Source organism: Dermochelys coriacea, chromosome 1 (genome assembly GCF_009764565.3).
Source record: "Dermochelys coriacea isolate rDerCor1 chromosome 1, rDerCor1.pri.v4, whole genome shotgun sequence".
Classification (NCBI taxonomy): domain Eukaryota; kingdom Metazoa; phylum Chordata; order Testudines; family Dermochelyidae; genus Dermochelys; species Dermochelys coriacea.
The window spans coordinates 202132722-202276900 of NC_050068.2; the positions used below are offsets into that span (position 1 = coordinate 202132722).

The 144179-nt window shown below is 47.1% G+C and overlaps 2 protein-coding genes across 7 annotated transcripts in view; one reads left to right on the forward strand and one right to left on the reverse strand.

Moving 5' to 3' along the window:
- Positions 1–6563: 6563 nt before the first annotated feature.
- Positions 6564–88829, forward strand: GAP43 (growth associated protein 43). The gene is made up of 3 exons (XM_038388161.2): positions 6564–6883; positions 52818–53421; positions 88082–88829. The coding sequence occupies exons 1-3, from the start codon at positions 6854–6856 to the stop codon at positions 88168–88170; spliced, it is 723 nt and encodes a 240-aa protein (XP_038244089.1). The 5' UTR covers positions 6564–6853; the 3' UTR covers positions 88171–88829.
- A 30159-nt stretch (positions 88830–118988) lies between these two features.
- LOC119843404 (limbic system associated membrane protein) overlaps positions 118989–144179 on the reverse strand; it is a 1338056-nt gene continuing 1312865 nt past the window's right edge. For 4 of the 6 annotated variants that reach the window (XM_038372675.2, XM_038372661.2, XM_038372668.2 and 1 more), the window contains one exon: positions 119205–126563. In XM_038372675.2, coding sequence (XP_038228603.1) covers positions 126466–126563 — 98 coding nt within the window. In that variant the 3' untranslated portion in view covers positions 119205–126465. Of the gene's footprint in view, positions 126564–144179 lie in introns of all 6 variants that reach the window. The other 2 variants (XM_043512189.1, XM_043512203.1) reach the window with 1 other exon arrangement.

Below are 144179 nucleotides of genomic sequence, written 5' to 3' on the forward strand. Positions count from 1 at the left end.
CAGCACGGTGATGAGAGTGATGAGGACATGGACACAGACTTCTCTCAAAGTATGGGCCCCGGCAATTTGGCCATCCTGGTGGCAAAGGGGCAGGCTCATGCCGTGGAATGCTGATTCTGGGCCCAGGAAACAAGCACAGACTGGTGGGACCGCATAGTGTTGCAGGTCTGGGATGATTCCCAATGGCTATGAAACTTTCGCATGTGCAAGGGCACTTTCATGGAATTTTGTGACTTACTTTTCCCTGCCCTGAAGCGCAAGAATACCAAGATGAGAGCAGCCCTCCCAGTTCACAAGCGAGTGGTAATAGCCCTCTGGAAGCTTGCAACGCCAGACAGTTACTGGTCAGTCGGGAATCAATTTGGAGTGGGCAAATCTACTGTGGGGGCTGTTGTGATCCAATAGCCAGCACAATCACTGAGCTGCTGCTATCAAGGGTAGTGACTCTGGGAAATGTGCAGGTCATAGTGGATGGTAATAGACGGAACGGATATCCCTAACTTGGGACTGGAGCACCAAGGCAGCCAGTACATAAACTGAAAGGGGTACTTTTCAATGGTGCTGCAACCACTGGTGTATCACAAGGGACGTTTCACCAGAATCAACCTTGGATGGCCAAAAAAGGTACATGATGCTAGCATCTTCAAGAACTCTGGTCTGTGTGAACAGCTGCAGCAAGGGACTTACTTTCCAGGCGAGAAAATAACCGTTGGGGATGTTGAAATGCCTATAGTTACCCTTCAGGACCCAGCCTACCCCTTAATGCCATGCCTTACGAAGCCATACACAGACACCCTGGACAGTAGTCAGGCACTGTTCAACTATAGTCTGAGCAAGTGCAGAATGGTGTTAGAATGTGCATTTGGATGTTTAAAAGCACGCTGGTGCAGTTTACGGACTTGGTTAGACCTCAGCGAAACCAATACTCCCATTGTTATTACTGCTTGCTGTGTGCTCCCCAATATCTGTGAGAGTAAGGGAGAGACATTTATGACGGGGCGGGAAGTTAAGGCAAATCGCCTGGCCACTGATTACGCGCAGCCAGACACCAGGGCGGTTAGAAGAGCACAGCAAGGCGCGCTGCTCAAAAAACAGCTTTCAAAACCAGTTTCATGGCTGACCATCCTACAGTGTGACAGTTCTGTTTGTTTCTCCTTGATGAAAACCCGCCCCCTTGGTTCACTCTACTTCCCTGTAAGCCAACCGCCCTCCCCTCCCCACTTCGATCACCACTTGCAGAGGCAATAAAGTAATTGTTGTTTCAAATTCATGCATTCTTTATTAATTTGTCACAGAAATAGGGGGATAATTGCCAAGGTAGCCCAGGAGGGGTGGGGTGGGGGAGGAGGGAAGGAGAAAAGGACAAGGCCACACTGCTCTTCAAAACTTATTGAATGCCAGCCTTCTGTTGCTTGGGCAGTCCTCTGGGGTGGAGTGGTTGGGTGCCTGGAGGGCCCCCCCACCCACGTTCTTGGTCGTCTGGATGAGGAAGCTATGGAACTTGGGGAGGAGGGCGGTTGATTACACAGGGGCTGCAGTGGTGGTCTGTGCCTTTCCTGCACCTCAACCATACGCCGGAGCATATCAGTTTGATCCTCCAGTAGCCTCAGCATTGCATCCTGCCTCCTTTCATCATGCTGCTGCCACCTTTCCTCTTGATCCCGCCACCTCTCCTGTTGCTACCACCACTTGTCCTCTCATGCGTCCCTCCTGTCCTCGCGTTCATTTTGTGCTTTCTTGGACTCTGCCATTGTCTGCCTCCACACATTCTGCTGGGCTCTTACAGTTTGGGTGGACTGCATGAGCTCAGAGAACATTTCATCATGAGTGCATTTTTTTTGCCTTCTTTCTGCACTAGCCTCTGAGACGGAGATGCTAGTCACAGCATTGAAACATTTGCAGCTGCGGGAGGAAAAAAAGGGAGATTAAAACTGAAAAAGACACATTGCCCATTGAGAATGAGGGGCTGATGTTTTCGGGTTAACGAGCAGCACAAACCCAACTAACCCCCCCACATACCCAATTCTCTGGGATGATCGCTTCACCCCTCCCCCCACCGCATGGCTAACAGCGGGCATGATTTCTTTTCAGCCACAGGCAAACGGCCCAGCAGGAACGGCCACCTGAATAAAATTCCCTGAATAAAACTCCCCTATTTCAACCAGGTGACCATGAATGATCTCACTCTCCTGAGGATAACACAGAGAGATAAAGAACGGATGTTGTTTGAATGCCAGCAAACACCGTGACCACACGCTGCCATGCTTTCTTATGCAGTGATTCCAGACTACGTGCTACTGGCCTGCCATGGTAAAGTGTCCTACCATGGAGGACGCAATAAGGCTGCCCTCCCCAGAAACTTTTGCAAAAGGCTTTGAGAGTACCTCTAGGACAGCTTCATTGAGATGTCCCTGGAGGATTTCCGCTCCATCCCCAGATACGTTAACAGACTTTTCCAGTAGCTGTACTGGCCGCGAATGCATCCCAAATCTTCAGGGCAAATTAATCATTAAACATGCTTGCTTTTAAACCGTGTATTATATTTACAAAGGTACACTCTCCAGAGGTGCCTTCTCCGCCTTCAAGATCTGGGAGTCCGTGTTAGGAGGGTGCTATCTCCAGGGTGATAAACAGTTCCTGGCTGTCAGACTGAATGGCTTCTCTGCTTGCCTGATGTGCGCTATCTTCAACTCCCTCTCCTCATCATCTTCCTCGTCCCCCAAATCTTATCCCTGTTGCATGAGACTCCCTTGCAAGAGTCCACGTACAAGTGTGGGGTAGTTGTAGGGGCACCCCCTAGAATTGCATGCAGCTCATCATAGAAGCAGTATGTCTGGGGCTTTGACCCTGAGCAGGCGTTTGCCTCTTGGGTTTTTTGGTAGGCTTGCCTGAGCTCCTTAAGTTTCACGCAGCACTGTGAATAGCCTCTGTCCTTCATGCCATTGGAGATTTTTTCAAATATTTTGGCATTTCATCTTTTGGAACGGAGTTCTGATAGCACGGATTCGTCTCCCGATATAGCGATCAGATCCAGTACCTCCAGTTCGGTTCATGCTGGAGCTCTTTTGCGATTCTGGGACTCCGTGGTCACCTCTGCTGATGAGATCTGCATGGTCACCTATGCTGATCAGCTTGCCATGCTGGCCAAACAGGAAATGAAATTCAAAAGTTCACAGGGCTTTTCCTGTCTACCTGTCCAGTGCATCCGAGTTGATAGTGCTGTCCAGAGCGGTCACAATGGAGCACTGTGGGATAGCTCCTGGAGGCCAATAATGTTGAATTGTGTCCATACTAATCCAAATTTGACCAGGCAATGTTGATTTCAGCGCTAATCCACTCGTCATGGAGGAGTACAGGAATTGATTTTAAGAGCCCATTAAGTTGACAAAGATGGCTTTGTTGCGTGGACTGGTGCTGGGTTAAATCAATCTAACACTGGGCTAAGGCTAAAAGCATGAGACTCTTTCACTTCATTTAATGGACAAGTTTCAGAGTAGCAGCCGTGTTAGTCTGTATCCGCAAAAAGAAAAGGAGTACTTGTGGCACCTTAGAGACTAACACATTTATTTGAGCATAAGCTTTTGTGAGCTACAGCTCATTTCATCGGATGCATGCAGTAGAAAATATAGTGGGGAGATTTTATATACACAGAGAACATGAAACAATGGGTGTTACCATACACACTGTAAGGAGAGTGATCAGGTAAGGTGAGCTATTACCAGCAGGAGAGAAAAATAACCTTTTGTAGTGATAATCAAGGTGGGCCATTTCCAGCAGTTGACAAGAATGTGTGAGGATCAGTGTGTGTGTGTGTGTGGGGGGGGGGAATAAACATGGGGAAATAGTTTTACTTTGTGTAATGACATATCCATTCCCAGTCTTTATTCAAGTCTAAGTTAATTGTGTCCAGTTTGCAAATTAATTCTAATTCAGCAGTCTCTCATTGGAGTCTGTTTTTGAAGTTTTTTTTGTTGAAGAATTGCCACTTTTAGATCTGTAATCGAGTGACCAAAGAGATTGAAGTGTTCTCTGACTGTTTTTTGAATGTTATAATTCTTGATATCTGATTTGTGTCCATTTATTCTTTTACGTAAAGACTGTCCAGTTTGACCAATGTACATGGCAGAGGGGCATTGTTGGCACACAATGGCATATATCACATTGGTAGATATGTAGGTTTAGCCTCTGATAGTGTGGCTGATGTGATTAGGCCCTATGATGGTGTCCCCTGAATAGATATGTGGACATAGTTGGCAATGAGCTTTGTTGCAAAGATAGGTTCCTGGGTTAGTGCTTTTGTTGTGTGGTATGTGCTTGCTGGTGAGTATTTGCTTCAGGTTGGGGGGCTGTCTGTAAGCAAGGACTGGCCTGTCTCCCAAGATCTGTGAGAGTGATGGGTCATCCTTCAGGATAGGTTGTAGATCCTTGATGATGCATTGGAGAGTTTTAGTTGGGGGTTGAAGGTGATGGCTAGTGGCTAACCATCACCTTCATCATATCCCTAATTTGGGATTTGGGAATATTCAGATGTGCCTAAGGGGCTTAGGAGTCTAAGTCATGTTGATTGTAAAGAGACTTCAGATTTTTAAAGTTATTTAAACCCCAATAGGGATTAGGTGTCTAAATACCTTTTAAAATCTGGCCCTATGTCACTCTTGAAAGTGGAACTTTGATTCCTAAATCACTTAGGTTCTTTTGAAAATGTTACCCTCCTCCTTCTCTTCTCCCGGATGTGATGTCTTTGGCATGTGCAGCCATAGTGCAGACCTATATCTAATTTGATACCCTCTATCAACCCTTGGCCAGTTTCTGCAGCACCACTTCTCAGGTTTCTTACTTCTCTTAATTGTACATATTTTGGATTCTTTCCCCCAGATGCATTTTTCCAAGCTGAATCTCATTTTGTTATTTAACCCTTCAGTCTCTATGTACTGTTCGTGTGTGTCGGCTGGTGTTTGCAACTCTTCCCAGTTCAGCATCGTCTGTGAAATTTCATTATCATGCTATATTGCCCCCTTCCAGATCACAAACCCAGACCTAACTCTGTACCTGCCGTGCCACACAAGAAAATTCCCCTAAAATACATAAATAGACATAGATAGATAGATTATATTTGAAAGCCTTTCTCTTTACTTTCCTTTTTCCAAAAAAGTCCTACTGGGAACTACAGTGATGTCATAACTGTAGCTCACGAAAGCTTATGCTCAAATAAATTTGTTAGTCTCTAAGGTGCCACAAGTACTCCTGTTCTTTTTGCAAATACAGACTAACATGGCTACTACTCTGAAACCTGTCATAGCAACTGAATATGACTATGAGGGAATCTGCTCTGAGGATCTTCCAGTAACCACATATTATATATATTTAAAAAGTAAAAGCCTTAATAATTACTTGGGGCTACATTCTGCTCTTAGGCTGGTTTACCATAAATCAGAATTAGATCAATGTAGTAGTTCAGAAGTAGACTTCAGTGATGTTACTCCCTGATTTATACTGGTGTAACAGAGATCAGAATCTGGCTCTTAGTAAATAAAGGAGGCTTAATCCTAATTTTGTTAGATAGATTATATCTATCTTTTCCTTTCTAGGGTGTTCATCACTGTCATATTTTGGCTGAAATCCATGCATTGCCTAGATTCTCTTTTCCATATTGTCAGACATAGTCACTCTGCTATAAATTCTGAGAAAGCACAATGTTATAGCATCTGATATGTGTGTATTTGGGCGCCTGTGTGTGTATGTTAGTGTTTGTGGGTGTGTGAGTGTGCCTGTGTCCCTTATGGCAAGTTTTATAGAAATTAATAAAGAAAAAAATCAATGGGATTCTACAGAAATTATTTAAAAAATAAATAGAGAAAGACAATAGAGAACAACATCCGTTCTATAGGTTGCTTCTAAAAACACCCTATAATAACTCTATGGCAGGAATATAATTTTCTATTAAATTCCACAGAAACCTATAGAAAAGTTATGTTCCATTACATTCTATAGGGCATTTCCATCTGGGGCATGTGTGTAGGTATATGTGCATATCTTCCCACGTGTGTATGTGCATATCTGTTTGTGACTATGCATGTGAGGGGGAAAGGAGAAGATCCACAAGCATTCATATGCATGTGAGGGGGAAAGGAGAAGATCCACAAACATTCATACATATATTGTTATTCCCCACCTACCACAGCTCACACCTACAGTATGTCACCTGTGCATGAAATGCCATGGAAATAACCCCACTAGCTGTCTTAACACACAAATCCTCTCTTGGCTGGGGCCCTGTGTTCTCTGCTTTAACTACTCCAGTGTGAATGCGGAAAAAGAGTGGCAGAAAAATGTAAGCCCTCACGCACTTCCCGTTCCCAAGCCCCCACAGACACACCTCACCCCACCCCCTCAACAATCTATAATGTTCCCTTTCCTGCTAGTCTCAGTACAGTGGGAAAGTCATTGGGTAATTGGGTCCAGATTGGAGATGTTTAAATATTCATGAGGCTGGCAGGGGACTGAGAGGGGGTGGCTGCCTGGATTGTAGTGGGGGGTGGGGTGGGGAGGTGACTAGTCATTGAGAGCTAGTGAACAATTCTGGGAAAGATACAGAGAGAGAGAGAGAGAGAGAGAGGGAGGAAGGGAGGGAGGGAGGGGGGAGAGGGAGAGACAGCCAGCGTGTGCATGTGTGATGAGCAATAGCTGTGGACCTTACAGTTGCAGCTAACTGCCCTGGTGTGTGTGTGTGTGTGAGAGAGAGAGAGAGGGAGGGAGGGAGTGGAGAGGGTGGGGGGGAGAGATAAGAGAGAGAGGAGGAAAAAGGAGAGAGGAGAAGGAAAGAAGAAGAAGGAAGGAAGGGGACAATACAATCATGCTGTGCTGTATGAGAAGAACAAAACAGGTAGAGCTGAAAATTTTATACTTCTTTTTGTGGAGAAATTCCCAGGCTGTTGGATGTGTGTGTATGTGTATGGGGGGTGGGGGGAAGGAATTGTTAACTGCTTCTAAGCAGATGTCTTCTTTGCAATTCTTTAGCATCTTGCAATTGAAGGCTCTTTTCACACCCTTCCTGGTGACTGTTTGTCTTTCTAGTGCTGGTGATATGGGGAGAGGGTGGCCTATCTTCATGTTTGGGGAGAAACAAGGATCCCCCTCCCTTTTTTTTTTAACTGTGGGCAGATGCATTGCATAGGGTTTTCTGTCTCTGATCCTGAGGGTGTGGATGTGGAAGGGGGAGGAGGGAAATGCGATGAGAGGTGGCTCTACCTCAAAGATGGGGGAAGCAATTCTTCATCTTTTGCCACAAAAATAAATAAATAAAAAGATATTCAGTGAACCCTGAGCCAGGATCAGGATACCAGCTCTCTGTTGCTCTTTGCTCTGAGAGATGAAAGCTGCTTTAATGTGCCTGTGCATGTGCTTTTGAGATGGCAAGGGGGACAGGTGCATTTAGTTAAAATAGTGTGAACAAAAATAAACTGGTCATTTCTTTCTTTCCTTTTTTTTTTTTTGGTTTTAATAATATCAAGTACAATGAATTAATAGCAAAAGTAACTGGCCATGAAGTCGGGGGGGGGACCCAGCCCTCTTTGCAATCCCTTTCATAGTACGACCAGTTAGACAACTGTGCACCAGCTGGTAAAGAGACAGAGGACCACGCCTCTATTAGCTCTGAGCTCCGATGGGATGAGAGAGACGAACGGTACGAACCTGTTGGAAACCAGTTCATTCTCTCTACTGGTACCACATGGCTTTCCTTGATGGAAGTCGCAAGAGGGGCGAGGAGACAGCTAATTTTCAACAATAAAACATGACAAGCCAAAAATAATAATGAAATAAAAAAGCTGGCTAGCTCATTCCCCCCCCCACACCCCTTCCATTTCAAACTGTTCACTTGAAAGCCAAAATCTGCTCTCAGTTACCTCAGTTTAACTCCTTTGATTTCAGTTTGAGTCACTCCAGATGTGCACCAAAGTAGTCAGGGCAGGATTTGGCCCTTGGTTCATTTCAAAGGTATTATGACAACTTTCTCTATAGGGATAATAACAAAGAGGTGAGATTCCTGCTTGTCTTGTAAATCTTGTCTCAGTCTTATAACTACGGAGCGGCTACTGGCACCTCCATTATATATACCTTACAGAGTCTATTACTGCAATGTACAGTATATATTACTGCAATACTCTACAGTAATTGCCCAACCCACTGCTGGAAGTTGTAGAGGTTTGTAGAATTACTGTAGAATATTGTATTTAGTTACAATCAAGATTAAGGTGAATTTCTGTGCCTCAATGTGTGTGCTCCCAAGCCAAGGAGTCATATTGTAGAATAATTGGAAGGGGCAGGCGAATGGGATAGAAAAAGACCCAGCATTACATATTTTTTTTCTATGCAGGTTTCAGATGCTCTGCAATTAATGATACAGTCACTAAAACCTGGAGAAGGGTGGGAGGAGGGACACGTTGCAACCAGCCAGCAGAGCACATTTAGTCGGCCAATGTGGGATGAAAAGAGAGGAGGAGGAAGGCAGACGGAGAGGCAGAATGACAGAGCAGTGGGTGGAGAGGCACAGCAAATTTTAAAATAAAATAGCAGTCTCTGGGGTTTTTTTTGGAGGCAATAAGCTGGGAAGAGCCACAGGGGGATTTTTCACCATACTTTAATAGGCTGGGTTTTAGCACTCATGGTTAATACCCAGTTTTACTCATTCTTTAAATCTATATATGTTATTCATGTCTTCTTTATTATTACTATTACAACATATTTATAAATGTATGATGCACAGATTACTAGGTCATGAATATACACCCCCCCAAATTCAGTCACCCACCCAGACAGACCTCTTCATCCCCCACATACATTCACACACACACATCCAACCCTTCCAGCCCCAATACAACCACACACATCCACACACAGCCAGACACACCCATTCATACTCCTACACCCATACATGCATTCATACATATTCACACACACAAAATTGCTACATTGATTACTATGTAAAACTTTGGAAAGCAGAGCTGATGATAATCCAAAAGAGGCTTTAATTTGGATGGGGAAAAAAGACCTGGGTTTTCAGCCTGCTTTCCTCTCTCCCTGCCCCAACCTATCGCAAATGGAAAGAAATCAGATCAGGTTCTTCATAAGGAAAAAGGAGCTTCCTTCCAAAATAAAGACAGCTTTCCTCTTTCAGGGCATTTTTCTGGGTAAGCTCCCATCATTCTGCCTTTCTGATTGAAAAAGAGCAAAGTGCTGAAATTACAAATACAGATTCAGAGAAATCTCTTTAAATTCACATACATATAATTACAGGGATGGGTGTGTATATACACACACCTCTAGAGAAAGTGTGTGCACATGTACATATATTTGTGGGTGGAGATGGCAGTGGAAAAGAACTAAGTAGTTGACTGACTGCACCTGCAAATTTATACCCATAAAATCTGGAGCTAAACAGATGCAAAATGAGAGACTGGGTTGAAGAACCTTTGAAATTTGCTCTAAAGTTTATTTAACACTAACTATTTGGAAATATACTCTGCTATCTACTGTATCTCTTCATAGCCTAGCATGGATGGATAGAGAGATAAATAGGAGAGCATTCCATATACCTACATTAGAATGGATGGACATTATCGGGGCAAGTGCTCAGTGCTAGATTGCATGAATGACTAAATGATAACTCACAAGCCGGTTTCCCACTTGTGGGTGAAATGATTTTCATTCATCGCCAGCCATGTTTTATGGCTTTCCCTCCAGTACTGTCCTCTGTACTGCACACTTGTGCCTGTGAGAGACTGCAAAGGTTTGAACCTTGCCACACCCATGAAATGAAAGGCAAGAGGAGGAGGAGGCAGAGACAGTCTGCATTTCTTTCCTCTTCCACATGAGCAGCATGAATAAACAGGGCTGTATCGATAAAGATGCAGTTTAATGCAACCAGAGAGGAAGCAAGCGTTAGGGGACTGTTCCAGCAATTACAGCCAGCCAGGTTGGTGTCTTCTCACACTGGGAGCCACAGAGGTGAAGAGAGAGAGAGAGAGAGGAATGAACATCAACCTGAGATTTTATTGCTTCAGGATATTAAAATGTCTCAGACCTCATTTAGAATAATTTAATTATGCCGCATGATGCAGATGCTGCAAAACTTGCAAGGCGTGTTCATACCTTTAAATGCTAGCACAGAAAGAGAGAAGTATTTTTCCTTCTTAAAAAAGCTTCTGAGCCAGGCTGTCAGTTGATGTCAATTGTTGTAGAGCCACTGACTTCAAAGGAGAGATGCTGATTTATACCAGCTGAGGATCTGGCTCTTGTTTCTTTTGGTAACTGATTTTTGCATGTGAGGATCATTGCTTAAAATTCTTATGGCTCCTATTTTCCTTCCTTGGATAGTGTCTGTGGGGATTTCTTCTGAAATTAAAGTCTCCACAGAAATACCCGTCCCACTCTTCCCCACCTCATCCTCTGCTGCCTTCAGTGAGCTCCTTACTGTGAGAGAAATTGATTCCTCAAAAATCACGTCACGTAACCACTCTGGATGGCACATGTGAGCTACCTCGGGGAATTAATTGCAGGCAGTGCTTCCAGAGGGGAAAATACAACCATAATGCTTTGTGAGAGAGACGCCAGTCTAGCTGCCAATCTAAGTTTCCTGACACCACTCACAGGTGCATAGAGGCCATAACAGAGCAAAGAGCATTCAGTCATCCCCTATATTCACAGAGGTCTATAGGAGCCATGTCACCTCCTTGTCTGAGGTTGAGAGGGTGTACTCAGCCTGAAGACTTCTGGTCCCTCAAACTGAGAGGGTGTATACAACTGAGGGCTCTTTCAGTCTCATGCTGAAAGGGTCGGAATCATTTGTGAGCTCCTTCAGCCTCAGAACCCGATGGTGGTGCCTGTCCCACACCGAGGCAGGCTGTATAACCAGAAGCCTCTTATATCTCCTATGATGAGAAGATGTGAATAACTTGAGGGCAACATCTGCATCACCCTGACAGGGTGTAGTGTGTGTAGGTTACACCCGCATGGCTGCCTCTGTCTTACACTGAGTGCATGGGTGCAACCGGAGTCCTTTCTAAGTGAGGGTCTGTGGAACAGGCTGTGTAAAACATGGCGGTTTTGGCTGAGCTGTGCTCAGAAGAGGACCCAAAGTTAAATGTGGTTTTATACCATCTTATTAGAGTAACCTCAGGGCTCCTCTAATTGCACAGCTGTCCATGGATCCATGGGGCCACTCCTGGACCTGGAAATAGTCAAACTATGGAGGCATATTAACCATTCTATCTTTCCCCCAGCCATGCTGCTACCTCACCCTGAGATACCCCATGCAGAGGGGTTTCCCAGCCGGCCACAACTACAACTTGTAGGCTCCGACTGTCCCATATTGCAAGGATGTATATAACCTGTGGCGCTGCCTGCCCTATATTGTGAGGTTGTTTGGAACCTGAGGGCTCTGCCAGCCTCATGCTGCCTGATTCTTTTATTACCTAAGGGCTGAGTGTGTTTCAAGCTAAGAGGCCATGCAGACACAGTTACCAACTTTTACGCAGTAAATAAGCACCCCGACTTTCACAATAAGCCAAAAATCAAGCTAATCCCATTTCAAAACAAGGCCAAAAGAAGCACACTCTATGTGACTACATTCCCCCAGCATGCTGTCTGGGACTGGGGTGGGCCCGCTGTGCACCCCTGACTCTCTCCCCACTTGCCCCTGCTTGCCCCCCTTTGCCCCTGCTTGCTGGGACCCAATCCAAAAAAAAAAAAAAGAAGCAACAAGCTATAAGCCAAACAAGCAACAAGCTGCAAGCCAAAAACTAACCAATAAGCAACTCACAGGCCAATTAAGCCAAAAACAAGCCCAATTTCTGTGTTTTTTTCACGGGTTTGGCATGTGTATAGTCAGTGCCTGAGGACTCTGCCTTCCTCATGCTGAAATGGTGTATAAACTGATGATTACTCTGGTCCCAAACGTAGAGAGTGTATGTAACCTGAGGCCTCAGCCTGCTCCATGCTGGCTGGGTGTGCATAACTGACTAGAGTCACTTAGTTCATGCTTTCCTCCACACTGTATCCCTCTTTAACTCTACCACTGTCCCCTCCTCCTAGTGACTCCCTGCACTTTACATACCTCTGGCTTCCCTTTCATCCCTCTGGGCTTTATCTCTACCTTACCTGGATTTCAGAGTGGGTGATGGATCTGGTCATAGGTCCAGGCTGCTGCCGCTGCCACCTCTGCATTAGAGCTTGTTTACTCCGTGCTCAGGGATACCTGGGAGTGTGTTGCCTGGTTCTTCCCTTTCTGTGAGCTTAAGTGTCCTCCCCAGGGGATATCTGTCAGACCGTGCACACTTGGGCACCTCTGAGCAGTGAAGTCCCCGTGTGCATATTCTAATGCAGCAGCTGTAGCCCACAACTCAGCATAGAGGATTCCTGACCTGCTGAGTCTGGCAACTGGATCCATTGTTCTGAAGCCACAGTAGGGAAGGCCTGTGGAGGGTGCTATGTCAAAATGGAGTGGGGTTTTATTGGAGTACAGTGAAGAGGGATTTGGAAACTGAGGCATATTGTGAGATTAAATTGAATTGAACCAACATCCAACCCGCTTCACCAGCTATCGTCTAAACTCTGATCCTGAAAACCATCTATATTCATTCCATGTTTTACCCCAGGAGTCCTCCTGAACGTCGTGGGAGATTATGTGCACTCTCAGGATTCCTGTGGGCTCATGCTGATAACCATAGAGCTCAGTGGTTAATGTACAGAAATAGGCATCAAGAGAACTGGGTTCAATTCTCAGCTCTGCTGTTTGACTTGACCCAGGGGCAGGCTGTTTGCCTATCAGTATCTCTCTGAGAGACAGGGATAATGCTTTCCTACCTCAGAGAAAGCTTTGGAGACTAAATTAGTTAACATTTGTGAAGTGTTTTGAGACCCTGAAATGGAAGGAGCTGTTAACAGGTGAAGGGTTCTGTTCTCCATTCTAGATCGTTTGTGGAGCCCTAAAATATTTATCACCTGCGTGGGTTGCCTGACCCAACCCACCTATTGCCCTCTTAATTCAAGCTTTATCAGACTTGTTCTTAGTGTGGGCCACACCTTAACAGAGCATTGGCATCACGGAGATTTTCCTTCCATTTGCTGTCACACCAACCACCTCCCTTCCCATCTGTGATCATGCAACAGCCATGTAGCAACCTACAGCAATTGCTTGCATGGAAAAACAACATTAAGAAAGTAGTGATGTATTTTTAGCTTCTCGTAGTGCACCAAGGATTTTGTCCTTTTTAAATGAAGATAAAATCACTGTCTCCTTCTGTTCTTCATTTCATCTCCTCTTTCCATCTGCTCTGCTCCCTGCTCTCCCCCTGCTCTCTTGCACATACTTCCCAGATGCTTAGTCCTCCTCCCCAACTTGTGCACATACTTCCCTGTCATGTGGTCCTCTCTCTTGCACATGCCTACTATTCCTCTACTCTGCTTTCCTTCTCTAGTGTTCCCTGGGACATTCCTCTCCTAAGGACAGCTGTGGTCACTGATGGCAACTTCTATTTCCTCTCGTCCTCCACTTTACAGCAGCAGCCTGGAGAAAAGGCAGCTCAGATGGCTCCTCCGCCTTGTTTCCAGTTGCTTTTACAGGCCTCAAGGTGCCTCTTTGCAAGGGTGCCTATAGAAGCAATTGGAAACAGTCACCTTTCGAGAGGGACAGAGTGCCACACTACGTGAGTTAACACCTCCACCTCTGTATATTCCTGCTGCCAGGCAGGGTGATAGCCTTTCCAACCCCACAATGGTCTCAGCAGTTTCCCATGATGATAGAGGGATAGATAGTAACTGCAGTTTCCCCCCAGTATATCCCTGATGCTGGTGTGAACAATATCGGCAGGCTCCCACTAGCATTATCCCTGTGCTGGGGGCGGAGAGGGGAGGGGAGGACAAATATTCTGAAGCAGTCCCCTATGGCAGGCCAGGGTGTGTGATGCAGAGCAATAACTAGCACCCTCCCCTCATTTTCCTGCCAAATCTGCTGGGGCCACCTCCACTACTCATCTCATTGTGGTGGTTGCAGAGAGCTCTCTTACTCTCTTGTTGGCCTGAGAGGGGTTCTCTTGAGACTATCCTCCCCGTCTAGGGTTCATTGGGCTAGATTCCTAGAAAGGGAAGCGAGGAGATACTTATCTTCTTTCAAATTATAACCAATAAATGTCAGCCCCATTCATTACTCATCTGCTTCTGAATTTCCTTGAATTAATTCCAGAGATAATCGCTGTACATCTGTATTTATAGAAAGCCGACACGTCTCACAATATTGAACTGTCCTCTCTATAGGAGCTGCCTTTCTCTAGAGGCACAACTCTGGTAATTAATAGAATTAATAGGTACTGAGTCAACCCTGCCCCTGCTCTGAATACCCCTTGAATTTGGGGGGTTATTGGATCTAGACCCAAACTCTGCAGCTGGCATTATCCTTACCCCTCCATAATAGGTTTAAACCAAAACTCTAGGATCAAGATCCCCTGTACTTTGTGGTTTGGGCCTATCATTAGTAATCAATTGTTTCCAGAATTATTTAGAGTTTATTTTATTCAACTACTTGACAAGGTCCTTATCAATAAGCATCTATCCCTCACTCTGTCTGATTAAATCTAATCCATTTGTTGCATGCTCCAGGCATGTTACAAATTCTCAATGCTATAAATACGGGGGCAAGGGAGGGGAGGGGCTCATTGTTCATTGTCCTGCACCACCTGCAGTCATTTATATCAGTGCAATTGGGCATGAAACACTACCATCCTGATCTGACAGCCAAAAATTAGGCCCAGGATCTCTGTTTTTCTCACTTGCTCTTCCATTCCCACAACTCCCTCTTAAGGAGTAAATTCTTTTTGAATGATGCATTTTTGTTGTTTTCCTTTTATTATTTTATTGCTGGAAAGTGGGGCCTAAAGAAATGAGCTTTGCATTTTGCTCCGGTGGCCATCTGATTAGTGGTTATTTTGATCTCTCGCAGAAGTGAGTTCCACAGTTGTGGTCAGCTGCCGAGAAAGCTCTGTTTTTCTGCACTCGTTAGTTTCACCGGTGAGACTGACTGTTCCTTTGTCCCTGATAAACATGGCTCTTATGGGAGATCACATTCACAGACTGAGAGGTGCTGACATAGGTAGCTCAGACCAGTCCAGGGCAAGGCTTTGAATATGGAAGGAGCTGTTAACAGGTGAAGGGTTCTGTTCTTCATTCCAGATTGTCTGTACTGTAACACTGAACATGCCTTTGTATTCAATAAGGAGACAGTGCAGAGTGGAGCACTGGAATGAAGTGCTCTTGACAACTTGTTTTGTTCAGTAGATGGCCCTCTGCATTCTGAACCAACTGGAGCTTTTTCAGGGTCAGCATTTTCCTTCCTATTTCATTGCACTGCAGTGCTCAAGCCATAGGTTACAAATGCATGGGTCACAGTAGCCAAGTTGGAATCTGATGGGATGGAGCAATCTCTACGTCAGCCAAAGGTGGAAGAGGCTGTTTTGTACAGCCATAGCTATCTGTGTAGGTATTGGCAGTGGGGAGTCCAGAAGAACCCCAAGACTGCATACCAGCTTGAGACTCTAAGAGCAGATATCCACAGCAGAGGATGATGTTTGGTGGAGGCAAGTCCTTTCAAGGCACCATAACAAACCTATAACAAGTTCTAAATGAAAAAGCAACCGGTCCAACCAGAACCATAGGGTCTGATGAAAGAGCATCCCTTTATAGCCACGGGGCAGCCAGATTAACAACTGAAAGAAAATGATCCCCAACTAACTGAAAGAACATAAAAAAAAGAGTGGCTAGAAAAAACAACCTGCCTGACTACCCCCCAGAACAAAAGAAGAGGTGAAAAATTAAAGATAATCCCGAGGGAATAAGCAGAACATGCATTGTGCCCAAAAGGCAGCCATCAAAGGTTGAATCTGGATAAATAAGAGAGGAAATTCCATTTTATGTGCTAGAACTAGATACATGGCAAAAAGGATCTCCCTATTTCTGTGCCATTGGACCACAGTATACAGATGAGGAAAGGAAGGGAATGATATGTTAGCAACAGTTGAGCCCAAAAAGATTCAAGGAGTTTTGGATCAGAGAACCCCCCTCAGAAAGTGTAGACATAGTCTCTAGATCTTCCTGAACCACATGGTTCTCTAAAACTGGGCTGGGTATCACAAAGAGAATGAACTTTCTTATACGATTTCTTGTGCTTTAGACTGGAGGCCTAGCCGGAAACCTTGTGAAAGGAGCCTGTAACATGGTAACTCAGGGATCCCTGTCTGGTCAGAATCCAGAAGTGCAGAGGTGGTGCAAAAACAAGTCAAACTAACTTTTTGGAAGTTCTGCCTAAAAAAATTCAGGCTTCAATTTATTAGTAGTAGTAGTATTTATTATTATTTTATTATTTTATTTATTTACTTTATTAATTACTCCATACATGTGCCTGTTGCTTTACAGAGGTTGAGCTCTTTGAAGGGACTTAAGGGAGTCTAAATTGAATGTGAATTGGGCTCCTAACTCCCTTAGGCTTCTTTGAAAATTCTAGTAGAGTACCTGCCAATAAGATCTTATGATCCAGTGAGGAAGCCCTTGAAATCTATAAGAGTTGGGCCATTAACTTCAATGGGGGCAGAATCAGGCCTCAGGGCTTTTCTACATATGGAGCTATTCCTGAATAACTCCATGTGTGGACACTTTTATTCCAGAACAAGAATGCCTTCTTCCTGTTTATCTTAACGCACAATAGTTCTGTCATGGAGGGCCTCATGTGAATCATCCTCCATTGGCTGAATTTCATCCTTGATGATTTGTTGTCTCAATTTATTACATTTTTGGTTCCAGAAGCTTTGAAGCTTTAGTTCTCTGTAGTTAACCTCTCTCTAGTGACCAAAATCCTGTCTTCCAAATAGGGGTGTTTGTTGGGGCAGAAACGTGGAACTGCATACTGAGATTTCCTTTTGATCATCATGGTGGTGGATTATTATAAGGGATTTACCAGCCTGGGAGCTTCCTCGACGTGGCTGATACTTGCTCAGGTTGTTATTTGTAACAGTCATTCAGAAATTCCCACTGGAGTTTTGTGCCCCTCTTGGAAGTGACCTGAGATTCTTAATCCCTTTGGCTCATTAATCGCTTTTGCCCATTATAACACCTCACATTGTGCCTCAGCAGTTTCTGGGAACGTTAAACTAAACATACTAAGACACAGTATAAAAGTAAAGAGGCAGCTGCTTCACTGGATACACGCTCATGTGGCTGGGAGTGTCCTCTATCATGTTCTGGTTCCTGTGTAAAACCTAGAGAGATGTTTCTTCCTCAGTAATTCCAAAATCCTGGCCTAGATGGCGACCTTTACTGAACATCCTAGGTGGGACTAGCAGCGCTGTCTATAGTTAAGGTTGATTAACACTTTTGATTATAAGGTCTTGTTTACAAATGCTTATAAGTTTGCCGAAGTTTATGTGTTGGGGCAGAAAATTTCCATGCTGGGTGTCTGCCTTAGGCTGAATTTATTTTTTTTTTAATTTCAGTAAAAAATGTTCAGCTGTTTCTGAGAACAAGATTAGAGGACAATGTGTTCTTTTGCCCATGTTAAAAAGTTATTAGACCATTTCTTTGGGAAGTTCTAGCTCCTTTGTGCTTTGTAATGGGGATTTGACATTTTCCTGGTGGGTCACACTGAGTCTGAAGAATTTTCTTCTACTCTCCCTATGAAAATATGCCCTCATTTGATCAAGTCACAAGGCTCTGAAACGTGCAGTTTGCACATGCTTAGTAGAGGGTTGTTAGAGGTTGGCAGCTAAAATCTCCAAATATATCCTCTACAATGCACATTTTTCCAAGTCCAGGCCTGCAGGGCTTTCCCAGCAATTGCTTCCCTGCTGGCTGCCAGGGGCTGCTTTGGCACTGGAACTGAGAGCAAGAGCAAGAGCACTGTCTCTCCTGTGCTTTCAGTGCTCCCTCTGCTGGTGGCCTATCAGTGTGGAAGAGAAGGAGGATACAGCCTGACTGGAATGCAGAGGAAGAAGCCAGGGCAAGCAAGGGAAGCTTTGAGAGGAAGGAGACATGGACAAGCTAGGGATGCAGCCTAGTGGGAAAGGAATAGAGAAGACTAAGAGCAGGTGGATCAGGGACAGCAGGTGACAGGCTGGGGTAGGGGAAGGGTAGAGATAAAAACATGCAGAAAAAAGGACAGGCAGGAGGGTCAGAAGCAAAACTGTCTTTCTGCACACTCCCTTCCTCAACCTGGATTTGAACCCAGAATTCTTGAGTCCCAGCTTTCTTCTTCTGCCTTCAAATAGTTGTGAAACCCACTGAGAAAGTTTGTGTCTCATTCCTCCATGATGGTAGTTCCACACAGAGGATAAGAGCCTACTACTGCTAGCAGATCAGGTCACCCTACTGATGACTCACTGAGATTCAATAGGGTTCCACGTAATGGAATTTCTGTTTAGTCTGGGTTTTTAATATTTAATTGTTTGTTTATTTATTTACTGTGGGGAAATTACACACAAAAAACTGTATTAAGGATGGACTGCCCTCAGGAAGGAGTCAGAGTTGTGTAGCAGAGGAGGCTGTTGTCTGTAGGACCCCTGCCTCATTTGTTGAAGAAATTAGAAGGTATGTAATGAATAAGGAAGGGGACTGCAGAAAGGAAAAGAATGGTCTCATGATTAATGCAGTTGAACACTGCCCTGGAGAACTGGATTCTATACCTGTCTCTACCATACAGTCTATAAGTGACTCTAGGGCAAGTATTTAACCAAATTTTCACAGGTGGCCACTAACTGTGTGTTCCTTATTTTCCGGGTGCCCAACTTGAGGCAGGGATAGCATCCAATTCTCCAGGGTGGCATTTGCACAAGGGATCCAAATTAAGGTTACATGGAATACCTTAATTCTGGTATTTCCTAACTTTTGAGTGCTTGACCTTGCAACTTTAATGTTCTTTTTAGCATAGCTTTTTGTACATAATTTCCTAAGTTTTCAATAAAGCAAACAGAAAAATTCCATCATGTGTCATATTGACACACACACACCTCATCAACATGGCTGGAACTTTTAGGTTCGCCACACAAACGTCTGCCACTTGAGATAATGGAGAAACTGAGAGCAGTAGGACCAGCACTAGAGGGGGATGAGACAATTTCAAAGTGGGTTTCACAGATATTTGCTGACACTAGAGGAATAGTGAGACTTGGGGATTTGGGGTTCAATTCCAGACTCTGGAGGGAAACTCATTCTAGTAGGCATAGACACTTCTTCCCAGTCTCCCCAAGTTTGACCCCTTCTGCCCTGTCCCTTTCCCAGTTCTAGATCTACTTCACCACTAGCTCCTTCTCACAGTTCCATTCTCCTCTCCTACCATGGGCAGCGGGTGAACCCCCCCCCCTTTGGGAAGGCTAGCTCCCCAGTCCCCTTTTGCCTGAGGCCCCCCACCCCTACTCTGCCCCTTTCCCCCTCACCCTCTGGAGCCCCGAGCCCTTCTGCCCCCATGGCCGGAGGAGGACTGAACTGTCCCGGTCTGCTGGCCAGCCAGAGAACCAGCCTGAGCCATGGGCTGGCCTGAACTGTCCCCAGCCAATGGCCAGCTTGAGCTCAAAGCTGGCCAGGCTGCTGGCTCGAGCTGAGCCCCTGCTGACTTCAGGGAAGAGGGGGAGTGAGGGCAGGGTTTCAGGGCAGAGCATAGACAGGGCTACGGCCTGGATTAGGGGAGGCTTAGCCTCCCCTGGACTATTATACCCGCTGCCCATGTTAGTCATTGCTAGTCTTCACTACTCAGGCTTCTGATCCTTTTCGCTGTCTGACTCCCTGTCTCAGCCTGTCCCATTCCCAGTCTCCCCCACACTGCTACTCCCAGTCTCCTGGACAGCATATCCAGTTCTCCCCCTACTCCTGGCTACTCATCCCCAGTACCCTTGTCCTAGCTCCCTCCTCCACTCCCTGATCTGTCTCTTTCTCTCTCTCCCACCCTCTGGTCTCCAGTCACTGTCCACACCATGTTTCCCATCACATCTCTCTCCCTGGGTTTCTCATTCCGTCTCACTGTCCTTGCCTTCCCCCAACTACTTATCCCAGTTTCTTTGCCCAGCGAGGCACAGTTCTCCCCCGATCCTCCAACTTCGGGTCAGATCTGTCTCCCCTTCCCACACCTTCTTCTCACTGCCCCACTGGCTCCCAGTCCCGGTCTCCTCCTTGCCCTGCCATTCCCTGTCTCCCCACTCAGATCCTCCTTCCTCCTGACCCACTGGCTAACTGTCTCCCTGTGCCATTTCCATCCCCAGCTCCCCAACCTAGTCTCCTTGCCCTCCCAGTCCCAGTCTCACCTCTTACCAACCTCCAGCCCTAGTCTTTGCCTCCCAGACTCCTTGTCGCAATCTATTGGCCCTGCAATGCCCTCGGTCTGGCTCTTTTCCCCTATGCATTTGAATCAGATGGCTTTCTGCTCCATGCTGCCTGGGTGTCAGCAATGGGGGGGGGTGTCATTGAGACAAGAGAATAGACGGGCCCCCTGCTCTCAATTCTAGTGTCCAGTCCTACTCTAGCCTGGAGCACCTGGGAGCAATCATTACAGGGGAAGTCCTCCTGAGTCCCTCCATTCTGGTAGCTCTAGCTTGGAGCATGCCCTGTCACTTGGTGGGGATGGTGCATGAGCAAATTGGTCACATGTAGGAGCCATTTGGGGGTGGAGCTGTATGCTCACTTGCTCTGTGGGGATGGCACATGTGCAGACTGGACAGTACTAGGAGCTGGGAGATTCTCAAATATGCTCGGTGATGGCAGAATCTTCAAAGATTTTAGCTAGGGTTAAGGAAGTCTTGGCTGAGTATGTGTGAACTGCTATTTTTCAAAGGCTCGTAAGTTGGCCCAATTTGGGCAGTTTGTCACAGGGAAAGCAAAAGGCACGTTCTTGACACCAAAGCCACCTGCCTGCCAAATTGCAAGTATCTCCTCCAAAGCATGGAGGCATTAGTGCTTTCCAAAGAAAAGGTCACCAGAATTGGTCACCAGAATTTTGTTCACACTATAAAATAATGTTTTCCCCCTAGCCTTGTTCTCGAAAATGTCTGAACTGTTTTGGCTGAAATTGTCCAGAATCATTCAGACTGAGGCAGAGCCCTGACATGGAAATTGCTGGCAAAGCTTCCACTGACTTTAACTGAAATTGGCCAAGTCTCATAACGTTCCTGTGGGGTAGGTCACTAGTATTATCCTCCTTTTAGATGAGGAAACAGAGGCACAGAAAGTTGTGGAATTACTTGCCTAAGGACACTCTCCCTGTCTTTATATCTGGCCCCCATCACATTCGTGTCTGAGTGCCTTACAAGAATTAAAATAGAAATGACAATAACAGCATTTTTCTGTCTTCCAAGCCCATAGAAGAAATAGTTTGATTAGTGTAAAGGCTGTTTTTGTTTGTTTTTATTTATCTGCCTGTTTCTTTGTTTTTATTTGTTTTCCTGTTTTCTATTTGTGTGTGCTGATGCATGGTTGGCATTTGTGTGTGAGAGCGTTCATCTGAAGAGCTTACAGAGGGAGGGCTATGGTGGAGAAATGAGAGAGTGGAGAGGTGCCTGGCCATTCTTGCTGTAAGGGGAGTGCATTCCACAGTCTGGGTCCTGTATAAGCTTTGTGTCCTCCACTCAGGAGCCTGCCATTTTTGGCTGACAGTTTTATGATTGCCTGGGAACCCAGCCAAGGGAGAGGCAATCTCTCAGTGACATGGGTCAGTTCCATGGGAGGGTCTGAGGTCAGAGACCTCCAATAGGACTCAAGGGGAAGCCATGGCCGAGCGGAGAGCACCAGGGTGGTGTATTCACAGTGACTCATGTTGCTGAGGAGACTGGATGTTGTGTTTTGTACCAGCTAGAGTTTTTCCAAAATGTGTTACTTCCTTCTTAGCTAAAATAAGTTGCAGTAATCAATTGTGGAGGTCATGTATGCCAGTATTGTGGCTCATAAGATGGGGCACAGTTTTCTGGCCAGTCACAGGTGGAGCTGGGTGGCTTTACCACCACAACTATTTGGCCATCCAGTAACATTGAGGAGCACAAAAGACTTCAAACCAACTTAACTGACTGAAGCCAGATACCCACAGTAGTGGGGGATGAGAAGACATGTTCTTTGAAGCACTTCCCACTGCCTACCAGAAGGGCAGGCTGCTTATCATGTATATGCTGATTTCAGCCAGGTATTCAGAAAGTTGTGAGATGGTTTGATGTAAAGGTGGCATAGAGCTGGATGTCATCCACAGAAGAATGTGTACTACCCCATGATGGACCATGATGGAATTTCATAGGGGAAGTTTCTTCCTAGGTTTACACACTTAGTGGTTGTCTTGTGCCATGAATGAGGGTTTATATCCCTTACAAGCGTATCCTAGCTCCTATTTTGCAGAGCTCCCATTACAGTGGGTTGAAATTGTGCGTAAAGTTTGCGCTCCCCTGGCTAGTAATAGGTTCCAGGCTCCGCACCCCATCCCCCTGTGTCTTGGCTTGGAGACCCCTCCTACTGCCTTTGAGGAGGCCAGAATCACACCAAAATTATGCTCAGTGAAAACACTCCTTTTATCAGTAACAGTCACCTTGACTGGCAACAGCCTGGGTCAGAATCCAAACCGCCCCAGCTGCAGTCTCTTTATGGTGCGAATACAGTGTGCCAAGTCCAGCTATCTGCTGTGTTTGGCATCTGCTGCCATGGTTCTGGTGGTGGCCTGGACTTCTCTTCAAAAATGTCAATGTTGGTCAATGATGAGATTAGTCACATGGCTAAAGTCACACAATTGAAGTCACATGCTAGTGCTTCTGACTCATTGATTGAGCTTGCTGCTGTGTTTCCTGAAAAGTTCAGCAGAAGCCATTTGGACTCGTTTTCTTAGAGTGGATGTAGTTCACTCTGAGCTACTTAGGGAAAATTTTAGATACTGTTATAACTAGGGGGTCAGACACACTTCGTAGCGTGTGTAGACTGATACTTATTGCAGCTCTCCACATTCTCCCTATAGTCTGCGATTGGTATCGGCTGTGCCCCCCATTTCCTCCTCCTCCCATACCCAGGCCCCTCCTTCTCTCCCCCATACCAGTGGCTCCATGTGCAACCCATTCCCACTTCCCCCGTGCCCTCCATTCATTTCCTTTTCAGGGGCTCTGTGGGGCTCCTCTTCCCTCAAACCAGATTTCCCCAAACTCACCTGGAACCTGAGTTCCACCATTCCAGGGTCCCCCACTCTCCCCTCTCCAGGGGTTCTATGTGCCTTGTCTCCCATCTCCCCAGGTCCCAAATTCCTGCTCCTTGACAAGGGCTCTGTGTGGCTTCCCTTCTCCCATTCCCTTCCTCCCACTCTTCAACCCATGATAGGGACTCTGTATATACCTCTATTTCCTTCTTTCCTCACCCCCCACCAGGTTTCCCAATGTTCCCGCATTGCAGGGCCTGTATATGAACCTACCTTACCCCTTACCCCCACTTCCACTTCCCCTCCCATGCCAGGGGCTCTGTCTGCCACCCAGTCCCTCTCTTTTCCCCCATGCTAGAAGATCTGTATGCCCATTTCCCCCTCACCCAATACCAGGGTTCCCCAACTTTCCCCACCCACACCAGGGATTCTGTGCATCCCATTCTCCTGTCCCCTATTCTCCCCCATGTTCCAGGGGCTATGTGCAGACCCCCTTTTCACTATCCCCTCACTATTCTTCTTCTTTCTTTCTGGATGATGAATCATTCATGGTGTCCATATGTTAAACTATTAGGAGGATGAGCAGAGTTGAGATGGGGTGTTTGTGACATTGCACTCTATATGATTTTATGAAAATATGCTAATGAGTGTGAATATAATGTGACTGGAATATGCTTCATGCAAAAGGTGTCTTGTAAGGTATCATTACAAAGCTTATAATCCACTGAGTGTGGTCATCCTATTTGTATAAGTGTATCATTCTTGTATCTGAAACTAGAAATTTGAAATATAACTCTGAGGTCCTATTGTAATTATGCAAAGTGTGGGCCATTAATGGTGGCTTGGTGTCTTGATCGCTCCCATTAACCAGGTCAATGGCTATAGATGGCTCTGTTTACTTGCAAGCCTTCCTGTGAGTCAGGCTGGGAAGAGTGAAGGCTCGGGGTCTCCCAGGACATGACCATGTCACATGGTACTGGAATCCATCTTAAACCTGGTGCTTTTCCGTTTAGAAGGAGGGGTGGGGACCCAAAGAGACAAAAGGTTCCCGCCTTGTGCCAAAGGGGGTGGAACAATAACAAAGGAGGCTGGAGTCATGAGAAATCCCCTAGCTACCACCTGAGTTGGAACAAGGACTGTACCGGGGGAAGGATTGGGCCCAGACTAGAAAGGAGTCTAGTTTGTAAAAGGAGCTTATTGGAACATCTTTGAGGGTGAGATTTATCTGTAATCAGTTTTCTTAAAGTATTAGGCTTAGACTTGCATGTTTTTGTTTTATTTTGCTTGGCAACTTATTTTGTTCTGTCTGTTATTACTTGGAACCACTTAAACCCTACTTTTTATATTTAATAAAATCACTTTTTGCTTATTAATTGACCCAGAGTAAGTAATTAAGTCCTAGGGAGCAACAGCTGTGCATATCTCTCTATCAGTGTTATAGAGGGTGAACAATTTATGAGTTTACTCTGTATAAGCTTTATACAGAGTAAAATGGATTTATTTGGGGCTTGGACACCATTGGGAACTGGATATCTGGGTGCTGGACACAAGAGCATTTATTAAGTTGTTTTCAGTTAAGCCTGCAGCTTTTGGGGGATGTGGTTCAGACCTGGGTCTGTGTTTGCAGCAGGTGAGTGTGTCTGGCTCAAAAAGACCAGGCACTGAAGTCCCAAGCTCCCAGGGAAAATGGGTTCAGAGGAGTCTCAGCACATCAGATGATGGTTCACAAGGGGGTTTCTGTGACCCAACCCATCACAGTGTTGCTATGCTGGAAGGCATTAGTGGGTCCAGTCAAATACTTGTTTGATCTATAGACCACTGCAGAGGTGTTTGAAGATGTGGCTGTGCTAATCAGATGGCCGGGGCTCCATCTGCTCCCCATTCCCCCCCACTTGGTTTTCCAATTTTTCCCAAATCAGTAATCTGTTCCTTGATGAGTAGAACATTCCCTGGAAGTTTGAAATGTATTGGATGCAGCATTCAAAAATTATTACATTAGATACTGCAATACTTACAAACAATAAAATGCTGTCAAGTTGGGTATAAAGTCTCACAAGCTCTTTCAATCAATAAGTGTGATCCACCCTGGGAAACCCATATTTGAGATTATAACAGAGTATCCTATTACTATTGTTTTATATTGGAAGTGGACTGCTCAGGGAATCTTAAGAATGCCGTTCTAGTATCAGATCACAAAATGAAGAGGTTTTGTACCAGCAGCAGTCTGAGAAGCAGCGAGAAAAGTATTTTTCCATAAGATTAAATATTATCAAGGGCTGAAGTTGGACAGGCTGGGTCAGGCCCAGGGACTGCAGCATGGATTCTGAGCAGATGGCCACCTCCCAACTCCAAGTCAACAGTTTTGCCCACAGACCTCTGTGCTGCCCCAAACTTAATAAACTTAACTGGTAGGGTAAAATGTTTATTAGAGTCAAAGGTTGGGGTGTAGGTGGTCCAAAGAGAGGATCTACTGCCAATTTTGGAGGGAAAGGTTCTGCTGCTGTGCTGTTTAAATATAGAAACAGGGAATCTGTTATTTTAGGATGTGGGGGCCCAGTTACAAAGTGAGTCTGAAGTAGGCTGTTTGGGGCAAACCCTGCTCCTGTGCACACCACAGGAGGGTTTAGTGTGCCTCAGTGTAGAAGATGATTTGTGGGGAGCACAGAGATAGGCTGGAAGAAGAGTGGGATTAGGCAATCCACAATTACATGGATCCACTGGCTGTTTTCCCCCACTAGTGGGGAGGACACTGACCATAGAGGCTACAGTAGCCCTGAGGCACTAGTAGCATGGCAGTGCAGCTATGTGTCCACTCTAAACCCTGGAGGGCCTTCTCGGTACACTCTCAGTCTTTCCTTGATGCCAATTACTATGTGCAGTGTCTCCTACTAGGGTTTACCTTGCTGCTCTTCCTGTGCTCTGTGCTATGGTTCGAACCTGTCTCTACTGACAGGGAGACTCACTCTTCGACACTTTCCCTCCCAGGTCTAGTCCCCTAGTCTCCAAAGTCTTGCACATAAGTCCCTGCACCTCAGCCTGCATTCAGAGTACAAGCATGGCCATCGAACAACCAGACTGTAGACGGTCTTCTAGGTACTTGGCTCCAAGCGCTTTCTGGTTTCAGGCACAGCCACGAGCATCTTCCATCCTGGAATGCACTGAGTACCAAACAGAGGTGCCATACAAACAGACTGCTCTTTGAGAATTAGTTTCTGGGACCTTTGAGCAGGACAGAAATAGCTAGGAGAAACTGATCACAACTGAATGGATAAGAGAGGCAAGATTTTTAAGGCATTTTGTTTTAAAACAGGAGATAAATTTGGAAATAATGGAAGTAAAATTAGTATTAGATTTAGTTATATGAAGTACAGGCAGGTTCTATTCAGCGTTCCACCTGCCCTCCTTCAAACCTCTACCAATGTCCCTTGCTCCTGACCTGCAGCATGGTCGTATTATTCCAATTTTACAAATGGGAAACTGAAGCACAGAGAGATTAAGGTCAAAAGTATCCACGAATTTTGAGTGTCCAATTTGAGATGCCTAGGACCTGATTTTTCAGAGTACTTATTCTTTTATAGCACTTCAGAGCACAACTCACATAGACTTCAGTTGCAGCTATGGGCGCTCAGCACTTCTGCAAATCAAACTCCATGGTCTTAAATCAGGCACCCAGAAAATGAGGAACACACAATTAATGACCACCTAAGAAAAGTTTGGTTTAGATGACTTGCCCAGCATGACATAGGAACTCTGCCACAGAAGCAGGGATAGAATTCATTTCTCCAGGGCAACATTCAACTGCCTTAATCATGAAAGCACCATTTCTCTTCCTGCAATCCCTTGCCTCATTCAATACACACCTTCCAATATAGTCCAGCATGGAGTGTGCTGGTGCACACCTTTTTCCACGAATTCCAAGGGCTCTGATACAGCTGGCAGCTGTTTTATTTCCACCTAAGAGGCCTCCTCAGAGACGTCTCTGAGCTTCTGGTCTTTTACGAGGACCTCATCAGGACCTGGAAGCTAGTCTCACTGACCAGGTCTGTAGTGGCCACCTAGGGGGAGGAACTCCTAGCAGAACCCCAGCCACACAATCCCCTTCACCATGTACGTGTGGTGGAGTCCCCCTTGGTGTGCCGGAGGTTGGTCCTGGCTGGTACCACCAGAATCGGAGACTTTCTGGACTACAGTCGGAGGAACTAGGTGAACCCGGCAGTGCTTGGCCAGTGCATGGGGTCGTCCAACCCACCCATCTGCAGTTGTGTGCTCCATGACATGAGGGCAGCCTTGCTTCCTGCTTTGTTTTCTTTCTTTGACCAGCTCCTGTGGGAGAGTGCTCCCTGCCCACCTCTCACCCCTATCCCTCTGGAACTCGTCATCGGCCCCTTCCCTACAAGCCTCCCTAGCTGCCCCTAACATACCACTTCCAAACCACTCCCAGAAAACATCTATATGCGCTCGTGTTTCACACCATCCACTTTCTTGTCCTCGTGTCCTGCCCTGACATCAAGTGGTGGGATCTCACCTAAGGAGGGAGAGGAATTGCAGTGGGCCAGTTTATACTCCACGCTGGTCCTACAGCCCACCATGGTTATTAGTTGGCAGCTCCTCCATGGGGCCATAAGCATTGGCGTGTGTTGGCATGGTTCACCTGTCCCTTCTGCAGCAAGAGGGAGACTCTGGTGCACATCTATGTAGGTTTTGTCAGGTTGCAGCCCCTCTTCTGGCTCTTCTGGCTCCTCCAGAACTTCCTGCTGAAGTTTTGGCTGCACTTCTCTCTGCACCTCCTCATTTTTGCACAGACCATCCATGGCACCCAAAATCTCAAGACCTCCTCATCAGCCTCCTTCTGGCACTGGCCATCATACTAAGATGGGGAAGGTAGGTGGGAGGTGCTCTGTGACTGTGCAGCCTATCTCTAGTCCCTTATCTGATCACACCTCTAGGCAGAGTTCCTCTGGGTAGTGTCCACTGGCTCCCGCAATGCCTTTGAGGAACAGTGGGTACTGTCACAGGCCCTCTGCTCAGTGGATCCCTCATTATTAACCTTTGTCCTCACTTCTGCTCCTGTTTTTTTCATTTGTTGTTCCCAGTAATCAATTGTAGCCTGGCTTAATGGCTCCTCCCCCTTAATTGAAGGGGTGGGCCTTTAGTTCTGGACGCAGGCCTAGACCCGCCTGATCTAGTACTACAAATAGTACACACCTTCCAACATAGTTCATCATGGAGTGTGCTGGCACATGCCTTCCTGTGCCACCTCTGAGAGCTCTGATGTGACCGGCAGCTCTTCTATTTTCACCCCTCAACCCTTGCCCTTCAGAACTCATCATTGGACCCCTGCCCCATGAGTCTCCCCGGCCACCCCCAACATGCCACCTGAGCAGGATGAATGACATCCAGCCAGTCTGCTTCTGAACCACACCCCAACAACATCTGTACATGATCGTGCTTCGTGCCATCCACTTCCTTATCCTTGTGTCCTGCCCTGGCTCCAAGTAATGGGACTTGGGGACAGGGGAGGGATAGCTCAGTGGTTTGAGCATTGGCCTGCTAAATTCAGGGTTGTGAGTTCAATCCTTGAGGCGGCCATTTAGGGATCTGGGGCAAAAATTGGGGACTGGTCCTGCTTTGAGCAGAGGGTTGGACTGGATGACCTCCTGAGGTCCCTTCCAACCCTGATATTCTATGACTTGTTGCCACCTGTGAAGGGCAAGGAGCCCTGGTAGGCCAGTCTGTACTCCACTCTGGTTTCACAGCCTCCAGAAATATTACTTGGTGGCTCCTCCACAGACCCATGAGCATGAACATGTTCCTGGCAGAGTTCACAAACTCCCCTGATACCTGACCTTTCGGTGGTGAGAGGGAGACCCTGGTGCACATCTATGTAGGGTGCATCAGGTGCATCCCCTTGTCAGGCTCCTCCAGGATTTCTTACCGAGGTTTTGGCTTCATTCTTTCCTGTACCTCCTAATCACACAAACCCCATCAGTGCCCACCCCCCCCAAGTTGTGGGCCCTCCTTATCAACCTCCTCCTGGTGTTGGCCAAGTCAGCCATCCATGACACCAGGAAGACAGCTGGACAGGGGGATGCTCTGCGACTGTGGGGCTTATTTCCATTGCCTTGTTCAATCATGTCTCCAGGCAGAGTTCCTCTGGGCAGTTTCCACTAACTCATTAGACACTTTTGAGGAGTGGTGGGCAAAGTCTGGGTTTCTCTGCTTGATGTGCCCTTCTCATTTTTCAACCTTTGGCCTTACTCCTGTTCCTGTTTTTTTTCATTTGTTGCCTCACATTCTCACTTGTGGCCTGGACTTAGCTGTTCCTCCCACTTGGCTGAGGGGGCAGGCCTTTAGTTTTGGGCTGACCTGTCCCAGATCCACAAATAGTACAATATAGTCCAGCCTGGAGCTTATGGGTACACGCTTTCCACCACTATGTCCAATCTAACCAGCAGGTCTTCAATCTACATCCCTGAGCCCTAGCCCTCTGCAACTCATCATTGGGTCCCTGCCCCGCGAGCCTCCCCACCCACCCTCAACATGCCACCTGAGCCAGCTGCATGACATTCAGCCATCTGCTCCAAACCACACCCCAACAACATCTGCACAAGCTCATGCTTCACATCATCCACTTCCTTGTCCTTGTGTCCCAATCTGATACCAAGTGGTGGGTCCTGTTGCCACCTCTGGAGGGTGGGGAGCTCCAATGGGCCAGTCTGTACTCCTCTTTGATTCCACGACCCACCAGGGCTATTAGCTGGTGGCTCCGCATGGAGCCATGAGCATGGCCATATATCTGGCATGGTTCACAGAGTCCGTTGACACCTGCCCTTTCTGCGGTGAGACGAATGCGTAGAGTGCACCAGGCTGCAGCCCTTCTTCCAGCTCCTCTAGAACCACTTACTGAGGTTGTGGCTGCACTTTTCCCCACACCAGACCAGACATCAGCCTCCTACAAACCTGATTCATTCCCAGAGCACATCTGTTCTGAGCATTTAATGAGGCAGGGGTCTTGTGGACAAAATAGCATGTGGTCATGTAATTAAAGACTGTATCATAATTAGAGCTGATTGAAAAAACTTTGACGAAAGAGTTTTCTGTCAGAAAATGCAGTTCCATCCTATTCTCACATTTTCTGAATTCCAACGTTTTAATTTTTCATTTCAAAACAACTTTTCATTCTGAATTTTTTAAGTATTATGCACTATAATACAGACAAAACCAAAATGTAGTGTTTTGAGGTTGTGAAAACAAAATATTTTGGTTGATCCAAACTATATATATATATATATGAATTTTCTTTCATGGAGAATTTTGAAATTATCAGGGTTAGTTCCTAATTGAGTTGAAATCAAACTTCAAAATCCTGCACAAGATGGAATTTCCATTCTCTGCACAGTTCTGAGCATAATCCATATGCACAAGGGGCCCAAATTAAAGTTACACAGGAAACCTTAACTCTGGCATTTCCTAACTTCTTTCCTTCATTTTGCAGCTGTAATAAAGTTCATTTAACCTAGTTTGAGTGTGTGTGTAATTTTCTAGGTATTAAAAAATAAAACAGAAAAAAATCCCAAATTCCATCATGTGGCATCATATTTTCCCACATGGGTCATCAGCAGGGTTGGAACCTTTAAGACTGTCTACGTGAACACGTAGTTTGTGGCAAACTGGGATGAAAATCTACCCCCTCACTAGCCTGCCAAGCACTAACTCTCCATGTGGATGCCCTAACAGTTCTGTCGTGCGCTTTGATCCACCTCCCTTTGAAGTGAGAGTAGATTAAAGCACACTAAGAAACTGTTAGTCCATGTCAGCAGAGTCTATGTGGACAGTTAATGAGTGGCAGGCAAGATTCACACCCGAGCTTGCCACAAATTAATTCATATAGACAAGCTCTAAAAGCCAACCCCAATCTGACACTTGAGCTAATAGCATAACTGATAACAGTAGTATGTTGTCATCCTCTGTGGAGACCAGCAACAATACACCTACTTTGCCAGTGAATTTCACAGATATCTGCCGACAGCAGACCAACAGAGAGACTCAGGAATCTGGATTCTATTCCAGGCTCTGGTGGGGAGTGTGTTCTATTGGGCAGATTCTTCTTCCTGTATCCACAAGCTTGACCCCTTCTTCTCCATCCCCTTCAATCTGCCACAGTCCTGTCTCTTCCCCACCCCTGGCTCTTTATTCCAGTCCAGTTCTTCTCACCTAGCCAGTCTCCACTCCTCAGGCATCTCTTTCCATTCCCAGTCTTTCCCAGCATGTCCCGGTCTCCCCCACACTCACAGTCCCAGTCTACTTGCCAAGCCAATTCCAGTTCCCCTCCCTGATGGCTCCTCACCCAATCTCTTTCTCACCCGCTGGCCTCCAGTCAACCCCCTTTCCCCCCCACCACACACAGACACCCCGCTCCCTATCCCCACTGGTTCCAAATTCCAGTCTCTCTCTCTCTGAGCTTCTTATCCAATTTCAGCACATCCCCCATGCCAGGAACTTTGTTCCAGTTTCTTTGTCCAGCCAGTCCAAGTTCTCTCCCTGCATCCTGTGTTCTCATCAGATCTGTTTCCTCTCTCCCATCACCACCTTCTCTTTGCCTCACTGGTTCTCAGTCTCCTTGCCCAGACAGTTCCAGTCTCCCCCTACCCCAGTTCCTGTTTCCCTCTCCCTCATGCCTCTACCTGCCTCTAGTCCCAGGCTAACTGACATGCTCCTTGTCTGAATCTGCTCCCTCTGTTTCACCTCCAGGCTCTAGTCCCCTCTGCAATTGAATCAAGAATCTTTCTCCTCCATGCTGGAGAGGCACCACAGGAGAAACGGGTGCCCTGTTCTCAGTTCCAATGCCCGACACCAGCCCAGCCCACAACCAGTGGTGGATTAGTCACTGGACCAATGTGGTCTGTGCCCAGGGACCTGCCAATTGGGGGCCTGGGTGGGGGGAGCAGGGCAGACCATCACATCCTGACTCCATTCCCCAGCAGGAGCGCTGGGCAGGCAGAGTGGGGCAAGCACCTGTGACCCAACCTCTTTTCCCCGGCAGGAGTGCGGGGAGTGGGGTGGCGACTGCAGGCAGAAGGGGTGGGAGGCCCCCCCCACTTTTCCTGGCCAAGGGCCCCACAAAACTATAATCCATTTTGCCAGCAACAGCCCAGATCTGCAGTTGCAGGGGAAGTTCTTGTATTCCTGGGCTGGGTCCAGCATGCCCAGTGCAGAAGGAATCTGGGAAATTTAGCTTCAAAGTGCTTACAGTTCTCTAATAAGCATGTGCAGGAACGTGTGTGAACTGTGGTTTTTCAACAGCTTATAATTTGATTACATTTGGACAGATTTTCACAGGGGCTGCAAAAGGCACATCCCTGCCACAAAGGCCACTTCCTCCCACCAAATCTCAAGTCCCTTCTCCAAAGCATGGAGGCACTGGAGCTTCTCAAAAGGTCACCAGATTTTTTTTTAAGGTGGGCAACATCTTTTCCCTTAACCTCATTCTCAGAAACAGCCCAACACTTTTGGCTGAAAATTTTCCAAATGCATTCAGCCTTGAGCCGGACACCTGGGATGGAAAACTTCAGCCTGAACACTTGAAATTGGGTAAAGTTATAAGCAACTGATTTATGTCTGTAAAGTACTTTGAGAATCTCAGTTGGAAGAGGGCATAGCAATGCAGAGGGTTGTTACATTTTCCTTTTGCCTTCAAATCGACAATGGCTTCGGTAACCAACACAAAAAATAAGTGAATGCTCACATTAATTCTACAGAGATCAAATTGTTACTTAACTTAAAATATCAACAAGTTTTTTTCTCCAAGTTTGCTTTAACTCTTCATAGATACCAGTTATGGTTAGTCAATGTCCAAAACCACTGAGGAAGGTACTTGTTTGAAAGAATGCTAAAAGAGTTTGTGAACATGTTCCTTCCTCGCACTGGAACTCATCAAGTGGTACTTGGTGAATTTAGCCCTTTTTCCTGTTTTCAGATCAACCCTGCTTTCATTATTCATAAGTATTCAGCAAATTGTTTATGTAGACAGATTTTAGGCTATGCGTTGCTTGCAAATTGTTCACTGTTAGTAATATTCACTGTTACTGGTGCTTGGTTCGTGACACTCACATGACATTATTTCTGATTATTGAGTGGATAGGAGAATGGTGGATAAAGAATGGCTAACAGGAAGTAACAAATGGTGCACTTTCCTGTGTGAATTTTCAGACAAATAATCATTTGTGTTAAAATGTATGATACTTATGGGATTGATAAGCATATTCATGGACAAACTGATGATTATCGAAATATTGGTATACAACTAATAATATGTCCAGGCCATCATTTGACTAGCTCTACTAATTACTTATTCAACTCAGGTTATTTGTCTGGGAACATATTAGGTATTGTTATTCTCTTGGGCCAACAAAATTGGGCTGGTAAGAACCAGCCTTGTCCTGATGCTACCTCTGAGAGCAGAAGTTAGAGCAGGAACTTTTCACTTCTGTTTGGAAAGCATCTAGCACATTGTGAGTGCTACCATAATAATGATAACGATAATAGTAATAATACATAAATAAGCCAGGCTGACCTCTGGAGTATGTGAGTGCCTTTTCCTCTGCAAGCTTGTATCCTGCTCATGCAGTTTGATTTTGTGTCTCACACCATCCCATTGGCTTTTCCAGTTTCCATTGCTTGTTTCATTGCTTCATCTCCAGATTGTCACCAGGGTAAAGTTACCAGGATGTAGTAGTAATAACACCAGTAATAACTCCAACACAGTAAGTCATCACAATCTTGGCCTATCTCACAGTAATCTCCTTCCCTCTGGACCTGAAAGCTCAGAGCCATGTGAAAATTAAAGATAAGAGGACCCTGGTGTAAACAGTTAGTCAGACATATTGGAACCTCAGAAAAATGGTTGACTTCCTTCCACCAGATCTTATTTGACCTAGCCTTCCCCACGTTTAATGTCCTCAGAAAGCTCCTTAATGTTCTGAATAGCTTTCAGGAGGCTGGACAGCAGACAAGACACAGGGCAGTCAAACTTAGGACTGTCCTGTGACAATGAGGAGGGATGGTCATCCACCTTATGAATTCTCTGAAATCTTTTCTCTCCAGGTGCTTAGCTAATTTCTTCACCATCTATGATCACAGTTGCAGCTTCCCCTGCTGCCCTTGAGAGTCAGTTCCACACAATGGTTTATTTTTAAATACGTGGCTAATTATTATTATTATTGTAAGTATGGTGTGTTTTGCTATGCATAGAAACTGGGAAGACATTTAGTCATTTCTCAGTAGAACAAATGTGACTCCAGGAACCGAAAAAAAGAGCTCTGAGGAGAGGTTACGGTAGCAGGGCATGACCAGTTTGAAGGAGAGAAGACTGTTTTGAGAGATGAGAACTATAGATAAATGAAGGGATGTTACCAAGAGGGCGGAGAACAATTGTTCTCCCTTGGTACCTAGGACAGAACAAGACAGAACAAGAAGGAATGGACAGGCTTAAGCTGCAGCTGGGTATATTTAGTTCAGCAATGAAATAAGCTGCCACAGAAAGCTGTGGAATTACCATTTTTGGAGAGTCCCAAGACTGAGATGGGATACCAGTCTATCAGGGAGGGTTTAAGAGCAATGAAATCAGTCCTGGATGACCCCAAAAAAGAGTCCATTCCAACCCAAAAGTATCTACAATAGTAGTTCACTGACTGTACAGTCTGTGGGTTGAGTCAATTTTTCACTAACAGTTGTTCCCAGGTTAATTACTGCAGCTTCTAAATAGTGATGTTCTTGTTCACCCCTCTTGGTACTTTCTCTTCGTGGCTGTGTACTGGATCTCAGAGAAAGGGACCCTATTTCCAAACCCCACACCTTCTGCTTAGTCAAGATGAAAACTTGCCCCCACTTCCAAAGTATACTAGAAAGAAATGGAAAAAGTTTCATGCATCGTACCTCCCACACCATTCACTTGTTCCATCCGGAGAACCCCCCTGCCTGGTTTCTTCTGCAAAGTCAGCAAGAGATGCTGGACAAAGCACCCTAAAGGGACTGTTTTAATGGTGCCTATATACTTCAGTGGTGGGTGAGTATAAATGCATCAGATGGATCTCTGTCTATCTAATTTGTTCGAGAAGAACACATGGCAGTAGAACTCACTTTTTGAAGCTACTATAATGCTTGCTGATTGGAGGCTGGACAAAAGCCAGTAGAATTGAATTTAGGCCTGAGGTGTTCAGAGCCAAATCAAGCCCTGTTTTAATAAGTTTGGAGGTGGAAGCCCCGTGAGCAAAGAACTGAAAAAGTAGAGAGCAAAGAGGCACTGGATAGGGAGCTTAGAAGGAACTTCTGGAAGAGTGTAGCAGTGGTAAGAGGTGGGCTGATGTGCAGCAGGCTTCTGTGAGCCTTAAATGAATATACTTCAGGTCCTTTCACTAGCTGCTTTACTTAATGCCTCCCTTTAAATCTGACTTTCCATAGCCACCAAAGTGTCCTGTCCCAGTATACACTGCAGATCCAGTTATCATTTTTGGCTGAGCTGTGTGCTCCGTGCAGGAACAGAATGGGAGCAAGGATGTTTTAAAGCCACATTTGAATTTCCCATATTCCAGGGCCAGCCCTGAGGCTGTTCAAACTCACATTCAATTGCCTAGGGCCACAAAGGGTTGTTCCAGCAGCCAAGAATTGACAGAGCTCAGCTGTACTCGGGCCAACCCCTGCTTTCCTCTGGCCATCCCCTCTACATAAAGGGCTATGAGAGGGGCATGACATAACACTGTCACATTGATTCTCTGCCCTCAGGGATTACCCCTGTAGCAGGTAGCCAGGTTCACTAGTTTCCTGGTCCCTTTAAAGCACTAGAGCAGCATAAACTAAGGAGCAACAGAAAATCAAGCCCTGGTTTTCTTGAGTAACTTGTGATGGATTCTTTAGTGGGGGGATGTTGCTCTATTTTGGCCCTTACAAAGTCCTTATTGGAGACATAGATCTTACAAACACGCTTCCTCTCAGTGATTTCATATCCTGATGCACTGATAGTCAGGAAAGGGGCTGGAGAGGGCCATCTTGAGTATTGTACTCTACCTTGCCCTGCTACAGCACCTTCCATTTAAGGATCTCAAAGCCCTCAACAAGCATTAAGGAGTCTAGCTTTAGAGTCCCACTATGAGGTAGGATGGGACAGCAGAGGCAGAGAAGAGCAAAGTGACTCTGTCAAGGTCGTTCAGGATGTCCATGGCAGAGCCACGAATTAGAGCCTAGGTCTTGTGACTCCAAGTTCTTTACCATAACTATGAAACCATTCTCAGTCCTGATTGGTGAATGCTGGGAGGGAGAAACTGGCTGTGTGATCTTAGGGTTTTCAGGCTAAACTGCTGCAGAATGCAGGAGGATTTAGCAGAATCAGTTTTGTTCTCATCATCCCGGCTCGGTCTCATCTTGGTTCTTTCAGGAAAGTTCTTGAGAACACGTAGCTCTGAACTTACGACTGTGTTCCTCTAGTGTTAATGCAGACACCTGTGGCTAGATCTCATCATTCCTTTGCCATTAAGTGGAATCTTTAATAACCAGGGTTTGTTTTGTTTCTTTTCTTAATTTTAATCAAAAGCCAGCCTCTGTCATGCGCTATATGTCTATTCTATTCTATTCTATTCTATTCTATTCTATTCTATTCTATTCTATTCTGATAGCTTCTCATACTGCACCAACATCCACAGTATTTGAATGCCTTTTTCTCTACAGGTTTGTATCCTGCTCAGATGGCTGTTCATATTTTCATCCCATTGGCTTCCCTAGTTGCTGTCATTTGCCTCATTGCCAGACATCACAAAGGGGAATGCCACAAGGATGCGGTTGGTGGGGATGGGAAGGTGCTGAAAGCAGAGGCACTAGATGCCCCTGTGCTATCTGTCCACAACTAGCAGAGCCAAGGCCGTGTAGGTGAGGTGCTCATTTAGTTTGTGCTTTGTGTCTCCTCGTTAGTAAAGGAATGAGAATTGCTGTGCCCTCTCCAAATTGTTTGGGAGCAACTGGCCACTAGGGACCTACAGGCTCTCCAGTGGAAAAAGAGGGCATCGAAATAAATGGAGCTGCACCCACTTACACCAGCCAATGTTGAATTTAGCCCTGATTCTCCGGCAGCACATGTACGCAGCTGCTTCTCAGACAAAAGTCTCCATTTTATTTGCTCAACTTTTGGTGCAAAAGGTGTGTGGGCTCCACTCAAAAACCTTTTCAACTACAGTTCTCCTGTTGGGTGAGCCTTACCCAACAGATCACAGTCGTGTGTGTCTGTGCATCTTGGGAGCAGGGAGCTTCTCTCTTTGCCACATGATCATGAAATCAGCTAGCAAAGAGCATAGTTGCCCATTCTTAGCTCTCTTAAAGGGCTATGCTGTCCAATGAGAGAGTTGTTGCAGTAGATCTGCCACTGCTAGGGACCAGGAGCGATTATCACTTAAAAATCTAATATCCTGGATATCTAGAGTAGATTTTACTCCCATCTTTCCCCCACACTCTGGTGACCAAGCAGAGAGGATGTTTTGGGGTCTACAGGCCTCCTTCACTTCCTGGACAGAGTTGAGGGATTGGAAGGTAGCAGGTAGGAATATTTTCCCTCCACGTGCAATTGAAAATACAAGAAGTGTAGGCCGAGAGTGATTTCATAAAAATGATGGCATATGGGACTCCGGCATCCCAGATGTGCTGCTGCTGGGGAGATGTCAGGTACACCAGAGAAGGTGGTGTCCTGCCCTCCCTGCTCACAGAGACTTCATTCAAGTGCTGTGTTGAGTGAATGCCCTTTCTGCCACCGTGTCTGGAGACCTGCAGGGGAAGCCTTCCACAACCAGAGCAGGTGCTGGGATCTGCTGGGTCAAGCGATATGCATAAGAGTGTGTGTGAGTGTAATGCCCGTCTCTGTATCAGTCCAGGGCCAGCTGGGCACCAGGAGTGAGAGCATGAACCAGGGATGCCAGCTGCCCTATCAGTCCTCAGGAATCTGAACCTAAGCTCTTGAGGCCACTTTGGCACCAGCATCCCGAGTCTGTATCAACAAGGCCAGCCCCTAGTTCACAGGAGCCGGATCCAATGCCAACTGGGCCAACCAGGCCCCCAGGAGCTAGAAGTTGTGCCAGCTAGGCCAGCCCTGACCAACAGGGAGGCAGGGAGGCAGAGTCTGTGCTCAAAGGGTAAGTCTACATTGCAACTGGGAGTGAGCCTCCCAACCCTGGTAGACAGACTCGTATTAGCTTCACTCAAGCTAGCAAGCTAAAAATAGCTGTGTGGACATTTCGACTCTGGAGGAGACTTGGGCTAGACACCCAAGCTCAGACCCAGGGTGTCAAGCCCGAGCCATAACATCCACACAGCTACTTTTAGCATGCTAGCTCGAGCCCTGGCAGTGCAAGTCTGTTTACCCAGGCTGGGAGGCTTGCTTCCACCTGCAATAAACAGAGGCTGCCAAAAGAGCTAGGCAGGCATGGTAGGGAGTTGGAGTCCATATCAAGGGTGTCAGCCAGGTGCCTCAGGGAGCAGGAATCCATAAGTGCAAGGCCAACAGGATCTGCTGTAGGATTTCAAAGCACATGCACATCAACTTTTCAGAGAGAAAATGAGGGTGATCTCTTAGTGAATGAAGGGGTTCAGATCTGGGCAGGGGCTATCATAAGCTAAGTAGGCTTGGACCTTGCCTGTATTTGGACGGGAGATGTGCAGGTTGTACCTAGGGGCTGCAGTGTGTGGGGATGGTGCTCTTCCCTCTGAGTCAGTACAGACACCCGTGTCCCAGAGAGGTGCTGGGGCATTGTGCTCCTTCAAAAGAGAAGGGAAACTATGGCACCAGCCACGGGGTATAACTAAAGATCCCACATAAGAAAAGAGATGGTAACCTGGGTGTCCCGGCCAAATCTCAGTTTGAGGAACTACAGTGTGCCTCCTTCAGTTCTCCCCTGTAATTTTAATTAGATGCAGTGGTCTTCTTCACTTCCTGTCTGAAACTGTGGTGTAAGGTTGCTATCCATTGTTAAGCAACTGCTGTGGTTAACCACAGAAGTGGCTGCATTTCAGGCATGGGTGAGGCAGTTTTTGTATCTCTAATGTTTGTAAAGAACTTTGGGATGAAAGGTATTGCAGAAATGTCACCAATTCATTATTATAATTCCCTGTTCCTGAGAGCAGAGAGGAGGGCAGGTATGGATACCACAGTGTTTCTTCCTGCACAATTGCTGTGTCAGAACGATGTGGTCTTGTTCAGCAGTGCAGTAAAGCACAGGAGACACTTGTGTAACCAGGAAATTGCTCTCAATCAGGCTTCAGCTGACTCACAAGAAGCATGATCTGTGTGATGCCCTAGTTGTGTAATAATAATATACTCATGATAATATTTTGCATTTGCAAACCACTTTTCACCTGTAGATCTCAATATACTTTACAAAGATAAGTATCACTATATCCATTTTACAAATGGAGAAACTGAGACACACAGAGGGGAAGAGTCTTGACCGAGGCTCCACCGGACGTCAGTGACAGAGCTGGGGATAATACTCAGGACTCTCACTGCTGCTCTGTCTGCAGGACCACCTTCCTAGTGGTGACTGTCACTACAGGGGTACCATGTGTCAGTTTGGCCCATCTTGCTTCAGCCCAGACCCACAGCGGTGCTGACAGTCTTCAGCGAGAGGAGGGAGAAAGGACAAGGATTGAATGGGGAATTTCAATAGATACCTCCCAAGCAAACAAACCTCGACCATTACCCTTTGCTCCTTTCTGGTATATTCTCCAAAGATCCCCTGGCACGCTTTGAGCACTGAAAGGGGATAATAAACCTGCTGCTCTGGCCAGTAGTCCTTCCTCTCCCTTTACAGAGCAAGGTCTAACATCTGAGGCCATGGCTACACTAGTGATGTAGCTGTACTGATGTAGCTGCACCACTGTTCGATCTCTCGTATAACTGCTCTGTGCCAGGGGGAGAGAGCTCTCCTATTGACAGAATAAAACCACTGCCGCGAGCAGCAATAGCTATGTCGGTGGGAGAAGCTCTTCCACCGACACAGCATTGTCCACACCGGCGCTTCTGTTGGTGTAAAGTATGTCGCGCTGGGATGTGTTTTTTCCACACCCCTGAGAGACAGAAGTTATACCAACAAAAGTGGTCATGCAGACATGGCCTGAGACCGTGTGAGAGCTCCTACTGAGCATGCAATGGCTGTAACATATTCCTACACTCTCCCAGAACTCCTTCTATCTAGCTCATTGCAGTCCCTTCGGGATAACCTGGAATAGAAAAGGTTTTATAGATGCTCTAAGTTCGCTTCACTGGACAGCAGGCTGCCTTCGTTTCCTCTCCCCTGTCTTCCAAGATGAGAGCCCATGACTGGCTAGTGCAGTTTGCAACCCATATCTATTGTCTGAAGTGGGGAAGGGAAGGGAGCAGCAATGCCCAAAGCTGCCACACATTAACACATCAGTAGCCAAATCAATATCCTTCCTGACAAGGCTGATCCCCCGGAGGGGTACTGCCGCCAGCCACGCTTGCAGGAATAACCCTGCAGTTGCTGGGGAAGTGTTCACATGGGGGACCCTGCAACCAGTGCATTGCAGATGGCGTTCAGGGCTCAGTGCAGCGAGACTAGGCATGCCATGGAAAGATCAGCAAGTGGTACCTAAGTTGCGGCAGAAATAGTCTTCTGTTCACACAGGTCTGCTTCTGCTGAACCTGTCCAGCTGTTCGTTCTCTTCCTTTTCATGGCATCTCTCTCTCTCATACATGTCAGAAAAGCATCAGTTACTCTTTTGTCTGTCTGTCTCTCACTCTGTGTCTCTCCATGTGCCTTTCTCAACCTGCCTCTTCCTCTTCTTTCTTTGTCTGTTTCCCATTCTGGCTCTTGATTTTGCCAGTTTCTCTCTCTCTCTCTCCATCCCTTTCTCTCCTTTTCTCCTCTAATTGTTGTCTCTCGTTCCTTTGTTCCTGCCCTTCTCTCTTTCCTTCTTCTTTCATCTCATTTCTTATCTTCTTCCCCTGCAGCTCCCCCTTTTCATTTCTCTCTCCCCCTCTTCCCTGTCCAGCTGCCCCGGGTCCCTGCTCTGTCCCTTGCTGTTTTCAGCCTGGGTGACTCTAATCCTCTTTCAGTCTCAGCTTTGCTCCTGGCGGCTTCTCCAGACAGAAGGCAGAAAGGGTGTGGCACCTGTCTGTGTCTGTGCTGGGAGGGGAGACTCTCCCCCAGGCAGCGGCGGTGGCTGGCGCTGCGGCAGGAGCAGAGAACCAGCTGCATTGGCGGAGCCTGCTCTCTAGCTGTTTCCCAAACCACTGGGAATTAATCCGCGCCTCGCCTTCCCTAATTGCTTGGGATGTTTGTTTGATTTTAATGAACCTGTAAATGCTTTGTGGGAAGATAATTCCCCCTATTTCCAATTATATACATTAAAAAATAATAATAATGGAGCAAATACAGCCCCATGCTCACACAGCCAAGTGTGGAAGATGCTGGGAGCTGCTCAGCTCCCTCTGATCACTAGGCTGAACTGTTTCACTGCAATGGCATCTCACTGTCTGCAGTGGGCATCCGAGTAAGTTCCGGGTTAACAGGCAGTTTAAAAAGAGGATTGAGGAACCAGATGGTTGGCTGCAGGGCTTTCCTCTCCAGAGCTGTGAATGCAGTGGTACATTCAGAGAGAGGGGAATGGGCGAAAGCAAGTGGGACAGAAATTGCTTCCTTCTTTAAAAAGAGTTCCGGAGAGGTCACAACACCTTGGCCTCCGTGGAAGCTCAGTGACTGGCTGCACCATATCTGAAGGAAGCATTAGTCATAGATTAGCACCTGGCCTCTGGCCCCTGGCCTTGGCTGGAGCTGGAAGCAGGGACGCCCAGATCTCATGGGGATAGTAGTTCTGAACTGCTGGAAATGAGAATCACCCAGTCGCAACATTTGTGTGGACCTAATAGTGAGACCCAAAACTAGATAAAGTCATCGAATTTTGAGCTTCCTTACAAAAGTAAAATGCAGGCTAGAATTGCCAGAGCCTGTAGGGATTTATGGTTTGGGGTTTATTAATAATAATCATTTATATTGTGACAGCAACAAAGGGCCTAAATGCACTAGGAACTATACAAACACATAGGAGAACACAGTCTCTGTTCTGAAGCACTGGGAACTCTATAGGCCCAAGCCACAGCGTTTGGATCTGGCTCTGAATTTCCCCAAAGTTTAGTGGTCTCAAGATCCAGGATTTGGTCAGAGCCAATCTTCAGGTGAAGTCATCTGAAATTCCATTGATCACTCAGCTTGTGAGGGGAAGGGCACAAAGTACATTTAGGATTCCCGGCATCCAGTGAGCTGGCCTTCTCAATGCAGGACCATCTGATGCAATTTAAGACAGGCAGCCACGCTAAGCAAGATGCTGGCTGAGGGCACTGCCTCTCTGGTGTTTAATCCCTTCCTTGTCTGGCCACTAAATTGTTTTCAGTTGCATATTGCAAATGCACAAAGGGACAAGATAGGTGAGGTAATATCTTGTATTGGACCAACTTCTGTTGGTGAGAGAGAGATGCTTTCAAACGTACACAGGGCTCTTGTTCAGGTCTGCCCACAGGGTCTTGCACACTTTCTGCTTGGGCATTTTACGCCATTGCACCAGGAGACCGTTTCTCTGATACAACCCATTCTATTCCGTCCGATGTGAGGGTGCAAGTGTCCCATAGTGAGCACATGCGATTTCTTGGGCATTCTAACAGCCACTGTCCTGTGTTTTATCCAATAGGGAGCGTGCACAGTCTCTGGTATTGGCAGTACTTTTAATAAGGTCAGGAAAGCCGGGTGGAAAATGGAAACAACAACAACACAGGAAACTTTGATGAAAATGAAAACAAACAAAAAAAATGTTTCATTGAAATTTTCAGTGGAAAATTTCAATCTTTTCATTGAAAATCGAATTTATTTTGGCCAAATAAAAAAAAATCCAGCCCAAAACTGCTGTAAATTGAAATATTTCCAGCCAAAAACTGAAAAGAGTTCAGGTTTTTGGTTTTCCAGCAAAAAAATGAAAATTTTCAAGGAAAGGAGACACTTTCAATGAACATTTTTGTTTATCTGGAAACCCAATTTTCTGTCAAAAACAGTGTCAAAGGAAAATTTTCATCTAGCCTTGACAATCAGTTAGCCCTGACAATCAGGCATATTTAGGTGCCTTTCTTCACTTACCCAGCGAGACTCTAGGGTTCTTGACATGGGAGGATATAACATTTGACCACCATATTAACAGAAGACTCACAAACTGAAAGGAGTTCAGAGGAGAGAAACAAAATAGATGAGGGGGTTGGAGGGACTGATTTGGGAGTGATTAAGAAGCTAAATATGTCTAGCTGGAGTCAGTAATGGACAGAGGAGAGAACATGATAGTCTACAAATGTTAAAGGAGTGTGAACATTTCTATCTATCTATCAGGGTTGCCCACCTTCCCAGATTGGCTGGGAGTCTCCCGGAATCGGCCTCAATCTCCTGGTGACTATTAAAGGCAATCCGGGAGATTTTAATAAGTCAAAGTCCGGTTGGCAGCGCAGCAGGGCTAAGTCAGGCTCCCTACCTGCCCTGGCTCCGTGTGGCTCCTGGAAGCAGCTGTCATGTTCAGCTTCTAGGCACGGGGCGGCCAGGGGGTCTCTGTGTGCTGCCCCTGCCACGAGCAGTGGCTCTGCAGCTCCCATTGGCCAGGAACCACGGCCAGTGGGAGCTGTGGGGGAGGTGCCTTCAGGCCGGGCAGCACACAGAGCCACATAGTTGCCCCAGTGCCAGTAGCTTCGGGGAGCCACCCAAGGGTAAGTGCTGCCTGGCCAGAACCTGCACCCTGCACTCCATCCTGCAACCCAACCCCCTGCCCCAGCCCTGAGTCCCCTCCTGCACCCAAACTCCCTCTCAGAGCCCATACCCTGCACCCCCTCCCACACCCAACCCCCCTGCCCCAGCCCTGAGCCCCTTCCTGCACCCAAACTCCCTCTCAGAGCCCATACCCTGCACCCCTTTGTGCACCCCAATGCCCTGCCTCAGCCCTGAGCCCTTTCACATCCAAACTCCTTCCCAGAGCCCGCAACCCATACCCTTTCCTGCACCCCAACCCTCTACCTCAGGCTCAGCCCGGAGCGCCTTCCCACACTCCGAACCCCTCGGCCCCACCTAGATTGACCAGACAGCAAGTGTGAAAAATCGGGACGGGGGTGGGGGGTAATAGGCGCCTATATAAGAAAAAGCCCCAAATATCAGGACTGTCCCTATAAAATTGGTACATCTGGTCACCCTAGCCCCACCCCCCAGCCCAGAGCCCGCACCCCCTCCCGCACCCCAACCACCTGCCCCAGCCCGGTGAAAGTGGATGAGGGTGGGGGAGAGCGAGCGATGAAGGGAGGGAGGATGAAGTGGGGGTGGGGCTTTGAAGTAGGGGTGCGATATGGGGTGTGGCCTTGGGGGAGAGGCAGGGAAGGAGGTGGGGCAAGATTGTTTGGGTTTGTGTGATTAGACAGCTGGCAAGCCTACTATCTATCTATCTATCTATCTATCTATCTATCTATCTATCTATCTATCACTAACACACTCCATTCTGGGCACCAGAAAAGAGAGGAAGAACATTCTGACCATGAGATCCATTCGGCTGTAGAAAAGTCTCTCAGGGGAAAGGATGGAAGCCCCATTGCTTGGGGCATTTGAGGCTAGACAGGACACTATCATGTTAAAAATACAATAGAGAACTATCCATCACTGGCCCGGGGGGAGGTGAGCTAGATGAACTAACAGATCTTTCCCCTCTCTAAATTATGTTTTGACCATAATAGCAATACTCACTCTGGAAAAAGGAATCGTTCTTGTTTCCTCACACTGCAGACAGGTTGAGCAGGGAGGGGCAATCCTCTATCCTGGAGTCTTCACACCATTTAACTGGGTTAAGCAAAGCTGTTCTCGGTGCTAAATTGCTTCCTCACTTCAGAAGGCGCGAAAGTCTTTTCTATCTCTCATGCATTCACGCTTCGCTCCTTCTGCGGAGACAGCTGGTGCAGTCTTTTCTCATGTGCTTCTCTCCTCAGCTGTTGGGTCTCAGACAAATTATCTTGCTTTTCCCATAACACAGCTCCTTCCTTTCTGCCCTTACACTCAGGCGCCAGCTCATCTACCTTTTGGGGCACCACTAATGCCTCCCCCTATTGGCCTGCAACTTATTAAGTCCCTTTGTCCTTCAAGTCAGAGGTCATGAGGAATGTGTTTGGCTCCCCAGAGGAAAGGAAGATGGAGAGTTGGGAAGGAAACCAGAGTGAGTAGGTATGTGAGAGTTATGGGCTTTCCCAGTGGCTGAACAAGAATGGGAAGGAAATGAAGGCGCAATGGCTGACTTGACTACAAACAAAAAAGACAAAGGAAAATCACTCACCTTGAGGGAGTGTCCATAATTGCACCAAGACCTACCTTACTGTGTGCTCTAGTCAGGATTAGGACACATGGAAAACTCCTGGGGAGCTGCCCTCAGGAGCCCTCCAAATACCACAGGCAAACAGCTGTCCCTGGACTAGCTTTATGACTGGCATCCATCCACTCATATCAATGAGAGAAGTCCCCAGAATATCCCAGTGCAGAGTAGAGACAAGAATAGAATGAGGAAGATTCCCCATTCACATTAGGGCTCATCACATTTGGCAAGGGAAAGAGGGTATGGAGGAGGGGAGGCTAAAGTGAGGGACACCCTCTCTTGCAGAAGGGATGCTGACACCCATTGGCCTCTGCAACCCTTGCCATGGGTACAGCTTCTGATCCATTTAATGTGTGTTGTTTTCTCTTCTGGTAATACTTGAAAACTTAATAAACCCAGAACTTCTGGGTAATACACCCTGAATCCAGGGACCAGGGAGCTAGGAACCCTAGCTGTAATGCATACAGTCCAAAGACAAAAAGGAAAGGAAAGGGAGAGTAATGCTTCCAGGTGTGTGATGGAGTTGTCTCTGGGGGTGACAGGTAGGAAAACAGTCCCTTGCAAGCCAGTGTGTGGTAGAGGGGACTCTGGTAGAAGAGGTAAAGAGGTGTCCCCTCCTGATGTGGGGCAGAGGGGGTTCTGGAGTGTCACAAAATAGAGCAGAGGCAAACAGCCAATGCTCTTAAAAATGGAGTGATGTGCTCCCTGTCACATACCACCTTCAGTGGCAGGCTATGGGGCATTTAAATGGGTCTGGAAGGTCTGGTGGCACCTTCTCCATCCCTAGCAATAATCTTCCCCCTCTACAAGTTTTTGGCCAAGTCAGCTCTGTGAGCAAGAGGGGAAACCTTACTGGGGTGAAGGGCCAATGTATTTTGCATGCCTGGAATTCTTCAGGCTGCTGGCTCTTTCCAGCTGATCGACACTCCTCCTATGTTAGGATAATTTATCTCTTTGCCTCCTGCTCCCCAGCTACCTCTGAGAGGGAAACTCTGACAGGAGCTGCCTGCCTGAAAAGGGAAGCCTATCATTTGAGCTTGGGGTGTGTCAGACAGAGGCAGACAGAGATGCGGAACAAGATCATGTCTCTGTTCAGAAGACAGACTCTGTGCTGTGTAGATAGAGACAAAGCAGCTTAGCTGTATGCTTCACAAAGAGCTTTCAAAATCCTGCATACCTTATTCATGCCAAAGTCCCATTGTCTTCAATGACTATCAATGGATCAGTCAGTATTTCTGACTTTTCCATCACAGTAATATCTAGGGTTAGGGTTAGGGTTAGAGAACACCTGCTGATGATGTCAATGCATAACTTGCACATTTGGTTAGTTTCCACATTGTTTAAATATGTCTACTGCTATACAGAATTCACTTTATACGTAAGCATGTACACAGTACCTAGCACTGTGGGACCCTGATTCCTGATTGGAGCATCTAGGCACTGTTACTGTACGAATAATAATTATTATAAATATTATTAATAATAACAGTAAATAAGAAGCCATGAAAATAGCACTCTAATATCATGAATGTGGACAGACAGAAAGAGAGATAGATTTCCATTTTCAACTGGATTCCTCAGAACCATGTACATGTCCTGGAAGGACTGACTCACCAATTTGTTCTTCCAAGGAAGATAAATTGTGTTCCAGGCTGTTCACTGTATATGGGTTATTTCTGACCCAACCTTCATAAGTAAGGTATTGGTTGCAGTGTGTGTAAAACTCAATGATGAAGCTCCAATGCTTCTTTTCCTGACAGCAGAGGTTTTCCTTGGTCAAAATGCTTCCCTGCCCCAGTGGCATATGCAGTGTGACACGTGTACCAGTTAGCAGCTGTGTTCCACCCAAGAAGTGTCTACATTTCAACAGTGCTGCACATACATGGTTTGTGAAGTACTTTGGCATGCTCCAGGAGGAAAGTGATATGGAAATGTAACATGTTATTTCTCAGTGGCTTCCGGGGTAGACGCTATAGAAATGCAACACTTATTATTGAGTGGCTCTAGTGATATTACAAATCACAAGAGCCGTGTTTGAACCACTGTACTCCTGAGCTGGAAGTGGTCTAATTATTATTATTATATTGGATTCCCCTCCCCACACTGACCTGAAATCCCTCCCATGCTTTATCTCCTCCCACTCTCTGCCAAAGACCTCCTTTCATTTCACATATGAAATGATACCAAAAGCATGTCTGTGTAACACAATTTGCAGAGGTGGACTTTTCATATCTGTGAGCAAATCAAGGCAATGGGGAAATGATGTCATCACAGCAGGGCTAAGAGTGTGATGTCATCTTGACAGAAGTTCGCTTTAAGTGCTGGCGAGGCAGGCCAGGCTCTGCTAGAGGTCTCTTTCTAGCCACAGGGCAGATATAGCATGGTCAGCAGTGAAGCAAACCCTGCAAATAAACCTCAATCACTGACCTGGAGGGACTCTCCCCTGCGGGGGGGAGGGGGGGGCGGGGGGGCAAGGGGGGCGGAGAGGAGAGGTCAGTCTCCATGACCTTGGCTAGGACTGCTGATAAGGAAGACAATTAATGTAATTGCATTAGTGGGGGTCTTAAATTGTAAATAACTGGTTAACAGAGCTGGGCAGATATCGGATAAACACATGGCATAGGCTACCTTCTGTGTGTGTGATGATGATGATCTGGGGGTGCCTCGGGTGGGAAAGGCCAAGTGGAATGGTGGGAAAGGGATTCAGTACTCCATGTAGGGCCCATGTAATATGGTGGTCAGAGGACAGAAGTGGGAGCACATTAATTAACCCTTTCCTCTTTGTGCGTCCCTTTGTGTGTCCCTTTTTGATTCCATCACCTTCTCTGATGAGTGTGGGAGCAGCTGGATGCTGGGGGCTAGATCCTTAACTGTGTTGTGGTTATGTTCGATGCAGCTGGCCTTAAGCCACCCCAGTATCCATTCCCCTGCTACTGGGCTGTCAGGGAGTTGACATGGTTCCTAGTCTTGACACAGCCTGGAGCAGTCACACACAGAGACCTCTCCATTGGCTGGAACACTGTGTGGCGCCTTTGTGCTTTCCTGCTGCCCCTAGTGTGCCTGTGTGGGGATGAGATGGCTCAACGCCAGCTGAGGTTTTTCCCAGATTGTTTGAGGAAGCTTTAAAATCCCTTTGCACCCAATGAGAGGCTTACATAGGGCCGAAAGGTATGACACTAGGTATCTAATAACACACAGACACAGGCAGTTTTGCAAATGCAGGCACTAGTTTGATGCTCACAGCAGCTGACATAACATGTTAACAGGCTCATAGACTCCATGGTCCTGTTGACACCATGTCACCTGACAGGCTGGCCTTACTGCTCGCTGAAAGTTTGCAGCGCTGTAGCACCTTGCATCTGAGGCACTTAATGCGCTCTGGAAACATTAATAAATATAGATTCACCCACTCCCAACACAATGGGCATAATTGTACCCATTCAATAGATTTCTGGGGCATAGTCACACCCCATGTTCACTCTCATATTGATTGGACATGGTCAGCCCTTATGGTCATTCTGAGTGATATAGTTGTGGTCACACCCTATGCAAACTCTCACATGTTCACGGGAGCATCTTCTGTCCCCTGGCTCGCTCTCACATATGGATGTGGGCGTGGTCACTCCCCATACTCACTTACTTCTATCTGAGTATGGTCACCCCCATGCTCATTCTCTAACCCTGATGTGGTGTGGTCACGCCCTATGCAAATGCTTACATGTTCACGGGCACGTCTTCCATCCCTTGGCTCACTCTCACATATGGATGTGGGTTTGGTCAGTCCCCATGCTCACTCACACTCACTGATGTGGGTGTGGTCACCCTCACACATTGATGTAAACACAGTCCATCCCCTCATTGACTCTCACAGATGTGAGTGTGGCAAGTCCCCCCGCTCACTCACATGCTGTGGGCATGGGTTACTCCCCAGGCTCACTCGTTGCTGTGGGTGTGGTCAGACCGTGCTCACATTAGCGTGCGAGTGGTTACGCCAAATGCTCACTCTCACACATTGATATGAACATGCTTACTCCCGCTCACAAATTGATGTGGGTATGGTGAATCCCCACACTATTCTTACACATGGATGGGGGTTGGGGATCAGTCCCCTTGCTCACTCTGACGTATACGTGGGTGTGGTCAGTCTGCATGCTCGCTCATTGACTTAGCTGTGGATGTGGTCGCTCCCCATGCTCACTCACACACACTGATGTGGGTACGGTTGCTCCCAACCTTCACCGTCATATTGATGTGGCATGGTCACTTCCCAGGCGCACTCTCACTGAGGTGGGTGTGATCAGTCCCCATTCGCACTCATCTTGGTGACAGCATGGTTACTCCCCATGTTCACTCTCACACACTGGCATGGGTCTGGTCACCCAGTGCTTACCATCACACGTTGATGTGGGCGTGGTCACTTCCCACATTCATGTTCACTACTCAGTGTGGGCATGGTCAGTCCTAGCCTCATTCTCACATTAATGTAGACATGGTTAGAGCCCTGTGGGGATACAAAATTTGTATCTGCAGCCAATCTGTGATCTGCAAAAATGATCTGTGAATATCCACAACCGCATCTGCTTATATTGGTGTGTGTGTGGTCCATCCCCATGCTCACTAGCACCCAGTGTGGCTGTGGACCTTCCCCATGCTCACTTGCACACATTGGTGCAGCTGTAGTTACTTCTCACACTCACTCTGACCTGGTTTACACCTAAAACTTAGAGAGACAAGGTGGGTGAGGTATTGTTTTATTGGACCAACTGCTGTTGGTGAGAGAGAAAAGCTGTGTGTGACTTGAAAGCTTGTTTCTCTCACCAATAGAAGTTGGTCCAATGAAAAATAATATCTAAGTCATGTCACTTCCCGGCGATCTAAAACTTAAGTCAACCTAGCTGCATCACTCAGGGCTATGAAAAATTTCATGTCCGGTACAATGTAGTTAGGTTGACCTAACCCACTCCTGTAGATGCAGGTAGGTTGATGGACGAATGTGCAGCTGTAGGGGTTTGTGGTGTGGACATATGCTCTGGCATAGTGATGTTGTATGGGCAGTCCCCACATTTATTCGCTCACATTGATGTGGGTGTGGTCACTCCTCATGCTCACTCTCACATTGATGTGGATAATATTGGTGTATGTGCTCAGCCTGTGCTCACTGTCACATATTCATGTGGGCGTAGCCATGCCCCATACTCACTCTCACACATTCATGTAGGTGCAATTTGTTTGCACGCTCATTCTCATGCACTGATGTATCTTTCTGTTGACCTAGCTCCATCTACACTGGGGTTTAGGTCGGCACAGGTGGCCCTCGTGGATGTGGAATTTTCACACCTCTGAGCTCTGTAGCTATGTTGACCTAAGCTTTAAGTGTAGCCCAGGTCCTGGTGTTTGAAGACATGTGTTGACAATGTAGAGGCCATTGCATTACCAGTTTCCCTCTGCTCTTTAATAGCTCTTTTGATAACTACTGGATTGGAATATTGATGGAAAAGTATCCCCTTGTCAATATGCAGTTGAGCGGTTACCTACTCAAGTGCTGGTAAATTATCAATAGAAGTACAGTACATATTATAGAGTTAAAGGAGCCATTAAAGGGTAAAATCTACCCTGGTGCATGAGACCAGCACGAGGCCTGTATGGCATTGTATTGCTTCTTAAGACTTCAACATAGGAATTACGACATAAGTAGTATATGTGGCCCTCTGCTCAGGGGGAATTAATAGAGATATCAATTATCTTGTAACACTGGATGAATTATCACTATCTACTTATTTTCCTTTCAATGAACTTGGCTTTGAAAGCACAAGCAGATGAGAATGGGAGCAAGAGAGGGTGGTTGTAGATGGGGTATTTGTGAGGCATATATTGTTTGAGCAGGCATTTGTGTGTGTCTGTGTGTCATCTGTGGTGGAGCATCCCGCAGTATAACCCTTCAGTGGGATTCCCCCAGGGTAAAAGACACCAGTGATACCAAACTCAACAGTGCTAGCACCAAGGCCTTACACAACGCTACCCTGAAAGCAGTGTGGGTTGTTTTTTTAGGGTGGAGGGGTGATGGATTTGAAAGAGTAAGTAAAAATAGACCGAGAACGAACATTTCTAAACCGATAGCAAATATCTGGTAAATATCACAAATTAACAGGGGGGAAAAAATCACATGAAATTAAAGAGAGGCAAACAAGTTAGCTCAGGTCCTCCGCTGCAGCCAAAGAGCACTTGGCACCGCTGATTGGCTGAAAAAGTGGCTTTGAATCACCTTTGCATAACTCCAAGGGACCCTCTTGTGGCCAGGTACTGTCAGGGTGTTGGGATATCCCTACCCCCCTTTTTCCCTGGCCATGCCCCTGTGCTTAGGTCGGAGGGTGGTTCTGGATCCACGGCAGGTGTTAAAAATGCGGTGACTAGTGCTATATACATCAACAAAGTTTTTCAACGAAAAAATGACTTTTTGAACAGTACCCGCAGTTTCACAGTGATTTACATGTTCTGATTTTTCAGTGAAATGATTCAAAATAATAAAAAAAATCAATCTGAATCCAATTGAATCTAAACAAAAAAAGGTTTTTCTCCTCCATCTGAAAAAACCCAAATAAATAAGAAAACCCTAGATAAAAGGTGCTTCAAATCAAATCAAAATTCTTTTTATTGGTTTCAAATCAGTTCCAAACAAACGTTCGTTTCAAATCATTCCATCAAACAATGGGGACATTTTGAGGGAAAATGCCAAGGGAAATGCAAGTTTATTTCATTGGCTATTTTCCACAGAAAATAATTCAACATTTTTGCGCAGCCTCAGCTGGATACCACTGAAGAAGCTTCCTGTGTAGGGGAGAACCTCGTGAGCCTGAATCCACCATGTTAAAACAACTTTGTTCTGGGATCTGGTGTGAAGTTGCAAAGTTGAAGGACAGGATCTGGCCCGCTGTATGAAGGGAATATGCAAAATCACACACACACACACACACACACACACACACACACACACACACACACACACACACACACAGAGCATATAAACAACAGTATGGTAGTTTTGTCACATTGCTGCCACATGAGGATAAGGGTGCTGCTCTAGCATGTGCTCTACTCTTGACAGGCCTTGCCCAGCCTAGTGAAGGGTGGGTGAGATACCATCAATGAAACGAGCTTTCACTGCATGTGGAAAGTTCTTTATCTGACTCCTTTCCCCCCTCCCCACCCTTTCTCCTTAAAGGTTGAAAAAAATGATGATGTTGACCAAAAGATCGAGCAAGATGGCATCAAACCAGAAGATAAAGCTCATAAGGCAGCCACCAAAATCCAGGCCAGCTTCCGTGGACACATAACAAGGAAAAAGCTCAAGGGGGAGAAGAAGGGAGATATCCAAGCGGCCGATGCTGAGGCTGCTGAGAAGAAGGATGAAGCCTCGTCTGATGGTGTGGCAGAGAACAAAGAGAGTGACGCTCCTGCTGCCACAGAAGCTGCTCCGTCTGACAGCACCCCACCTGCTGAGGGCAGCAAAGATGGCAGCACTCCCTCGGAGGAGAAGCAGGGCGAAGGCACTGCTGACACTGGCTCAGAGCAGCCAGCCCCGCAGGCAGCCACTCCTGCCTCCTCCTCGGAGAAGCCCACTCCCAGTGCCACCGAAACGGAAAGTGCCACTAAAGCTTCCACTGACAACTCGCCGTCCTTGAAGGCTGACGAAGCCCAAGACAAAGAGGAGCCTAAACAAGCCGATGTGCCTGCTGCTGTCACCACCACTGCTGCAGAGGATGCTACTGCCAAGGCAACAGCGCAAACGGAGACGGCGGAGAGCAGCCAAACCGAAGAGAAGACAGGTAAGTGGACGTCAAGGAGCAGGGTTCTCTAAATGGCCAGGGAGGAGACGGACTCCAGTGTAGGGAATCTTTTTTAGTGTAACAAGAGTTTGAATCCAGATCTATGGTGAAAGCAGACTGTGAAGGGATTTTTTTTAATCTCATTTACCTTGGGCCTGCCCAGAGACAACCCCCTGAATTTATATCCTCAACTTGGAGTCTTTTAGGGCCTGGTTCTCCACTGTTTTGCACTTTGTGTCAACATTTACACCTGTGCAAAGTGGGTGTGCCATCACTGGTGTGAGCAACCAGACAATATTGATTTGGTAAAATTTTATACCCACTATGCACCCACTTGGCACAGGTGTAACATCCCTTTCATTTGGATGTTATCATCCCCTTTAATAGTGAGGACATACATGCACCAGCTCCACTGTAATGGCCAGAAGTAAGTAATTTATTACAGCAGATAGTGATTTGATTATTTTCACCTATTTTGTTCGCCAGTTGTCAGTGAACTGTTTACAATATTCTTGCATCTAATCCAGAGGTGGGCAAACTACAGCCCGCGGGCCAGACCATCCTGCCCGGCTCTTGAGCTCCCAGCTGGGGAAGCTAGTACCCGCCCCCTCTCCTGCTGTCCCCCCTCCTCGCACATGCCACCTGCGCTCTGGATGGTGGGGCTGTGAGCTCCTGCCAGGCAGAGTGGCTGCAAGAGCCGCCGGCCTGCCCCGGTGCTCTAGTGCGCAGCTGCGTGGCTGGCTCTGGCCGGGCAGCGCGGCTGCCAGTCCTAGTGCTCTGAGCAGCATGGTAAGGGGGTGGAAAGCAGGGCAGTTGGATAAGGGGCAGGGAATTCCAGGGGGGCAGTCAGAGGACAGGAAGCAGGGGGCAGTTGCATGGGAGTGGGAGTCCTGGGGACCGGTCAGGGGGAGGGGGTGTGAATAGAGGTCGGGGCAATCAGGGGACAGGAAGCAGTGGGGGGTTGGATAGGGGGTGGGGTCCCAGGAGGGGGTGGTCAGGGGACCAGGAGCAGGCTGTGGGGGTTAGATGGGTCAGAGGTTCTGAGGGGGGTAGTCAGGGGGCGGGAAGTGGTAGGGGGCAGGGGCCAGGCTGTTTGAGGAGGCACAGCCTTCCCTACCCAGCCCTCCATACAGTTTCAGAACCCCGATGTGGCCCTCAAACTAAAAAGTTTGCCCACCTCTTATCTAATCGGTATTCTAAATTATTTGCAAATTTCTTCAGTAAATGTTTCTTGGCCTGCAGATCAATGGAACTGTGATCATTACAACTGAATATACAATTTGCAGTTCACGGTCTAACATAAGTAAATAGCTTAGCTTGCCAGCACAGAGTGAGTTGTAAATTTCACCATTGAATATACACTTTTTAAAATTAGCTTTCAGTGAATATTTGAATATTCAAGCACAGCATTTGCTTTTTATTCATATTCATTTGATATTCTTGCTAGCTCTCGAGTATTTTCAGAAAGCAAATGCAGAAGGTTTGTGACCATGGACAAATCAAAATTCCCACTGGAATGCTAACGAATACTGGCAACAAAATCTCCTTTCCCACTATTTGATCAGCTTTGCCAATCACAAACTCACACAACTGGTGTGTCCTAGGATCACAAAAGTTAGAGAGTGGGAAAAAAGATACACTATGTCTTTTTATCCATTTCCCTGAGGAGGGATTGTTCCCTGCAATATGTGTTTAGGCATGGCAGAATTTGATTTTTATTTTTTTATAATTTTGACGGCCAATATCCATGTTTATTTGTAAGCCTTTTTCAATTTTTATTATTTAAATGTTCACAGTTGTGGGAAATTATGTGTGTGTGGGGGGGGCGGGGAGTCAGATAATTATTTAATGGTGGTAGATACTGAGATTCAAAACGTTAAGGCTTTATAACCATTACAACACTAATTGTCAACATCACATGCCAAAATATACAAAGCAAAGAGCCTTAAATCGAACTTTAAGTTTTCAAGCGGCATTTATCTTATTCTGCCTGTCTGTCATATTTTATGATTATTGATGGAAATATTTTTTCATCTGTTTGTGTGCATAAGGTGAAATCGACGTTTTCTAATCCTTCCAAGTCTAAATACGTTCCACGGTATTTTGCCTAGTCTAGCTGTGAAGGGCTTTCACTATAATAGGGCTACCACAAGGGAGCTTCCAGCGTTTCCTAGATCTCATGGCTAGGAAATGTTCCCTGATATACAGCCTACATTTTTCTTTTCCTAATTGCATCCTATCACTCCCCGGTGTCCCTCTAAACAATGCTTCTTCCTTCCTTGGCGTTTACTCCCTTCCTAGACTCATAGACAGAGACCATGTCCCTCCAGTCATCATTTAGTTATGCATTATCCTGTCAACTCCCAGCTGTGCTGTGGTGGCTTGGTCACCCATGGAAGAGCGAGGACTGCTAAACATCTATCACTCCAGCACTCTGCCAGTCCAGGCACCGATCTCTCCAGCTTTTCTCAAAATCTCCTCTTTAAGCTCTATCAGGCTATTTCTCCCTGAAGTCATTCTCTTGGCTTTCAAAGTTCGCCTTTTATCATTTCTGTGGTCGAAGACTAGCACAGAACTATGCAGTGTGAGGCTGCCAAAAATAAATAAATCAAACTGGCTACTAGCCAGCATCATTGGTTGGCTCATTGCCTTGGCACGCTTGGCTGCTACTACTATGAAGCGTAAGTGCAGGACATTCTACATTTGTGTGGTATTATTCATTTGGGTAGAATTTTGCTACACTTGTCACCTCATCTACGGGTATGATCCTGTACCACTAGCAGTGGACGAGGGGCATTTGACCTACATCCATGGGAGATCGTTTGCCTCTGCATCTGAGTGAAAGAAAGAAAAGGAGAGACAGAATGAATGAGTTAATCAATTAACCAAATTGCATTACCTGTAGTGCTTAAAATTAAACATTTCTGCAGTGGACAGGAAGTGGGACAGCTCCTCCAGAACAGTATTTACTCCACTAACACACTCATCATCCCCCAACAGTTCAACCCTAGGTACTCTATTAATCTTGTCTTTTAGGTAACTGCTTTGGAAACTGACTTTAACCAAGCAATCCTGTGTCCAGTATTAATTTACTTGGTGCCTCAGGGCTGAATTTTTATTATAAAGCACCTTCTAAATCATTCTGATTAGGGCTGCTGGACCATGAAGCAAAGATGTGGGGTTCTACCCAGGATAAAGCATGAATGAGACACAGGGCCAAATTCAGAGGCTGACCTAAGTTAGAATCCTAGATGCTCTCCTAGACCCCCTCACACCCACTTCCCTTTGAGTAGGTATATGTTGATGTCACTTACAAGCTGAGGAGCTGGGAGAAGATGTAAGTTAAGATAGGAGGTGGCCTACTTAAATTTACACTTTCTCACACTCTCCTGTTTGTTGCTTTTCTTGCCACATTCCTGGCTTCTGGCCCATTAAACTCTGTCCTACTCAGTGGGACAAAGTCAGGAGGGAAGTGTAAGGAGTATGTACATTACATATTGGTAAGGAGATGCATGTCTAAGGCCTAGTCTACACTACAAAGTTAGGTCAACATAAGTTGCCTTGCATTCACCTATATGTGCATGTGTCTGCACTCAGACTTGTCTCCCGGTGACGTGAGTGCCTGTTACAACGACGCAGTAAAACCGCTTCCTCAAACCGCATGGAACCATTGTCAATCTACTGAGGTCAATGCAGTGCAAGTGTAGACACCCGTGTCGACCCTAACAGTCCTCCATAATGCCCAATTTCTTGAGACAGTGATCGCTTTGGTCACAATTTTAAACTCTGCTGTCCAAGGGTCATAGAGACCAGTAGCCACCCACTACCCTCATCCCTTAAAGCCCCCTGCATATTTTTGAAGTGCCTTTTCCTGACTGCCTACCTCGTAAGCACACCAACTGGCTCACCTCTGTTGACTGCAACAGGTGCCCAACGAACCATGGCAGCTCCATGCATACTGAGAGATATTGGATGCGCTCTTGCCTGGACTACACTGGGAGTTCTGGATCTCCTGGGCCTGTTGGGAGAAGAGGCTGTAAAGCACAACTATGGACCACCCATAGAAATGTGGACATCTATGAGCACAATGCAGGGGGATACAGGGAAAGGGGTACAACAGGGATCAGCAGAAGGAATTTTGCCAGGGATACCACAAGGCCAAGGAATGCAATAGATCTCGTGCCGCACTGCAGACCTGTTGCTTCTACAATGAACTGCATGCCGTACTTGGCAGAGACTCCACAGGCAGCCAGCAGAACACTGTGGAACCTTGGAGAAGCCCAAGACAGTGACCGCTGCTGTGAAGAGTGAGGAAGAGGAGGAGGGAGATGTGGCTGGGAACTCCAGCCATGCTGGGAACCAAGAGCCGTTTGAAATTCTGCCACACTGTAGCCAGTCCCGCCAAGCAAGTGTGGGTGAGCCTGATGAAGGGGACGGGAACTCAGGTAAGTGTGTGCATGCATTTTTCCTTAAAATGTTGACATTTAAAGAGGGCGCCCGGCCCATCCCCAAGTTACTAAGACACAGGTATCTACTTTTAATTGTTTTACTTGTATGAGAAGAGGTAGTGGTACAATAAACAGAGGTAGAGTTGGCATCTGCTTTTCATACCCCTATTGGAGTAGGTGGCGAGGTGAGTGTGTTCATGCGGAGCTCTTTGTTTAGGTATATAGGCATGTCTCTTATATCCTCCTGAGAGGCCGCCATGAAACTTACATGGAGGTACTTTGCAATCCTCTCCTGAAGTTTTCTAGGGATGGTGGCCTTATTTCTTCCTCCATGGTAGAACACTTTCCCACGCCACTCCGCAATGAGTTCAGCTGGCACCACTGCAGTACACAGGCTAGCAGCATACAGATCCAGGCGGCTTAGGGATGCCAGCAGCAACTGTGCTCTCTGTGCCTTTGTGACCATCAGGAGTAAGATACCAGCTGTGGAAAATGGTGCCAATATCCAGTGCCATTGTCTTATACTCATACCCATGGAATAGGGATTGAAATGTTATAGCTTCATGCAACAGAAAATCCTTGCCCACGCCTATCGCCCCTGGTGGGCCATACTCACTATGGCTGGGGCTGGAGAGCCGTGCTGTGCAGAGGAGCTCCAAAGCTGAAGTGTCAATAAGTATTTCTCATTAAAAGTGTTTGTGGGAATCAGGGAAGGATGTTTTGAAATTTATCTTTCCCTTTCCAATGTGGCTGTAAATCCAATGGTACATCTGTCTGTTTTTATCAGCAGCTTCTGGCATGGCAGCCCTGAGGGAGGCCTCCGCCACACCTGCCGAATGCCTGGCCATGATGAGCAGGAAAAAGAAGAGGAGTAAGGAGAACACGTTCAGCAAGTTCCTGCAAGCTGTGCTGCATCAGCCCATGAGCCTGGAAGGTCAATATGACTGACAGTCTGGAGAAAGACAGAGAGGAAAGGAAAAAGGTCCAGGAGTCTCAGGAGGTGTAAGAGCGGAAAATGCACCAGGACATAATGAGTCTTTTCAGGCAGCAAACCCAAATGCTGCAGATCTGACTGACCTACAGCTCCCAAAATCCTGGACTCTCCACTTTTGCAGTCCTTGGAGAACTCCACTATCGCTGCTCCCTAACTGCCCAACATACCACGGGGCATCATGGGCCACATCATTATCCCTACTCCACTCCACTCCAGGATACAGCAAGGAAACCCACAGCTTCACACACATTGACCTGTGAGCACCACGATTGGTGTATGCGTAGCTACAATGGACTACATTTATTTACTCACTGGATATAAACATTTATTTCCTTTACATTTCTAATGTTTCACCCCATTAAGTTATGTTGAAAATTTGTATAACATTGCCTGTGGTTTCTTTGCCCACAGATTTTCTGCACTGTTTTTTTCCACTCAATAAAGTTCAATTTTGGGACAACCAAATTATCTTTATTAACTCACAACACACATTGCAGAATTCATGGTGGCACTCAAAGCAAACAGCACTTGTAAATGCACCCCAAGCACCACAGAATTCATGGCTTAAGGAAAACACCCTGTCACATTTATTAATATATAGTAAGCACTACACAATTCTTAGCAGCACACAAAGCTCCACGCCTAGAGAACACTCTGGCAGAGAATACTACTGTGGCTAATAGTTAAAGTGCTCTTTCAAAGCCTTCCACAACCACATAGCTCCAAGTTGGGCTCTTGTAATAGCCCTTGGGTCTGGCTGTTCAAAGTCAGCAGGCAGTCACTCCACCTCCACACTGGTGGCAGCTTTTTGCCCTTTGACTCACAGATCTTTTTTTGGTGCTGTGGAGGTGGCCAGTGGACAGCTTCTTGAGCTGTGGAGCAAGTGGGTAGGCTGGCTCCCCAAGAATCACTACTGGAATTTCAGTATCACCAAAGGTAATCTGCCAGTTGGAAAAGAATGTCCCTAATTGCAGCTTTCTGAACAGTCCTGTGTTCTTAAAGATGCAAGCATCGTGCACCTTCCCTGCCCGAGCAAGTGTCCCCAGTGATCCACCAGTACTCACATAACCATAGAAGTAGCCCTTTCTGTCGATGTACTTTGTAGCAAGGTGCTCTGGTGCCAAAATAGAGAGATGCATCTATTGCCCCACCGCAGTTGGAGAACTCTATTGCTGCAAATCCATCCACTATTTCCTGCACATTGCGGAGAGTCACAGTCCTGCATAGCAGGAGACAATTAATGGGCCCCATGCATTTGCATGACAGTGGCACCCACTGTGGATTTTTCAATGCCAAAATTATTTCCCACTGACTAGTAACAATCTGGCATTGCAAGCTTCCAGAGTGCGATTGACACTTGCTTCACCACTGTCAATGCAGCTCTCATTCTGGTGTCCCTGAGCTGTAGGGTAGGCCATGCTTGGCACATAGATCCAGGAATGTGGCTTTTCGCATCTGAAAGTTCGGCAGCCAATGCTCGTCATCCCAAACCTGCATTATGATGCTATCCCACCAGTGAATGCTCATTTCTCAAGCCCAGAAGCAGTTGTCCACCAGCTGCAGCTGCTCTGTGAACACCACCACCAACCTTGAATGGATTTTTGCTATGTCCCGCTGCAAACGGTCCTTGAAGAAATCCTCATGTCCCTGGTTGTTGCATTACTTCCTGAGGATCTGCAAATACAGCAGACTCATGCCTTGTGTATTTGCAACATTTAGGAGAATAGTGCAGAGCTCTGTGGGCACCATGATTTCTCAGAGATGGCAGAGATCGAAAAGTGCTACATGGGATTGTGGGAGTGTTTTAAAAAAGCTTAAAAACTAAGGGATGGAGAAAATTGCATGCTGAGAATTTGACCTCTATCTCCCAGAGATCTCTGGGCAAGTTATTACTATCCCACAAAACATTGCAAAAATGTCCCAAAATGTATTATGCTGGATAGCAGTGCATAGCGTTCTGGGATACCTACCCATCAGCTACCACACTTTGCATCAACACACGCCCTTCTGGTGAGGTACACACATCACTGACACAAGCAGCCAAGTATCTTATATCCGGGTGACATAAAATCTGTGGCGTCTGCATACCAACGTAATGCATGTCAACCCAAAGTTTGTAGTGTGGACATGGACTAAGTAAGTGAGCCATATGCTACTCTCAGTTGCATTGGTTTAAATCTGGAGTGTCTCCATTGAAGTCAGTGGATTTACTCCAGATTTAGATAGGTGTAAAGAGAAATCAGACTCCAGTCTGGTTGGTCCGAGGGAGTCTACGATAGCTGGTGTAACATTCACATGGTAGGGTGCGGGAGAAGGTATGAGTCACACCAGTTTAGACTCCCTTTTGTCTTTCCTAGATTGTCTTAAACTCACCTCTGAATTTGGCTCACCCTCACATCAAAAGCACTCTTAGAACATCAGGTAAGAATACAGTGAAGCACAGAAATCTCAACTAGTAAATGTACCTAAATTGATCTTCCTTTGTACAGAAATGAAGAATGCTCTCCTGCTTGGTGAAATAGCCTTAAAATGGAGCAGTCTCCCTGCTGCAATGGAATAATCAGTCAGCCTACAATCACTTTACAAGTCTGGCAGGTCTGCAGTTCCCAGAGGGCTCTACACCCCAGGATACATACATTCTGGCAGTCACCACTTCCACTCACATCCTTAGAGAATGCAAGTCTCCAGAGGCCCTTTTCAAGATGTAAAAGCTTTGTTTTGAGTTGTATCAGAATACTGACCCAGGGACAACCTGGGGAGCATTGCCTATACAAAGATTTGCCTATGGGAAGCACTGTCTATTGTAATGTACTTGCTAGTGTGTATGGTCTGATCTACACTGGAGGATTAGAGTGTGTAACTGAAATGTTAGCATTGGTCTATGCATTACTGGCACGATACAGAGCACCTTTACTAGCATACTTATTTCGATTGCACTTACCTCTGCATCTACACAAAGCACCATTGGAAAGTGATGCAAGCACATTTCCCCCCAGGAAACAATGGTGTAATTGTAACCTGCAAGCTAGTTTGCCAGCACTTCTTGTCTACCATAGTGCTCTAGCGTTATGAGCTAAGAACAAATATTAGCGTTGCTCATAGCATGCCTCAGCACTATAAAGCCTGAGCCTGATTTTCTGTTGCACTGTAATCTTGTTCTTAGCGTATGTGCAATGTGCCTCAGATGGCATGTGACCAGGATTCATCACCAGATTTGGTTTGCTGGTTGGAACATTAGCTTCCCCGGCTTGGCCTGGGCACTGTAGTCCTTTGCATCAGTGCAAAATGGGTGTAAAATGCTTATGAACGCGTTTTGCACTGGTGCAAATGACTACACAAGCTGCAGAACAAGGGACCATCAGACACCACATCTTCAGAAGGTTTGTAGCAGATTGTGGATAGACGCTTGGTGTACTAGGAGCTAATATGCAGCATACCACAATTTTTCAGAGTACATGAGCCCTATGTGGCCCCCACTTCTCCTTTACAGGATGGAGCATCCTACCTGCTCCAGTGTGTGCCCTAAAACTATCACTGAATGAGGTTCTCCTTAAGCAATGTATGTTGGAGTTATATGTTTGGAGCAGAAAGACCTGAGTTCAAGCCCTGCTTATATTCATGGTAACAACTGTGTTTAGTAATAACTATATGGGATCTGGCTATGGAACAATCTTCCCAATGAGATCAGGTGAATCAAGAGCCTAGCTACAGTTGAGAAAACCTTTCCACTGTGATGCTCACAATTCAAGCAACCCCCTTTTATTCCTACCAAACAAAAACAAAACAAAAACCCCTAGCCCATGCAAAGTATTGACCCCGAAAAGGGAAAAATGCCAGAGATTCCACAAAGTCCACTACGTACTTCACTATTGCTATTGATTTTAAATGGAAGGCACTCATATACTAAGGGGATGGTTGGCAATATAAAATCAATGCTAGACAGACAGAGTGATCACTGTGAAGTGTAGCTAGCTGCTGCGAGCTGTACAGTCATGGCCATGCAGGGCACTGGAGTCATGGATTCTCTGTATACCATGAGCTGCTAGGCTGAACGTTGCAGCTGAACACTAAGCATATCAAGTATCAGTTGGGATTTATTACTCAAAGGAACAAATCCAAGACAGCCATCAGGGTTAGACAGCTCTGCACTTTGTGCTGCAATTTCTTTAAGGGGAAAGCCCTAATTCCTCCATAAAATGATAGGCTTAGGTAAATTCCACCCACTCAGTGTGATCAGATTATCTGAACAGTCCTTGAGTGCTTTATAATTGCTGTAATTAGAGCCAAGAAAAATTAGTGGCACTACAGTGATCCCTTCCAATCCATGCAGCAGCTCCACGGACTCGGCTAAGGTGGACCTATGCACTCTGAAATCATGTGGCCATGCAAATGGCTGCATAGGAACATAGGAATTGCCAGCCTGCATTACAGCCAAAATCCATCATGTCCAGTAGCCAGCCTTTAACAGTGGCTAGTACCAAATGCTTCAAAGGAAGGTGTAAGAACCCCACAGCAGGAAGATGTGGGTAAGTCTGCCCCCTATATTAGGGCTCATCCTGATCTCTGATAGCTAGACATTGGTTTAAACTGTGAAGCAGGAGGTTTAATATCGCTTTGAACACTGCTGCTATTATGATAACTCGGGATATTCTTGATAGCCATATAACTATAAATCCTTTTCTGAATCTTGCTAAATTCTTGGCCTCAACACCTTCCTGTGGTAGTGAGTTCCACAGTTTAATCACACATTGTGTGAAATTTGCCATACTTTAATTACATTGAATGCCTCCTTGTTCTTGTATTATAAGACAGGGATAACAGAAGCTCCAATCTACCATCTCATTTTTATCATGTTCCCTCTTATTCATTTCCTTTCTAAGAGAAACAGTCCCAGTCTTTTCATATCAGAGCTTTTTCGGGTTCTTGATCATTCTGGTAATTCTTCACTAAGCACTCTCCAGTCCAGCCTTTTTGAGAGGGGGTGATCAGCACTGCACATAGTGTTCCAGAGGAGGCTGCATCACAGATTTATGTAATGGCATTTTCATATCTTCTATATTGCTTTCCATCCTATTCCATGTGCATCGTAACATCTTGTTTGCTTTGTTGACTGCAGCTACTCATTGTGCTGAGGTCTTTATTGAGCTCTCTATAGTGATGTCCAGGTCCCATTCCTGACTTGATCCTTCTCCCTTTTGTAAAAATGCTGCATAAATCTTGTATTGAGCCATATGATTGGCTATAGAGTGGGCCAGTGGCTAAAGAGGCCAAAAAATGTAGACCGGAACAGGATGCTTTCGGAGCAGTCGATTGCAATGCTGAATCCTGCTGGGGCACAGTGCCTGCTCTTGTGGAGAATTAAAGCTCTGCAGGACAAGCACTTATTTGGCTCTGGTGCTCCCAAGATGCTCAGCAAAGTAGTTCCTTCCTGCATTCCTTAGGAGCTTTGCCAAAGTGAAGCAAAAGTAGGCTGGCCTCAATGCTGTACTCCATAGGACCTCTACAGCTAGGGACATTCCTGCCCTCTGGAATTCCAAAACTCCACAAGAACAGGGTCTCTCTCTCCTTCTCTGGATTTTAGAACTTCTGCAGGGCAGGCACTTCTTCCAACAAGCTCCACCCACCCAGTTCAGTTTTATCAACTCTTCAGCCACAGCCTCCTTCTGCGGACGAGCCCTTGCACCAGGGTCAACTCTGAGAAGAAACCTTCCTTGGGCTGCTGCTCCGCATCTCTCATGGAAGAACAGGAGCTTCAAGTTAACTTGTGAGAATAAGTTGGATGGTGGAGGGTGATTGTAGGCTGTGCTAGGCTGTTCTCTGAAGGCTTGGCTGGTTTGTGGCAACAGGCTGCTGGTGAAGGTGGTCTCTCCACCACGCTGGGACTTTCTATCTAATTCCATGGGCCTTGCTGTATAATTCTGAGGGGCCTTGCCACATAATATAGATCTAATGCACTTCACAGTACAAGGGGTCTTGGCTTTAGCCTTTTCTTCCTGTGTCCTTAGACACTTCATCCAATCCATGGGACACTTGGATGGGTTTGAGGATCTCAGCTGAGTTCCTAGCATTCAGTAGCCCATATTGTACAGCTGTCACCTGTAGGGCTGCATGAAAAGGCAGAGAGCTATGGACGGCTGGACTGGGATAAAGAGCTAAAGGAAAAGGCTGTTTTTTTTAACCCTGGCAACAATATGACTCAAAGCGTTCATATAAAATAGTCATCAGTGATCACACTTAACTACTGGTCATGGTACCACCCAGCTTCCATCCAACCTTTTAGCCAACAGTAAATGTCTCCCTTTCATCATGAAGGAGAGCAACAGGCATGAAGAGCAAGAGATGGAGGTGCGGGGATGTTAGTGAGGATGACTGGATGTGATCCTGACTCGGGTGGAGCTATAATACTTGCTGGAGAGATAAGAAGTCCCTTTTGCATTTGAAATATATGTGCTATCTCGTGCAACGCTGTATAGCCACAGAAGGCCTTACAGACACAGTGCTGAAAAAGGTGTGAGCAGCCAGGACCTGTCGATACTAGAGTTCTCAACATTGCTGACCCCAGCGTTGTTGTAGCCATGTTGATCCCAAGATACTACAGAAACAAGATAGTTGAGGTAATATCTTTTATTACACCAACTTCTGTTGAAGCCCCGAAGAAGGCCTCTGTGTAACTTGTAAGTTGTTCTCTTCTATCAACAGAAGCTGATCCAATAAAAGATATTACCTCAACCACCTTGTTTCTATACGATGACTTGACAGAAGAGCCATATATCTCGGTACAAGGTCTTAGGATCTGATTCTGGACTCCTGCCTTGTTTAGATATTTACAACTGAACAAAGTGCATGCACAATGCCACTATATCAGAGGGGTGACATTCCTCCTTTGCACTAGTGTAAATAATGACACTAGAGGCAAGCCAATGGAGAATCAGGCCCATGGTACACTTAGCCATCCTACCACAGTATGTTCCCCTTTTGTAAGTTCATGTGAGTCTAAGGGAGTCTATGGGCTTGATTCTCCTACACCCTCTAGTGAAAGATTTGTATGTTTCTTCCCCCATCTAAATGTTGACTTCATGAATTCTAATGTGTGGCATGATATAAGTTAGCCCACTTTGGAAGACACTGGCTTTCTGCCTTCCCTTTCTTTTGGAGGAGATAAGAGGCCAATTTTAGCTCTTTCAAAGCCCTTCTGACACCTGGCTATTTTCTGATGCGTGTTCTATTTGGCTTGGTGTTGGCCATGTGGGCTATCAGATGAAGAATGAAGGTCCAACGGGGAGTAAGCTGACCCTATGATAACAACACTCTATGTGTGTTTGGGATCTGTTTTGTTGTGGGGGGGGGTGTTTTCAGAGATGTGTTTTGCGGAGGAGGTTGCATGCACTGCAGTTTTTCTGTGTTTTGGAACATCTGTGTGGGTTTTTTGGGTACATGTGATTAAATCCCAACATGAATTGGAGCAGCAGCTGCACAGAGAAACAATTTAGATGTCACCATGGAAACTGATAGATTGAATAGTTTCAAGGATACCCCCCATTCCCATCCTTTTCCATTGGATCCTCTCCCATTTGGCTTCACTTGGGTCCCTCTGTTTCAATTGGAATCTACCACTGCTCCACAGAGATGCCAGGGAGTGCAGTGCAACATGGGGAGATGATCAACATGGAATCCATGAGCTGTTGACACACTGTAATAGAAATGATTTTCCTTCATTTGAAATCAGTTCTCATTCTCTCAACTTTTATAAACCCCACTACAACATTTTATGGCCCACAACACTGTAGTAACACTTATTGCTAAATCCTTTTGAACCATTATGGTAACATTTCTTTTATAAGTATTGCAGTCATGGGTCATGTTTGGCCACTCACTGTGGCCCTGATCCCAATAGTCATGATTATTCATAATGACAACACATTACTTACTATTAATTATTAATAATATATCATACTTCTTTCACACAACGCTCTCAAAACTATTTACAAACATTCCCCCGTTGAAATAAAGCCATGTCTGGGGCAGCACATAGTAGTTGTTCAGTAGTAACTAGCCTCGCTATACAACCTTTTGGGAAAAGAAGTAAAGAATATAAGATCCAATTTAAAACGCAGAGGAATTTAAGGAAGCAACCAAATTGGAATTTTGCCAGTGTTGACCCCCTTGCTGAGAAAAGTGCCATAGAACCTTTAGAAACCACTGGTTGTACAGCTCATTGAAAGATGGCTCCTGCAGCAGACATGGTGTGCCTTAACATGATGGGGGCACCTTGGTTAAGTACCAACTCACAGAGAACAGTGTCCCTAACTGAATCAGCTGCAGCACTTAGTTGTTCTCTGGAGAGCTCCATCCAAGTTCTGATATTTAGTGAAATACCATAATATGTGGTCTTTCTGGTCAACGAGAAGCTCTTTAACCTGCCAAGACCTGAATTTAGACTTGCATTGCAACATAGGATGCTCTTATTAACACCTATGGTGGACTATGGAGTTCCTTGAGTTCCTTGCACTGTTTTAGGAGCCAGACTGTAGCAGAGTTTAAAAACTGAACTCTGAATTCAGTTCAAGTAGGTAAGTAAGGAGGCAACTGATGTTCAACTATTTTAAAAGGTATTTATTTGTAAATTCTATGGGCCAGGTTCTCAGCTGGCTTCAGCGGAGCTACTCTGATGTAAACCAATTGAGGGGGCTGGCCCTTTGTCTGCATGTATATTCCGTTGATGCTTTGGGATATTAGGGCCCATCCTACATCATTTGCACACTGCAAGCTCAAACGGCAATATCAAAATAAAAATGGTTACCAGATACGTAGCACTTTGCAGCTGTAGCTCTCAAAGCACTTATGGGAAGGGGTAAGGATCATTATCCCGACTTCAGAACTGGAGACACTGAGGCACAGAGAGGTGAAATGACTTGTTCGCTGCCAAACAGTAATTCAATGACAGAGCCATGACTACAATCCAGCTCTCCGGATGCTCAGTCCAGTGCCCTGCCCACTGAGACCTGTGGCCTCCCTAGGTGGAATGCCCATCAATCGTAATAGAAGTTCTGCATGCATGGCATTTGCAGGACCTGGAGTACAATCCGAATTTTGGGTGAACGAAGGACCCTTAAATCGCTTAAGCAGTTTTTAATACACGTATTTAAATTAATTGATGATCCTTTGTGGTAGCTGCAGCTATCAGCTCCACCTTCTCTTCACATTCTGGCCAATGGACCATTGGATGGTGAGGGCTAGAGAGTGATCAGAGTTCAACTAGGGATGGCAGATGAGAAGGGGTGGCTCCAAATCTCTCAAACTTAAAATATCAGTGGTTTTGTGAAATGAGTGTGTGTGGGGGGGTCTCTATCTAGTTCTCAGTGGACTGGGGCCCACGTCACAAAACCCACCACCACTGTCACCCTTTGTGGGCAGTCTGAGCAGGGCAGCCAGAGTGCATGGGCCATGCAGATTGAACCCCACTCTTGCCCATAGAGGGCGCTCTTCTAGGGCAGGGGTGAGGCCCAATGGCAGCATAAGGAAACACATATTACTGCTGTAGGGTTGCCAGGTGTCCAGTTTTTGACCGAAATACCCGGTCGAAAAGGGATTCTGGTGGCTCCAGACAGCACTGCTAAAGCACCATTAAAAGTCCGGTCGGCAGCACAGCGAGGCTAAGGCAGTTTCCCTACCTGCTGTAGCTCCGCGCAGCTCCTGGAAGCAGCGGCATCTTCCCCCCTCCAGCTCCTACACATAGGGGCAGCCAGGTGCTGGCTCTGCAGCTCCCATTGACTGGAAATCTCGGCTATTGGGAGCTGCGGGGACGGCGCCTACGAATGGGGCAGTGAGCAGAGCCGCCTGGCTGCACCTCCACATAGGGGCTGGAGGGGGAACATTTTGCCACTTCCAGGAGCTGCTTGAGGTAAGCCCTGCCCATAGTCTGTACCCCTGACCCCCACCCATGCCCCAACCCTCTGCCCCATCCCTGATCCCTCTCCTGCCCTCTGAACCCCTTGATCTAAGCCTGGAGCATCCTCCTACACCCCAAACCCCTCTTCCCCAGCCCTCACCCACCATACCCCCAGCTGGAGCCCTCACCTCCTGCACCCCAACCCTCTGCCCCAGCCCAGAGCTCCAAATCCCTCAGCCCCAACGCCAGACCAGAGCTCACACTCCCAACTGGAGCCATCACCCCATCCTGCACTCCAACTCCCTGAGCCAGCCCAGTGAAAATGAATGAGTGAGGGTAGGGAGAGCGAGCAACAGAGGTGGGGGAGGGGATGGAGTGAGTGGGGGGCAGGGCCTTGGAGGAGGGGTGTGGCAAGGGTCTTTGGTGTTGTGCGAGTAGAAAGTTGACAACCCCTCGCTGCTGCCAGTACAGCAGCTGTTCTTTGGATAAACAGCAGACTTCAGTCTCAAGAGGCTTCAGCTCCCCACTTGTCATGGCACTCAACAGATACACAATGTGAAAGAAAACATTTCTTTGCGTCTCGAGCTAGAAACCTTCTTCAGGTCTGCAGCCAAATGACTGTGAGAAAGATGTCTGGAATCACTGATTTCTACCATAGGGACTAAAGGGAAAGTAATAGCCAATCCTGACGGAGAAGACAACCCTACCACCCTTTTCTCTACCAAATCTCCCTTCCACACTTGTGCTTGTAAAAAATGGGCAAAGGAGCCAGCCTAGCTGGGGAGTGACAGATTGATGGGCTACCACATGGAAATTCTGTGTGACATTCACCCAGCCTGGCTGTCATGCAGTGGAGACCTGCAGCCTGTATAAAATGCACCTGTCGGTATATTCAGGGACTTACACTACATGGATCTGTTATATAGTCTTGCCTGCAGTGTCCCTTGTGGAAGACACAGGACAAAGTTGTAATGAATTGAAAGGAGACTTGTTACCAAAGCTGCTGGACACAGATAGACTCTGTGGTTCTGTCTGGCTCTGTAGCTCCTTGAATGACTAACACAACCTGTGCTGACCAGTGTCACCACACAGGGTCTACTAAATCCTAGAGGGGACAAAGCAGTCATGGGAGGAACTGCTAGTGCACTATATTACTCATTGCTAATGAGAAAAAAATACTTGTTTCCTTCACTAGCCAAAAGGACTGGTGCTGTAATCAGGTCCTGGTGTCAGGAAGAAGCACTGATAAGACAGATGGTTGTTCCATGGGATCTCTACATTTCTGGTCCCTATGTGCCCAACAATCCAGGGAAGCCTACAGGAACCTTGAAAGAGTGAGACATGGGGAAGATCAGTAGACAATTGCTTAGGGGATTTCTGCTGTGGTCAGTCACCAATCCTGAACCGCTTGCTCATTCAGGTTTCTGTTTCCATGCAATTGTGGGTCCCCAATGCCTATCAGAAGCCTTTGGGTCATTTCCTGTAAATCGCTGCTGTAGCCAGAGCCAAGAAGTCTGGAACCTAAAGTCACCCACCACACTCTGACCAGTGGAGACAAAGACAGTACTTGTGAGGAGGAAATGATGCCATAAGTGGCTGAGCTGCCTGGGCTGAAGAGAAGAAATGAGCCGGGACCAATTAGGTGAAGACAGTCAATCACACATTTTCCTAGCTTGCTAATGCAATCTAGGGCCTGCCCTGATAGAGTCACTGCTGCAGAGGATGACTGGGTTTCTGTAATTGCTTTTTCCTTGACTAGGGAAAGAGGCAGTTTCAAGGTCAACCAGCTGAGGGTTATTGTCATACTATGTGTACATCTGGGCTATTTTTCCATAGGAGAAACAGGGAGACCTTAATCTTCACTACTAACAATCTTCTGCGCCTTGTTGGTCACCCTCCAAGCATAGATCAGCCACTTACCTCTTTAAGGATTCTAGGCAGCATAATCCAGAAATTATTTCCTGTCCTAAGAAATACAGGTAGTTTCACAGGTAGTTTCCATCCAGCCCTTAGAGGAGGAGGAGTTTATTATAATGCTACAGGGCTTCCTGTTCCAGGCTTGGCTGTGGGAACACACACTCCTTATCTTGATTTCCCGCTCACACAAGTGTCACAACACTGCAGCTCTACTGACTTCAGTGCAGTTACTCCTGATTTACCCCAGTGTGAGAGGAGAATCAGACCCAGCGTGCATTCCGGTGCCCACTTCTGCTCGCTGATAAGGTTCATTTTAGAGTCTGTCCATCAACTTTGGCAGCAAGGAGCACCTTCATTGGGCTATGTCTGCTTGTTGGACTCGTCATTTGGGTTGCTTAGGGCATTGGATCCTAGGCCCTACCTAGATCAAACCTCCCAGCGTTAGCAGAGCTCAGTTGCGTTGTTATGCAGACTCATGCCACGGCTAGTAAGAGAATTACACCAGTGCCCTCTGCTGTCCAGAGATCTGCACTGCACTGGGCAACAATGGAGAAGCCTTGTGTTTTTCCATGTGTGGGCTGATTGGGTAATTAAAGAGCTGGGCTTGCCACTGCACTCCGGTCATCTAGAGCTGTTTTTACAGCCGCCTAGTCAGGGATGGTCTCTCATTGAGCCTGAATTCATTAACCAAGTAATAGAAGTCTTATTGTAAAAAGCCTGTCAGCCAATTGAAACAAGGCAACTATTGAAAGGCAGCTGCCCCTTATTTGCTGGGTGCACCATTCAGAAAGTTCAGAGGGTGGAAAGTCCCTCCTGCAGGGTACAAACTGTGAGAGGTAGTTTTAAAAATGCCCAGATTCTAATTCAAATTGGAATTCTTTATGCCACTGGCAGCCATCTTAATGGAAAAGAATGCCAGTGCAAACACTGGTTAGGCCTCATGTGGAAGATTTTCAGACAGGCCTCCCTCCTGCTTTGTCATTCCTACTCTGTCCTATACCCTGGAGTCCCGGTTGCCAGGCCCCAGCTGCAGTCATTTACACCAGTATAAAGTGATTGCTGAGCAAGTGTAACATGCACTCATAGATTCATAGCATGTGAGACCCAGAAGAGACCATTAGATCAGCTAATCTGACTTCCTGCATAACACAGGGCACAGGCTGTCCTTTCCCTGGGCCCAATAATTTGTGTTGGAGGTGTAAAAGGTAGGCAGCTGAGAATCAGTCCCAGAGGGTACAAACTGTGGATGGCGTCTACTCATTTTTCTGAGACACAAACTGTACTAAAGTGGTCGTGATAGAGTTAACTGGGTTACCCAGAGTATTGTGGGATGGAGCCATGCTCCACTCATGTTTAGAGCAGATTTAATTCCTAGAGAATATCTAGGTTGGAGGCTACCCCTGGTTTCCATGGCATCTGGCTTAGTGGAAGCCTTGCAGGTTTCGTGAATCCCCAATTTTTCAGCCTTGTAGAGTGTATATAAATGGACACTGGGCAGTGAGGTGGATCATGAATGGTATGCATCCGTTGGACTGAGGGAGGGGAGGTGTGCATAGGGTTGTATAATAAGGCTGAAACAATTTGTTCTTTTGTCAATCGGAATGAGGGAGGAGTGGTGTATGTGTGTGGGGCAAAGGGATAGGAGCTGTCATCAGTTCAGAAGGCACTGGAAGAATTTCCAGAGCTTTTTGCTGCCAACAGGGAGTACCCTTTTCCCCATGTCCAGTTGGGGAGAGGAGCACACGCAAGGCCTGCATCCCATGTTGTGGTGACAAGGCTTGTCTATTATGACAAGGAGGAAGTTGTATACAGAGCTGGATCGACCCAGTGAGAGCACATGGACGCTACAATTTTGTGCACTTCCCCTCCTGTTCTTAATGCTTTTACCCTGGCTCTGCTATCAGTGAGTTACAGCGCTCCCATTGGTGCTACCACCTTTTTTTAAGGTCAGCCTTGGCTCTCCTCAGCCAGCCTTTCTCTTACCCACAGCCTGCCTCGTCACCTTCGCACAACTAGCACATGGCTACAAACCCTCCCGTAGGAGCTGCAGCAGGTAAACATGCACCTGAGGATCCTATATGTCTATGTAGCTTTCATCACAGCTCCCCCACACCGGCTCAGCCTCATGAGCTTGTTGGCTAAGATAGACCTGCTTGTACAGCCCGTCTCCTTATGCACTTGAGTAATTTCCATGGTAAGCACGTTATGGTCTCTTCTGGGCCTTTCAGTTCCTTATAATATCAAGCCTTCTCTAATTTCTTTCCTGGATGACAGGCTGAAGAAAACTGGACACTTCAACCACTGCGCTGCACTGCACTGCTCTGCCTTGACACAAGTGCCCACACACATCTCCCAGAGTATCTTCTAGAGATGGAAGGATCCCCAGAAATAGGGCAGAGATACGTTGCACAGAGGGGCACTGCTACATGGGAAGGGGACATCTTTTCTAATCTGTGTGCCAGGAGGAGCTTCCTACCACTGTCAAATGTCACATTCCACAGCTGGAAGAAAACCTGTGTATTCAAGCTGTTCACAAATCAAAGTATTTCTCAGAAGGAGTAGGACGAGCAGGTTTTACAGTTTATAGGGTACATAGCGAGATCTTAGGGAAGAGTAAGAGATCAGAAAATAGGTTGTGAATCACCTTTCCTTCAGGTCCCCCTGCTTGGGAGCCAATCAGGTCATGACTTGCCATACCTCCCTGTCCTGGTGCTAGTTCTGAAAAAGTGGGCCATTAGCAAGCTTGCCCAACCTCAGATTTTGGCCTACAACAGGGCTTTTGTGGAATTTCTCAAGCTCTAAATCCCTCTCTGGACTTTTGGCTCTGCAGTGGCTGTTGCTGCAAAGTCCATGGGTACTACAGCAGTGAAAATAAGACTGAGGTCAGGATGGATGGTTAATGGGTAAGGTAGTGGACTGAGGAGGCATGAGTTCAATTTCTGGTTCTGTCATAAACTTCCTATGTAACCTTGGCCAAGTTACTCAGTGTTGTGCCTCTGTTCCCCATCTGTAAAATGGGACTAATGACACTTGCTCACACCCCAGGGTTGTTGTTTGGAATAGACCAGAGAAATGGGTACTATCTGGGCAGGTCATAATGCAGGCACCACAAAGGTCAGAGTTCATTTTAAGTGTGTGTGTGTTATATATGTGTACGTTATATAAAACATATCAAAAACTATATTAATATTAAGGTTCCAAATCAAGCAGCTGAAAATTAGGAAATCCCAGTATTAGAGTTGCCTGTGGTACTGTGGAAAAACATCCTCAGGGGACTGGCTGGGTCAGGAAAGTGATTAATGGGAGCCTTTACCACTTTAAATCTAACTCAGAGAGTGGCCAAAAGTTGTTGGCTGCTTTTTCGCCCCTAGACAGTGAATATAGCAGGGGATTGGGAGTTGGATCAGATCTTGTGGGTACTATTCCAGCTTTGCCACTAACACTATGGATGACCTTGTCAAGTAATTTCTTCTTTCCATTCCTCAATTTCTCCATCTGTAAAATGGGGATAATGATACTTTTAAACCTTACAGAGGTGGCTGTGAGAATTAATGTCTGTAAAATGCTTTGAGAATTTCAAAATGATTGAGGAGGGAAAAATTCCCTCTATCACTCATGCCACTACTTCAAGATTAGCCTCCATCTGAAACACCCATTTAATACCATTGTGCAAATGTTCTCAGTACAGCACAACATGCCTGGCCGTCAGGATCTGGAGAACAGGAACACCGGCACCTTCAAAGGATCTCAAACCCCATTACCCCACACCCTCAAAACCTCACTATCACAGGGTTGAGGAAACATCTGTCACAGTTTAGCCCATGATTCCCCCTCCATGATCCAGCAAGGGTATCCAAGCTAGGCTCCTGCTTTCACAGCCATCAGATCTCTTTGATGGAGACCTGCATCTCTCTCCCTTCTGATTAGGGTTTTTCCAGGCTGCACAGTTCCCTGTCTATGCTGTGACGTTCCCAGAAAGCCAGACAGCATAAACTGGCCTTTTTCTCTGCTGTGCTTTCTCCTCTGAGGCTATGAACAACTGTCCACCATTATAAGTTATCACACAACTCTTTCTAAGCAAGCACATTTATTCTTAAGGTGAAAGCATGACAGAGAAAACATATTAAAACAATAAAAGAATTTACACACATGCTAGCAAGCTTACCAGAAATCACCATAACTCCAACTAGAGCTCTGGTAAGTGATCAGTCCTTCACACCCAAAGAGGGGTTCTTCTGTGATTACAATTTCATAACAGCTTTTTCTCAGAGCAAGAACACACATGTATAAGTCAGTATGTCCTTTATATAACTTGGGTCTTTGATATTCAGATTCCAGGAACTGGTAATCGGCAGTCAATGGTTCTCTCCTCAGGGTGTAGCTGCAAATGGTTGGGTCCAGAGGTGGAAACTTACATTCACCTTCCCCCAGGTATTTCCAAGAAAACACACTTAACTTTTGTTTATCCAAAAAGTTCCTTCTTGTTTAAAACAGTCATTTGAAGCGGAATTCATTCCCAAGGTTTGCATTGACCATGTTTTCCCCTCAAAGACGTTACATCCAATTCCACAATAATAAATAAACTTTGCATTCAATACAATGGACTCCAAAGATACTTAAACTTAGTTCAATAAGGTTTTTCAAGGATATTGCAGGAAATTGCTCAAACCGTCACAACATCCCCTGAGAACACCATGCACTTGGATAAACTCAAAAACCATGCACTGGAAGGAAGCCCACTGCTTGACTGGTAACACAATTAATGGAGAAGAAGAAAATAAGAACCTGAAACTCCTGATGCTGAATGCAAGGTCACCCATCAACAGAACCAGCACCATCCAAGATCTCCTTTTGGATGAAGGACCTGGCCTTGCTGGCATCACTGGGACATGGTTCAATGCCACCTGCAACCCTACATTAGCGTAGCTAGTCCCCACAGGACTCTCCGTATGTCAAAAACTAAGACAGACCCCAGAATGCACCAGTAACAGCAAAGAAGAAGTACAGGAACAGTTCTGTTGCCCACCAGCCTAGGATTCAGAAGACGTTCCAGTCAAGAAACAGAAACATTTGAGTGCCTCTATATGGTCTGTGAGGCAAAGGACAAGAGGAATCTAGGACTCCTAGTAGGGTACAGGCCTCCAGTTGGAAACCCTGTGAACTTACTGGAGGAAGTTGCAGAGCTCTTGACCAGCAGAATACTGGAATCCCCCAGATTCCTTGTCCTCAGTGATCTCAACCTCCACATAGACAGGGCTACTGATACAACTGTAGTTTATCTTGTGGCTTATGTGGGATTCTGCTAGGCAGTCTCTGGATCCACATATACAACCGCACATACGCTGGACATTATCTTCAGCCTAGGACTGGATATTGGAGAGGTCACCAACATACCACTCTCTTGTCTCATCACTGCCTCCTCTAAGCAGAGATCAGAGCCTTCCCTCCTTCCTGCCAGGACAGTGAGCAACCAAAGCTGGTCCACCCACTCCTGCCCCCAAAGACTCACGAACTCCCTTGGTTTTCATCTCACCCTAGAAGAACAAGACACCCAACTACAAGGCCAAGGTGCCAATGAGTTAGTACAGCAATACAATCACCTGCTGTCCACTATCACTGGCCACAAGCCATCCACTGCGTTCAACAATGGCCATGGACACAGGTAAAAACTCCATGTTCATACTGATGGATCTCTCTGCAGCTTTGATACAGCGTACAACAAGGAATAGAGAGGTTATTTTACCTCCATATTTGGCACTGGTATGATCTCTGCTGGAATACTGTGTGCAGTTCTGGTGCCCACAATTCAAGAAGGATATTGATAAATTGGAGAGGGTTCAGAGAAGAGCCACAAAAATTATTAAAGGATTTAAAAAAAAAGCCTTATGGAGATAAGCTAACTAGATGGAGCTCTTTGAGTCTAACAAAGAGAGGGTTAATGGGTGACTTGATTACATTTAATAAATATCTAAATGGGGAACAAATATTTAATAATGGGCTCTTCAATCTAGCAAACAAAGTGACTGGAAGTTGAAGCTAGACAAATTCAGACTGGAAATGAGGCTTATTATTTTAACAGTAATAAATAGTAATAGTAATAGGATGAAATTTAATAGTGAGAAGTGTAAAGTTATGCATTTAGGGATTAATAACAAGAATTTTAGTTATAAGTTGGGGACGCATCAATTAGAAGTAACGGAAGAGGAGAAGGACCTTGGAGTATTGGTTGATCATAGGATGACTATGAGCTGCCAATGTGATATGGCTGTGAAAAAAGCTAATGCGGTTTTGGGATGCATCAGGAGAGGCATTTCCAGTAGGGATAAGGAGGTTTTAGTACCATTATACAAGGCACTGGTGAGACCTCACCTGGAATACTGTGTGCAGTTCTGGTCTCCCATGTTAAAAAGGATGAATTCAAACTGGAGCAGGTACAGAGAAGGGCTACTAGGATGATCCGAGGAATGGAAAACTTGTCTTATGAAAGGAGACTCAAGGAGCTTGGCTTGTTTAGCCTAACTAAAAGAAGGTTGAGGGGAGATATGATTGCTCTCTATAAATATATCAGAGGGATAAATACAGGAGAGGGAGAGGAATTATTTCAGCTCAGCACCAATGTGGACACAAGAACAAATGGGTATAAACTGGCCACCAGGAAGTTTAGACTTGAAATCAGACGAAGGTTTTTAACCATCAGAGGAGTGAAGTTTTGGAATAGCCTTCCAAGGGAAGCAGTGGGGGCAAAAGATCTATCTGGTTTTAAGATTCTACTTGATAAGTTTATGGAGGAGATGGTATGATGGGATAATGGGATTTTGGTAAGTAATTGATCTTTAAATATTCAGGGTAAATAGGCCAAATCCCCTGAGATGGGATATTAGATGGATGGGATCTGAGTTACCCAGGAAAGAATTTTCTGTAGTATCTGGCTGGTGAATCTTGCCCATATGCTCAGGGTTTAGCTGATCGCCATATTTGGGATTGGGAAGGAATTTTCCTCCAGGGCAGATTGGAGAGGCCCTGGAGGTTTTTTGCCTTCCTCTGTAGCATGGGGCATGGTTGACTTGAGGGAGGCTTCTCTGCTCCTTGAAGTCTTTAAACCATGATTTAAGGACTTCAATAGCTCAGACATGGGTGAGGTTTTTCATAGGAGTGGGTGGGTGAGATTCTGTGGCCTGCGTTGTGCAGGAGGTCGGACTAGATGATCAGAATGGTCCCTTCTGACCTTAGTATCTATGAATCTATGAACAGTGAGAGTAATTAGAACAATTAACCAAGGGTTGTGGTGGATCCTCCATCATTGACAATTTGTAAATCATTTAAAGACTGGATGCTTTTCTAAAAAATCTGCTCTAGGAATTATTTTGCGGAAGTTCTATTGCCTGGGTTTAGACAGGAGATCAGACTAGGTGATACTTCTGGACTTAGAATCTATTACTCTAGGTACTGCTACAAACACCTATGTGACATAACAGGGGTAGATGGGCCAGCACTAGAATAGCTCCAACAGAATTCAGAGTAAAGATGAATAGCTGCTTCTCCTTTACCATATCTACATGAATCCCCTGGGAAAGATGTGAGATGCCATGGGCTTGGCTGAGAACAGCATGCCAATGCCATTAAGCTGTATTTCTCATTCTCTACTGATGCTACTAGAATGTCTACAGGGAATGAGCTATTGGCTAAAGACCAACTGGCTCATGCTGAACTCAGGCAAGACTGAAGAGATGCTGACTGGAAGGGAAAACACTTTGACAAGCTTGTCAATATCTTGTCTCCACCTTTCGCTGAAGGCACACAGCCCCCATTCATCAAAGTGGCATGAAGCCTCTGGGTCTTGTTTGACTCATCACTAAGTTTGGCTGATCAGGTAGCACCAGTAAAAATGCCTTGTCCCTTTTACAGCTAGCTAGGAAACATCATCACTTTTTGTACAAGGACCTGGACACACTGATCCATGTGTTTGTCATCTCCAGGCTGTATTTCTGACACTCATTGTATCTGAAGCTGAATCTGAAGATGGTGTGCCAGTACCAGCTGGTTCAGAATGCAGCTGCCCGCCTTCTCCATGGCTCAGGCCTCGGTGAGCACACCAGGCCTGTGCTAAAGTCCCTCCCCTGGCACCCAGTCATTTCCCAAAGCCACTGTATGGCCTTGGTCCTAATTTTCAAAGCAATTAATTGATCAAGCCCCAGGTGCATCAAAGATTGAATTCCAGTCTATGAGCTACCCCCTACAGCTCTGCTCCTTTTGAGAACTGCATTGTCCCAGAGCCCAGAATGAAGCATATGAGAACTGGGGACATTGCATCTGGCTACGGAACAGCATGGGGGAAACTCGCTGGCTGCTCTCCATGCTGCTTTTTTTCTATGGATAGGGTCCTTTAGCCTGAACCAGGGCTGCCAGGCTGCCCTCTTGCACAAGTGCTACAGTCACGTCAAAAAAAAAAAAAAAAAAAAAGAGAGAGAGCAAAGTACTTTAGATACACCCACCCACAGATATATGCTGCAGCAGGTTCATTCAGCACAGCTATGTGGCTGTGTGTGCCGTGGGTGGGGGAACCTGTTCTGTGACAACACAGTAAATTGAGCTAATAACCATCCCTTGACATCTGTAGCCCTTGCCAGCTGATGTATATTTTTATAGTACTTTCAGATCTACTGAATGAAGCTGCATGAACCTCCAGTCTGATTCTCTCAGTGAGGTGGTTCAGTATCATTATGCCTGTTCTATGTGGGGTGCAAACTGTACTTGAACCTTCAGACCATGCTACCTTGGTCATGCTCTGTGGGACAAATGCTTCCTCGGCGTAAGTGCACTGAAAGCAGCAGTGTTACAGCTAGATGACAGTGGCCCACTCTCCAGCTGCACAAGGTTGCTGTTCCTCAATGCATCTTCTTACTTGAAAGATGCTCCCTTACCGCTTTCCGAGACAGTGAGCCACCAGGCCTCCCCTTCCAAGTACCATATAAAGCATCCCTGAAACAAGCCTCATTGCTGATTTTGCCGCTGCACCAACTGAGGAAGGTGCTACCTTCCCAGAGGCTGCAGTTGCCTATGGGAAATGGCATGAGGGGAGACTCTCCATTGACAAGGGGGGCCCCGCTGCCTGTAAAGCAATCCCCTGGTGGGTGTGAATGGCTCAGTTCTGGTACCTGTTTCAGTGCAGAATGCGTTGGTTTGCCGAGGGCGAGTGAACATACTGACAACACAGAACAGTAAACAGGGGTGAAAAAGCAACCTGCCAGCAATAGCTTAGCCAGTGCCCCTCAGCTGTCGGGTGTAGTGCCATATATGTGCATGTGGGAGGGATGGCAGTGGAGGGAATGAGGGGAGTCAGTTCTTCCCTTGCCTAAGGAAGCAGAGTGTTTGTAAATGTGGTTGTATCAGGGTTAACCCACACATGCACAATGAGCATCTCTCCTTTTCCCCCTCCCCTTCCCCTCTGCTAATCTCTCTGGAGAGATTCCCCTCCTCCAAAGCTGGAGGGTTTCCATGGCAACCAGGCAGCTGGTGTCTAGACAGTGTAAGAGATGCCTTGCAATTGAGCTGCAATTCTAGGTCCCCTCAACCCTATCCCCCCCCCCCGTTTTCCTTTCCATTTACTGCACACGTGAATGTCCAACGGTGGAATGGAGTTTCCTTTCCACAGGCTGTGGGGTGTGTGGGGAGAATCCCAAAGCCATCGTCTCCTCAGCTTGAGGAAGCAAGAAGGCAGCTGCGGCAATAGAGACAGAGCTGACTGTCCTCTGAGGATTTAGCTGGGTCAGAAAATGTGAAGCAGCGGACAATCTGGTCTGCTAGGACCAACAGCATTGTCTCTTTCTTCTCCCTCCCCAGCTCAGAGTCTTGGCTGATCTGGGGCTCAACACAACACGGAGAGGAGAATCAGGATTGGGAGACTCAAAGTGGAATGACTATTAGTGATATGTGATTGATTGCTACCTTCCCTGAGGACCTGACCTTCCCCTTCCCTCCCCATCTCTTCCCTGGGACTCCCTCCCCCAGCATGCTCCATGACCTCCTTCCCTGTGAAAGCTTCTAAGAGTCAATTCAGGGAGCTGCAATTTTCTGCTCCCCATCCACTTCTCTCTGATGTCTTCCGGGCTATCTGGGCACCACTGCCATCTGCTGCTGTGTGTGCCAGGGGATGGAGACCCCCTTGTGTGATCACTAAAGATGCTCTGAGCTCACTGGCTCTATGATGTCACCAGGCTCCCTGCGTGGAGGGGAGCTCACAATACTCCAGAGGGGAGCCTGAGCCAAGATGGAACTGCAGAGGACGCTGTGGAGACCTACCAGCCCCACACACCTTTTCCCCTCATTTATAAGTGTGAAGTTACAAGAAAGGAATAGTATGAGTAAACAGATAGTTTTTATACGTCATCAAGAATTATACTTATGTACATCTGTTTATAGGAAAGGAGCCCTCTATACAATGGACAGATACTTCCCCCCAAAAAGCTGCTTTATTGTTCCCTTTCAACTGAGAAGGCGCTCTAGGTGTGCTGTGGGCCAGCATATCAGACAATTGTGAAGAATACACAGGAGACACTCCCCATGGAGAGAGACCTATAATAGATTCTGTTTCCACTCTCGTCAGTATTCATTCAACGGGCCTGCAAAGGTCACTGAGTGAAGCCGACTGGGCCTTCAAAGGGATAGTGGTTTCCATGGAGCTCTTAACCTGCTACATGATGTATGAGGCGTTTCAGTGGAGGGGGACTGGGCCAAGGATGCATTTTAGACAGAGGTGGGGAAGGGAGAATGGTATCTGCAGTGGCTCTGAGCCTGAAATGGGTTCCATCTCAACAATCTCAGACTTACCATACTCTGCCTGGAATCAGCTTCGGAGTGGCTGGATCGATGGATGGATGGATTTGGGTAGATGGATCCAAACTGAGAAGTTCAGCTCTGGATCCAAACATCACCACAGCTTGGAGTGGCTGAGATCCTGGGTTTTGATTGGCACCCATCTCTAATCCAGAGCTTCCAAAATTCTGAAAAAATATAATTTAAATAGAGCTGCCTCTGGGGTGGAACATGGCTGCCGATAGCAGTGCAGTACAACCCTGAACAACACTTGAGAGCAGTGAAGGGAGGGGGGAAGGTAGACCACCATTGTGGTTCCCTGAGGCTGGGGCCAGAGCAGAGGTAAAGGTGAATGCAGGCTGATTGGATGTGGAATACTGTAATATAAGGAATGAGACAATAGTTTCTGAGCGAGGAGCATGAGCAGTAATTCTGAAAACCGTGGAAAAGCGACTAAGGCAAAATCCCTGAGTTGGCTGTATTGAACTCAAAGTGTTTGTGTAACTTCTTTTCTCTTGGTGTTGTCTATGACAATTTAAAGATCTGTAAGATAACAGAAAGGAAAAACAAAACAAAGCCACCAGCCACAAAAAAATGATCATTGGAGAGGTTACTACTACTATGGTCACGTGCTGAGGTCTGCTCCAATTTAATTAATCTTGGCAAGTCAAATGGAGCTGGGCAGGTCCCAAGAGGCAACGTTTACCCAGAAATCCACTCAACCTAATTTTACTAATGTAGTGCAGTGGAGGGACTTGGAGCGGGGCCTGCAAGCTCAGCCATTAGAATGTGGCGTAGGCGAAAGCAGCTGGAAGTGCCACCATCCAATGAAACTGCTGCCTGCCTGCCTAGCTCAGCTTTCTAGCAACTGTAGCTGCATATGTTCAAGGTGCTCACTTGCCAGTGGGGTTCTCAAACTCGGTTCTCACCCCTTCCAGGAGATAAATGGAGCACTGAAAGGCAGGAGATTTTTTTGAGTTCATTTCAGCAGGGATCCGTAATTCAGTTCCATCCCTTACACTACCTAGCACAAAACCTGGAGGGCCTAATCCAGAGAGGTGATGAGCACTTACCATTGCCAGCTGAAGTTAATAGGGATATAGGTTCTCAGCCCCCTTCAGAATCAGGCCCAAAGTCCACGCCAGGAGGGCACAGAAATATACTTCAGCTTCAATCTACCAAAGAACTCCATAGTTTAATACCGGTGCAAATGCCCTGTGTCAATTTAATGCATCATGCGAGGGCTCTGAGGTGGCCCGGTGGGTTTCTGAACCAGGTTTTCTCCTCCAAAATGCAGGATTTAAAATGAGAGTGGTTGCATCTCAGCTGAATCTTGAGTCTGACATTTGTCCCTATCCCAGAATCACCACATATGGGAATAATTCCAAAAGGACACTCCTTCTTTGTCCTCCCTTGCTTTATTTTTTTGCATATTCCAAGCCCCTTCAGCTTCATGTCACTGCCCTTCCTGCTTCTTTTCAATCTCCTGGTGACTCCTATTACATGTTCTGACATACCCCAGGGCCTTTCCTCTCATTTTCTGGGTTCTGGGGCTCCATTTGCTGTCTGTACATAGCCAGCGTCTCCTACTCCAGTGGATGGCCTCTCCTGCCACATCTCTAGCTATCCGAGCTTCTCCTGCTCCAGCTCCATGTCTCTCAGACTCACCAGCCTGTTTCCAAATAAACCAATGCCTCTTCCTTGTTCCAACTCCACCCAAAAAAATGGAGAGGTGGGGCTATGGGAGAAGGTCTCATAATGTTAATGCACTGAATATTAGCAAACCTGGTAGGAGCAGGTGTGACAGCATCTGCGAGGGTGGAAAGTTGGCCATTCAAAAGGAGCTGCATCTGGTGCATTTCAATTTTGAAAAAGAGAAGGAAAATGTTGGCTGAATGGGCCTGATTCTCCCTTTCCTTGCATCTTATATCACTATTTATGCCTAAACAATGAGAGTACAACTGTGTTGCTGACAGGCAAATTACACATCCACGCTGCACCAATGTAAAGGACAACCCAAGGTGCAAGGGAGTGGAGAATTAGGCCCAATATCAAGAAAAGTCTTCTGACAAGTAACAGCTAATAGAGAACTGTCTAGTATCTCCTAAGGGAAGGGGTGGAAGTCCTTTGTGTGGGACATTTAAAGGTAGACTGGAGAAATCCCTGGAGAACACATATCCAGGAACAAGCTTGCACTAGCGAGAGAGGCTATTTTACATACTTTTAGAAGTCAGACCCTAAGCTGGTATAAATTAGTACTGAAATCAATGGAGCTACATCAAATTACACCAGGTGAGGATCTGTCCATAGGTTTTTTTCCAGCTCTGATGTCTAGGATTCTGTGATGTTGCATTTCTATGCTTTGAACCTGTTTTGCACACAATTGTATATCCTTGTGCTGTCACCTGTGATTGAACCTCATTGCTGACCAGTAGGTTCTGATTTTTCACTATCCTCAAATTCAGTGAGACACTGCCACAGCTGTTAAGCAAAAAACACATCCCAGCAGCCGGAGCAGATGTGCTCAGAATACTTCCCCTTCCAGATGCTTCCTGCTCAGATCCAAGCAAGAGAGAGACAGATAACTGAATCTTGCTTGCTAACACTCTTCATGGAGCAGGTTTCTCATTTATTTATGTGAATTCACTATTAGTAAAAGATACCTGGTACTGCCCTGGTGACTGAAGCCTTGATTCCCTTGTCCAATTGAGCTGTGCTTGGTGCAGGGTCCGAGTGGGTGACAAAGGTGGTTTTATGTCACTTTTGTGGCTTCCTGATTCCAGACTGGGTCAGGTCAGTCCCAGTATAAGTTAGAGCATTCATGAGTCCATGCTGTCAATAAAGTCCCTATGGCTCTGCCGATGACCCTGATACTGGGTGAAGTGAAGTGGCACTAGTGTTGAGCCACCACACAAGTTCCATGCCACCTGAGGATTCCCCTATGCCAGGAGTATGCCCGGGAGTGAGATCTGCCAGCTTTTCAGCCCCTTTATCCCACTAGAACAGGGGTGGGAAACCTACGGCCCATGGGCTGGATCTGGCCTGCCAGCTGTTTTAAGCCAGCCCTCAAGCTCCCGCTGAGGAGCAAGGTCTGGGGCTTGCCCAGCTCTGGTACTCCAGCCAGGGAGCAGGGTCGGGGGCCACTCCACGCGACTCCCGGAAGCTGAGGCATGGCCCTCCTCTGGTTCCTACGTGCTCCAATGGCCCCTTATGGCGCTCCAATGGGAGCTGCAAGGGCAGTGTCTGTGGATGGGGCAGTGCGCAGAGCTGCCTGGCCGCGTCTCCACATAGGACCCAGAAAGGGGACATGCTGCTGCTTCCGGGTGGCGCTTGAGGTAAGCGCCACCCGGAGCCTGCACCTCTGAGCCTCTCTCTGTTCTCCTACCCCCTGCCCCAGCCCTGATCCCCGTCCTGCCCTCTGAACCCTTCGGTCCCAGCCCAGAGCACCCCCCTACACCCCAAACTCCTCATCCCAAGCCCCACCCCAGAGCCTGCACCCCCAGCCAGAGCCCTGACCCCCCCACATTCCACTCCCCCACCCCAGAGCCCTCACCCCCCAACCAGAGCCCTCACCCCCTCTGCACCCGAACCCCAATTTTGTGAATATTCTTGGCCCGCCATACAATTTATATTCACAGATGTGGCCCTCGTGTCAAAAAGTTTGCCCACCCCTGCACTAGAGCAATGCAAAGGCGCCATAGTGTGGCAGAACATTGTGCCCTGAAGCCTTCTGTTTATCCATTGAGCAAGATCAGCATAAGGCAGCATTAGTATGAGCTTCCATGCACTGCTCTGAGCCTGCCAGTACCCCACACTGAGAGCCTGGTATTGCATTTCTTGACCATGCAAAACTGTGAATGAAGCCCATAGGTGTTTTAAGTGACCCCCAAAGCTTCAGGAGCAGGGCCTTAATTGCTAAGGTAAGTAGAGAGGTGTTATGACCTAGCGGACTGAGCATGGGGATTGACACGAATTCTAAACCAGGCTCTAATACTGTGCAGCCTGGACTAGTCATGTGAACCATTCTGTGCCTCAGTTTCCCCATCTCTGTAAAACTGAGTTAATTTTTACTTACCTCTCTGGGGAATTGATTAAGTTAATGTTGGCACAGCACTATATAAGTTTTCACTGTACATAAGTCCAATGCAGAACAAAATTCCAGGGGTAGTTATGTTGTTTGAACTGGTTCACCCACCCCCTAGCTTTGTGTGTGTGTGTGTGTGTGTGTGTGTACACACGCATGCTTCATTCACCCATCCTGTGTATGCTTGTAAGAAAATCTGTAGACGGCTTTGTTTCAGGAGGCTCAGATGAGCCCTTGCAGAGTCTGCGCCACTAGCAGATAAAGATATTCTTGTGGCTAAAACTCACCCCTAAGTGTTAGCACTCTTGGGTTCTATTTCCCTTTCCCATTGTGTGACCATGGGAAAAACACATCTTTATTTTGTGCTGCTGTTTCTCCATCATAAAACCCTCAGGTAGCCAGCACAAGAGATGAGTGTATGTGTGTGTGCAGGGACGGACCCCACCAATGTAAAATTGTTGTAGCTGCAAGAACGTTTAGTAAAACCATTAAGATCACTTGACCCCAACACTGCGTGCATCCCATTTAAATCAAAGCCTATTTCACTCCCCATTGATGGTTGCAGTTGTACTAATTAATGCAAGAGAGGCCTTGTGAGGCAGTTGGATTTTGTTGCTTAGGAGCAGGAGAAAACAAACATGTATGTGCTTCTGCTGGCAGGAAGTCTGCAGCCCCAGGGACTTAGGCAGGGTTACTGTGCCAAGGTGCTGCCCAGCAGATATTTTGGGGGGGGAACTATTACAGTAGGAACTCATTGTGACACCTGGGTTGGGGGTCCAAGCAATGTAAGTGCAATAAAAGCACTTAATTGGCACACAAGGCAGGGGGTTTGCACACATTTTAAAAGGTATCCTTAGGGACACAGGGTTAGGGAAGGTATTTAAAATAGCTAGGTTAAGGGGTCTTGGCTGTTTGCCAAGGTTGGTAGTAAAAGCATGTCTGCCATCTGATGGCACTGAATAGCTTAGCAAAACTGAATTGGTCTCCGTCCAATTCCTATGACTATCCACGTGCCAAAAGGCATCCACATTGATGCTCGGCAAGGAGTCCTTGTCCAGTGCAAGAACTGAGTGGGCTACATGTGATCAAACTCCCCTTTACAGCATAGTCACTGCATTTCAGTGCTGAGGCACATCAGTGGGGGCAGAGGCGGGAGAGGAGAGGGTTTGCTCTGCCACTGCCCTTTCTGTGCTTCTTGCACTGCTAAACCAAGCGCTTTATCTTGCAGCGGTGTCAATTCACTACCTTTCACCAGCACTGATATGAATGTTTTTAAAGAAACATAACCACCCCTATACACACTGAGGGACAGTCCTGAAGTCAACCATTAGGACAAGTGGTCCTGATTCTCCACTCCATTGTGTCTTGTGTGGTCAGTTACCGCTGTGCAAAGCAGACCAGATTCTCCAGTGCATTACGGCAGCTTTGTGTCACAAACCAAAAAAGTGCAGAGTTGGCTTTATAGCCCCATCGATCCCCTAGGCTCAGACAAAATGCCTGGGTGTCAGGGATGCTTTAGCAACAGTTCAGTCAGGCCCCATACTGTGGGGGAGAATAGGCTGGATGACCCAAAAGCAGGTCCATTCCAACTCAAATCAAACCACTTCCATCTACTTTGTCTCCTCCATTCCCCCACCCCCCCGGCCCATTTCCTGATCTCTTGTCTAATACATGTCTAGAATGTCACTGGTTAAAGTATTTTACTTTAACCTTTCATGTGAACTGAGGCTGGTAAAAGTTGTCTGATGGTCTTGGAGTGTGATGGCCTCCAGGCACAGAACTGGCACAGCTCAGGCAGATGTATCCTTACGGAAAAGACCTGGAGGAGGGCTTAGAGAATGAGAACCCTTCTATAACTTCTTATAGCATTTAATAGAAAACTAGCTCCCTGCTGCAGAATTCTGTACTTTAAAAAAAACCCTATAGATATAGGTTCCTGTTTGCTTTTCAATTCTATAGGGTTCTAGAATAATTTCTGCAGAACTCTATCATGTGTATAGAGAACCTTAGTCTCATCCCTATAAAAGTCGATAGGACTTTTCCATGTGGATAATGTAACCTTCCAAACACTTAGGAGTGAGTGAAGAGTGAACCTATTTAAGAGTAGACTGGGGAAAAAACATTAGCTAATGTATAGAAGGAAACAACCTGCAACTGGCGCTAGGGCAGGGATTTAGGATAAACTAGGTGATCTAACAGGTGTGTTGCCTCTCTACAATTGTATTTGTATGGTTGTTTCACTCCTTTAGCCTTTCTGTTCTGGCTCCCTAATTCAGAAGGTTAATTAGTTAATTAAACATGGTGTTGGTTTGTGTGAAGCATATACCTGTCCACTAAGATCTGGACAATATAAATTCATTTCACACGGTCATCCACACATGTGCCAGATAAAAACTGTCAGGTTTTGGCCCATTTGGGAACAAGGACTTGGAGTCATTCAGGCCCCCTGCAACAAGCATGTAAAAAGTACATTATAGCTCAGGCAACTAACCCTCACCTCTCTCTTTCCCCACTAGATGCTGTAGAAGAAACCAAACCTACTGAAAGTGCCCAGCAGGAAGAGATGAAAGAAGACGAGAACAAGGCGGACCAAGAAAATGCCTGAACATTAAGAAATGACTCCCCACTGCCCCTCCCTCCCTCCCCCTTTCCTGTATCCTTCTTCCCGTGCCCACCCCAATCTTGATTCCCACCTCCTGCTCGCCCCTGTGGGCCTGTCCGTCCCTCCCTCATCCCTCTTAAACCCTTTTTCTCTCTGTGTGGCAAACATTTAAAGAAAAAAAAGCAAAAAAAAAAAAAAAGCAGGAAAAATCCCAGTCGAACAGTGTGGCTTAAACATTTCTTTGTTTCTTGGTGTTGTTATGGCGAGTTGTTTGGTAATGATGATGATCCAATCATTTTGGGAAAATTCTTGCACTGTATCAGAGTTCTTTGATCTGGCGCGTGCGTGTGTTTGTCTGCCCGCCGCGAGCGCTCTCTCTCTCTCCCCCGCCCTCCCTCTCTGTTCCAAGTGTGTGTGCAATGTTCCGTTCATCTGAGGAGTCCAGACTTACCGAGTTAAAAATGAAAAAAAAATTCTTTTTCTTCCTTTTTCAATGTGATGGAATGAACTAAAGCGAACAAAAAAACAAACGAAGGAAAATTAACCCCCCCGTTTGTTTTCAAAAATAAAGCAAAATGTGCCAATTAGCTTCACGCGTGGCTCCAGGCTCCTTTTTCAAACTGAACGACGATGATAATAATAAATGAGAATAATGATCATGATACCACTGTCTTGCATTTGTATCGCGCCTTCTGTCCTGATGGAGCTTGTAGGGAGACTTTTGCTGCGGACAACATGTTGGGTGGAGCGTCTTCTGATCTAGCTAACACTACACAGCAGGAGAGTGGAAATGCCATCAGAAACTACTGAGGGAATTTCAGGAAGGCAGGCTGGTATTAGGTTGGATTTTGACCTGGGCATCAGGGTTAATGTGCTGACTCCTGCATAAAACACACCAAAAATACCCCCAACCTACTATGGGACCCTTAGGGTTTGATCATGACAGTCACTCAACACCTCATGGTGAAGACTTTAGGATAGCTCTTAGCTGAGACCCTCAGTGGTGACTGCATTAAGAAAAAAATCTGTGTTTGACTAGGAATGGACAATGTGCTCCCTCAGCAGGCCCGGTGCCATTAAAAGGAGGTGTCGCCCCACAGCTCGTCCCCAAAGGAGCAGCTCTGGGGTGAGCCAGCAGTGCTCACTGGCTGCTCTCCCTTCTTGGTGCAGCAGCTCCCCTGCTGCATTGTAGAGGAGGGAGGGGAGAGTAGCTCTAGCTGGTCCATGGCCTGATTCGCTGCTGGGCCCCTGGGACTGCTTGAGTCTAGGGCAGTAGTTCCAAGATTTATCAGGGCCTCTTGACTTTTTAGAAATAATATGTCTGGGGGACTAGGGTGGACACCACTCACAGAGACAGGCTGCTCGGTGACCATGTGGCCAGGGGTAGAATTGGTGAAATAGCAGCCACCCAATATTACCGAGAAAGGGAAAGGCAGCGTATTTTTCAAATAAAGGGCTGCACTTTTTCAGCCCCAGCTCTAATCAGGGCCTAGGTTTATGGTCTTATCTCCAGCAGCACAGGGCATCCTAGCAGCCGACTAAGGGACTGATTTGTCACAGACCCAGAAGTGAGAGGCACCACCTCCTGAGTCACCAGTGCCACTTCCTGCCCTGGGTTTTCCTTGGAGATCACCAGCTGCGTACTCCCTCGGGCCAGCCTTTCTTAATGGATGAGATCTGACAGGCTCATCGCCCCAAGCAGTGTGGCTGTCAGTATCTGCTGTTCTCTTTATGAGCTGTAAGAGAGAACAATTTCAATGTGTTACTGAAACATCTTTTTACAGCCCCTTCTGTAAAAGCTCTTTCAAGACTGTAGTAACGCCTCAGAGTAGTGCGCTTTCACTGTCCTGATTATTGTCACCTGCTCCCCCATCAGCTCTTACTGTGGCTTCTTGGCAACACTAGATAACCAGGGTGCCCCATTTTCTTATTGTGCAATATTGCCCTTGACAGGAGATGGAATAACTCGCCTCACAGCTGTAACATCAAAAGAAAGGTTCCATCTGGCTGTGGATACTCTGCTACCCACAAAAAGAAAAGGAGGACTTGTGGCACCTTAGAGACTAACAAATTTATTAGAGCATAAGCTTTCGTGAGCTACAGCTCACTTCATCGGATGCATTTGGTGGAAAAAGCAGAGGAGAGATTTATATATACACACACACACAGAGAACATGAAACAATGGGTTTATCATACACACTGTAAAGGAGAATGATCACTTAAGATAAGCCATCACCAGCAGCAGGCGGGGGGAAAGGAGGAAAACCTTTCATGGTGACAAGCAAGGTAGGCTAATTCCAGCAGTTAACAAGAATATCTGAGGAACAGTGGGGGGTGGAGTGGGGGGGAGAAATAACATGGGGAAATAGTTTTACTTTGTGTAATGACTCATCCATTCCCAGTCTCTATTCAAGCCTAAATTAATTGTATCCAGTTTGCAAATTAATTCCAATTCAGCAGTCTCTCCTTGGAGTCTGTTTTTGAAGCTTTTTTGTTGAAGGATAGCCACTCTTAGGTCTGTAATCGAGTGACCAGAGAGATTGAAGTGTTCTCCAACTGGTTTTTGAATGTTATAATTCACTTGTCACTGGCAGTCTCATGCAGTGACAAAAGCAACGGCTTCAGAAGAATGGCTCACCGCTCCTCTTCTGTTTGTTACAAAGAAGGATCACATGCCCCTTCACCACTTTTCCTATAACCCTGAGGTAAACCCAGGGGTGAGCTGGAGCCGGTTCACACTGGTTCGCTAGAACTGGTTGTTACATTTAGAAGCTCTTTTAGAACCAGTGGTGCCTTAGGCACTGACTCCATGGGTGCTCCAGCCCTGGAGCACCCAAGGGGAAAATTTGGTGGGTGCAGAGCTCCCCGCCCCACCCCCGGCCCTAGCTCACCTCCGCTCCGCCTCCGCCTCCTCCCCTGAACGTGCAGCCCCCCTCGCTTCTCTGCCCCCTCCCCCCGAGGCTTCCTGTGAATCAGCTGTTTGCGCGGGAAGCTGGGGCAGGCTGAGAAGCAGGCGGTGGCTTCCCGCTCAGGCCCAGGGAGGCAGAGCGGAGGTGAGCTGGGGCGGGCGGTGGGGGCGTGACGGGAGCCGCCCACGCTGCAGCAGGTAACCCGGGGGGTGCGCAGGGGAACCGCTCTCCGCCCCAGCTCACCTCCGCCACCCTCGGCCTGAGCGGGAAGCCGCCGTCTGCTTCCCGCCGAACAGCTGATTCACGGGAAGCCGGGCGTGGGGCGCAGAGAAGCAGGGCAGGATGGTGTGTTCAGGGGAGGAGGCGGAGCGGAGTGAGGTGAGCTGGGGCCAGGCACAGGGCAGGGAGCTGCTGGTGGGTGCTCTGCACCCACCAATTTTCCCCATGGGTGCTCTGGCTCCAGAGCACCCAGGGAGTCGGCGCCTAAGGTGCCACTTTTGATGTGATCAGTGCGGGCAGGGCGGCTCCCCCTGCTCCCTCCCAGCTACGCTCCCCCACCCCTAGGAGCCAGAGGGACCTGCCGGATGCTTCCTGGGAGCTGCCCCAGGTAAGCACTTCCAGGACTCCCCACCTTGTCCCCCAGCAGGTGCCTCTGGCTCTTAGGGGTGGGGTGGGCACCCACTACGGTGGCCCACGAGACCCACCTGCCTGGTTCTTGGGGCAGTCAGGGGACAGGGGAGGGGGATGGATGGGGCAGGGGTCCTGGGGGTGACGTCAAGGAATACGGGGGGGTTGGATGGGGCAGGAGTCCCAGGGGGAGGGGGTGGGCCATGACCCCCTCGTGGGGTGAGGAGGGAACCTGATAAGATTTTGGCAGCTCATCACTCTAATACACTCCAAACTCTAATACAACTGTTTTAAAACAATGAACCCAGGAACACTGATAATGTAAACAACCCGTCAGCCAGAGAACTTCTTATAAATAAAAGACATGAGCTTAAAAAAGGGTGGGTTGGGAAGAGGGTGGGTTGGGAAGACACCAAAAAAAAGGAAAGGGGAAAACCATCATTCTCAACTCCTCCCCGGTGCACAGAAGACCTGCCTTTCTGTTTCGCCACACTAAAGATTTATCTACACGTAGAGCTGGAAGGTACACCTCCAGGTAGCTTTTTCCTAACGCGAGAGCAGAGCTAGAGTGTGTATGTCTCCTCAAGCTAGCACTTACACCTTTGGCTTGAAGTGTAGATATACCCTAAGAGATTTCATGACTTCAGGAATGATTTCTCTTCTTACATGCACTGCTGTAAATCAGGAATCACTGGACTGAAATCAATGATGTTACACTGGTGTGAGAGAAGAATTATGACTCCTGGGGTATGCCTACACTGTGATTAAAAAAAAACCCAGCAGCACTCAGGTTCAGAGCTCAGGTCAGCTGACTCAAACTTGCAGGACTCAGGCAGCAGGGCTAAAAATTGCAGTGTAGACTTTTGGGCTCGGGCTGGAGCCCGCACTTTGAAACCCTCCGAGTGGGGAGTGGTAAACCAACAAGATGCCAGTTTAGATTTGGTATTGGTAAGTAGTGAGGCCCTCATGGAAGAATTAGTTGTAGGGGACAACCTTAATTGGAGTGATCATGAGCAAATTCAGTTTAAACTAACTGGAAGGGTAAACAAAAATAGATCTGCAATTAGGGTCATGATTTCAAAAGGGCAAAGTTTAAAAAATTATGGGAATTAGTTAGGGAAGTGGACTGGACTGAAGAACTCAAGAATCTGAATGTGGCGGAGGCTTGGAATTACTTTAAGTCAAAGTTGCAGAATCTATCTGAAGCCTGAATCCCAATCAAGGGAAAAAAATTCATAGGGAAATATTTCAGAGCAAGCTGGATGAGTAAGCATCTCAAAGAGGTGACTAAAAAAAAAGCAGAAAGTCTGTAAGCGATGGGATTGATCAGCAAGGAAAGCTATTTTTTGGAGGTCAGAAAGTACAGGGGTAACGTGAGACCTGCAAAGGGAATTAAAACCAATAGTAAAAGGTTCTATAGCCATATAAACAAAAAGAAAAGAAGGAAAGAAGAAGTGGGACCATTAAGCACTGAGTATGGGGGGGTGATTAAAGATAATGTAGGCTCAGTTCAACACCTAAATGAAAACTTTCCCTCAATTTTTAATGAGGCTATTGAAGAGCTTAGAGGTAGTGGCAGGGTGGCTAATGGCAATGAGGATATGGAGGTAGAAATTACCACATCCGAGGTGTATGTCAAACTCAAACAGATTAATGAGACTTAATTGGGCGGGGGGAAGATGATAATCTCCATCCAAGGATCTTAAAGGAACTGGCACATGAAACTGCAAGCCCAAGAGTAAGGATTTTTTACTGAATCTGTAAACTTGTGGGGGAGAGGGGAGGAGAATTGCTAATATAGTTCCTGTTTTTAAGACAGGGGAAAAAATGTGATCCAAGAAACTACAGACCGGTTAGTTTGACCTCAATTGTATGCAAGGTCTTGGAACTAATTTTAAAGAGAAAATAGTTAAGGACATATAGGTAAATGATAATTGGAATAAAAAAAAAGCTGGGGACTTATCAGTTGAAAGTGACAGAGGAGGAGAAAAACTCCAACGCATTGGTCCATCACAGGATGACTATGAGCTGCCAGTATGATGCGGCTGTGAAAAAGGCTAATGCGGTCTTGGGATGCGTCAGGCAAGGTATTTCCAGTAGAGACAGGGAAGTGTTAGCACCATTATGCAAGGCACTGGTGAAACCTCATCTGGAATAATGTGTGCAATTCTGGTTTCCCATCTTTAAGAAAAATTAATTCAAACTGGAACAGATGCAGTGAAGGGCTACTAGAATGATCCAAGGAATGGAAAACCTTCCTTATGAGAGGAGACCCAAAGAGCTTGGCTTGTTTAGCTTAACCAAAAGAATGCTGAGGGGAGATATGATTGTTCTCTATAAATACATCAGAGGGATAAATAACAGGGAAGGAGACAAGTTATTTAAGTTAAGCGCCAATGTGGACACAAGAACAAATGGATATAAATTGGCCATCACCAAGTTTAGTCTTGAAATTGGATGAAGGTTTCTAACCACCAGAGGAGTGAAGTTCTGGAACAGCCTTCCAAGGAAAGCAGTGGGGGTAAAAAAACCTAACTGTCTTCAAGACGGAGCCTGATATTTTTATGGAGGGGATGGTATGATGAGACTCCCTACACTGGCACGTAAAAACAACAAGGAGTCCGGTGGCACCTTAAAGACTGGCAAGTAGCTGATCTGCGACTGATAGCAGCTAGTATCTCCAACAGCCAGGGATGGGACACTAGATGGGAAGGGCTCTGAGTTACTACAGGGAATTCTTTCCTAGATGTCTGGTTGACGGGTCTTGTCCACATACTCAGGGTCTAAGTGACCGCTGTATTTGTGTCAGGAAGGAATTTTCTCCCTGGTCAAACTGGCAGAGACCCTGGAGGTTTTCATCTTCCTCTGTAGCACGGAGCATGGATCACTTGCAGGTGTAAATGGTGGATTCTCTGTAACTTGAAATCTTTAAATCATGATTTAAGGACTTCAGTAACTCAGCCAGACGTTAGGGGTCTATTGCAGAAGTGGGTGGGTGAGGTTCTGTGGACTGCAATGTGCAGGAGTTCAGACTAGATGATCATGATGGTCCCTTCGGATCCTAAAGTGTATTAGATGCTATTGACAAATTTCACCCACGCTTACTCCCCATCCATTTTTCAGGTATTACTCTGGTCATATGTGAAATCCTCCATTATTAGATATTTTATTAAAACTTCTCTGTAGAGTGATATGTGGAGAAAGGACTAAGGTCAAGATTTGCAGGAGAGATTAGCGATCTGGGGAACCTGGATTTTGGAACATCCAAAAGAGGCCCAATTTGCAGAAGTATTTTCTGCAAACCAGGCCCTTTTGAGGTCTCTCAAGTTGGGCATGCAAAACTCACTAGCCTCTTTTGAAAATCTGAAGTCTTACTTTTCTTGATGCAGAAGGCTGTAATAGAGTAATTGCCTTGTCAATATCTTAGTATTTATACTCATTCCTATTCCTAAAGAACAAAACTCACCCCTGCACAAAGGACCCACACAAGGGTTATGCATCACCAAAGCCTTCTTTTGAACAGTGACACTGACAGTAATGCAGTGGTGCATGAGGGCCTAAAAGAGCCTGTATAGGGTATAGAACTGTGATGTATCTCCTTGCTACTACAAAAGAACCTGACTATTAGAATGGCCCATTTCCAAAGCTCTGATGTGAGGCGCTGGGCAGTGTCCCTCACCAATTGTGCTTGGTGTTAGGAATTTGTCCTTCCTCAGCGATCCATTGTTCACACATGTCCTGGATAGTGTCCTAAGGCTGAAAGCTTAAGAACTTAGCAGAGAATGTTCCAGAGAAGTGAGAATCATACTGATGTCTTTATTTGAAAAACTGGTCCAAATAAAATCTCTTATTGGTAGATATGCAATTATTTTCTCCCAGAGCCCAAGCTTATCTGCTGAGGCAATCTCCCCTTCCTTTATAATAGCTCTCCATTTTATGTAGCCCCAGAAAGGTATGTTCCTCTCACCCTGGAGGGAGTCAAGGTCTTCTGTTGTGGATATAAATCAGACTGCTCTTTTCTGGTTATTCTAGCTTTAGACAAGGTCCTATAGTGACACAGACAATACAGACATCTCTAATAATGGATGCAAACTCAGGCCTCCTGGTATGTAGTTATGAGGTGTCAGAAAACAATTCTGAATGATGTTGTTTATTTTTTATTTGTATTACAATAGTGCCTAGAGGACCCAATCAAGATCAGGACCTCACTGTGCTAGGCACTCGAAACACGGGTAGTGAGAGACTGCACTGGCCCCAAAGGGCTAATGGCCTGGGAAGTTACACATTAATGCACACATCCTCTGAAACTTAGCTGAGTCCAGGAAACCGGTGCCTGCAGAATCTCCAGGAAAAATGTCATGGCTGGGATGTTCTTAAAAAGAAATGACAACCTCAACAGCAATTTGCTTGGGTCCATTTAACAACTTCCATCCCTCACACTGACCAGCATTAAAAAAAACAAAACAACACACACACATTTTAAGGAAAATGTAAAGTGAACAACTAATTTATACTGCATTAAAGACAACAAGGCAACACAAGCATCTGGAAAGTTCATTTTTCCCCTTGCGTTCCCAGGCTGAATTCCTAATGTGTACTGAATACAAATGAAAAGCTCAGAGTTCCTCTGGGAAATCCCTGATGCTTCTGAGCTTGGAGGATTTTTCAGTGCCTGAGAGGTCCCAGAAAGTTCTTTCCTTCAGCCTAACCCTACTGACCAGGGCAACAAAATATAAAGACAAAAGAGGCTTCTAAACAACTTGTGCTACATTTAATGTTGCATCGTGTCTGTCATTGGCTTGAGAGCCTATCTGCAATAATATTTTCAATTCATCTCACATTTTCATCCCAAGGCACTTTACAACCACCTTTCAGGATTCACTACACCCATCTCTGAAATGAAGCAGCTGTTAAAAGGGCCCAGCAATGTTGTACAAAGGTTAGGGACAGGAACTGAAGAACACTATCCAGCATGGAACTGTCTGGGGAATGTAGAGAGGGAGAATGTAACATGGAGCCTCATGTGGAATCTGGAGGAATTGCCAGACTTAAAACTACAACCAAATTAATAGATCAGCTTATTCTTGAACGCAATCATTCTTCCCAAAGAACTTCTGCAAATAATTCATGGTCTGTAGCTTGTTTGCAAACAGTTTGTTGCAAGTATTTGGTACTGAAAATTCAAAGTGGTTTAGCTAAGACTAGATTGGATACAAAAGTGGTTTTCAAACCGCAGGTCGCGGAATGGAAGGCACTGGATCATGGTGGCTCTGATCAGCACCACCGACTGGCCAGTAAAAGTCCCGTCGGCAGTGTGGCCCAGCTAAGGCTGGCTAGTGCCTACCTGTTCTGACACTGCGCTGCGCCCCGGAAGTGGCCAATGGGAGATGGGGGGGCAGTGCCTGCAGGTGAGAACTGGGCGGAGCTGTTTGCGCGCCTCTGCCTAGGAGCTGGACTTGTTGCTGGCTGCTTCCGGGGCGCAGTGCAGTCTGCGGTGCCAGGACAGGGGGAAGCCTGCCCCTGCCCCCCCTGCTGCACCACTGACCAGGAGCCTTCCAAGTTAAGCCCATGCCCCAACTCCGCACCCCAACCCCCTGCCCCAGCCATGAGCCTCCCCCAAAACCAGAGCCCCCTCCTAGACCCCAAATCCCTCATCCCCAGCCCCACCCCAGAGCCTGCACCCCCAGCCCAGAGCCCTGACCCCCTCCCACACCCTGAACCCCTCATTCTCAGCCCCACCCCTCAGCCCTCACCCCCACATCCCAACCCTCTGCCCCTGCCCTGAACCCCTCCCACTCTCCAGACCCCTCTGCCCCAGCTCCATTGGGTCGCGGGCATCAACAATTTTCTTCAAGTGGGCCGCCAGAAAAAAGTTTAAAAAGCACTGGGATACAGTGCTTCCCCAGCAGTACACACATGCCACACGGAAACCTTAAAGGGACAGCCAAGGACTCTCTCTGAGAGACGGGAAACCTTGGATGGCATAGAGCTCTCTGCCACTTATTCATCCCCTCCTAGCCTACCCCAGTTTCATAAAATCATCGCCTAAATGCTTATATGGCTGTGGGCCTATCACACCCTCTTTACCTCTTCAGTTCTCCTCCTGCAGCAGAGTTTGGTTGGTAGCTTCTTATGTTCTGGCAAGGCAAGTGGTTTGGCAATGAATGTGCCATACCTATTGCCCTACTGACATTACCTGCAAGAGCTCATCATGCCCAGTGATGTCACTCAGAGCTTCAGTGCTAAACTTGCTGCCATTGACTTGGCATTTATTATGAAGTGTCTTGTAGGCAACAGTTCTTCACGGCCTCCTGATCTGCTACACTTTGCTCTGTTGTATTATTTTATGCCTGCAAATGACTTACATCATCATGACATCAAGATTGGCAGAGGTTACTGTCTTGTAAAGATGAACAGAAATGCCTTTAACAACCATAAAAAAAGGAACACTGCAAAGATCAAAATCACATATGCAAAGGAAACTACTCCCTTGCGTTACTGATCACACTTTAGTTAATTAGACATGAAGATCCGTTTTCAAATGATTTTCCTCCCTTTTTTAATTTCATTTTGCACAAACAAGTGAGCATAAATGAGCCACAAAGAGAAGAGCAAATATGAGATCCTCACACGTTGCTGGATGATCTTGCATAGTAAACAGGGGACTTTGAGCTAGATTCAACTCTTGGCTCTCTCATGGATCCTGTGTATGACATCAGGAAAGAACCTTGTCTGTTAAATGGGGAAAATGACGCTTCCTTTCTTCCAGCCTGTAAGCATTTGGGGCTGGGCCTGTCTCTTACTTTTTGTTTGAACAGCACTTAGCAAAATGGGGCCCCAGTTCCAGCTGGGACTTCTAGTGGCTACCATCATGCAAGTATTAATAAAAGCCTTTTAACTTTTGAAACAGGTGAAGCAAGGTGCCATTTTTAGACAAAGACTTTCCAGAGCAAAACCAGACCTGAACGTGATGTGTTTAATCAGAAAACAGATGGAATTGAAAACACTAGGGCAGATCCCACAGGCCACTGATACTGCTCTGCCTCCTTTCTTTTTGTTCAAATATTAAAACACTTTCTCACATTTCATAGGGGTGCACTTGATTAATACACCCAAGTTTCTCCCCCAATGACTCAGGTTCACATCTAGCTGAGGTCAGAAAAGGTCAGTTTGCTAGTCCCTGTCATCTGCCAGCACCAAAATGCTATGTGTTACCAGTGGAGGCTAGGCCATGATGGGCGGGGGGAGGCGAAGGCAGGGGGCATGAGGCCAATCCCAGAGGTAGGGGGATAGAGCAGGCAGGGAGGGCAGGTGGCAGGGCCTGCCTGAGAGGCACCAGCAGCAGAGTGGGCATGGTGGGCAGAGTCTGCTTTCTGTTTCAATGGTCTCTGTGCAAACCTAAAAGTGGGGGAAAAAAGATACTCATTGGCAAAGTGGTCCTATTGTGCTGGGCTTGCTATCTACTGTCAGAAGTTAACAGCCACGTCTACTGAGTCTCTGCAAGTGAAACACTGAATTGAATAGTAGGGGTGCTTTGAGAAGCGCAGGACTGGAACAACAGAGGGGGCTGTAGGACAGGCTTGAGGAGCACGGGCAGAGCTATGTGGGGAACTGAAGACTGGAATCGCAGGGAGCGGGGGCTGTAGATCACAAGCGAGGTGTAGTAGCAGAGCAGTGTAGGGGAAGCAGGATCACTCACAATTGACAACCACCTGTAAGGGGACTGTTGCCCCCTTACTAACATTCAGTGGGGGTGGTTTAGTTGCTAGCTCCAACTACTAAAAAGGGGAAGGGTCGATGGGGAATCAGGACCCTGAGACTGACAGCCCCCAGGACAAATGGGGAGAGGCCAATGCTCCAGGTCAGCCTGAATGACAGGGCGGGCAGGCTAATCAGGGAGTCAGGAGGCCAGGGAGGTCCCATTCTCCATGTGAACTGGATTTGCCTGGGTCAGACAGAGTGGGGCTGAGCTAAGGAGAAAGCAGGGGCCCAAGCTGAGCTGGGGGGCAGAGCTGTGCCAGATCCAGAGGGACCAGAAAAGCAGCCCAGAGAGAGCAGACCCTGTCCTGGGAGCAGAGCTGCAGCCCCAAAGCCAGAGGCACAGCCCAGAGAGCAGACTTCCCTGGGAGCAGAGCTGCAGCAACCAGAGCCAGAGGGGCCAAAGAAGCAGCCCAGCGAGCTGGAGGCAGAGCAGCAGCAGCAGCAGTGCAGAGACAGAGTGGTGGAGCTGGGGCTGGAGCAGTCTGGAGCTGGGTGCAGTGAGCAGCTGGGGAGACCGAGGGGGACCCTGGGCAGCAGGCCCAGCACAGGGAGACGCCTCAGCCAAGGGGCTCTGCAGGCCAGGCTTGGATCATAACCCCGACAGGGCGGGCGCGACACTGGGAAGAAGGGTCCTACCACTTAGAGCCTGAGAGCGGGTGGCCACCACCAGAGCAAGCGTCCAACCCGCAGCATCCCTGCAGCACAGCCAGGGCCTGAGAAGAAGGCCTGGGACTTACAAGGAACAGCCTGTGAACTGCCCTGACATTCCAGAGACACTGTTTGATGTTCCCTGCCACAGAGCGGGGTGATGTTTCCCTTTAACCTTTCCCATTTTTCCTTATTCTTTTTAAAATTAATTGTTGATTAAATAACTTGCATTTGCTTTAACTTGTATGTAATGGTCAGTGAAGTGCCCAGTGCAGAGAGAGTCCCCCGGAGTGGGGACACCCTAGCCCCTGTCCTAGGTGACCACAGCAGGGTTGGGGGTTGAGCCCCCTAGGAATCCTGGGCCCAGCCTTGTCGGGGTTACGAGGACTCTGCTAGACAGGAGAGTGGAAGGAGAGTCCTCAAGGGCAGGGAGGCCACTGGGTAAAGGAAGTGGGAGCGAGGACTCGGATCCTTTTGCTAGCCCACTTCACTGGGGTAGTGCAGAAGCCAGGAAAGTTCCCCACAAGAGCGGGACTATTCCCCCGCTTACACACGTTTGAAAATTCCACAAAATTTCTTGTCATCATAAAAAGACTTTCCCTTGACAACGGATCTATTACTCCCCTTAGAGCAATATTGTGAATCCTTGAATCATACAGGAAAGCTCATATCCCAAAGCCTAGGGCTAGATGGCTAAGAGCAGGCCTGAATGAACTCAGACGCTTACCAGTTCCCTATAAAACTCCTAAGGGCTTTTTACTGCATTTCATGTCTGAGAATGGAAATAGAGGGAGAGAGAGAGAGAGCGAGATTGGTGGCTAGATACAGAGGTGGGAAGGAGGCTGATGTGTCCTATATCAGCAGGGTCCATAACACCATGGGGGTGGGGGATGTTTGCAGATGGGGGGGGGTAGTTTTTCCAAACAGTCATTAGACAGCAGCAGTGCTGAACTGTTTTACACAGTCTGCTCTGCAGCCCTTGCTGATAGAGAGACCATTAATAAGGCTTTCCAGCTTGTCACTTCCACGCTGAAGCCTTTGAAAGCTGTGCTCCTCTGGATCCATTAGAGGGAAGAGCTGTATCTGCTGAAACATACAGGTCTGTCACGCACTGTCTGCTTGCCACTTGGAAAGCCACAACTTCTGTGGTGGTTTGATGCTGAAAGATGTGTCTGAGTGGTTGTGGTGGGGTCGGAGGGATTGCTGGAAAGGGCAGCTGAGGTAGGATGGTTGAAGAGGGCTCACAACGTGGTGAGACAAGGTGGGATGGCAGGACTGCAGAGGGGCTGTTGGTGTACAGTGTTGGGGGAGCAGTTGGGGTTGTGGGGAGAAGGTTGAGCAGAGGTTATGGGAAGGGATGTTGGGTGGTTGGGGGTTTTGGGGAGGAAGTATTGGGAGGGGTTGGGTGGGGCGTTACTGGGAACGTTAGTGGTTACTCCCCACCACTAACTGCCCCCCACCACTCCATCCAACCCCCCCCCTTCCTGACTGTCCCCCCGGGACCCCTGCCCCATCCAACCACCCCTTCTCCCTGGCTGCCCCTGGATCCCTCGCCCTAACTGCCCCCCACCACCCCAACCAACCCCTCCTCTCCTTCCTGAGTGCCCCCCGGGACCCCTGCCACCATTCAACCCCCCTGTTCCCCACCCTCTGACTGCCCCAACCCCTATCCATGCCCCTGACCACCCCCTGAACACCTCTGCCCTCTATCCAATCCCCACCGCTCCCTGCCTCCTTACTGCACTGCCTGGAGCACCAGTGACTGCCAGTGCGGCTGCACCAGGAGAGGCAGCCACGCTGCACAGCACAGAGCATCGGGTCAGGCTGGGCTCTGCAGCCCCACTGCCCAGAGCATTGCGCCGACGGCGAGGTGAGGCTGCGGGGGAGGGAGGCAGTGGGGAAGGAGCCCGGGGCGAGCCTCCCGGGCCAGGAGCTCCAGGGCTGGGCAGGACAGTCCCACTGGCAGGATGTGGCCTGCGGGCCATAGTTTGCCCACCTCTGATCTAGGAACTGCACAATGGTTCTATAAGCCAGTAGGAACTGCCCTGAAGCAATTAATTTACTTCACTGCTTGTTCGCCTCAGTCTCCCCCTTTCTGCCATGCTAAAGTTTTGGGAGATGCACCGTGAGTGAGGGCAGCACCTTTTGCAGCACAGCAGACCAAATGCCAGACTGGAATGATGAGAGGGAGAGCTTGCACAGGTTATGAATGACAGCACTTTGTACTTCCTCTCTGTCTTTGGCATTATTAATAACACCTAGCTATAATGTAGTGATTTTCAGCAGGTCTGATAGCACTTTACAAAGGAGGTCAATATCATTATTCCCATTTTACAATGGGGGAAACTGAGTCACAGAGCGGCGACATGAGTTGCCCAAGGTCACCCAGCTGATCTGTGACAGAGCTGGGAACTGGACCCACGTCTGCCAAGTCCCAGTCCAGTGCTATGATGGAATCCAGACGCCATGCTTGGCATGCCAGGGCTATGGGAGATGGAGCATTGGAGGGGGAAGACCGTTCAGCAGCTGCTAATGTCATGCTCAGGTCTCAAAATATAGAATATGCCAAGGTCATGAATGACACCGTCCATAGCAATGCAGAATGCCATACTGAGCATGTAGGTAAGTGAAGTGTCTACAGTGCCTTTCACTGCAAAGTGCCTCTGAGGGCCATGCTGGGATGTCTGGAGACAAATACATGTACACATTAAACAAATAGCACCTCCCAGAAGCACATTGTCTCCTAAGACTATGGTAGGTATGGTTGGGACTGGAGCATATCGGTATCATGATATCAAATGGGCCACTCTGCAATGTGTGAACATCCAACAAACCCGCCCACTGAACTGGGAATCTATCTGACTAAATAACAGCTAAGCCTGGATCAAAGCTCCAGATCCAAACTCCCAGAACTTTGGGAGGGACTTTCAGAGCTTCAGCCAAACTTTCCCCACCGAACTTGCTCATTAATATCGTGACATAAAGGCTTGCTCATGACTCCATTGACTTCTAGAGTCGGATCCAATCCACACTGAAGAACATAGGTTTGTTCGACAGTGGGGAGATTATAGAGACCAGAGATTACTGACATTTATTTTTCCTTTGGGCCCAGCCCCTTTCGCTCCACACGACATTCCTTTGTTCAACATATTCCTGAAGCCCAATTCCTTGCCCTGAGCATGATGTAGGATAAAAAACAAAAACAAAAACCCAACAGCCCCTATTTATGCTTAATCTGAAAAATATTCATCAGGCTTCCCACACATGCATGTGCCCCAGGAATCAAATGTTTATGAACATGTCTGCCGAATGTGCAGCATCGAAGTGGAATTGTTACCGAGGAGCCCACAATCAGCCTAATTACCAGGTATTCATCACCCACCCGCAGGCTCTTCCGAGGCAGCTCTGTGCAGTATGTCAATGAATGAATTTGCCTGATTCTATCCTGCTGCCAGCCAGCTTCGAAGATCAAGAGCTCAGTCTCTCACTTCCTATTTTTCAGGGGGAGAGGGGGAAAAAGGTTTACAGAGTGGAAGTCGCACAGCAGCAGAGATACCGACTGAGAGCAGCAGGAGTATGATTCTAATGTCCTGTGAATGCCTCCTCTAAGCAGACACTGATCTCTGTTCGCTTTCTCTGATCTCTATTCGCTTCCCTACCGTGCTCCCGGAGCAGATAGACAACCCTGCTTCTGAACAAGCCAGAAGTTTGGAAGGTTTGAAATCCATGTTTGAATTTTGCGACTGGCTCCTATCATCATAATGGGCTGAACCAAATCCCTGGATCCAAAATTGTGAGGTGTGTGGCTATCAAACTGTGATGCCTTTTGTCTTCTGTGCGCTACACCTTCACATGCACAGCCACTCTGTTCTCAGAGGGGCTGCAGCCTGTTACAGTGCATTTACACATACTGTGCCCTCTCTTGGAGACCTAACTTTTGTTCTTTCTTGCTTTGTCATTTCCTTTCTCTCAAATAAAAGCAGTGTTGGACGGAAAAACAATGGGTTGGTTTTTGCAATGGAAATGTTGCAAAGCACACCAGGGCTAGATCATGGGTTGGCATAAATTAGTGTAGCGTAGCTGCAATTAGTGTAGGTTTGCGAGTTGCATCTGCTAAGGAGCTGGCCCTTCTCTGGGAAAATTCGGTTCCAGATCTGTTTCCAGAATATGTGCTCAGGGTATGACACATATAATTAGCTGTGTGCCCTGTAGTGTAGCGTGCAGTTCCTTCTGTTAGAGCTTAGTACAGGACTTGGCACCATATTGAGACAGGGGGTACCAGTTCGCATCCTGTAACCTTTCTCCTTTGCACTTGGTGCAAGTGCTGAATCTTGCATACAGTCCCCCATCAAGTCTTCTTGTCTGAAACATCTGGCAGTGGAATTAAGCTGCTTGTGAAAGGAAGCAGCCAATAAGCCTGGCTCATGTTGATCCCACAGTAGTGCACGGTAAGTGCTGCACAAGCTTCCCTTACACAGTTCTGTTAATAGTCATACAGTACCTCAAACTCAAACTCCTTCACTTCTTACTCTTCCAGTCCTTCCCCCTTTTCTCTCTCATACAGTTCTGCCAATATCCCGCACGCCTGCCCTGCACCCCTTTGCTACTCCAATCCTGGGCTCCCCACACAGCTCTGCCAATGCCCCTCACTCCTGCCCTGAAACCCCCCCTGTGATTCCAGCCCGGGGCTCCCCATACAGCTCTGCTAATGCCCCTCAGTCCTGCCCCGCAGCATCTCCTGCGATTCCAGGGACAGGCTGCCCCCACAGCTCTGCCAGTGTGTGGTCCTCAACCCAGACAACTAGGTCTATAGTACCATTCGTTACTGCAGGCTTGACCACTTGTGAGTAGGTGGCTAATCTTGTAAGTGTGTGTGATGGACTTGTGATTCATGGCTGTCTGTTCCTGGGGAATTGGATGAGACTACCTTGTTTCACTTGTGACCTAGCATCCTTGAACTAACATCTCCAGAGAAGAAATAGCCTGTGTAATAATCCACGCTGACTTTGAATTCCCTATACATTTCTCACTCTGACCTGTACTCAAAATTTGTATGCCATGACCAGACACACAACACACTCTTCCAGGATGCTGAACGTTATCTAAAGTAGTGCTATGTATCCCACAGTTTCTGAGGCTCTCCACTGCTCACCAGAACTTCCTGAAACCTCTTTGGTCTAGGATTCACACTGGGAATGGCAAGAGAACATGGTCGTTCATTCGATTCCCATTAATCTGGATGGTGGCCCCTACTCAATAGCCCCTGACACTTTCGCAGTGTATTGTGGGGAGAAGGGGGTGTGCACACTACTCACCAATAGCCCCACTCATGTTTCCCTACTCAGTATATTTGATAAGACGATTCATACCACTGCTTCCCCTAGTCCTTTCTCCCTGGAAGATCTAATGTATATGTGTGTGCCTTCAGCTTGATAGGGGGTGAGGGGTTTCATATCAATAGCTCCCCTCATCTCCTTTGGCTTACTAATAGCAGAGTTCAAAGCAATGGTCTTTCAACATGCTGCACAGATCAAAAGCCTTTAAAATGTCCAGGGTTACATTTATCTTGTCATTGGTTGCCTGGCTGAGCTGTGAGAGCAAGAAGTCCAGGACCAGAAAACCCATTTCTCACTCTACTGTGCTCTGCATTAATGCCATAAAATCCCATTAGTGCACTCTGAAGCTTTATTTCAATACAGACAATAGTGTCAGAATCAGCCTGCAATGGCCATTCAGCTTGCAATAGAGAAATGATATGACCAACAGCTCCATGCAAAACCAGGGAAAAGCTCATGAATACACACACACAGTGTGTGATTATTATACAGACACCAACCTCATCGGGCCCCCACAAAACACAGCTACCTCCCTTACACCCATCTGGCTCAAGTGCTCACCCAAGACATGGGAAACACAAGTTCAAATCCCCGCTCTGCATCATTTAGAACAGGGACGTGAATCCAAGTCTTCCATCTATGAGAGGAGTACCCAAACCACAAGACTATAGGGTATTCTGGGGTCGGGGCTCTCTCAAGTTTTGCACTTCAAGCGGTTCCATTTTGTATGAAAAACAAACATACACCGGTGCAGGGACTGGAACCCAGGTCAGTGCACTAACCACTAGGCTAGGAAGCCATTCTCATTCCCGCCCTCATCTTGGGAGAGTGGGCTAACCACCAGGCTATTATGCATAAGGGGGAGGGGACACAATCACCACAAACTCTTCAGCTGTGTCTTATGCAAGACTTGATGCCTTTGAGAACCCTGACTGGATCAAGTCCTCCAGGCAAGATAAGCAGAGAAACATCTTGTCTGAGAATCCCACTGGGGCTTAGGAGCCGAGCAGCTCGGAAGCATCAGGACTTGGTGGCTTTGCTGGTACCCAGCAGTAGAAATGTAGGTGCCACGCAGACTTTGCTGGTGGAAACATAGATGTCGAGGGACTTTAGACACCTACGGGTTAGCCGGCTGCTGAGCAGGAGTTTGGATATGAGCAGGAGTTTGGTCTGAATATCTGGGCATCTAACTCCCTTTGTGGATATAGCCCTTAGAGATTTGCCCAATGTCAGATAGGAAGAGTGTGGCACAGCAGGGAATTGCACCCAGGTCTTTTAAGTCCCAGGAGGTCAGAGTTCAGTGACTATTCTGTGCTGAGGTGCTTATTTTGTGGGAGAAAATATAATGAACTGTTAAAAACCCATTACAAATATATACCATAAATAAGAATTTCTTCTCAAAAATGTCTCTTTCACAATGTCTTTTTCCCCTACCAGCTCTGTCTCTCTCACACCCTTTCCCTTGCCCCCAAATAAACAAATCTTTTATAACTGCAAACAGAGCCCAAACGGCCGACAGGTGAGCTAAGCTCTCTTCTTAGTCTACCCTTCTTAGCCCAGGAAGATCTCCTATAAAACAGAGCAGATGTTCTCTCAGTTCCTTTGGCTCACAGAGTAGCTACTCTAACAGCTGTTCTTCATATAAAGACTTTGAACTCATAGCTCGCTACCTCCCCCTCAGTATGTCATCCCCTGGGTCAAAGGGAGGATCTCTGAGAGAACCCTAATCCTATACTGCTGCAGAATTTGGGATGTGTGGCAGCCAGAACGAACATGGGGGTGGTCTGTGTCCTGCCACCTCAAAAAAAGTTTCCCTTTATGTTTGTTACAAGTCCAGCTATGTCTCTTCGCTAGAAGGAAAAAAAATTAATTCCCCTTTAGCTCATTGGGGCACCGAGGCAGAGATCCTCAGCTCATTTTCCTGTAAGAAAAGGGGTAAATTACTTCACCTAAGTAATTGCTGAGGCACTAGCTGCACATTCCTCTCCCCTAACAAAATCCAAGGGAACCCAAACAGCCCAGTGAGTTCCCGCCCCATTCCAGCACAACATAGTGGGAAGGTGACTGGGAGCCCATGGGATGTTCCGCACATTGTACATATATGACTCACTGCTCTGTGTGTGCTCTGTCTCTCACTCTGTGCCTGGTCCATAGAGGATGCGAGTCTGAGATGTTACCAGAAGATGGCTCTTTAGTTCAAGCTCTGCAGATTTAAGCTTCTAACTCCGGAAGTCCCTGGTTCAGTCCCTGGATTGGCCAACATGGTGGATGACACGCACATATATGGTTGGCTGTGGATTCTTTTTACATCTTACCTCCTCCCCCTTGTCCTCTTTCCCACCCCATCACACAAGATGATGTAATATAGCTTTGCTACATAAAATCAGTACTCAGGACAATCTGAACCATCAAAACCGGTGGGGGGTCCCCTTTCTATTTTGCCCTACAATAATCTTCCTGTATTCTGCATTGGCCACATCAAGGTCTGTTCGCTTTCACATATTCTGGCCAGCAAGCACTTACTCATTAATGGTGGGTTTTTTATTTTTTCATACAAATGCTCTACATTTATAAACCAAAGTGTGGCTGTGAAGCTGATCAGATAAGGGGGAGAATGAAAGCTGGCCACCAACATGAACAGAACTATATTATGCTCTTTAAATAGCATGATTCCATTTTGGTAGTGATATTAATGTGAAGTTTGAGCTAAGTTTGCCTCTATACCCCTCTCTTTCTCTCCCTCTCTAACACCTTCTCTATTTATAAAACATTTCTAGTCTACTGCTTTAGTTCTGATTTATTTTTCATGTTTAAAAATATACTTTGCCTTATTTTTTTAAATAAAACAAACACAGGCAACTAGTTGCAGAAAACTATGTTAAGGTTGAGATTTGAACTGAGAGAGATGTATAGAGGTAAGCATAACTTGTTTGTCGTTCATTACATGATCCCACTGTATTAGAAAAGATGCCATAATATTCAGCAAATGATAGAATATCCTGGAAAGGCAAAGTCTCTGCTTTAGTCATGAGCTCCAAATCCAGAGTATTTTATATTAATGCACACTGTATGCTGTACGGTATGTGATCCCGTAATGCAAGGCACAAGGCTTTGTAATGCATGAGTGCAAGGGGGAAGACAGACTTAAGTTGCCGGAGAGTACCTTCATTGTGAATTTCCTGTCCTGTCTCTCATCTGTGTATCATCTCCACTCCTCACATGGCATTCCTGCAATTTTTCCACTAGATAATGCCTATGTCTTTCTGTGTGAGAGAGAGGGTGTTCTCTTTGTGTGTGGGTGCTGTATGTCTGTGTATAGGCCCTTTGGCTGTGTGGGTGCCTCTGCTTGAGACCCGTGTGGATTTGCATGGATGGCCTTTGTGTGTAGGTGCACCTGTGCGCCCACAAGAGGGGAGGCAGGAGCTTTCCTACTCATATGTGCCTCTTTGTGACTGTATGCGTGCGTGGTTGTGTCCCTCTTGCCATCTTCTTGGTGATCCGAAGGTAATGTGACTAGAGAGGTGAAGAAAGGGTGAGAGGAGAGACTAAAGGAGGGATGGCTGGAAAGGAGTGGAGCTCACTCTCTTTTTCCATCCCAAATGGGTCTGAAGCTCACAAGTGAGTGCCTTGTCTGGGTTGGCAGAAATCAGTCGCTGGTCTCACTGGAAGGTCACCATGCCTCTGCCATTAAGCGTCACTGGGACCTGAAATCATTTGCTCTCCCCTGTTCTTTTAGCTCTATCTTCCCTGCCTTGAAACCTGTTCAGCCAACAGCCCATCAGACACAGGGAAAGGCTGGTCCATCAGACATGGAGAGGAGCAGACTCCATTCCCCAAAATGTATCCTTTCTCCTTCCCCTTCTTTAAATTTTTAAGAAACAACATGCCTCATTCTCTGTTACCCTCCACTTGGCACCTGTGTGTGGTGGGTGTAAAACAGTATTTTATCAGAAGGGCAGCATTGTACAGCGGGGCTAAATGGTTGTAAAAAGATGACACAAGGTGCCAGGAAACAGAATCAGGTCTGATGTTTCCCTCTCCCTCTTCTTTCGCGTAATGCAACAGCCCGACCTATTTAGCTGTCTCCCCCTTCTGGCATGTCCTGCAGCTGCTTTCAAAGGACATTTTTCTATGGTTCAGCTGCAGCGAGATGGGAGGTTCCTGGCTTCATACATAATGAATGAGAGCCAAACTGCTCACATGTACTCATCAAAGACAGCCTGTGTGAGAGAGAGAGAGAGGTGGGGACAGTACAGTATGCTGGAGCAAGAGAGAGAGAACAACAGAAGCCTTATGAGGATGTTAGGGAGAATGTAGTGTTAATATCTGTAAAGCAAATAGGAGCTTTAAGGCAGCGAGGCGAGCGAGGGGTGTACACATATGGACAGATGCATGTAAGAGAGAGAAAAAGATGGTCTCATTGCAAACTATTTATTGAATGACCTTAGCTCCTTTTTCAGTTCACAAAGGACCTGCAACCAGACTTTGATTTTGACTAATTTGCTCATTATTTGAAATTACTAAACAAACTGGTTTCTGTGAACATATTTCAGCTGTTGGCTAGCCTAGTGGTTAAGGCATTCACCCAAGACCCAGGTTTCAGGCTCTGCTCCAATGACTAGTGAAATATTTATTACAAAATGGAATTGCTTCAATAGGAGAGACTGAAAGGGATCCACTCCAAAACAGCCTATATAGCCCAGCCAGTACACTCATCTGGAAGGTGGGAGACATAGGTTCCAATCCCTGCTCTAAATCAGACACAGGGGGATTTGAACCTGGGAATCCCACACCTTAGATGAGAGCTCTGGTCATTGAGTATGAGGGGGCACCACTATCACAGTTGCTTTTTGTGGGGATTAGGTGTGATCTGAGAACACCCACTAGTTCGGGCTCTATAGATGAGATGGCAGGGAAATGCCTAGTTTGTGAAACTCACTGCAGCTTAGGCATGACTAAGCAATGAGCAACTCAGGGACATCAGGAGCTAGGTGGCTATGTGCATGCCCACTGGCAGAAATTTAGGCACGTAGGGGACTTTAACAGAGCCTAGAGAAAGTGCCGAAGTTCACGTGAACACTTGTGTGATGACAGATTCTGTTCACAAGGGCACCTGGAACTTTCTTTCGCTGAGAGCATTCTTGAAAACAAGAGTTCTTTCATGCCGATGTAAATAAAAAAGGATCACATCAAAGCGAATTCACACCTCACCTGTTTGATCTGAGTAAGTGCTTTCCCAGCTGTAGGGATTATGTGTGTGTGTGTGAGAGAGAGAGAGAGAGAGAGAGAGAGAGAGAGAGAGATGGGAGGGTGCACAGAGAGGGACTGTAAAAGTGCATTGGGCTCCATGGGAGATAAAATTTCATTGCTGTGGAGTTAATTTCCAGAGCTTTTCATTGCAGTTTTGTCTCTTTCAGTGCCTCTTGAATCAAGTTTCCATTTGTCTGTCTTGCGCTGGTTTTATCTCATCGAGTGGATCATTACAGGCACAAAGTGCCTCAGCTGTAATTTTTCCTCTCTCCGGACAGCCTCCTTAGTGCTTCTTGGTTTGTTAACTCCATGATCACCCAGCTGCAATCAACCCCCGTTACTCTGATCTGGATGTCTCAGAATGACCCTCCCCGTTGGCATGGATGGCAGGGGTTCTTGATCCTGACCCGTGTCTACGAATAGCAGCAAATGCTTACTCCCAGATGTCTATAGCCCATTCCCAGTTACATTTAATCTCTGTGTTTACTCTTACACCCATCTCAATGTCATATCCAGAGGGACACAAAAGCACAGCAGAAAGGACTTCCCACAGTGCTGTGCCTCAACAACAAAGCAAGGATCCTCCCCCCGACTCTAATGTCCCCAGACTTTGGGAGTGTCTGGGTTTTGCTATGAGCTGTGAAGTCTGAATCCAGATTCAGGTCCAGATCCAGATGTGAAGTGCCAAGTTTGGAGATGTTTGGAGCCAGGCGTTAGGTTTGGGCCCTGCTCTGCTTTCCTGAGGTCTGAGGGAGGTTGGATGTGCCTGGAGTAGATATAAAAACAAAAGGTCTGATACAGCACTGCATTTCTCCAGTATGTCTCAGTTACACTGGCATAAAACTGGAGAAACACAGCGGTGACTCAGGTCCAATGTGTTTTGCTGTTTAGAAACAAGGGGCCAGATTCTCAGTGTAAACTAGCATAGCTCCGCTGACTTTAACACTGCTCTGCCAATGTACACAGTGTCTCATCCCAGAATTTCTCTTGAGACACGAATAGTCTGATTAGCTTTAATTCCACCAAGCGTTGAGGTCTACAGCAAACGTAGAATGAATATGAAAGCATTAGGTGCTGATTTATTCCTCTGCTAATCCTTGTCTTGGAAATCAGCTGTCAAATAGGACAGACGTTTGGAACAGGTGAATTGAGTCACCTGTGCTCCTGAAGACAAGTCTGGTAAAGCAGATATAGTCTGGGAAAACAATGTGGTGCTTCAGGGAGGGAATGAGGTGCACTGGAAGGGATTTGTGGGGAAGCTTGCACAGACTATAGAAGCTTCTCTGCACAGCTGCCACTGTCCCTCCCTCCTGATCTACAGTCCCCCTGCTATTCCACCCCTGGACTCCCCACACAGCTCTGAGAATGCACCTCACTTCCGCACTGCAGCTCCCCCGGCTATTCCTGTCCTAGGCAGAGCTTTGTGTGTGGAGCCCATGCCCCTCAATCCTTCCCTGTACCTTGTCCTTTCTGACAAGGCCTCTCTTGAGCAGAGCATACCAATCTTTGCTGAATTGTGAAACGTTTGTCAGGAAAATTTGTTTGCAGTGTTCCTGGCATCTTTGGTCATGATCCCCCTCAAACTCATTTATAGCTGCAGCTAAGCTATCTGTGTTCCTAGAGCTCCAGTGGGAAAATGTCACAGGTATAATTTCCTCAATCATCTTGTCCCCTTCCCTACTTTTCAGAAGGTTCTGGGTTAAACTGAATACTGCTAATTTAAATACTTATTTGATGATATTACTACACCGATGATAATGGTTTCCTATGTACTTTTCCCAGTGAGAATAAGAGACATAGAAGCATAGAATATCAGGGTTGGAAGGGACCTCAGGAGGTCATCTAGTCCAACCCCCTGCTCAAAGCAGGACCAACCCCAACTAAATCATCCCAGCCAGGGCTTTGCCAAGCTAGGCCTTAAAACCTCGAAGGAAGGAGATTCCATCACCTCCCTAGGTAACTTATTCCAGTGCTTCAGCACCCTCTTAGTGAAATAGTTTTTCCTAATATCCAACCTAGACCTCCCCCACTGCAACTTGAGACCATTGCTCCTTGTTCTGTCATCTGGTACCACTGAGAATAGTCTAGATCCATCCTCTTTGGAACCCCCCTTCAGTAGTAAATCTTCTCATAGATACAGGATGCTCTATGTGGTAGTAAATGCAGCAATTAATGCTAATGAGTCTTCTGTTAGCAAATAGTATTATTGGTGTTATACTCATGCCTCACCAAATGCAGAGCCTCAGTTTGTTAAACAGATGCCAATGTTAACGGCCAAATTCTCTTTCCATAGATAAGTTAGCATTAGTTAAATGTACCATTAAAAATAACCATTTAAAATGTCAATGAAAACTGAGTCTGCGCCTGCCAGGGTTTTTCTGGCCTCCCTTTTATTACTACTGAACTTTTCAGTGGTGGTAGGGAAGCTGATTTTAAGTGCATTTTGATAATACACACAAAAATGGAGAATTGGCCACACTACCTAAATCCAGAGATGGTGCGTGAAAGCCTGCATGTTTCATTCACACAGCTCTGCCTGTGCCCCTCACTCCTGCCCTGCTGCAGGCCCCCCTGCTATTCCAGTGCTGAGGTGAAAATACCAATTCTTACCTCATTTCCGGAGCCCGCCCTGACAGCTGTGGCATTGCACCTCAATCTTGACTTGCAATTTTATTGGTTTCATTTAGACCTTTTCCCTTCTTCTCCAGGGATTAACCACAAAATGATCACGATTCCCCCCAATTTGTTCATTAAGTCTGTTTTCCTGCTGTGTTAACTTAAGCTGTGTCCCACTTGATTATGCACCATTTGCTTGTCCCACTCCTAGCTGCCATTCCAGGGCAGCACACACAGACCCAGACCCACCCACACTGAGCAGGAGAAGTGAGGTTGTCAAAAAGATTGATTTCTGATCTGAGCAGGTGATGACAAAGGCTGCTGTCCCATAGATACCATCATGCCCCCACTAACTGTATAGCACCACAGCCAAGCAATTTGCAAACAGATTGTAACGATACGCTTCAAAGGAACAGTTGTCTTTTTGGGACACGTACCTGGGCAGGAACATGAATATGCAGAATGCACTGTGGTCTCTTGACTATTCACCAGGGCAGGATGCAGAAGCTTTCACTGTCAGGTTCCTCTCTAGGTAACTCATTGTGGCAGGGGTCTACAAATGAAAGAGTTGCTGCTACCGATGCTGATGACCAAAGTAACATGGGACAAGATACTCCTGAGAGTAAGGGGGGGAGAGGAGTTCCCCAAAAGAGAATATGCCTACCATCAGGGATGATGGAGGAGAAGATGACATTGCTTCTAGCACAGAGGTGGGCAAACTACGGCCTGCAGGCTACATCCGGCCCGTGGGACCGTCCTGCCCATGAGACGGTCCTGCCTGGCCCCTCCTCTGCTGTTCCCCCTCCCCCACAGCCTCAGCATGCTGCACCACCAGTACTCAGGCCCACCACTCCTGCCGGGCAGCGTTCAGTTCAGTAGAGCAGACCCCTGTGTGGGAGGGGTAGGATTGTGCACCTGACGCATGTTCTGGAGCAGCAATCAAACCACTCATGATGTCGGCTAGGGCCAGCTTTAACCACAGCCACAGAGAGCAGCTTTGAGAAGCTACATGTTTCCCTCAGTATACAGGAGGAGTGATGTGCTAGCAGGGAAGAGAGGTATCCTGCCTTGCAACTCATGTTGCAGCAGTTTCTCTGCGCTATAGGGAAGTGGCCAGTGCTCTGCAGCCAGAAAAAAACATCCTTATGCTGTACATTGCATTCTCCGAGAGCCTGGGTTACAGCAGGAACCTCCCTGCCACCTGGGGAAGCAGGAGGTGGGAAAGCTCTGATCTTCACAGGATGTATGAGCAGCTGGCTGCTCTACAGGGTTTCTGTCTGCGTGGCTCAGGCCCAGACAGACAGCAGCCTAAGCTCTGCAACAGCAGAATGGCCACTAATCAGGATTCTGTGTCTCCCTGATGCCCTCTGGTGATACCATCAGGATTGTGAGTGTTTCCCGGCCTCTCCTGCTCCATTTCTCTTAGCCTGGGGTAGGCCTGTTGAGAGAAATTTGGGGCTCCAGCAGCTCCTGTTTTCTGGGGCCTCACCCCCCCTCCCATTTCACAGAAGTTTTGGGCCCACCCCAAGCTCAGGGCCCTGGTACATCCTCTTATCAGCCCTGTCTTGGCCCTTCCTGCTCTATCTTCCAGGTCCCGGGCCCCACGGCCTGTTCTAGGGGAGGGCAAGCAGGGCTCTTGCCCGGGGCACCAATTTCCAGGGGGCGTCGTTCTAGTGCACCACTTGGCTTTCTTAGACTCTTCTCCACTGCGATTGGCTGGCCTTTTGGGGACGGAGGGCGGGGGGGAGTGGAGTATCGGTCCCTCGTGGGCAAAAACATTTTCCATTCTGGCTGGCAAAATAGCTAGACCTGCTCCTGCGCACCCCGCCCCCTTCAAGGTCCATTTATTTCCTAGCATCATGGGCTCTCTTCTTCCAGCTCCCTCCTCCTTCTGGTCCATAACCTACATGTCCCTGCTCCAATTCCCCAGCACCAGACCCCTTCTCCTTCAAGTTCTAGACCCCTCTCCTCAGATTTCCCATGTGCTAATTTTTCCTTCCCTACTGACCAGTTTCCCTCCTGCCCTGTGTCCATTTCTCCGTTTCCTAGACCCTCCTACTCTATTTTCCTGAATCCATCCCAATCCTTCTTACTCTGCTTCCCTCCACCCCCTGCTGTGTCCCCATCTCCTACCTTCTGCTCTGTTTCCATGTAGGCCTTGGGTCTTCTGGCCATATTTTCAGGACACATCTCTGTGTGTCACCCAGTCCTAGCTCCTCGTACTCCACTGGCCTTTCTCCCACCCCCTCCCGTTTTCTCTCCTGACCTCTCATGCACCATTTGCTTGTTTCCATGCTTCTCCCTCTCTTGCTCCATTGCCTGTTGTCCCATCCTTTCCTAGTCTGTTCCTGTTCCCAGCTCCTACTTTTTCTATGCATAACCTGACCCCCCCCGCCCCTTCCTGGGTGCCTTCCTGCTCTCTTTTGCCCTGTACTGACCCCATCTCACCATCCCCCAGACTCTTCTGCTCCAGTTCCCTTTCCCTTTGTCCTGCAGCCTCCCTTCTTTTTACCAGCCCACCCAACTGCTTTTTTGCTTCCACTTCCAGGCTCCTCCCACACTGCTGCACCCATCCTTCTCCTACCCTCTTGTCCCAGCCCCCTTTCCTCTATAGACCGCTGCTGCTGCTATGTCTCTCTGTGTTCAGAACTCTCTTACTCCAAGCCCTTTGTCTGACCCCATCCAGCTGCATTTTCCTTTGTCCCAGGGAGGAGGAGGGGGATGAGATTAGCTCTAAAGTCATGAAGGGTTTTTTAAATAATGTTTTTCTGAGCTGGCTGATGTTTGAACCCCCGGCTGCCATGTGTGCATCTGAGAGAGAATTAGTGTTGCTGACTTACAGTGAGAAATGGGATTTTGGCCACACTGCCCAGACATCAGTGAACCTGGGGCTCCAGGCCCCACATCCACAACTCTACACCCCTAGCCCCAAATCAATCAATGGTGTGCCCCCAGTTCTCATGTGTCCCCCAGCCACATAATTCTGCATCTCCTCTTACTCCCCCCAGTGCAACCTCTGCAGCTCCTTGGGGTCTTCACTCACCTTGCCCAGGCCTGGGGGGAGCAGCTGCAAGGGTGAACTCCTCCCCCTCCCCTTCCCAGGCCTGGTGTTGCACAACTTGCAAGGATGGGAGGAGCACAGAGCAGACTGACCCATTGCACACAGGAGGGGTGGGGGGAAGTGCACAGACTGACCCATTGTTCACAAATAGGGTTGCCAATCCACCAGGATTGTCCTGGAGATTCCAGAAATTAAAGATTAATCTTTAATTCGAGATTATGTCAAGTGATGGAACCTCCAGAAATACCTCCAACCAAAACTGGCAACCCTATTCACAAGAGGGGAGGGGGAGGAGCATAGCCTAACCCATTGTGGAGGGGAGGACACATACCCTTGCTAGCTCTGATTGAGTGAGGAGGTCAAAAATAGAAATGATGGTGCGACGGGCTGGCTGCCCCAAGTATAAATCTATCTGAACCCCTAGGGCCTGACTTGAGGGGGGCAAGCCCATCTGGCTGCTCACAGCGCTGGGGCTGCCAGGCTATTTTTAGCACACTAGTTTGATCAGTGGCAGCACCGGTATGCTATACTACCTGAGCTGGAAATTACTTCTCCTCCAGCTGCAGTGCAGACATACCTTAAGTGCACTTTTCATTCTGCTCCAGCCCTGTCTTCGCTGGACTCCTCTGTGTCTATGAGTAACTTCCCCACATAAGTTCTTCCCCATCCCTCCCTGGAGGTGGCTGTTCAATGCCGAGTCGCTAGGGTGACCAGGTGTCCAGTTTTAAACCGGAACACCCGGTCAACAAGGGAACATGGCAGCTCCGGTTAGCACCGCTGACCAGGTGACTGCATGCTGACTGTCTTGTTGGCGGCACCCTGTGCAGCAGGGCTGTAGCCTCCCTGCTAGCCTCCGTGCCGCGCAGCTCCTGGGAAGCAGCTGGCATGTCCCCCGCTCCAGCCTCTACATGTAGGGGCAGCCAGGGGGCTCTGTGCACTGTCCCCACCCCAAGCGCCACCCCCGCAGTTGCCATTGGCTGGGAACTGCAGCTGATGGGAGCTGCGGGGGCAGCGCCTGTGGACAGGGCAGTGCATGGAGCCGCCTGGCTGTGGCTCTGCATAGGTGCCAGAGGAGGGACATGCTGCTGCTTCCCATAGCTGCTTGATGTAAGAACCGCCCGGAGCTTGCATCCCTTAGCGCCCCTGCACCCCAACCCCCTGCCCCAGCCCTGATCCCCCTCCCACTCTCTCAACCCCTCGATCCCAGCCTGGAGCACCCTCCTGCTCCCGAAAGCCCTCATCCCTGGCACCACACCAGAGCCCGCACCCCCAGCCAGAGCCCTCACCCCCCTTGCATCCCAACCCACTGCCTCAGTCTGGAGTCCCGTCCCACATTCTGAACTCCTTATTTCTGGCCCCACCCTGGAACCTGCACCCCCAGCCAGAATCCTTATCTCCCCCTGCACCCCAGCCTCCGGAGCCAGCCTGATGAAAATGTATGAGTGAGTGTGGGGCGAGCGAGCGACAGAGGAAGAGGGGGATGGAGTGAGTGGGGGAGGGGCCTTGGCCATGGGTTGGGGCAGGGCAGGGATGGGATCTCAGAGGAGGGTGGGGCAAGAGTGGGGCAAGGGTGTTCGGTTTTGTACGAGTAGAAAGTTGGCACCCCTACGAGTCGCACGTCACAAGGGGCCATTTGCAAAATTCAAATTAAATGAATGCATTTGCTGGGGGATCTCAGAAAGCTCCTTGCAGGCTGCAAGACTGAGCAAATACCCTCATTAACTGTGCTGCAGAGGGCAGGGCCCAGCATATTGCCCACTGAATTCCAAAGAGATCCTCTCCTGCAGAGCCTCCCTCCGCCAATGACAACAACTTGGTTGCTGGCATAGAAGGGGAAGAGGGATGGAAACATTCAGTGTCCCAGGTGGGAGAAGAGGGGAAAGTTGGCATCCTGAATCCCATTTGGGACAAAATGCTGGATGGAAAGTCTTAAGAACTAGTTGAGACAGTGTGCATACCTGTCATTGTGGTTAACACAGGATATTATCTTGATCTCACTGGAAGTTTTGTCATCTGCATCAGTGGGAGCAAGATCTAGCCCTGCATACCCTTATGAGTGTAGACTTTGGACACAGCTCTCTCTGTGCTCCACAACAGCATGTTGAAAAATCCCTGGGTAGTTCGCGTAGGAGATCCCACACATTCCCTGTGCCTTTCACTGCAAATCCATGGCCATTAAGGACTTCAGAGTTATCACAGTACTGCAAGCCATAGCCATATGGAACTTCAGTGCAACAGCTGGCATAGAATTCAGTTGCTTCGGCATTGGCTACTCTTACGGCTTGAGCTAGAGGATAATCTCATCTCTCTTTGTATAGCAGACTTCTCAAACATATGCTGCATCCCTCTCTAGTGGCTTGTTCACATAGAGAATCATCTGCTAATCCCCCCCCCCCCGGAGTTATTCCTTTAATTCATGGGGTCTGTGCCAGGCTGAAACCTTGCGGCCAACCCTGTGGTGGTGGTGGTGGCAGTGGCGGGGGGTCGTCACATCAAGGTCAAAGATGTATGAATTAACAGTTCTCATTCCATCCAATAGAGGGCACTAGTTGTGTATATCCACCAGCCATTTCGGTACAAAAGCATTGCACCAGATGAGCCAAAACTATGTGTGAGGGGAAGGGAAGGGAAATTAAGGTGCATTTCTTCCTTTTCACGTTTATTTAGTTTTTGTTGGTGTTTTTTGTTTTTTTGTTTTTTAAGATCACAGAAGAGCAGAGCATTCATACATGTAAAGAAACAGAAACAAGATAACAGAAGTTAAATACATTGAGGAAAGAAAAAAGAAAAAGCTTTTTGTTGGTGTCAGGTTTTGTTTTGTTTTTTTCCTTCTTCTTTTTTTTTTAACACACACACACTTGCGCATTTAAAATTTTCTTCCACAGAGCTAGTATCTGAAAACAAACCAATGGCAAAAAATAAAATAGCCGTGTTCTTGTTTCATTAAAGAGATGTTCAGCTCATGTCTACGGTGCTGGGGAAAAATATATATAAAGATATAGAGATATATATATATATATTTATATGTATATAACACTGTTAATGAGAAGAGTTCTAACCACCCCACTGTGTAGCAAGAAGAAGGGACACTGGACCTCCTCCCTAAGGCTTGGAGGATGAAACTTAGCTCCAGTTGAGGAAATTGAAAGGTTTGGGGGCAGCTGGTGGAGCCAATTTTTACTCTCCCCTCCCCCTGCACCCTTTCCTTGTTTGTAGAAAGTCACCACAAACCATGCAGCTGATGGCTTTCTATAGACAAATTGCTAAAAGCAAATTGAGACGTGTGTGTCGTGTTGCATGTGTCACCGGGGGATCTGGACAAGGAGAGTGGTGTGGTGGCTGTGTGAGGGATTTTTGGAGGAAGGTGGCATTTGTGTGTTGTAGGGGTATCGGGAGGGATGATTATCTGTGTGACTGAAAGAGAGAGCAAATGAAATAACTTCAGAGCTGGAAGACACTCCTCAGCTGGGAAGTTCTCTCCTTGTGGATAGTTTCCTAGGTGGTCTTGCTCCTTGCGGCCTGCGAGTACTATATGTAGACACACACACATACTCACATTCCATAAGAGGTGCTAGACATTCTTAGAGGTAAGTAAAGGGTTTGACTGAGGACAGATAGCAGGGCTCAGTTCAATCCCTCTGTTCTCACAGATATGCTGAGATGTTGATGGATGGGGCCCCAATTAGGGTATCACAACGCACTTTCCCCACGGGGCTCAGGAAGTCAGCTGAAGATATACACAAATTGGGGAGAGGTAGTTCCCTGTCCCGCCTGGAGAATTCCTTTGTTGAATAGGATCTTTGCCCCCTAATGTGCTCCCCAAACAGCCTTGCCATGAAGTCACCCCTACCACCAGCTCTGTAATCCTGTCCTGACTGTTGAGCACCCTCCCTTCCTCTACTGTCTCGTGTACTCCTTAAAGGTTTGCAGGACCTTTTGGTGGCACTAGCTAGGCTGAACCTGCAATGAGGTAAGGGCCCTTTACCTTCCATTTTCTGGGCTAATTTAGAGGGGATGTCATCTTTTCCTTGCTCTTTTCAGGGTGGCTGGCTTGCCATACAGGTGCCTCCCCAAGCCATGCCTGGATAGGGGATTTTGCTGGCATCCTTACCAAGCTGATTTCCTCCCTGCTAAGCTAGTGAGATAGGAAAACAAGTGAACACCTGAGATTAGGCCTTTGGGGAAAACAACCCCCATAGAAACCATGCTGAGGTGTCATACTGTAAGATGTAGGTGGGAAGGGAACTTTCCCCAGCATATTAAATAGAGGGGAACAGTGGGATGGTTCAACAGTTGGACACACCCCTTAATGGCCAGAGGAGTCATGTAGCTAACTCTCCGAGGCACCACATTGGAAATATACCCCTTTAAAATGATGCTGAGAGCCAATGGTCTTCCTCATTGATGTGGCTGGGAATTCTGTGCATGGATTGCAAACAGCACATGGCCCTAACTTTTTTATTAACGACACAGCCTGGGAGACCATCTCCTAGTTTAATTCTTTCTTCCTGCCCCCACCACTCTGCTCCTCACGGGAGGGGCCTCTTTTCATAGTCTTTTCTGTGCACTTGTCAAAAATGAAATAATCTTTTGCCACCCTCAGGAGGTAGACTTAGAACTTCCAGCTCTGCTGCACCTCCCCAAGACTGTATTCCATGGCACCATTTAGTGTGGTTTGCCGTGTGATGTCAAGCACCATGAGATTTTGGCCATGGATCAGTGGGGTTGGATCAGAGGACATGGATTGTACTATTGGGAGAGGAAACACTTCCTCACTACACACCTGGATTCCTTCATAAGATGATGTGAAGGAAATAAGCAATATGTGAAGGCCTGACCGAAATGTCTTCTTGTGAAAGGGCTGAGAGAGAGGTTAAATTCTCCCCAGCTTCACTCCCCCAAATGCCCATGAATCCTTGGACATTGCCCCAAATTTCCTTCCAGATTTGCTGGAAAATGGCCTGGAAAATGTGTGGAAAATGAAGTTTACTAAGTTAATGCCATGGGTTCAGTTTTGAAACAAGGGCACCTTAATTGGATCCTCAGAAAGGTACCTAGTGCATGGAATGCATGCATCTATATCTGAAGTCCAATCTGAGCATTGAAATAGGGGTGGGTAGGTGGGTGGACTTATGAACATTCTGTGATTGATTCTTGGTCTGGCATGGGAGAAAATTGGAGATTTGCCCATGATTCCTGAACAGTAAATGTGATTTAAAGGGGTGTAAACTCAGGCTGTAAATCAGTTTACACAAAAAAACAAAAAACCTTGTTAATGTCACCGTTAACATGACCCTGATGGTAACCCTGGTCCACACAACTTTGCTGGTGGAGAAAGCAGGGGTCTGCATTGCTACTGTATGTGTCTGCAAGTTGTGGTCTGGAAAAGGATCATAATGCTGAGATACATGCGTTAACTGGAGATTTTCACATTCACCTTCCCAGCATTTCACAGCCATGCATTGCTTCATTTTTCACCCAGCCAGACACATACAAACAACACGCTGCAATCATGTATGGCATTCAGGTGGTCCCAGAGGGCTGCGTTCACACTGTTCATTTCCTTTCAGAAAGTTGCTCCCTGCCCCTTCCCACTGGTAACCTGAAAAGAATTAGAAATCTGTGAGCAAGTAAGGGGCCATATATTAAATCTAAGTGTTTGTTCCTCTGCTTGGACATTATTGGACATCTCATGTCACTCTCGTATATTTACAAAGTTGTAGAAGAAATACAATCTTTTTTTTAATAACACTAAATGTTAAACCTCCATCAATCAAACACAAATACAGCTATACTCTCAAGGAACTGGTGTCCCATTCCAAATCCCACTCAGGGGTAGGGCAGCAAACAAGTGAGTGGATTTTGAGGAGTGGGAGCGGGGCCCAGAGAAACAGAACCATTGTGGGTGGCCTCAGGAGAAAGGCTCTGCACTGGAGGATATGTCTTTTCAATGTAATTATCCACAGGGGTGAAGAAATGATCAAGGAACATGCCTTTTCCCTTCTTCACTATGGTCCTGATCTTGGGAGGAACTGTGCAACCCTCATTGACGTCAATGGAAATGGTGGGTGCTCAGGACCTCTCAGGAGATGCTCAGTAACTCGCGGGATTGGGTCCATTAAAAAATTAAATAAATATTCCCCCACCCCAGCTGTCAAGTTAAAGGGACAGACACTGTCAAGAGTGGAGATGCCAGAAGCGAACAAAATAACTGTAATACTATGCACTTGCATTATGCCCAGGGGTGCTGGAGGTACACTGGCATCCCCGGGGTTGAAGTGGCTTCCATCATATCCAGGGTTCACAGTTTGGTTCAATGGCTCTCCACACACCCACTATACAAATTGCTCCAATGCTACTGATCATGCCTTTCAGCAGCTGTATTGGAGAGTGAATCTCATTACCCCCAGAGTTCCTACACTGTGTCCTGCTGAGAAAAGCTGGGACTGCAATATCTGTGAGCTCCCCAGAGCCAGCGCCCCTGCCCCATTTTACAGAGGAGAAACTGAGGCACATACTCACTCAAAGAGTCAAGGGCACAGTCAGGAATCGAATCCAGGAGTCCTAACTGGCAGACCTCAGCTCTAACCACTAGACAGAATGATTCCTCCCAATCATCTTTGTCTTTTTCTGTTCCAAAAGTCTGGGATTTTTGTTGTTGTTGTTGAGTGTGTGGTTTTTTTTCCCCAAAACAAAAGCTTCAGTGCTTTTTTTTCTAAAAACATTTAAAACAATTCACTGCCAGTATCTCAATACTTGTGAGGAACCGTACAATAACAAACCACTGTGTGCTGCCTAATGCTCATGAACAACCGTACAATAACACAGCAATATGTGCTGCTCCGAACTCATCAGTGACCCTACAATAACAAACCAGTGTGTACAGCTCAGCACTCCTGAGCAATCCTACACTGATGAAACAATGTGTTCAGCCCAGTCCTCATAAACAACCCTTGACATTCTCCCTGCAGTAACAAATCAGGGTAGGCAGCCCACCACCTCTGAGCAACCCTACAATAACAAACCAATGAGCCAATATGTGGGAGATGGTGCATAGTCCATCCCCCAAGTGCAATATCTGCTACTGGACTTGTACAATCACTCCCCTCCCTACAGCAAAACCCATCAGACTCAGAAAGAATCAGGAGCAGGGGCTAGAGGGCTCATGTCCTAAGAGACTCTGCAGGGCTCATGGTCAGTAGGTCACCTACAGGATAAGGCCCAGATTCTCAACGGTATTTAGGTGCCTAATGTCCAGTGAGTTCAATGGGAGCCAGGCGCCCACATACCTCTGAAGGTCTGTGCCTCATTGTCTGGCCCCACTGGATTCAGTCCCACCGAGAGAGGTTACAACGCCTAGCCCTTGCGCCAGAGGACAAAACCTGAGCCCTCACTCTGGAAAACTGAATGATTTCAAACCCTCCCAAGCAGTGATGGTGTTGTATGTGTAATCAGGGCGCACACACACATATTCTGGGGTGGGATTTTTGTGGGGATTATTCTCCAATATCCCAAAACACAGCAGAGCCCACCTTGAGCTGAGCACATACCTTGAGTGATGGGGAAAACCCCCTTCCCTTGACTGGTGATATCCTGCAGGCCCGTTTCTCTGCTCTCGTCCCCTAAAAGACACTCAAAGACTAATATTTATCTGCAAGTCTTATTGGCTGCGAGACGCCAGGCTGCGTCTTTAATTGATTGTCTGTCTCTGCCCCAAAACTGCCTCGCTCAGCAGAAAAGAAGCCCTGCTGTTGAGCTGCTTGATCAAGGTGAGCGCTGCCGTTTTGAGCCGGCACTGAATAATAGGGAGCCTCTTGCAGATTTCGTCTCAGCTGAGTAAAGGGAAGGATTGAAACACAAAACAGAATGAACTCATTGCTTTCTGGTGGTCAGTCTCCCCTTTCTTAAGCCTGCTCAAGCCAGAGAGATTTCCATCCTACCTCCCCTAAGTTTTTACAGCAAATTCCAGGCAGACCTGAATTGTATTTATTTGTGGGGGGTTGGGTGGAAAGAAGCAAATTTTTACTACTTAAGAAATTGGAGTAGGACACAGTAAAGGCCACTGCGCAGCTCCTAAATCCTGACCCACAGCACCACTGCTAAACCAGTTCCAGAGGCTCTGCTGAGAAAGAGAAGGGACTGGCAGTCCCAACACATTCTCTGCTGTGGATACCCAGATCATGGCACTTGTGACTGTAGGCATATTTAAATACAGGTTGCCAGATACAAAACGCTGGTGCATTAACCCAGCTGTCCCCTTTCAGAGATGATCAGTACAGCCAATGGGATATGTGAGGCTCTTCAGATTTGCACGTGTCCCATTGCTTACATCACATCCTGCAAGACCTATTGTTGAAATGGCAGATTCCAGCAGATAGGTAGCATTTCAATAACTCTGTTTCAAGTGACCTACTCTGAGACCCACCACCTCTTTTCCAGCACTTCTCACTAGAGTTTCTTTCATCAACTACCTCCTCCTCTGACCATCCAGAGGGCAAGGATGTCTAGAAGCAACCATAGCAACCTTGACGTGTTACATATAGGACAATAAAATACTCCCCCCACACTGTGTACCCTCTTGTAACTCTCTTCAATGCACTACCCAAAGCTTCTTTCTTGTATGCCAAGAATTTTGGCCCCAGCTTTTTTACAGTCCCAGGTTCTGGCCACTTTCTGAACCAATTTGAGTTTTCTTTAAAGATAAAATTAAAGAAGCTCCATCTAGGTACTTTCATGGTGGCCAAGAGAAACATTTACAGGTTTGCTTTGATTGTAACAAGGAGGTCAGAGGGACAAAAGGTTCATTTCTATAGCAATACTGAATGGTTATGGATATTACTTGGAGGCTTTTCTGTTAACAGATATTTAATGGCCCTGCCATACCTACAGGTGCAGAAGATCAGTGAAGCCCAAGTTATCTCACTGATTACCTCTCTTCCCAAACCCCCAGGAGTGGGTACTGGAGCAGTGCTCTTGAAGTGCTGCCATCTATGGTCCTACAGATCAGTCACATTGATTTTCTACCTGTTTGGACATACACACAAGCACAGACATGAAGCAGGAGCCACTATTCTGATGCACTACAGCTGAGTGCCAGCCGGGTGGGGTTGATCAGAGAAGGGTTAAAAAAGTATGGAGATTGACACTTCCAAGCAATACGGCAAGGAGGATGTCAAGGCAAAAGCCAGCTGGGGGACGGGGGCCCATCTGAACCAATGCCACAACTGACGCGCTCCCCGCCCCCCACATCTGCCCAAGTGATCTCTCAGCACCATGTGTCACACTTACGATGCAGAACTTTATCTACAGCATGATGAGCTTATGTACATATGGACCATTCTCTTCGCATGCTTTAGAGAGAGAGACACAGACACACACACACACGGGAGACAGAGACACCCGGTCAAATACAGGGGGAGAAGAGGAGAATAAAAACTGTGTGTTTGTAGTATAGTCATCATAGCTTGAGCTCAGGGCAGAGAGGGAGGTATTGGAGGAGAAGGGATGTAAGGGAGGGGGCCAACGAGGGTGCAAGGGATGGGGGAGGAGGCGTGGGGTTTCTTCGTGAGACACCAGTATGCAAAAGGGATCTGGATTACTGCTTTCCAAAAGTCTGAACTGGTGGAGAGTCAGCTCACCAAATGGCCAAGGGAATCAAGGGGTTAAGTGGCTATAAACATCACAGCAAAGACCTTCTCTTTCAGAAGACGAAAGAAAGAGGACTAAGGAAAGAAGGGGAAAAACAAGAAATCAGGTTGGTTCGGTGTTTTTTTTACATCTCGGCGTCTTTGGCACAACGCGGTCCCCGCCCAGCACCCCATTCTCTCCTGCGCTCCGCATCACCTCCCGGGTGGTCGATGGCTTGACAGACGTCTTGTCATAATTCGGAATAAATGTTGCTGATTCGTCTTCGCTGTAATTCCCGCCCCCCCTTTGCTCCTGAACACATAAAAGTTGTGAAAGAACCAGTCCTTTCTCTCTCCCCCTCTTTTTTTTCGCTCTGTCTCCTGTATGACGCGCTTTGTTTTGTGTGTTGTTATTGTTGCTGTTGTTGTTGGGTTTTTTAAATTTGATTTTATTCTGATTTTATTAACATTTGCTAAGTAGGCAGAGCAGGGACACTGCCAGCAGCCACAGTGGTACGGCCAAACTCATTGAACCGTTGTCTACTCTCCCTGTGCCAGGTCCTGTAGGGAGAGAGTGGGAAGGAAGAGAAAAGAGGAAAGGGTTACATACAGCGAGGAAGAAACAGAGTCAGCAAAAAACATGTCCAAGGCCTTCAAAAGCACTGACTCACTGCTTCTGTGAGCGCCACACATCCAGTGCTCCCGCGCCATTCCCTACAGAGCCTCCTGCTGGGACAGGCTGGGATTGGAGGCGAGCTTCCTCATAGAGAGCTTCTTTGCCAGAGTTCCTACAGTGTGTCCTGCTAAGAAAAGCTGGGACTGCAGTGTCTGAGGTCCCCAGAGCCAGCGCCCCTGCCCCATTCCCTCCTGCACCTCCTGCTGGGAGAGGCTGGTACTGGAGTAGCTGTGAGGTTTCCCACATCCAGCACTATTCCTTACAATGCCACCTGCCGGAAAAGGTTGGGCCTGTTGGAGAGCTGCTGTGAGCTCCTCAGCAAACAAGCTGTTATATCCTGCTCTAGCTTTCACTAGCGATGGCAACATGGCTGTTATTTTCACCTGCTTCCTTGTGGTGGCCCTTGAATGCCAGAACTTGTTATAATTCTGCACATTGATGATGTCTGTTTGCAGCCAAATGCCGGTTCCTCAGGGGCCGATTCATCACAGCGCTCCAATCAATGAAGCATGGAACCAATCAGCGAATGCCTTCAGTCCCAGGGGAGGCGCCTTAATTATTTGTTTGTTAATTGGGAGGAGGAACAATTTCCATGGAACTGTTATGACCCTGTGGTGCTGCACCTATAGGAAAGGGGGAAGGGAGTCCCAGCAAAGCTTTGATTTTCACAGGGATGGGGAATGAAGTCGACAAGCTTGGCACTGCAGCAAGAAATAATGCAGACTTGCTACTGGAATATTACATCCCAACACAAGTGACATCTCATTCATCCTCTCATTTGTGGCGCTCATTCCTGGACTGCTTTTAAGGCAGAGATTCAGCTTGACATTCTCCCTGCAGCCCCAGACAGTGGTAGATTGTTATACCATGGTGTGTGTGATAAGTCAGCACCTGCCCATGCTTGTGTGTGGTTGTGCAGGAACAGTGGGATTTATATATGGGGCGTGTGTTTGTATGGGCAGGTGTATGGTGCATGGGGGAGAATCAGGCTGTCTAACAAGACATATTTCATTACAGCAGAGAGAACTGTTTATTGTGAAAAATACCCTTTCCAGGACAGTCTAAGAATTTAATAGGGATGGAACCATTAGAGTTCTACAGAAATTGCCTGGAAAACCTATAAAATGTAACAGAGAATGAGACTCTATAGGAGTTTTTGACCCATGCTACAGAATTGTATAGCAGGGATATAATTCTCTATTCAAGTCTATATGGTGCTTAAGAGAAACACAAATCAGACGTCAGGAATTATAACATTCAAAAACGAGTCGGAGAACACTTCAATCTCTCTGGTCACTCGATTACAGACCTAAAAGTTGCAATTCTTCAACAAAAAAACTTCAAAAACGGACTCCAACGAGAGACTGCTGAATTGGAATTAATTTGCAAACTGGACACCATTACATTAGGCTTGAATAAAGACTGGGAATGGATGTGTCATTACACAAAGTAAAACTATTTCCCCATGTTTATTCCCCCCCCCTCCCTTCCTCACATGTTCTTGTCAACTGCTGGAAATGGCCCACCTTGATTATCACTACAAAAAGTTTTTTTTTCTCTCCTGCTGGTAATAGCTCACCTCACCTGATCACTCTCCTTACAGTGTGTATGGTAACACCCATTGTTTCATGTTCTCTATGTATATAAAATCTTCCCACTGTATTTTCCACTGCATGCATCCAATGAAGTGAGCTGTAGCTCACAAAAGCTTACGCTCAAATAAATGTGTTAGTCTCTAAGGTGCCACAAGTACTCCTTTTCTTTTTGCGGATACAGACTAACACTACTGCTACTCGGAAACCCGATAGAGAGGTTCTCATTATTCATGCAATTCTGTAGCCTTTTTGTCAGATGAGATCGGTTACTATCATAGCTCTTTGTTTAGTCAGCCAGCTGTTAGTGACCTGATCCCATTTTTTTCATTATTAGGAAGTTTATGTTGAATCATGTGGACCGTATCATTTTCAGCCTATGGGATTCTTCTTCAGCTATTCACCATGCATCTAGTGAAGCTGGTCACCTAAGTCACATGGTACTGTTTCTGCATTCTGGCTGAGTGCCAGAAACTTTTTAAACAAGGGAAGGCTCAAGAATGAATTGTGCACTTACCCCATACAAATCCTGAGACCAATCATTGCTGAACTTTTGAGAGCGCTTGCAGCCAGCGGTTGACTGAACAGTCACAAATAATGACTAATCTGACCCCACAAATCCCAGTGAACGCACCAGGGGACTTTTATTCACAAAAATGTCTGTGAGGCAGTTATTATTATATTATTCAGTTATAATATGCATCTATGTGATTATGGGCACAGAGATCTGCATTTGTGCATGCACATTATAGATGTATAGTATGCATGTGTGAGGCTATGCAGGTGTGTGTGTGTGTGTGTGTTCATGAAGATGTGTGTTCACACATACCAGTGCATAGATTTGTGCTAGTGTTCTATGCACCATGGATTAATGTGCAGTATTTATAGGTAGGCCTGTACAGATATGTGTGTGTGTCTGTGTGTGTCTGTGTCTGTGTGTGCTGGTGATTGCACACATATCAGAGTGTGACGGTGTGTGTGCCCCCATGGATTGATATATGTTATGTATCTGTGAGTCTGTGAAGATGTGTGTTTTCTGGTGACTTCATTCGTATCAGTGCATAGATGTGTGTATATGTGTGTGTGTGGGTGCATGCACTCCTTCCCCCATGGAATGGTATACAGTATGGAATGGTATACAGAGTCTCTATAGTGGTGTGTGTGTGTGATTGCACACATAACAGTTTTGATGTAGATACCAATGGGTAGATATGTAACACATGCATGTCATGATATGAGTCTCCATGCAGGCATGAGTGGATATGTAAGAGTGTGTGTGTTGTGCTTTCCAATGGCATCATCTGTAATGAAGTTAGAGTAGTGGCTGCCTGTCCAAGAGCGGTACAGGGCCTCCAGGAGCAGCGTCCCGTGTCACAGCTCAGGTGTGTCAGACAGACTGGCCTGCCCCATCTTCATCATCTCCCACCCAGGGCTCTGTTACAAGCCTCATCCCCAAAAGCGGCCAGGGAGGGATGAGCTGGGGGAGTACAGAAAGAAAACATGAGCCTGGGAGGGGATGCAGGTTGGTGAGTCTGGGACGAACTATGGCTGTGCCAGCTCACTCTCATGCTCAGCAGCAGCAGTGAGTAAGAGGTTGTGTGATGAAGACTGTGTACTCCAGTGGGCATGCATGGCCATCTCTGTAGATGAGCAAGTGTGTGAAGTTGTGTGAGTCCTGTGAAATTGTGTGCAACTACTAGAGTCTTTGTAGGTGACAGTGGGGTATGTGTGTGTGTGTGTAGTCATGACAGTCTGTCTATGTGTAGCTGTAGTGCCGTTGTCGTATGTAGTCTTATCAGCATCTGTGTGCAGCAATGAATCTGCATGCAGTTGTGTTCAGTCTGCAGTGGGCCCGTGTGTCGTTGTGCAGCTGTCTGCAGTGAGTCTGTGTGTAGTTGTGTGGCTGTCTGCACAGTGGGTCTGTGTGTAGTTGTGTTGTCTGCCATGATCTGTGTATAGCCATATCGGTCTGCAGGGGGTCTGTGTGTAGTTGTCTGTATGTCTGCAGTGAGTCTGTGTGTAGCTGTGTGGACATCTCCAATGGGTTTGTGCGTAGTTGTTTTGGTCTGCAGTGGGTCTGTGTGGATGTATATTATAGGTCTGTGTGGAGTTGTATTGGTCTATAGTAGGTCTGTGTGTGTGGATGTCTGCAGTGGGTCCGTGTGTAGCTATGCTGTTGTCTGTCATGGGTCTGTGCATAACTGTGCTGTTGTCTGCCATGGTCTGAATTGGGCTGCAGTGGGTCTGTGTGTAGTTGTGTGGATGTCTGCACCCTTCCACAGCAGGAATCACTGGAGACTAAGTGTAAAGGCCATGCCTCCTTTTCCCCAGTCATGGCGCCCACACGGAGGAGACCCCAGGTAGCTGGTTAAGCTGGCTTCTAGGCTGTTTGGAGCCACTGCCGCAGTTCAAAGCAGCCCCAGCCTGCATGTAGCTCCGGCAAACACTGTGTGTAGCTCTATTTAATCTCTGTGTGCCACTGATAGCGCTAGTTGAAAATTTTTTGTTGAAGAATTTCTCAACAAAATGTCTGTTTTTGTTGCCATTTTTCAATTTCATCAACAAACTGAAAACGCCAAAACTCAGTGAAAAATGTAGATGAAAATGAAACTTTTTTGCTTTAATTGAAATTTGTGCATTAAATAAAACAGATTTCCCAATCAGATAGCAGTTGTATAGGCACAGGTTGCTGTGACTATGTAGAGTTGTGTCAGCCTCTGTGTAAAGGCACTTGTGTGGTTTTGCATATGTTGGACACAATCACATCCGAGTCCAAGTCCAGTCACATTGGAATCCAGTTTGGATCTTCAGCTGAACAGATCAGACCACCCGTCTAGCCCCATCCCACCTTTCCTGGCTTGCCACATTCCTCCACTCAACTTTAATGGACTGTATTCACTCCTGAGCCCTGTCTGAAGAGATCCATAGGATCAACTCTTCCCCCTCTAGTCCCTCTTTTACAGGACAGCTGCCAACCTTCTCTAAGGTGTCTCTTTGCCTCCCATCCCATCTAAGATTGGATGGATTCTGAGCTGAGGAAGCTGGTGGCAGGTCATCATTTCTGACTGCATGCAGAGGCAGGGCCCAACACAAACCCACAAATCTGAGTAGCCCCCAAACTTTGTGGGGGACTGAGATTCTAATCCAGAGCCCAGTTTTCCAGGTGACCCCTGCTGCAAGAAAGGGTTTGAGCTATGGGGTGTTCACTGTCTGGATCTAGATCCAGTTTTACTGCTCTACTCTTAACCCCTCATCCATGCTCCCTGAATGCCATCAGCACCTACCATGCCCAAGTGACTTCATTCCAGGAAAATGGATGGCCAAGTCCCTGGGAAGGGAGAGGCAATGAAGGAAGGCCAGTGGCAGCTGCTGCATGTTCTTGTGGGGTGGAAGGAATCACACCCAGGCATGACGCAAATATGAGCCATTTCTATGAGGGCTCCACTTCAAGCACAGAAAGGCTGATGCTATGGTCTTTGGCGCCACCTGCTGCCCATTGTTACCCACTACAGCAAGACCCAGCTGAGTATAAAGATTACACCTCTGTCAATGTAGGCTGTTCCAAACACTTTTTTGGGTATATTTGTGGGCTCCCTCTGCTCATCATTAAATCCCTCCTTATTTTAGATGCATACCTCTTGCTGTTACAGTACATACAGTTTCATCTTGTCTCTGAGTAATTTCACCTGCTCAAGAAGCTGAAGAACTGCTTGCACTGGCTACACCCAAATATCAAGTAGTTAGGTTCTATGCAAAATTCAGCTCTGTCCTTCAGCTCACCAATGATTCCCCATTATGCCAATGAGCCCCAGTGTTGCACCCAAGGATCAACCCCTGGGCTCCCCACACAGCTCTGCCAAGGCCTCTGACTCCTGACCTACAGTACCCCCCCCCCCCGCTATTCCAATCCTGAGAAGATAGACAACAGGTGCTGAATTGTGTGAAGGGTCTTTTTTTCTGGGAATACATGCACAAAATGAATGATTAGAGCTGATCACCAGACTCCTATCACTTGTATCATCTCAAATAGATTTTAGTGAAGAGCTCCAGAAGCAAAAAGCCATTGCACTAATCAACTTGCATCTTATATCTCTTCAAGAGTCAGTGTACACTCATTTGTCTGTCTGAGACCAGAGATTAGCTCATGCTACCAAAATTGTATTACGAACCAAATCTTAAATATCTGAGTTCACAGATGAGGTTTGGGTTCACCCTTTCTACCCAACTCAGAAGTGTCTGCTTTAAACGTCTACAGAGGAGCTTGGTTTACAGCAACTAGTACCTCTTTCATTTCCAATTCTGCACCCTTGGCCTAGAACCTGTGTTCTGTGACAGTGGTTTGCACGCTGACATCCTGCTTTACACTTTCTCCCTTGTTATTTGGTGGCACAGTGGAGTTCATGACCATTCATCATATGTGAAAGGTGTTTCTTTCAGTTTAGCCATGGAAGAAAACTGGGTTTCAGATGAAAGATTAATGGGAACATTTGGGGAATTTGCCATGTAACCTTAACATTTCACCCAAGGGGCTGAAAAGCTTGAGAGAATAGGAGCAAGTGAACTGGAAGTAGGAGAAACAGAGTGAAAAAGGGCCACAATGTTTGCACATCTCCTAAACTGTGCCTATATTTGCAGCTTTGCACCTGGCTCTACTCTGCAAAGTGACTCTGTTACAATGCACCAACAGGCTCCATGTTTCCTATCGCTCAGTGACTCCAAAGCAAATGAGTCACTTTACAAATTAAAAGCTGGTTTAGCTAACTTCACCCTCAGTGAGGGTGATCAGCTGTCCCAATTGTATTGTGACAGTCTCCATATTCAGGGCTTTGTTTCATGTAGGCGCCTATTACCTCCTCCTCCCGGGCTGATTGTTCACCCTACCCTCAGTGTGGGACTTGAGAATCTAGCTGGGCTCTTTCTTTCTCATGCATAAGCACTGATAAAGGTCCTGCCAGCTAGATTCTGCCTTCCAGAACACCCGGGTGATGCCATTGTTTTCAGAGGGTTTGCACAGACCTAATCGATTGACACTTAGGCCCGGATTCTCAAAGATATCCTAGTTGCACCTCTAGGTGTCTAAATCCACCATTGTAGGCACCACTGCCATGTTCAAAACCTGCTCCCAGCTGCTCCCTAGCTCTGTAGGTGCCTAAGTCCTCTAGGCATATAAGTTTCCATCAGTTGGCAGCCAATGAGCAGCTCAGAGCCATCGCTCCAGCCAAAGCCCCAGCATCTCCAAAGCAGGATTCTCAAACTAGGTGGGAGACACCTATCTCAACAGTAAAAAGAACAGGAGTACTTGTGGCACCTTAGAGACTAACAGATTTATTAGAGCATAAGCTTTCATGGGCTACAACCCACTTCATCGGATGCATAGAATGGAACATATAGTAAGAAGATATATATATGCATACAGAGAAAGTGGAAGTTGCCATACAATCTGTGAGAGGCTAATTAGTTAAGATGCGCTATTATCAGCAGGAGAAAAAAAACTTTTGTAGTGATAATCAAGATGGCCCATTTAGACAGTTGACAAGAAGGTGTGAGGATACTTAACTTAGGGAAATAGAGTCAATATGTGTAATGACCCAGCCACTCCCAGCCTCTGTTCAAACCCAAGTTAATGGTATCTAGTTTCCATATTAATTCAAACTCAGCAGTTTCTCCTTGGAGTCTGTTTTTGAAGCTTTTCTGTTGCAAAATTGCCACCCTTAAATCTTTCTGAGTAAAAACCAGTAGGAGAACACTTCATCCTCTCTGGCCACTCAGTAAAAGATTTAAGGGTGGCAACTTCCACCTTCTCTGTATGTGTATATATATCTTCTTACTATATGTTTCACTCTATGCACGTGATGAAGTGAGCTGTAGCCCACGAAAGCTTATGCTCTAATAAATTTGTTAGTCTCTAACGTGCCACAAGTCCTCCTGTTCTTTTTGCAGATACAGACTAACGTGGCTGCTACTCTGAAACCTATCTCAACAGTGGACCCTGAGCCCCCTGACTAACACTTGCCACCTATAAGCCCTGCAGATGGAGGGCTTGAGGCAGATCCCTGGTGGGGAGCGGAGACAGCATAATGCCTACACAAAAGACAAAAATTTGTTAGTCTCTAAGGTGCCACAAGTATTCCTTTTCTTTTTTGTGAATACAGACTAACACGGCTGCTACTCTGAAACCTGTTATTATGTGAGGATTTTACCATGACCCATGTCTAGCTGGTTATGTTTTAGTTATTCGAAAGAGTTTTTATCTTTATTTCTCTTGTAACCATTTCTGACTTTAAGCCTTATGGTTGTACTCACTTAAAATATCTCTCTTTGTCATTAAATATACTTGTTTTATTTTAATTGGACTATTTGATTATTCCAGTTAAAGTAACAAACTGAAGGATTTTGACTCCTTAAAGGAGCAACAAACTTGAACATTCCTCGGATTGTTCCAGAACAGGGCTGAACATTTCAAAACACATTTTGGGAAAATGTGGGACTGGGGAGAGTGTGGAGTCACCTTACCAGTCATTAGCCAAGGCTGGTGGAGGCCAGTGGAAGGCTGTGGTATTGCAGGAATGCTCCAGGATCCAAAATGTTGCACCAGGGCTGCCAAGTACATAGACATAGAGGGCATGCTTGTGACTGACTGTGGGTGTCCCAGGCAGAGAGCCACAGTGGCAAGGCATTGAGAGGCACTCGGGGTTACAGGGTAAGAGGTGACACAGCTCTTCATTGCATCCCAGAATGTCACAGAGTTAGGCACCTAAATATCTTGGTGGATCAGGTCCTGCACACCTGACTCAGGGCTGTGGATTCCAGAAGACAGCAGGCCACCTAGGGATTAGGCATGTCAATGCTGAGTGCACAGTGCCTAAGTACCTTTGTTGGAGCTGGACCTTAGTGAAAAATTCTGTTGATGATCCACATGGAATAGACCCTCAGCTCCTTTTTTTGCTGAGCTGTGTTGGCTTTCCAGGGTTAACAATCAAAATATTCAAAGCACCACCAATATACTTCATCCTGCTCTGCAGCACTCCTTTGCTATTCCAGTCTGGGGCTCCCCATACAATTCTGCCAATGCTCCTCACTCCTGCCCTGCAGCTCCCCCTCCCCCTCATTCCAGTGCTGGGTGCCCCACACAACTCTGCCAATGCCCTTGATCCTGACCTGTGACAGCCCCAGTTACTGCAAACATGGGCTGCGCTACGACAGAAATTACCAGATGGTGCCAAAATTCATGACATATTTTTGATGAGTATCAGCAAACTCATGTCACTTGTGACCTAGAAACAATCTGTTCCCGCTCTTTTCCCCATGTATTTATGAAGGGCCACTGTGTCCTGTAGCCTGGATTAGCCAGGAACATGCCATGGCAAAGTGAGACATTAGTTCTTTATGTTGCTGGGCCAGCTATGTTTCTTTGGGCCTAGCTTTTGACAAGACACTATATAGAGTCTGTCCCTCAGGCATTGCTCTTGGCGGCCTAATCTCTGGAGAGCGTAGCTGGTCTGAGAAAGGCCCTTGCCCAGGTGGGGGAGCTTTCTGGCATCTACTCAGTCCTGCATAGGGAGGTGCTGGGATGCCGTGGTCTGTCAACGGACGAGTTGAGTGAGAAGCTACACATTCAGCTGATCCAAGGCCACCACATATCAAGCACCAAGCTACTGGGCTGCAAGTTGCCTCCCAGACACAGTCTGAGTTAGTGAGTGGTCATAGCTGAGACAAAGAGAAAGTCGGATCAGCTGAGGGATGGACTGACATGTAAGCTATGCAATGACATATCTTTCTAAAAAATAGGCTCAAGCACCAAAATGGGCTAGATGCAGGAATCGCGGGGTTAAATTCGCTGGCCTATGTTACACAGGTGGTCAGATGAGGTGATCACAGTAGTCTCTTCTGGCCATAAAAGCTATGCGTGGGTGACCCTGTCACCTGGTGGAGCTCTGGAACGGCATCTGCTGTTGACCAGCCAGCCAGTGACTGAATCCCGATGGCAATCCCTAAAGTTTTACATTGGCCAATCATTGCCCATCTGAAGGGGATCCGTGTCCATGTGAAGCCAGCACAGGTAGGTATGGGAAGCTGGTGATGTCAGCTCAGAGATGTGATCACTCTGGAAAGGGGCAACACCAGCCCACTGATATGTTGGTTACAATACAGAGGCGGTGCCTGCTCAGCTGTGTAATAAGTATGGGCTGATGCTGGCCTAGAATTGTGATGGGTATGGGCAGGGAGATGATGCCTGCCCAAGGATGGGTTGATGTGATGGGAAAGGTAAGAGAGCAAGGGCAGCTAAGGGCTGGCTATGATATGAGGATGATGCAAGAATAGGCATGTTATGGCTAGGGAATGTGATGGTTAGGAGAAGGGGCTGATGGGAGTTAGGGGGCTCACGGTACGGAAAGGAAGCCCTGTGATTTGATTAATATGAGAAGGGGGCAATGCTGGCTCAGGTGTGTGGAAGAGGTGTCAGAGAAGGCATGCTATGAACTCTGGGACGGGATGGTCATCAGTCAGCGGGACCTCTCCTCCTTTCTTCTGAGTGTGACTGCCATCCCCCGGCACTGTACACTGCCTTGGCCACATCTTGGTGGATCCTGTGCATCTTTGCCATGGGTTCGATTTTTTTTTTTAGTGCCTCCTTTCTCTTAGCCTTGGGGTGGTTGAAAGGGGGACACCTTGGGACAGATTCCCCAAATCACTTGGGCCAGGCCATTTATGTTATACACTGATCTACTTCGCCCTGTCTCAGCCACACATAATGCTCCCAGGGAAAACCATGAGGGCAATATTAGCTGGAATTATGGCATCCTTCCCCCACTCCCCCCTCAGAGCTTAGCTAGATCCTGCCACGAAGTGGCAAAGGAGGGTTAAGAAATGCAGGCTAATAGCAAGGGCGCTACACCATGTTTCCCCACAAGGTGGTATCCAAAGTCAAAAATGAGGAAAATCTCCTGGCCAAACCGTGCTAACCTGTGCACAGTTCTGCAAACTGGAGGCAAGGCCATGTGGAGATCTTATCCCAACGTTTCCGGGACGATTGCATTTGGGGATCTGGGTCAGATGCACCCAGAAATGTCCCCACCTCCTCTGAATGAGACAGCTGGGCATCAGGAGAGGAGCCCAGAGTCCATGTGAAATGATTCCAGCAACTGGCCCAAGCAGACTTCTGCTATCTACCTACCTAGCAGCCACTCCATCCCTCCCTCCCTACTTCCCAGGTGATTGTTTTGTCTCACCCCCTCAGCTGGGAAGCAGATGTTAATCTGGCCTGTTTCATCTAGCAGCTCTACATGTCATTATCATCTGTGGACTGTGGTCTAACTCGGCAATGGAAGACCTGGAGAGGAGTGGACCTAACATCCAACTTCACTGAGCTACTGACACTTGGTAGGCAACCCTGAAAAACCAGAATGTGCTGTACAGATGCTTCTTGCCACAGCTGGATGTTCTAATGTTGTGACCTGAGGTGAATGCAGTGTTAGTCAGAGACCTTTCCATCCCACATCCTCCCCACAACACTGACCCCAATTCTTTCCTACAACCAGGATGGGGAACACAGAGTTCCGGTGGGACCTGTAAGCAGGGTGGTGCCGTCCCTCTCCTTCAGAGGTGTAGGCAGCAATCTGTAATTAGCACGTCCATGCACGGAGACTAATCTATTGTCCCCAGGCCCTGGACTGACCTGCCACTCCACACAATGCCACTACTCACTCAGTGGCTGAAGGATCTAGCCTGGTCTGAGAGTGAACCCCATAAGCCCCTTCAACTGCACAGAGAACAGCACCCAAATGGCACAGACACCACAGATATCCCCAGTAATTGAACCTATGGGCATTCGTATCACACAGAGATCTCCCGCACTACAGAGGAGTCCCTTCAACTGCACGCACGTAACATTCACCCCCAAAGGGCAACCACAGCTTCTCATCTGCAGAGCGGCTCTCTGCAGGCCCTCCCCATGCCTCCTCATCTAACCACTGGTAAAGGGACTTCCCATGGCCTCTCATGTCGAGTTCTCGGGCTCAGTGATCTGAGGGAGCCAATATGAAGCTGTGGCTTGCGAAACCTAAGAGTGTGATTCTCCTTTCACTTACATTGGTGTAAGTCAGGAGTTGCTCCACTGAATTTAATGTCAAACCAGTGTGAGAGGAGAAATGGGCCCTATGACTCTTTTTTTGAGGAGAGAGGAGAGGTCTGTCTGTAGTTGGGGACTAAGGGAGGAAAAAAATCTAGGAGGCCGTGTTTCAGGGAGCACCACAGCTTCAGAGGCCAGCTCTGTTTACAATGAAGTTCACTGATGCTTATCTGGAGACGTCTCTTGGGCACATCTTGGGACAGGAGTAGTAGCAGGGAAAGAACATAACCATACACTAAAGAAAAAGAGCAGGGGCTGGACAAAAGCTCGTCTCTCTTTCCTCCCTGCCCTCTCCGGCCACAGCCTGCAGGGGCCAGGTTTTTACACATGCCAGCTCCTCTGCAGGAAGTCATTTTTCTAATCTGTTGACTCTTTGCCAGGGCTTCGGAAGATGAAATCTTTATTATCAGGGAGGCTTAAAAGGGAGGAATACTGTTAATTCCATTTTCAAGGTCATACTTTGAAAGTTATTAATTTCTTTCTTCCAAGGCTCTGCACTCTACTTTGAGGCTTTAGGGATTAGCAGCTTCTACTTACTAGGGCTTGCTTGGTTGTGGGTTTTTTTTCACCTTCCTTTGTGCTTTAGGAAAAAGACACAATTCACACACCACTCTGGTTGTAGCATGCTTGTACCTTATTCTCACTGTCAGTTAATACCTATGGACCTGCTGTTGCTACTTATATTCCCTGGTAGGGCGGGTCTTACGATTAAATCTTGAGTTGGGGCACTGGGTGGACCTCATGTCTACACAGTCAATACACTGGCTTTTCTGGAGGCAGCCAGGTCCTCTGCATGAGCTAGCGATGACCCCATTCTAGAGCCCATCCACAGTGGGCTAGCAACTGTTCATGGTGTTCTAGAGATGGCCCATTTTCTCCTGGCTTGCTAGAGTCCATATCGCCATAGCTGCTGTAGAAGGGGACTGCTGTCCTAGCTAACAAAGCCTATGACTAGAAGACCAAATATGGTTCCAAGCCAGGTAGATGAGTTTCTCTCACAGCTAAGCTATTTTTCTCCTGTAGATTTCAGAAAGTTCTGGGGTTTTACCACTGCTGAGAAAACCCCCTCTGCCCCTCTCCTCTTTCATTCTCCAAGCAACTAAGGCTGATTAATCAAAAACTTGGCATGCTGCCTCTCCCAAATGCATTACTGAGCCCATTCTTGTCCTTGATCCTTCCATCTAAAGATCTGATTCTACAAGCAAAGCAGCTGGGGACCATGTAACACAGGTCACTCCCATGGGCCATTCCTGGCTAGAGTCTGAATTCTCTCCCCCACAAGCTTCTAGGAGAGAATGAATCCCTTCCATATTCAGATTTCCAGCTGACTGCACATGTGTGCACCAGTGTGTCCCATCCCCTCAGCAAGCAGCCAGTGCTGAACACAGTCCAGCTTCTCACTGCAGGGCAAACAGCCTGGATCCCACAGCACTGGGTGTGCAGTATGTTGGTTAAATAGATGCCTGGTCTGTGTTCACCCCGCCACCCATCTTCATGCATAGCTGCACAAGGCACCAATGAATCCTTTGGTGTGCCAGGTTTTCATGGGCATGAATTGTATGCATGTGTCCGGGGGGTGGAAGACTGGGGTTGGGGCATGGAGACAGGGTAGGGGATAGCTGTGGGGAATGAGGTACAGTGGGTCGAAGGTGGTGGGGCAGGAGAGTGAGCAGAGATGGGGCTTAAGGGGAGAGACGGAGTGGGAAACAGAGAGTGAGACAGAATGAGAAGCAGGGAAGAGGGGGCAGGGGAGTAGTCTTAATGACGGGTACTGAGTGAGACAGAGGCCGACGCAGAGAGAGCTTGCAAGGAAGTGATGGAGGATATGTCTGCACTTTGACCAGGGGCTGATTCCCAGCTTTAAGAGACACACCTGCACTAGCTGTGATCAAGCTAGAATGCTAAAAATAGCCATAGCACCACAAGCAGTGGGAGGGGCTAGCTAACCCCACCTACAATCCCTTCCATGATGCTAGGTACATACTTGGGGCGTCTCCTCTTGCGACTTGTGCTGCCATGGTGACCTGTTTAGCGTGCTAGCTGGATCAGAACCAGCCTAGGTATGTCTCCTTGAGCTCGGATTCACACCTCCAGGTCTTGTGTAGGCGTGCACAGAGGCAGATAGGGAGAGCGGACAGAGAAAGAAAATGGAGCATGAATGAGAGAAGTCTGAAGGGAGATAGAAGAGGACAAGAGGTTGGCACAGAGAGATGTAGAGAAGGAAAAGAGGAGGTTAATAGAACAGGATAGAAGGATAGTAGAGAGGGGACAGAAATGGGCAGGGAGATAGACTGACAGAAAACTGTTCTGTTTTTCCCTTTGGTGAAGGCTTCTTTTGTTCCTTTCTCTCCCCTGGGCTGTGGTCTGGCCACCGCTGTTCTGTAAACAGGCCTTTGTTAGTGTCTCTGCGAGCATGTATATAGAGCAATGTGCATGCTGTAGATGGCATATGAGCTGGTTAGTGTCTATACAAGTGTGTGTACTATGTGCCTGCACTTGTGGGAGTAGGTATGCATCTGCTTTTGGTGTTGTGTGATCAGGGTTGTGTGTAAAGTGTGTGTGTGTGTGTGTGTGTGTGTATAGATCCTGGGATGTCACCATTATGTTCACAGCCGTCTGTGTACTTCAGGGGCCTGACTCTCAGTTGCACTAAGGCCCCTTTACTTTGCTCTTGTTGGCAGAAATGGCCTTCTGAGAATGCCCTCTGATGTAGCGCTGACACAGGGATTCAGTCCTGAGGCTGCTCTAACTTACACCAAGGGCCAGGTAAGACCCTGCACAGTCCCTGGATGGGGTTGGGGCTAGATTCTCTGCTATGCCTCTCGGGAACCACAGCCCAGAAGGTGCAGCCCAGAAGGCGGGGAGCAAAGGTGGCTTTAAGCCACCTCTGCATCTCCTGGATTCTGGGTCTGGCTGGGGGCCAGAACGGCCCTCAACATATTCTGTGGCCTGCGTTGTGCAGGAGGTCAGACTAGATGATCAGAATGGTCCCTTCTGACCTTAGTATCTATGAATCTATGAATCTATATATTAGAGTGGCTTTTGGGGGCTGCTTTAACTTATGGTAGCCTCACTGTGACTGCCATTGGGCTGTTCAGAAGCACTCTACTTCCTGCCCCCAGCATGTCCCCATGCCATGGACTGCAAGGGGGGCAGAGCAGTGCTGGGTATGTCAGACCTACCCTTCTCCTGGGGAAGCCTCCCCCTAGCCACTGTGGCCCCTTTATGGCCCCTGAATGTTACTGAAGCAGAATCTGGCCTGCGGCTTGAAACTCCCTTTGTCCACTCTACCTCCATCTCCACCCAGAGGCAGGAATGAGTAACTGAGAATGAGGGCCCTAGACATAGGTGTGTTGTGTGTGTGTGAGAGAGAGAATAGCTAACACTATAGATGTCATGTGAGATGTGTGAACACAACCCTGTGTGTTTTCATGTTTGAGTTGGCGTGAGTGTGAGTGAATTATAACTCTCATGCAAGTCAGTTTGTATGTCTCCCTGTGTGAGTAGATATGTGTGTCCTATAGCTGTTGGGTGAGTATGTATGTGTGTAAATACAGATGTGAGAGTGGTTCTGTGCGCACTCTAGAACTCAAATGCTGGCCTCCTCTAAAGCCCCTTATTGGTATTCCAGCAGTGGAAAATTATCTTAAAACTGCCCGAAACAGCCCTTGTGTGGGGGAGTGCTTGAGTGGATCTGAGCGAGCTATGGTGGCTTTCTGCTAGCCTAGCCCAGCCCCCCTGGCTGGAGCAGGTTGTGCACTTGTGATCCCTGATGGGGTACAGCCCCTATAGAGCTGTTATAACTCATTACAACTTAGAGCAACCCTGAGGCTACTCTGAGTTTCACCGGGCGGGGGTGGGAGGGGAAGAGGGCACTGAACTGGCTCTTAGCCGGTGTCAGGTTTGGGGCAGCATGGAAAGATGGCACACAATCCCTTCTGATTGCCCTTTAGGTGGTCCTAAGCACCCGAGGATCAAGCCCTAGGTGGTGTGTGCATTGAATAAGCCGACGTGTGTATCTCCATGTGAGCAAGTAGGTGTGTCCACTATAGGTGTTGGGAAAGTTGATTTGTGTTTGTGTGTGTCAAGTCCCACAACACTACCATATACGATGCTGGCTGGGACTAAACAAAGCTGCACTGATTATGTTACATCCTCTTCAACGCAGGAACCACTTGCACTGATTCTCCCCCTGCTCCCTGCTCCTGCTGACACCTGACATAGCCATTCCCAGAAGTGCGAAGGGCACACTAAGCCCCATTTTCCCTTATTCTCCTTCCAAACACACCCCACCCTCTTTTGTTAGGTCCTTTGATGGGCACAACACTTCCTGTGTGTGCGCCAGGAGGACTCTGCTTTTCCGCGAGTCTGATTTGTTTGCAGAAAGGGTTTTTTTTCCTGGTGTTTTTGTTTTTCTGAGAGAGCGCTGAGACAGCTGTATTAATCATGCAAGCCCAGCCATGTGTAATGTGCTTTATCAAACACGAGCAAGCACTGAATGGCAACCAGTTGCGAATGGGCCCAGCGCAGTGCCTGAGCCTAGAAGATAAACCCGACGCTTCCCAAACTGACTTACCATCCTCAGTTAGTGAATGGAGAGGCTGTTCGCTCGGGACAATAACCAGATGGGAGGCCAATTTGCTAGGCAAATTCCTTAGCGGTTTGTAAAGTGGAAATGGGGAAGGAGGGTGAGGATGTGGGGGGGGAGGGCAGCTCTATTCAAGATTAAAAAGAGAATAATGTCTGTTCTCTCCCCACCCCACTTTAATTTCAGTGCAGCTTTTCACAACAGGTTCTGCTACTTGGAAGGCAACTGAAAAAGGAGCGGGAGAGAGAGAGAGGGAGGGAACAGGGGTCTTTATGTGTATTTGTTATAAACTTGATATAAGATTTATATCCTCACCCCAAAAACTCCCCCGTCCCTCCAAGTAAAGAGCTTAGGGTAATGGTTTAAGAGACAATATTGTTATTCCCTGAATGGTCACATGGAGGCATCAGGAGCTGGTTTGAAGCCATGCCAAGCGGTGCGTTTCACAGCTGGATCTGTAGTTCTGCCAAGTTCTGGATTGTTTGGATCTGGAGGGGTATGTTCTGCCTGAGTGCTGATCTAAATTGAACCAATCAACAGTACTGCTCAAACTCTGCTACCAGCGACCACACCTGGCAATTTATTACCCGGATTGATTATCCTAGGGTGGGATGATTTCTAATCCATTCAGTGAAGATGGGGATTTTTCCAATATTCTGACCCAGAACCCCCTCTAAGCACTAAGGCATGAACACAGTTTTGCAGCTATGCTCTGTGTGCAGCAAACAGTGCTACAACCTGGTTAAGCTGTAGCTGTGGCTAAAAGGGCGTCAAGTGTGTTTACCACTCTATAGTGAGGGCAAAGGTCGAATTGAAGAGAATTTCCCAAGACTTTTCAGTCCTAGCTCTCAAACCTCCTCCTCCCTCTCACTCAGCTCATTGGATTCTCCACAGCACTGCAGCTGGAGAGGGTTATGCAAATTTATGCAATCCAGGGCTCATTTCGGAATAAATCACTCTAAATTAAATTAATGAACAAAAAATACAGAAAACAGAGCAAGCAATAAAAATATTTCTCTCTCTTTTGTGGGGGGGGGAGGGAAGCAGGGGGAGGGAGGAAGCTGATTTTTTTTTTATGGGGAACAGAGGGTTTTTGAGCAGTCTTGACAAATGTTAGCCCAAGCTAATGTTAGTTGTTATAATAATACTAAGACGTGGAGTTGCTCTAGCTCCCGATCCAAGGTGCTGTTTC

Bases quoted from the DNA above. Each gene is read 5' to 3' on its own strand.
- GAP43 (XM_038388161.2), top strand. From the start codon at position 6,854: ATGCTGTGCTGTATGAGAAGAACAAAACAG. The intron at 6,884-52,817 runs GTAGAGCTGAAA...TTCTCCTTAAAG, and splicing joins GTATGAGAAGAACAAAACAG to GTTGAAAAAAATGATGATGT. The intron at 53,422-88,081 runs GTAAGTGGACGT...TTTCCCCACTAG, and splicing joins CCAAACCGAAGAGAAGACAG to ATGCTGTAGAAGAAACCAAA.